General features: G+C 43.5%; 3 protein-coding genes and 1 pseudogene across 4 annotated transcripts; 1 reads left to right on the top strand and 3 right to left on the bottom strand.

Moving 5' to 3' along the window:
- Window positions 1–390: 390 nt before the first annotated feature.
- LOC308280142 (cysteine/serine-rich nuclear protein 3-like) lies at window positions 391–13,493 on the top strand (the record flags this gene model as incomplete). Its single annotated transcript, XM_080720403.1, has 6 exons — window positions 391–559; window positions 2,135–2,397; window positions 5,838–6,143; window positions 7,135–7,503; window positions 8,664–9,302; window positions 13,449–13,493. 6 exons carry the CDS (start codon window positions 391–393, stop codon window positions 13,491–13,493), a joined length of 1,791 nt encoding a protein of 596 aa, XP_080576529.1.
- A 166-nt stretch (window positions 13,494–13,659) lies between these two features.
- Window positions 13,660–16,479, bottom strand: LOC308280141 (E3 ubiquitin-protein ligase RNF14-like; annotated as a pseudogene). Its single transcript has 2 exons — window positions 16,431–16,479; window positions 13,660–15,030 (listed from the first exon to the last, which is right to left on the bottom strand). The product of its transcript is annotated as an E3 ubiquitin-protein ligase RNF14-like (transcript).
- A 232-nt stretch (window positions 16,480–16,711) lies between these two features.
- Window positions 16,712–18,070, bottom strand: LOC308280140 (E3 ubiquitin-protein ligase RNF14-like; the record flags this gene model as incomplete). The annotated part of the gene is made up of 1 exon (XM_080720402.1): window positions 16,712–18,070. One exon carries the CDS (start codon window positions 18,068–18,070, stop codon window positions 16,712–16,714), a length of 1,359 nt encoding a protein of 452 aa, XP_080576528.1.
- A 10,976-nt stretch (window positions 18,071–29,046) lies between these two features.
- On the bottom strand, window positions 29,047–87,004 carry LOC308279990 (sodium channel protein type 2 subunit alpha-like; the record flags this gene model as incomplete). The annotated part of the gene is given in 26 exon segments (XM_080720228.1): window positions 29,047–30,218; window positions 31,851–32,121; window positions 34,196–34,293; window positions 40,025–40,166; window positions 40,969–41,022; window positions 41,852–42,127; window positions 44,896–45,018; window positions 46,468–46,641; window positions 47,295–47,449; window positions 48,781–48,916; window positions 57,236–57,781; window positions 58,355–58,711; window positions 59,916–60,089; window positions 63,780–64,018; window positions 64,575–64,704; window positions 65,606–65,947; window positions 66,320–66,622; window positions 69,924–70,130; window positions 70,723–70,864; window positions 72,301–72,364; window positions 76,489–76,782; window positions 79,161–79,252; window positions 80,283–80,411; window positions 81,397–81,482; window positions 83,091–83,210; window positions 86,735–87,004. Coding segments are annotated over 26 exon segments (6,096 nt in total).
- Between the last annotated feature and the right edge of the window lie 56,867 nt (window positions 87,005–143,871).

Genomic DNA, 143,871 nt, shown 5'->3' with positions numbered 1-143,871 from the left:
CCCTGCCCTTTCACCCGTCTGTAAAAAGTGCCCTCTCCAGACCATGAATGCGTTTTTTACTATGGTGAAAGAAATGTGAAATTCCCACTTTCCATGCCATACCCGAAGGCAGCGTTCAAGAGAATTGCCCTTGTCCAAACTCTCCTGAACTCGAATGCAGCATCTTATGTTGAAAGAATTGCCCTCTCTGTGTAGAAATTCATGTTGTTCGCCACATCTCCAGTATTCACTTGATTATGCTTAGTTTAGTGTGGCAGTCTGCTATCAGTGTGGAGGTCTGCTATTTTCTGTATTTTCACCAAAAGGCCCTTTGTCAGCCCATGCCTCTCTATAATTCTCTGCACGTCCCTGGCTGCAGGTACAGGCGGCGTAGGGCGGAGTCCGAGGAGGATGAGCGGAATCCTGAAGAGGAGGTTGGAGGAGAAGGAGGGGGTGGAGGAGGGGGGCCCCTCCCCCTGCATGTCCCTGCCGGCGTCCGAGGACGACGAGGTGTCCTGCGGCGACAGCGGCAACAGCAGCGACAGCCTCAACAACCACCTCGCCGCCCCACCCGCGCCTCGTGCCCGTGAGACACACACACACACACACACACATACACACACACACACCCACACACACACACATGTCCTCCTCATCAGCAGAACTCTAAAAAGAGTGTCAACACCATTCTGTTAGACAAACAGTAGTTTTTAACAGTGGGCGAACAGCGGGTCTCACTCTGGGGCGATAAAAATCTCCTAGTGGTCGCTCCTGCCGTCATTACCGTATGTCGATGATTGGCTATATATTGGCTGTATGCCGATGATTAGCTATCGCCGGACGATGTCGTCCAAAAGAAAAAATATCACCCATTAGTTCGCAAACCACTTAAATACTTGAACAAGTTGTTCAACCAAAAAATGACTTATTTTTCTATCGATTACACATCCCATGAAGCGTTTTTTGTGGTGATTTTTTGTTTTTGTCGCATTCTTGAGCCAATAATTTGATGAGCGGAGGAGACTCTATGAATCTCATATTGACCGATAAGACGCCATCAAATTATTGGCTCAGGAATGCGACAAAAACAAAAAAATCTCCATGAATTCATGGCTTCATGGGGTGTGTAATTGATAGAAAAGAATAAGTATTCTTTTGGGTGAACAACTCCTTTAAAGCCTGTAGGCTACAATAGCTGACATTGACTGACACCTGGGTCTCCCAAGGGTCTGTACTTGCCCCCCCCCCCCCCCCACCCTATAGTTGCTAGGGTTCAAGTGGTTAAGCCTGGCACTGTCATATGTGAAAACTGGAAACACCAGTAATTTACGTGTATACTGTAAATTATAGGCCTGGGCTACTTATGCACGTTTCCCTTTCCATGTTGCGGCTAAAACGTCTGCTCCATAGACGTGTCGCCATGGGAACCAAAGCGGTCAGTGAAAGAGGAGGGACCCCGTCGCCGGCGGCTCTTTGCTTAACGATTTGGACCGCAACGGCGTTTGCGGTAGTCGAAACGGTTTCCTTAAATTCCCTATTATCTACTCTACGGGTGCACAGCCTGCTGTCTACACTGCTCAACTCAAGATGATAGCTGATAAATCACTGATAATCCTCTCTTAATAACGCTCTGTGTCATGATACCTGACTGGAGGGACGGCAATTGATAAGATGTGATTGATTCTATTATGCAAGTTAGCGATTTTGCTTATTGACTTGATTCGTTTTTTAATTCCGTTATCGAATAAGATTAGGCCCACAAAGCAGTTCAACTATTTAATTATCTGTGAGTCTGATTCTAAACACAATAGCATAAAACAGCATGTATGTCTGCCTAAGAATGAATTATATTATTCCTTATCTTTTCCATTTAGACACATTAGACACATGTTTTTTGCCTGTATATTTGTATTCACAGTATGCAAATTGAATTTTCATTGTAGTTCAATGTTCAACTACAGTATGCAGATTTATATTCCAGCCAAACATTACACCAGATGATTTAACTAGTATTATCTCTACACTAGTTTTTTATTTTTCTTGTCTTTCTGTCTGTCTGCCCGTCTTTCTGTCTGCATCTCTGTCTCTGTCTCTCTGTCTCCCTCTCTCTCTCTCTCTGTCTCTCTCTCTCTCTCTCCCCCCATCATCTTCGCAGCACTGTCACTGCAGAGGCAGGCTAAGCGGGCGCGCGTGGCCCACAGCGTGCACTTCGAGAGCGTGACCGTGTACTACTTCAACCGGCGGCAGGGCTTCACCAGCGTGCCCACGCAGGGCGGCAGCAGCCTGGGCATGTCGCCCCGCCACAGCCGGGTGAGGCGCTTCACGCTGCGGGAGTTCGCCACGGAGCAGGAGAGGAGCCACCAGGACCGGCTGAGGAACCACCTGAAGGAGGAGAAGCTCAACGCCACCAGGCTCAAGGTAGGGGTGGGCGATATGGTGATACATATCGTTGAGACGATACAATGTCTCCACGATATGCCTTTTCAGAGATATCGTATATATATCGTGATACAATGAGGGAGCCTTATAAAAAATCCTGTTGAATTGTTAAAGAGGCGGTGCCATAGTTTTGTACTTTTACAGGTTTTCATGTGTCTAGGAGAGGTTGACAGCACTTCATTAGCCCCCCTGGTGTGGTTGTTATGAGCAATTATGTATTATGTATTATATTATGTATTCACTTTGTATTCACACCAGTTCTGTCAACCTCATATAGACACATGAAAACCAGAAAAAGAACAAAACTATGGCACCACCTTTAATACAGAGATTCATTGCAGAATTAATTTAAACCTGCATTTTGGTCTAACTCAGTAGTTCTCAAACTTTACAATGTCAAGGTCTCCCCTTAACTCAGTACAGTATACAAATGAAATAAAATGGACCCATTAGGGTCCATATGGTTTCATTTGTATACCGTCAGAGTTACATACTTGTAAGGGTCAATTTAGACCTCCCAAAAGGATCTTTTTCTTGTAGTTTTTCTTATCTTGTAGGTGCTTGTACTGTTAAGTAACTTGAAAAATAACCAACCTTAAAAACCAACATGAAAAAGAATCATGATAAGATCACGTATCGTGAATGATACCGCTTGGAAAAATATCATTATATTGTATTTTTCCATATCGCCCACACCTAGCTCAAGGTCAGTAGCACTGGTCCGGTCCAGTTTGGACCTTATGTTTATGCAGGGACGTAGGCCTGTCCCAATTATTACATAATCTTTTAATCGCAATTATCGCAGTTATTTGAGATAATCGCAGTTATTTGTGCAGAATCGTCAACATCGTTTCTGTGATGAAAACTACAATGTGCGAAGCAGAAATAGCAGTCTACAAGCTTATATACTTGGATGATCGACTGTATTTCCGCTATTTTGAAGTACTAATAAGTAAACAATTATTAAATATTTGTCATATCTGCCCCTGTGCAATGTTTATCTATGAAGCCTAAAAGCCAAGCAGATTTTTTTTTTTTTATTCATTCCCCAGTTTTCAATGACAGAAACAAACAATTAAACCGTTAGTCGTAATTATTTGCATGACAATTAATCGTCAACTTAAATCTTGTAATCCTAACAGGCCTACAAGGACGGTGCTCTTTTTGCAGGGTAACCTTTGTGCAATAAAAGAAAGTGTGTATGTATACAGATGTACCCATTATGGTACATTCTTTTTTTATCAATGACCTTGAGCTAGTTTGCGTCGTTAACTTGACACAAAAGATTTGTGTTTTGTTCACTCCCCACCATTTGCTATCGATCAAATGCATTGGAGAAATTGGCAGTGCTGGACTTGCTCAGGGGCAACTCGGCTATATTTTTGAGTTGCTGCTCATGCTGTCATTTATTACAGTCGTGTTCTCTGTCCATGACACTAACCTACAAGTCAGTCTGATCAGATCCAGAGGTTGTAGTGTGCTTTCAGGTTGCACAACGGCAGGGGTGCAGTAGAAAGCTGGCCCAACCATCGATTTTGGCAACTTTTCTTTTTTTTTTTCATCATCTTCTTGCTTGATATGAATACAACTGTCGCTCCGATGATGCATCTTTTACACTAGCAGCAGTTGGCTATTGTGTGTTTGGAGGGGGAGTGTTAGTTTACATTTGGAAATGTGTTGTTGGGATGAAGTGCAGCTGGGAACATTGTATTAGCCTATTAATTATTGTTCATTGCACCTGTTTTAACCCCAAAAAACCCTTATAATTTACAGGAAAAAAATCAAAATAAACCCAAAGCTGTTCTGAACAGAGAAAGTGAGTTTGAGTGGCAAGTGCGTTTGAGTGGGGAAGCAACTGTCCAACGGTCTAAACACAACACAAGATGGTGGTATTTAAAATAAGTCATATTTTATCCACCTGTTTCCAACGTCCCATCGTGCATTGCGCAGAAGGCGTGCAGCATTTCCAGCGTCGCAGCCGAGTGTGATCTACAAGCTCACAGCGGTTGCATCTGCGACACGACGTGAGCTTGTATGTCTGCTGTAAACCGGACGTGTCCCACAAATAATTCTACAGTAAATTCTGGCGGAAACAGGTGGATAGCTATTGAGGTATGTCCAAGTCCATATGCCACAGCCACAGAATTCGCATGTAAAGTAAAAAAAAAAGTGGACATGACCTGTGGGCAAGTAGATCATGGGCAAGTAGAACATGACCTGTACTTGCCTGTTAATGTCAACCCCTGGATCATCAGCTAGACAGCGTGAATCAAAACATAAATAAATGAAGTGGAATGTCAAAGTAACGGGATACGAGCATGTTGTTTTGAAAGATAAGCGTGGCAGCTGGGATGTGACAACTAGTTGAACATATGTAGGTAATTAATAATGCATTGCTTTAACAATCACTTTCTGTGGTGTGTTTACAAGCGCAATAAACAGGCTTACTTGCATTCCATTAGTGCAGACACAATGCAGACTGCAGTTATTTTTAACACATCAACCCCATGTCTGTGTTTAAATGCACAAACCTTTTAAGACAAATAAAACCTGGTGTGGTACTGCATTAACCCATTCAGACCGGGAACACATTTTTGTGTACAGTATATGTACATTATGTAGCAACATATTTGTTTTTGTAATTTTTGAATAATATTAGCTTTTCAGAAAACCTAGGTCAGGATTAATAGGTGTCAAGCAGGGTGATGACCTTCTATGGAAGGCTGACCCAACTGACAAATGCAATCGGACGTTATTTTTTTGACTGGGGTGTCATGTTATGCCATCGTACATAGAAGAGAAGAGCATTTATACGTAGTGCATTTATGTATATTTGTATGTGTCACATTTTGTGAACGGTCATCACATATTTTGTTAGTACATCAACACGATTCACAGGGAAGCCACACCGTTATCAGACACCCATCTTGTTTCTTCTCATTTTGGCATTCTGGAATTATTTTATACTTTAACTATTGAAAAATAGTCGGTATTCAATCTCACAGCGCGGCACTAGATCTGCTATTTTTGAAAGATCATTTTTTGCAAATCTTTGAATATATCTTTTTAAAAGCAAACATTTGTAACTCAAATATTTGCTTCTGGGGGGGGCGCTGCAAGGCGTTGTGAGCTTGTAGGTCGGCTATTTTTGGCAAAGAGCTTTGGTGTAGAGGGGAAAAAGAGCAGACTAAGTACGGAGTGAAAGACCAAGTTTATTAAGTATTGACGGTTCAAGTGGTTAAATATCTGAAAACTCAAATTGACATGAATCCAAAATACACTGATGATTGTGCTGTCAAACAATGAAACTATATGGAATCTATGAACAGGTTGTTGGGGCCACTGCCTCATCTCTTTCTCAACTAAGGGGTTCTTGAAAACGTTGAAGACCCCTGCTCTCTCTCTCTCTCCTCTGGCAGATGACTAAGAACGGCGCTGTGTCCTTGGCGGAGGCCCTGACGCTGGACGACATCTCGGAGGACGACCTGGACCTGGACTGCACCGAGGTGGACGAGTACTTCTTCCTGCAGCCGCTGACCACCAGGCGGCGCCGCGCGCTGCTCCGCGCCTCTGGCGTGCGGCGCATCGACACCGACGAGAAGCACGAGCTGCGGTCGCTCCGCGTGTCGCGCGAGGAGTGTGGCTGCCACTGCCGGGGCGCGTGCAACCCCGTCACCTGCGCTTGCAGCCTGGCTGGCATCAAGTGCCAGGTAAATGGATCTGTGGTGAGGCCCATCTGGATTATTCCTTTATCTTACACAGTGTCTGTACATGCATGATGGCCAAAAGCCGATGCAAAGAGAGAAAGACTCAAAGCATTAATCTCAGTCTATAAATGTGCAAAAACCTGTGTCTCTCTGTCTGTGTGTGTGTGTGGGGGGGGGGGGGGTGGAGGGTTCGTTGTGGTTCAAGACAATACTTACATACACAACAAGATCATGACAGACAATACATTACATGTCACTAGTAAGACGCCTCAGGGCGACAAGCGACTTCGCCCTACATTCATAACATACAATCCCTTTTACGCCCATACATGAAGATCCCTGTCTGAACCAGCCACACCACTGGGATGTCACCTGTTTATGCCCATATATGGAGATCCCTGCTCTGAGTATCTGACATCACTGTGATGTCACCTGTGATGTGTCAGGGGAACCACAGTGTCAGGCGTTACACGTATACGGACAAGCTGTGCCAGTACAAAAAGCAACAAGTGCTATAGTCTGCAACCAGACTAATAATAGAAATGGATTACATGTCTGCAGCAAGGAAGCAGCGTCCTGCATGCAACAAATGGCACTGAAATGGCATAGCTATCTAGCTATCCAGCTTACCCATGGATAGCTGGTTAACTGACTTACTGACAGCTGAAGTGCATCTATTCTCTAAAAAATCATAGATTGCGCAAGGTAAATTATTTATCCATTAATTGTGTGCGTTCTCTTTGAAGCAGCAACATTTGAGAGAAATATCAACTTGTTATTAATCATTCATACAGATTTACTTCCCCAAATTCACTAAAGCCACAAGTACCGATTATGTTCTTAGCGATTATTCTACCTATTACTTTTTCGTTCCATCAAAGGTTGTGGGGGTCCCTGCTTCCTCTCTCTCTCAACTAAGGGGTCCTTGGCCTGAAAACTTTGAAGACCCCTGTGTTAAAACCGTACCGTTTCATCCTAGCATAACCATGTTTTTCCTGTGCGCGCGCAGGTGGACCGCATGTCCTTCCCCTGTGGCTGCAGCAAGGACGGCTGCAGCAACACCACGGGCCGCCTGGAGTTCAACCCGGTCCGCGTGCGCACACACTTCCTGCACACCATCATGAAGCTGGAGGTGGAGCGGAGCCGCGAACAGCAGCAGCAGCAGCAGCCCCTCGTAACCAACGGCAACGGTTACCATGGAGACTCCCTGCTGGCCCAGCATCAGCAGCAGCCTCAGAACCCCCAGTTCCCTCTGATGAGTGGCACGCCGCCGCACCTTCCCATCATGCACCTCTGCGACCAAGCCGACGACTCGGCTCTGTGCCTGGGAGACGAGGAGGAGGAGATTGAGGAGGAGGAAGAGGACGAGGACGAGGAGGTTTGATTTGATTAGATTTATTTATGTAGACGTCATAGTTTAAAGGAAAAGTACATGGTGTACATCACTGGTTCCCAAACACTGGGTTGGGACCCATTTGTGGGTCGCGGACACATTTTTATGGGTCCCTTCATCCCTACATGTTGTTTTTCATTATTATAATTTCAAAACATTTTCAAAAAACATTCCCAAAAAAGCAAAATCCTTCATGAATTAAAAAGAGATTCTGTCATTTTTGTCAGTAATTTCCTGAAGAAATAAAAGAAAAATCAAAGAAATTCCATAAATTATAAAACAAATTAATTATTTAAGAAGTAGTGAAAACCGCCGATCTGCTATTGTCACTAGTTTGGGTCCCAGGCAAATGTCTAATTTCTCTTTTGGGTCACAGGCTAAACCATTTGGGAACCACTGGTGTACATCATGCCTCGCACATGAAATAACACATGAGGGTTAAAAACACAATAAAGACTTTATAGTTCCATTGTCCTACGGTCTTTGAAAAACAATACATAACAACAAAGAACAGCCACTGGTACTGTACATCAATGGTTCTCAACCTTTTCAGGCTGCGACCCCCAAAATAATCATATTTTAACTGACAAGCATAGGTGTTAAGGAATTACATTTTAAAACGATTCTATTGTGAAAATAGCAGATCTACATGCTCACAAAGCCTCGCGACGTGAGGCGTTGTAAGCATGTAGATTGTCTATGTTCACAATTTCTGCCTTGAATATTTGACAATTTGGCCAATGTTTAATTTGTCATTTTAGCGGTATTAAAAAGTCCTTAAACTGTCACTTTAGAAATGTGCAGATACCCTCTATAGTCTATACAATTAAACATTATGTTGGTTTGTTCACTGTTGAGAGAGAGAAAACAATAAAGCTGCATGTTGCACATTAAGTTAATCATCTGGGGACCCCCCAAAATAATCTGGGGACCCCCTTGAGGGTCCCTGACCCACAGGTTGAGAACCACTGCTGTACATTATAAAAAAAAAAACACTCTAAAACTGTCAAATGAAAGCGTGTTCACAGCACAAATAAAAATAAATTAAACAAACAACCGTGCTATTCTGCACCATTTTCCAGGAGGAAGATGATGATGATGATGATGATGATGACGACGACGATGCCACCGACGACGACGACGACGATGAAGCTTACGGGGAAGACGTCGAGGACGAGGACGGCAGCAGCCTGTGCAGCGGCCTCTCGGACTGCAGCACGCACAGCTTAGAGACGCTCCACCCAGAGGAAGAGGAGGAGGACGAAGAGGAGGAGGGAGAGGAGGACTGGGAGTGTTCGTTGGACGGAGCGAGCCCTCCCCCCTACTTGCACACGGACATGGTGCCCCTCTCCTCGGCACTGGGGTTCTCAAGGAGCGTGCACGTGGACCGCAACAACCCTTTCCACAGCAACCTCTCCGCGGAGAGCTGCAGAACGGACACGTCGGCCTTCGAGCCCCCGGCGTGCGTCGCCGGACCCTCCCTCGCCGCGACGGCGGCGCTTTCCCTAGCGTCTCAAACTGCCGCGGAGCCACCCCGCTGCGGCCAAACAGAGACACAGGGCACTGGCGGCTACGGTTCCCAGCAGGCCACGGAGTCGGCGACACTTAGAACACATTCGCCTGTAGTCAAACTCGACGTTAACATTGCCCTCGGTGACGAGATTGAAGAACCGCAGCGCTTCGTGCAACTCCAGGACAATCTGAACGGAAATAATGAGCAGCAAGCTGTGGCTTCAGCGCAGCCCTTTGAACAAGCAGGAGAGGAGAGGAGCGAGAGACCAAAGGCAACACACAAACAGTTAGAACAACTGGGCGAGTCCTCGGAAGACATAGAGAAGGAATCTGCTCTGCTTGACCAAAAAACTGACCTGCCATGCTTGGAAAGTATGGAAACTAATAAATAATAACTCGTAAACAAATGTTGTTTATAGATGACGGTCCAAATGTACTTCTTAGTATTTGTTTGTTCAAGAATAAACCTTAGATCGTCAATAATTAATGTGGTGTTGATAAGTGCACTTCCAAAGAGAAAAGGATTCCAAGAATTGCGTTTTCTTTTGATCGATTTTGGACAAGTCTCAAGGAGATGAACTGAAGTTGTCCCTAAATGTTCTTTTATCTTTAAGAAATAAGACGTTAAAAATAAAAAATGCAGTGTTGCTACAAATAATTTGTATGTCCAGATAACAGTTTGCCTATTAAGTGTTTAATTATTGCAGCATGTTTTTTTGGTTGTGGCTAGGCCTGATGACAAATCACTTCGATTTTGAGGTTCTGGCGCAAGCAGTTGTGTTTGTTGACCCTGTGATTTCCATTGTGTTAGTGAGTTGTCATCGCTGCTACTGCTCTCAAATACTTGTACAGCATGATTTAGTTCAATCAAGGAGTTTTAATTCTCAGATTAAAAGCTACGCATGAACCAAGTTTCTTTTCATTTTCTTAGTTGTGTTTGGGGGGAGGGGGAGGGGTCTGCTGATCAATTTCAGAAAGATAGGCATACTTTGTTCCATTCACTAAAATAATGAAAGGATATTGGGCAAGCATGTTGCTGGAAATGTTCATAACATGTCTGTCAACATTTAAAAATCTGCCATGCGTTATGTGACCTTATTACCCGGCTTGGTTGAATGCTTGATTCTGATTGGTCGAACGCTGAAATCAGCGGTGAATTATAGGCGCATAATGACCGCCCCGCTCTATAATTCACCGCTGCCTCATCAACGGCTCAGAGCACCTGGCTGCACTGTGTGAATTTAGCGCTGTATCCAACATGTCAGCCATGTAAACAAACACACAGCGTCATTTACAACTAAATGTTGCTCTCAAGAATGTTTTTAAAAACATTTGGGCGAGAAATAGACGACGCAGTATCAGAAAATGGATTATATTTGATCAGCACTTGCTTGTTTTCCAAGGCGACCGTGTGGAATACTTTCAGCCGTCTGTAAACAAGGAAATACTTTGTTTTGTTTTAGTTTTGAGTCAAATTATTAATTGTATTTTTATTAGCCGGGTAATAAGTGCTATAAGGTCATTATGTGCAGCAAGACCTTATCGCATACTTAAGATGCAGACTACTATATCATGTACTACAATTGTTACCTAGAAAACGTTGAGTACTCAGTATGTAGTAACATTTGTACTTTATGTTCTATCATGTCTCATTTTGAGGGGTAATGCACAATATAAGTAACATAATATAATATTGGTTTCACGTTGTACATATTGGCTTTGAGTAGCAAAGTAATATTTTCCATTCCATTGTAAACATACTATAGACTACTCTGCACCGATAGAGCAGGGGTTCCCAAACTTTTTTTTGTCTCAGGGCACCCCATAAATATTTTTTTTTAATCCGAGGCACCCCTACATTATAATTTTCACTCCCAGCACCTTATACAGTATTTATAGCATCGTCGTTGTCGGGTGGAAACCTTGTATGTCCAAAACCGTTTGTTTTGTATTTATCATCTAAAAAATGTACTAAACTAGTGAAAACAGCAGATCTACAAGCACACAACGCCTCGCATCACGATGCGTTGTGTGCCTGTAGATCGGCTGTTTTCACTAGTTTTGTGCGACGGTCTTGTATGATGAAGCAGGGTTAGGGTTAGCTTTACCAAAAGACATACACTTTTGAAACTTAGAGATACGAGTTTCTGCCCGACAGTGACAATATTTTAGTGATTATCTTGCGAGGAAAATGTTGAGATAACAGCCATTTTGGTTAGAACTGACTGAAAATAACTTTGTACTTCAAGTTTAAAATGATATTAAATATTTCATTGTCTAAATAAATTCCAAATATTACCAAATTATCTCGCGACACCCCTGGATTGCCATCACGGCACCCCAGGGTGCCCCGTCACCCACTTTGAAAACCCTTGCGATAGAGTGTGCTGCTGCATCCGAGTTGCTTGTGTTTCATCGTGACATTGAAATGTAGCAAATACAAATGTAATTCCACCAACTTTATTGGGCGTTCTCCATTCCATTTAGTCTTCTAACCTACACTACAACTTGTAGTTGAGCATCACTGCTGTACAGTGGAGTATCATTTGGGGGTAACTCTGCCTATAGGCTGTCACGATTATGACATTTTACATTACGATTAATTGTCACTCAAATAATTGCGATTAGCGATTTAATTAATGGCCCCCACAAAAGTGTGAAAAGTGATGACTCATCACTTTTCGGCCCGTTTTTTAGCCCAAGGAATGTTTTTTGTGCAAAACAGATGCTTGCAATGGATTCAGAATCATGAAAAACCGCTAGTTTGACCCCTCATATGCTACTTTTTTTCCTTTTTTTTCCTGTAATAATGTAAAGTTAATGGGACACCAACTCTAGCGGCTGATAACACCAATTTAGCTGTGTCTCAGAAAGGGTTATCATACCAAATTATAGTCTACAGATATAGAGCTTTTCAAAAATGCATGATAACCTTTGCCACCTTTCAGATACAGACATCTCGTATGGCCCATGGACTATAACCTTCTTGGTTGTTTTTCCAATGTTGTTAAACACTACACTTCAAACTTGTACCACTAGGTGGTGACAATACAACATATTTGCGTGCTGCTGACTCACTGGCAGCATCAGCCTCGAAAACCAGACTACTCGAACAGAAGATGGGATAAGGAGTCAAGTTTGCTAGGCTAGGCAGCATAGGATCCCAGATTAGATTACTGGTTCAATGAAGAACAAATCCTCACAGACAGTTGTGGTGAATTCCAAACCAGAGACTGAGACAATTATTTAATGTGTTGGGAGGATGGGAGCACAGAAGCTTTTAATATTCACATTTAATGATTAAATATGTAAATAAATTGTCAGCTCATTCTACAACCCAAACAAGGAAAGTTGACGTAAACTCACATTTAACGATTTCACTAATGAGTTCAGTAGTCTGGTTGAATGCTAATCGAGTCAATCGCTGAAAATAATATCCACCGGCTGTCTGTCCCTCCGCCAGTCCAAATAACATTATATCTCCATATATGGGCATAAAACGTTAATTAGTAAAGCCAAGCAGGGCCTTGGCAAGTTAGGGCCTGGGTTTGATGCCTGGGGATCTCCATATAGGTATAAGGGGTATCCTAACAGGGCATCATTCCCATACTGACTTAATAGGCCTATTAACGTTTTCGGGGGAGGTAGGTTATACAGCAGGCTCATGGGCCAGTTAGGGCCTGGGATGGATGACATCAGAAATCCCCATATATATGGGCATAAAAGGGATTTTGTTTCTGGGAATGACCATTTATGGACTTTTTATTGTATCCTTTATTAATAATAATATGTATTCATATGCATACAATATATGTTATGCCCATACATGGAGGTCCCTATCTGAACCAGCCACACAGATATGGGCCATGCCTTTGCCATCTGACCAGTGATATATATCAATGACATCAGGAATCTTTATACAGTGTATGGGCATAAAAGGGATACCCATATATGGACTTTTACATAGGTGATGTCACCTGTGATATCACCTGTGATGTCACAGTGACAAAGGAAGAAACCCATAGACTGTAAAAATGTATAATGGCTGACTGACTGACTGATTGACACAGTATGGATATCCAGGGTTTGATCTTTGATGAGGCGATGTCATGTGATGTCACGTGACATCACTTCCTGTACGGACGGAAGGACGGACAAGCTGCGTCATTTCCATTTCTCATGGTACACCACAACCTTTGGTCGCAATAATGGAAGTCAATGCTTGCATTCCAAAGTTGAGCACAGACTCTCTCTACGTCGTCCTCAGACGTCCCTGGCGTTTCCTTTCATGCCGGTTCTCCATACATATGGCCAGCTCCTTTGTTCTTTCTGCACCAGCATCTTTCTTTAGTACATCCACGTAGGTAGGTAGGTGTGGGATGTTCTCTTGATCGATGCCCGTGTGTTGGTTCCCACAGTACAAGCTTTTTGACCGGGAGTTCTCTGTGCCAGTGGCCTCCTGACTGTTATATTGTCTGATACACTAGTGGCCAGCACAGATGCTTATGTGAAGAAACTAATTTTGATGTGCATGGCATGTTAGAATGAATGGCATGTTAAAGTAGATGAATGGCAGATATCAATTTTATTCTGAATCATTTCCACAGACTCTCTTCATCAAGTATTACATCAATCAAATCCATCCTCTTCATCAAGATCCTCACCTTCTGGAAAGTCCGTTGTAGCAGTTTGATTCGGGGTTTCTAAAGTGACTGTAAGGGTCTGGTGTTGTGATCTCCTTCATGCACAACCAACAGAAGCACTTCCTACAGGACCTACATGTCATCTTGTTGCAGCCATCTTGTTTCTGTATATTTACCCCACAGTGTGGGCATGATCTACAGTAATGATCTACCCAGTCTTCTGTCAAAGACTCTTCTTTAAAACACTCCAGAATTCTCTGGATGGCCCTCTTCCCAAAGCGCTTCTCCAATAATTTCTTTCCCTCCTCACTGGTTGACAGACACCTCAGTTCCCGCCACTGACCTGCAGGGATTCTGCACTTGGCGTTGCCGTGGTACGCCAGCCTGCAGAAGACACAGAAGGCGTAGCAACAAGAGGAGCAGACACCCATGTTTTGATTTGGCTCCATCAAGACAGCGGTGGCACAGGACTTTCGGGGGCAGTACACCACATCGTCCATTTGGTCTAGGGCGGACTGCAGCAGCAAGCGGTCGTACCGTGCAAACAGCTCCTCGTCAACCAGCTGTTTGACCTGCGAAGGTGTGGCAACGGAGGAACATTTCGGCGTGAGACAGCTGAGGCCCTGTACGTTGCCGTCCTGTATCTGAATCTGGAAGTACTCGGTCAGACAGGCCCTGCAGTAGACGTGCTGGCACTCCTTGAAGCACAGGCAGACCGAGCCCAGCTTCTCCGTGAAGCAGATGGTGCAGCAGAACACAGTGCCGTCGAATGCCTTCTGCCGCTGTGCCTCGTCAAAGTCCAGAAGCTGAGGTAGGACGTCGCCGCATGGGTCCACGGTCAGCACCACCCGGGGGTCCAGCTGAAACGAGGGCTTCCTTAGTCGCCCCTCTACTAATTCCTTTTCAGAGGACTTACTGGAGCCCTGCACAGACACTTTGCTTTCATTAACAATCTCCAGAGGGGACTGGATGCCCAGGAAGTCCAGTGCCTCCTCCTTGAGAAATTGGAACCAGGTGAAGAGGACCACACAGCCCTGGTTCTCCTCCCACAGCTCATCCAGGCGTCTGCACAGGGAGCTCATCTGTGCTCTGCTCAGCCATTTGGTGCTGAGCGTAAAAAGTGGTGAGGAGGAAGATGGGTAGTCTGCAGGAAGCTGGAAGTTCAGGGTAAGAAGTGGTAGGAAAGAAATATTGTACTTTGCTCCTTTGACAACGATTTTGAAGTCTGGAGGCAGTTCCCAGCGAATGTGGATCTCTCCTCCCGGGTCCAAACCAGCCCTGTGGAACTCATCATCATCATAGATACTTGCTAGAGCAAGCAGTTCATGCTGCTGGGACTCTTCATTGCACGGCCTAACTGACGGAAGACAGGCAAATACAGCAGGTTCTAATTTGTTTATACCCTTAGTCCACTGACTGCATGAGTGATCCACATGATTGGCTTCTGAGCTAATCACTATGAGATGTTGTCGCAACAGCCTGACATCACCTACCGATGTCACTTTGTCATGTTATGTTATCATATATGGAGTCCAGTGATGCATGCCCAAATATGGAGTCCAGGCTATTACGTCAGTACTATGACATCATGTTGATGACATCATGGTTCTCCATATAGGTGTAAAGAGAGAGAGAAATGAGAGAATTTTATTTTTTCCCCATACTTTATATCTCCTTACAAAGTTTGCCCAAATATGGAGTTCCACATGGCTCCAAGTACTCATACGCACACATGTACGCATAGCCTGGCGGTGCCTGGTTTATTAACCAGGCTAATGTACGCATGCACGCACGCGCACGCACGCACGCACACACACGCACACACACACACACGCACACACGCACACACACACACACACACACACACACACACACACACACACACACACACACAAACCTGTTACAGTAATAACCCAAAGTAGTAGTAAAGTACAAGATGGCCAAGCAAGACCCCAAATCTCTTTGTTTAGTTTTTTGGTATTTTATTCCTAATCCTACATAGTAGGCCTACAGGGACATTTATAGTACATTTATATAGGGCTGTAGACTAGTACTGTAACTTTGAACCAGATGGTGCAAATAGCTTACAAATAGTTTACTCTTGTATGATAATATTTTAATATGTCTTTCCCTTGTTTAATACTGCAGTAGTGCCATGCCAACTGATATTCCCTTGTCGGATCATTGATGATCTATCTATAATTACTTGTGTTGGCATAGCATGGGTGTGATATTACTCACATAAATTGTCTTCTCAAAGATCACTAATGACACAGTATTAATGGTCAGTTGAATTTCTTCAGGAAGATGATTTGCATACAGAGGAGACTAATGCTTGAAGGACACACTTCAGTGCTCAGGGAGAGTTTATAGCTCTGCAAGTTGAATCCTTCAAGGGTGAAGCTTGTTCCTCGTGACAATAACTATCAAAATCATGTCTTTGACCATCATCTTCATCTTGGCATGTGCCGTCTGCATTCAAGGTAACATTGACAAACGTAAAATAAATCTCCTACCCTGAATCCCTGAATTCTATTTAAGTATCTATTCTAAAAGATTATCACGTAATGCCATGTAATTGTTTGGATCAGGGACTGTAAATGGTAAATGGTGCATTTATATAGCACCTTTATCCAAGGCTACTGTGAACTGAGGATCAATTTAAGGTCAGAACGTGTATAAAACGTCCTGGGGACTTGTTTCTGGTGTGGACCTATGTACTGTATGTACAGACTAGTATGTGGCCAGTAGGCCTACAGATGCTTATGTGCTCGTCCTGGCTGATGTTCAGTGCCACACGTAACATTCTAGTTTAGCACCCGTCCAGGGACTTCTGTAGGGCATGCGTTAGTGTCCAGTATTCACAGCCATAGAGGGGAACAAACTCCACGGTTGCAGAGAATAAACTGATATTGATGTGCATGGCATGTTGAAATGGCATGTTAAAATAGATCAATGGCAGATACAGTATCAATAGTATACTGAAATAGATCATTTCCACAGACTCTCTTCATCAAGTATTGCATCAATCAAATACATCAAATCCATCCTTCATCAAGAACCTCACCTCCTGGGAATAGTCTTTCGTAGCAGTTTGATTTGGGGTTGCTGTAGTGACTGTAAGGGTCTGGTGTTGTGATCTGCAACAGGCACAACCAACAGAAGTACTTCCTACAGGACCCACATGTCATCTCGTTGCAGCCATCTTGTTTCTCTATATTTACCCCACAGTGTGGGCATGATTTACAGTTCTTATCTAACCAGTCTTTGGTGAAAGACTCGTCCAGCATTTTCTGGATGGCCCTCTTCCCAAAGCGCTTCTCCAATAATTTCTTTCCCTCCTCACTGGTTGACAGATACTCATCCCTCAGTTCACGCAACTGACCTGCAGGGATTCTGCACTTGGCGATGCCGTGGTACGCCAGCCTGCATGAGACACAGAAGGCGTAGCAACAAGAGGAGCAGACGCCCATGTTTTTATCTGGCTCCATCAAGACAGCGGTGGCACAGGACTTTCGGGGGCAGTACACCACATCTTCCATTTGGTCTAGGGCGGACTGCAGCAGCAAGCGGTCGTACCGTGCAAACAGCTCCTCGTCCACCAGCTGTTTGACCTGCGAAGGTGTGGCAACGGAGGAACATTTCAGCGTGGGACAGCTGAGGCCCTGTACGTTGCCGTCTTGTATCTGAACCTGGAAGTACTCGGTCATACAGGCCCTGCAGTAGACGTGCAGGCACTCCTTGAAGCACAGGCAGACCGAGCCCAGCTTCTCCGTGAAGCAGATGGTGCAGCAGAACACAGTGCTGTCGAACGCCTTCTGCCGCTGTGCCTCGTCAAAGTCCAGAAGCTGAGGTAGGACGTCGCCGCATGGGTCCACGGTCAGCACCGCCCGGGGGTCCAGCTGAAACGAGGGCTTCCTTAGTCGCCCCTCTACTAGTTCCTTTTCAGAGGACTTACTGGAGCCCTGCACGGACACTTTGCTTTCATTAACAATCTCCAGAGGGGACTGGATGCCCAGGAAGTCCAGTGCCTCCTCCTTGAGGAACTGGAACCAGGTGAAGAGGACCACACAGCCCTGGTTCTCCTCCCACAGCTCATCCAGGCGTCTGCACAGGGAGCTCATCTGTGCTCTGCTCAGCCATTTGGTGCTGAGTGTGAAAAGTGGTGAGGAGGAAGATGGGTAGTCTGCAGGAAGCTGGAAGTTCAGGGTAAGAAGTGGTAGGAAAGAAATATTGTACTCTGCTCCTTTGACAACGATTTTGAAGTCTGGAGGCAGTTCCCAGCGAATGTGGATCTCTCCTCCCGGGTCCGAACCGGCCCTGTGGAACTCATCATCATCATAGATACTTGCTAGAGCAAGCAGTTCATTCTGCTGGGACTCTTCGTCCTCAGACATTGACATTCATTGCACGGCCTAATTGACGGAAGACATAGGCAAATACAGTAGGTTCTAATTTGTTTGTACCCCTTGGTCCACTGACTGCATGAGTGATCCACATGATTGGCTTCTGAGCTAATCACTATGAGATGTTGTCACAACAGCCTGACATCACCTACCGATGTCACTTTATCATGTTATGTTATCATATATGGAGTTCAGTGATGTTACACCTTCTTGGCCTCATCCATAAACCAATAATATATTTAGCAAGAGGAAAGACAAGGCAACAATGAAATTTGATAGATTTTCGCGTCACCTCCAGTGACACTCTGACAGACCCGTCGGCAAATAGACCGCGTTTTCTCAGCCCCTACGAGCGATCAACTTCAGTCAAAATAAACAAAACTACTTCACTACTCACCAAACGAAAGGTAATTTTGCGTTGTTGAAAGTCTATTCTCCACGGTGGTGAGCCCCTCAGCACCCCACCCAATCTGCAAAATATACTATTTTTGGCATGAAATAAAGTGCATCCAACTCGACCGCCGCTTATTTCCGGGTTGTGAACCATTGTATCTGCGGTGGCCGCTGGGTGGCTCGAGGTGGGACCAGAGCTAGACTTATGCCTGTTTAAAGTTTGAATTTTCGTATTGCGCCCCTCTTTGGCCGATTGGAATAAGATTGGTTTCAGTGATATTTGGACTAACCCTCTACATCTTTGCCAAATGCCATGAACGTGTGACTTTGCATGTATGATTTAGAGGCAGAAGAATAATTTGCATAAAACCGCAATATTCATTGAATTATTTAAAAAAAATATTGAACATACAAACTTCTCACACCATAGCCTGTGTAGATATAGGTTGAAAAATGTTTTGTGTGCATAACGCGAAAATCCCAGGAGGAGATGGATTTTTACTGTTTTTCATATAATTCAAAATGGTGGGGGATCTAAAGGTCAGAGGTCAAAAGTCAGAGTTTCAAAGTTGTTGTAAAAAAGTAATAGCACACGTCGCCACAGTAAGCTGAACACATTGATGTTTGAATATCGATTTGCGGTGTAAGTATGTAGGGGTAGAAAGGTGCCAAAGTTTTGAGGAGAACTGTTGACTGACTGACTGACTGATAGATAAATAATGACAATAACATACGTGTGCTCGCTTTCAGCGAGCCCACAACTCTATCACAACAGGCCTGTCTTATTGCCTTTTGGAAGGGTATTCATTATTGGTCACAGTCACAAGGGCAATGCAACAGAACAAAACATTCAAATACCATCCCCTTTTCCAAGTTTCCCCTAACATTTATAATATAAATGAAACCCCTGCTGTCATAATAACTTAACAAATACTGCATGACAGTTCTGCCTTCGCGTTATTGATTCTTTTCTTTTTTTTAAAGAAATGTGTTTGTTATAGGCTACATAACCTTACAATACTTATAGGTGAATGTAAGACTTGTCTCAGTGTCATTCAAAACTGCCAAAGGCTAGGGGCCAAATATCAAATATGTCTGTTTCTGCTTATTCTTTTGAAACATGTTTAATATATCATAAATGTTATTGCTTGAATGAAAATAATCAAATAAAACAAAAGATGTTGGTATATACGTATACAAATGGTTATTTCCATCATGAAGATAGTCTCTACGGCAGTAAACAAAACTGTGATTTTTTTATACTCAGAGGCAAACCAATTGATAAAACCCCCAAATAAGAAGGACTCCTGTGAAATCAGAGGAATATTTTATACAGGTAAGGGGACAGTCGACAGACACCATGTAAAAAGTTCAATATCTTCTCATGACAATGATAATGAGGAATCTTCTCTTTTTCTTTCTTTCATTTTTGTCTCCAGTAGATGGCGTCCTGCACCATGTAACCAACCCCCTATGAACCAAACATGCTTCTGAGCTCATTCCACTTAGGACCAACTGAACTTGGATTTCTGGGCACTAGACTATAACAACACAACAATGATCGAACCCTCAATATTTTCATTTTCAACATTAGAAACACAAGCTTTAAACAAAATAGTGCCAACGCTGACTGTCAAATTTAGGCCCGCTCAAGAAGTAGCCTACTACAGAAGTTCTTTCAATTCAAAGGAGCTTTAGTGGCATGAGAAAACACGTTTACATTGCCAAAGCAAGTGTCAATTAATGAAAACAATACAAGAAAATGGCTAAAGTATATACAGTTGGAGGGGGTACAGCAGGGGGTAGGCTACAGCATTATGTTCTCTGATGATTCCTCCTCCATTGTCAGCTGTTTCATGCCAACCTGGAGGAGCAGAGAGCCCTGTTGGAGAGGTGTGAGCGTGTGACCCTGGTGTGACCTCAACTCATCTCATGCAAAACACCTCCTGCTCAACATCAATATTTGTCTTTATTTATCACCTCTCTTTTCTTTCTTTTTGTTTTAGCTTGTGCCTTACAACTGTCCCGGATAATCTTGGGAATTGAGGGTGTCACGTTGTGAGGCAGGATTGTTGCTGGACCCAGGAAAAAACATACAGGCAGGAGCAGAGCAGGTCAAATGTGTACTGATTTATTCTCAAACACACAGGACTTTACAGGACTGGAACACAGAAGCATGACAACACTTTAAGATCTGACAAGGGCACCTTGGGAAGCGAGGGTTTAACTTTAAATAGACACAAGACTAAAGTCCTCAGCCAATCATGTGTTAACAGGACACAGGTGGAGAACGATAACTAATCACAGGGAGGTGAGACAAGACAGGTAACAGTACATGACAGAGGGTGGGGGGAGGGAGTTATAGGGGAGGGAGTTTTTTCCTGGTGTCACTGACACTTTGGATTGGTCTGACCAATATTGGTTGCATTAACACATTTTATTCCTATTTTTATGTATTATTGCCAGACCCATGAAATGGGTAGGCCTACATAAGCAAATGTCGGTCTGTCCGGGTTTTCTATATAAAGGGTATATATGATGATGACATGATGATGACATGCCTACAAAAGGCATGATGTCATAAATGATGATGACAGACAGGGGGTCTGGCACAACCAGGTTGACCTGGTCTAGTTTTATATGTATGTGACTTAAGACACCACTATGTATACTTGCCCCTGGGCTTTAAAACCTGAATAAAAAGATTTTGATGGCAGAGCACGAAGAGGGTTCCCAACTCCCATCACCATCCAGGGGGAGGAACTTTTGGAAGTTCCTGGGTAACACTAGCCTCGTTCCCAGGCCTTGTGGCGTAACACTCCCAGTAGCCTCGCGTAGCAGGCTTAAGCCCTTTGCACACAGGCGCGTTTATCCGCACAGATAAAACGGACAATTTCATTTTTTAAAAAGAAAACAATGATTCTCTACGACCTCATGCACACAGGATCCGAATTAACTGTGCGACGAGTGGCTGCGGCCGTGCGTTTTTTTTCTCGATCGAAGCCAGTTCGATTTGTGCGTCTTGTCGCATGCGGTAAAAAACTCATCACTCATTTTATGACTCATTTTGGGATCTGCAGTGCCGATTCCGCACAGCATTGCACACCAGATCCAATGCGTTTTATTCATGCAGCAAACGGAAAAAAAACGCAACTGTCCTATGTGCAAAGGGCTTTACTCATCTGCAAAGAGAAAAGCCTGGTGACAATATCAGGCAGAGACCGTTCAACTTCTGCCGTGAGAATTTCACCGGAAGACTGCAACGCATGACGTAATGTCCGTTAAACGCAGCACTTCCGCTAGAACCAACCGGAAATTATATTGTGGCCAGGGTGCACTCCCAGAGGCCTTTTCCACGGGCAAAGAACCAGTTCGAGTTCTTCCTCCTGCCTCCTGCCTATATGGGATGAACCAGAGGTGTGCTTTTCCACCGAGAAACGGAGTTGGTTCCGAACCGTAAAAGTTGGTTCGGAACCAGAACCACAAAATCCTTGGTTCCTCTGGTTCAATCATGGTTCAATCTGGTGAAAACGCAAGCCGGTTCGCAAGAACGAACCAAGGTTCCCAAGAACCAGTTCTTTGCCGGTGGAAAAGGCCCCCCAGTGTTACCCCGCAAGGGGGTCCTGGGAATGCAAATGAGCATAATCTGGACTGGACTGACAACACAGGCTGTCTACACACCGTTGGTTCTCAAAGTAGGGTCCGGGAACCCCCAGGGGTCTTTGAGGGAGTTCCAGGGGGTCCCCAGCTAAATCATAGTTAGGAACCAAGTGGACTCTTATGGGTCTGCAACTCACAAATGGACCCTAATAGATATTCACATCGCAGCCATCTTTGATCACATGACCACATGGGGTGGCAGCCTGCATTAGAAACTATTGTAAACAACGGAACATTGTCCCAAAATATGAGTTCTGTTCCACCAATTTATTTTGACCAAATCGACAAATGGCCAGATGACAACATCAACATCCCCAAAAGGATTAAATAGAAGGGCTACAGTAACTGGATATATTACATCCACAGTAACGATATTCAAGGTAAGTTAGGTTGCAACAAAGACTTGCTATCTGTGTGAAGTGCTTGCTCCACCATCATATTAACTATTCGTTGTTAGATTGTTCCTGATTAATATGCAAAAATCATAATAGGCTACAGTAAGTTAATATGATGGCAGAGCATGCGGTCTGCACTGTGTTACTGTAGCAAGTCTTTGTACAGAACATTGTAACCTAACTGCCATGAATAGTGTGGATGTAGCCTTCTATTTAATCCTATTTAGTCCATGTGTTTCCAATTTGTACACTCTCAGAGTTAAATACGGGTCCGGAGCCTATAATGCATGTCAAATCAGGGGTCCTTGAAATTAAAATGGTTGAGAATCACTGCTATAGAGCCGAAATCTTCTCTGATTGATTCACTCTCATATTCACTGTTGATACACAGGCCTGCCTACATTTAGCCTATATTAATTGTTGATATATATATATTCATTCATATGTTTAATTGTTGATATACACACCTATTCATTCTTATTCATTGTTAAGGCTTATTCATTCATATATTCATGAATTTGCATATTCATATTCCACATCTCTCTCTCTCCTCAACCAGTCTAGGCAGATGGCATCCCACCTATTGAGCCATGATTCATTCTCGAGGTTTCTTCCCATTTAAAGGGAAAGAAACCTTTCCAAGTGCTTGCTGCCTTGTCAGCCTTGTAAAACATTACTTGAGTAAATGTACTCTACTTTACACCACTGCACACATGCAGTCACTATGTGAGATTTTAATCTGACATTTTGCGTGGCAGATGCTCGATTTGCTAGACCTATCCATGCTGCTTCTGTTGATTAATGAATGCTGTAACTCTTCTGGACGGCAGGGGGTGCTGCTGAGTTAACAGCGCAGTCAATACAACAGGTGGATGATGGTAGAAAGCACCACCGCTGACCAGACAGGCTGTGTTTATATACCTCACCGGGCCGGCTTCTTCATGTAGCAAGTCAAGTGGCAACACGCAATCAACTCACTGAATAACAGCAAACAGCTACCACAGCAGCAGGTGTTAGTTGAGCAGCGTGGGTCAGTGGCTTTCAAAGTGGGGTCTGGGGAACTCCAGGGGTCCTTGAAGGGGTTCCTGGCAGGGGGTCCCCTGATAAAAGAGGAGTAGTTTAATTAGATTCTCTTGAAATTGTTGCAGTTCAAATGATGCCTATGGGTGACTGTTCTATGAGTTCAATGATAATTGAACTCTAATAATATCACATACAATGACGACATTTAGATAATTAGCCTACATTTAAACCAAAGCATATCATCAACATTGCATATCAGTGTCCCTATAGCACAGAATCGTTTTAAATGCTAGGCCTGTAGCCGAATGAACATCATGATGAAAGAGTTTGAAAACCTCTCATTGCATGAAGAGAGCCTCACTGAAAAGTAGGCTAAATAGTCCTTCATCTTCCCTGACCCTATAACCTTCTTGTTAGAGACACAAGGTCACGATGTGGCCACTCTGTCATGTTGGTTAAACCCACATGTTAATTGGTCAATGGTCATCATCATCATCATCACACCACCTGTTGCACACTGAGGTCCACTTTTATGAGCAACCAAAATGTGTGTCACTCACGGTCTGTAATGGCAGGAAAATGAACAGGTACCTCCACACACCCACATCATCCCCTCAACACAACACACCACATCAAGGAGGAGGGGTTGGGGGGAAAGGGGGAATGCCTGGCCTTTGCCTGCCAGCAAGGTATTGTGGGTAAGCAGCCAAAGGAGGCACAGCTGATCAATCACAGGCCTGGCGAGCTGTGATGTCAGGTTGCCAGGCAACAGAGAAGGAGAGCCAGGAGGCTGCTGGGTGGGGGTGGTTCCTCTCTCTCTCTCTCTCTCTCTCTCTCTCTCTCTCTCTCTCTCTCTCTCTCTCTCTCTCTCTCTCTCTCTCTCTCTCTCTCGCTCTCTCTCTCTCTCTCTCTCTCTCTCTCTCTGGTCAGCACTTCCAAAAGAAAGAGATATTCTCTATCTCTCTCTCTCTCTCTCTCTCTCTCTCTCTCTCTCTCTCTCTCTCTCTCTCTCTCTCTCTCTCTCTCTCCTGAAAATAGCACTACATGATTTTTCAGGCCAAACACTGCTCTCACATTTTGGTTTTTGCCATATTAACATCACGACTCACGAATAGTGTGAATGTACAAAACATCCGTCATATGTCAATACTACTATATTTAATGGAGTAAGTTACACAGATATCATTTACAGTGATATATTTCATTTATTCCTGGTGTTCAACACAAAGCTGTTTCTTTGCAAATAGAATAGGCTCCACCCAAAGTGAAATTATATACTTTTGATGTTATTGCTTATTCTATATTTATTCATCAGTGTATTTATTTATTTATTTAACACATACCTATATGAATGCCTAGCAACATTTATACTGATTTATACTGGTTAAAGGCCCATTCCCACTGGGCCAGATAACAGATAGAAAAGTGGATGGTAGATACAGATAAAACAAATATCTACCACAGATATTTGCCACAGATACTTTTATCTGTGGCAAATATTTTTTTTTATCTGTATCTACCATTCACTTTGAATGGAAAAATATCTGGAGAAAGAGATTTTTTTATCTGTTATCTGGCCCAGTGGGAATGGGCCTTTATATTGATCTACTAAGATTACTGATTACAATTACAAGCAGGTAATTGGTAATCTGTTACATACAATTTTTAATGTAACCTTCCCAACCCCGTCTCTCTGTAATGTCTGTATTCTCTCTGTGCACTTGAACTGTGGTTCTGTACCACAATCCTGGGGACCGTGCACTGCTGGTTTTCACTGCAGCCTTTCTAATCAGGGACTAATTGTCGAAGGTGAAAGCTATCAACCTCAGTGAGCAGCAGCATGGTTCCCCAGCACAGCTGCTGCACAGTGGTCGTGGACAGTAACTAACAGTGGTGGAAAAAGATACTCACATTTCATACTTAAGTAAAAGCATCAGTACTGCAATTTAGAAATACTCTGTTAGGGTGCCCTCACACCAAAATACCTATGAGAGTGGAATCCGCGTTCCGCCAATGCATTTCAATGAGAAGGGAGCGTCTTTTGCAGGAATCCTCTGCTGGCATGAAACCGCTTCACTCTCATTGAAATAGATTGGCGGAACGTGGATTCCACTCTCATAGGTACTTTGGTGTGAGGGCACCCTAACAAGTAAATGTCTGGAATCAAAATGTATTTGAGTAAAATTACAAAAGGATTCGTCATCAAAATATACCTAAAGATTAACTAAGTAACTTTGAGCCTAAATGAATTGCAACCGTAGGTCACACATTAGGATGTGAACGGTCACAGCTTGTCCATATGTAGGCTATGTATGGATCTCTGTCTATAACGCCTGATACTGTGGTTCTATGGGTTTGTCACTCTGACATCATGCTCTGACATCACTGTGATGTCAGGAGAACCACTCTTAACAGAATGCGTTTGCCGCTCTGACATCACGCTCTGATGTCACACTAACAGGACTTAATGAACTTGGTGAGGTTGTGATCTGAAAATGAAAACCTGCTATGTACAAGGTACAGTATGCGTCCCAAAATTATTTATTTTGGAAATAATTTGTTCTCACATCTTTGGTTAACAAAAAAAAAAGTCACTTGTCACAGAGTTGGCAAATTGGTACATTATTTTGTAGGTGTAACACTTAGGTGAATCACATGAATGATCAGTTCAACAGATCTTTTAGCCATGTCAAGCAATCACACGCTAAAATGGTCAAATCAGAGACCGGTTGTCTCGCGTAGCCAGACAATCGGTGACCTGCACCTACCAAAACATCCTAAATTCAAAATTTGGGCTATAGGACAGTGGACAGACCACTGACAAGCACCTATTGCTTTGGAAAACAAATCCTGATACTGTCCCAATATGACGAACCGCACTAAAGTCTGCATTTTCCGAATTGGTTCCACCCAGTTTTAGCCACTGCATTGAATTTAGATGTCACCAGGCGTTTTGCTAGTCGGCGATCTCTTATCGTCTGGCAATGCGAGAACGCTTATAACCACTGAACCACCGAAGAAATAACAAAAGGCCAGAAGATAAACGGAGAAACTGAACAAAGCATTTACTAAAAATATGTCCTTTATTCGTTTGGCTTTAAAATCATATTACCATATGGAGCATTTATGGACAGTAGTCACGTCGTGCATGCACCTCACTTAAAAAACCCCACTACAAGCGCAATGAGAGATGGCTACTGATTGCTTCATGGTTCACTATCTACCGAGATGAGGGGACCATACATGTGTTTCATAGTGTGTTACAGTGCAGGATGGAGAACAGGTTCTAGAAAAATGTAAATCAAAAGTTGAAAGACTGAAAAAACGCACTCATATCTACAGTAAAAATGTTATTTATAATTAGTAGAACGTAGGCAACCGCTGCATGGAGGCACCGGTTGCACAAACCCGCACTCGCAGACAGAAAGATATACACTTGCTTACATTCTCACAGTCTTGCCTTTATTCACATGTACAGACAAACTGTATGTGCACACTCACTCACACACACACACACACACACACACACACACACACACACGCACGCACGCACGCACGCACGCACGCACGCACGCACGCACGCACGCACGCACACGCACGTACACACACACACACGCGCATACACACGCATACGCACGAACACACACAGAACTGCCACAGACAGGGTATTACAACATAAGTGGGGATAAAAAGTGCTCTTACATCAAATGTAAGTGTGATGCATACTGAGGGCCCAAATAGCTAGAGTATTTACAATCCAAACAAACCACGACGATAAACCACTCGCTTTTCAAATCAAACCAAGGACAACATGGATGCCGTTACAGACATTAGTGATATAAGCTAAAAACCTTTAAATGTGTTTTGTCGTATATTGTCATGTTCTACTCTGAGAGCATCTTTATAAAGATCGACATTTTCATTTAGTATACTTTGTTACGTAGATATTTCTTCTTTTACAATAGCTCTGAAAGAACGCGTGTGACTGAGAGAGGGGTAGAAGGAATTCAAGAAAGGCTTGTGAAAACAGAGAGACCGACGGAGGGAGAGTAGAAAGTGAGCTCTGCGTCACCGGAGACGTGGGAGAAGATGTTTAGTTGTACGACCATGGATTGTGTGCGAATGAGAGAGTGTGCCAGGGTTCCATTTGATTTTGATGTTTTATGGCCGGTGGGGATATATGTTTCATCTCTGATTCTGGTCAGACTGAATATTTATGTTTCATAATATCACAGATTAACATTTTATTTAAAGATGTAGAGTATGCGAAACACGTGAATCCTGGTGTCCCCATTTTGGGAAGATTTGTCAAGATTTTCCTTTCCTTTTCAAAATAGAAAAAAATACACAATCCGATGCACTGTGAACTTGTGTATTGGCCATTTCCGCTATTTGTTATAATAGGGCCTGAATGCTCAATAAAATGTCCCATCCTCCCGTTTAGGTTACTTTGTTTTCGTAACAAATCGAACCCTGGGTGTGACTATCACACTAAAGATGTCTCGTTCCATCAGCTGGCCTACATTCAGCTTCACTGTTGTCCTGAACTCGCGGGTACTTGAGCGGACGGACGGGGCACATGGCAGTTCGGGTCGATGTATACGACAAGAGTTTGCAACAATCATCGCCTAGCATACCAGTGAATACAACGCTGCATGTGCTCCTGTTGTATTTCAGAGGTATGCGTGTTGTTTCAACTTGGGTGTACGAACCTAAAGCATTCTGGGACGCGACGACCCCCACCCCCCACCCCACCCTAGCCCACCCTACCCTTCCCTCGCCCAGAGAGGCAACCATCGGGTGATTAAAATCCAGCATTGGCTTTTCAAATATCTGCCCTTGGAGATTTTACAATGAGAATGATGGGCGCATTCTCACCGTTCACACAAATTAGTAGAAAACATTTTTTTTATCCCTGTAAAAAATTAAGTTAACAGAATTTCTTTTAACAAAAACACACAAAAGAATCAAAGCTATAAATAAAATAAATAAATAAGAATAAAAATCAAAGCCAAAAACAAACACGAGCGTACTTGTTAAGAGTGAAACGGCGATTCTTAGATTCAAGACACTGGATTTATAGTGGTAGCAGCAGCACTAGCTACAGACAACTTAACAGGAGTACACTCAGGTGTGTCAGATAAGAACAACAACCAATAGGAAAATTACAAGCGTACTGCAGACAAGGCGTTTGATTCTTCACCCCGTCCCCCCCACACCGCTATAGTCCCATTCACCCTCTGGTTAGAGTCTGTTGGATGCTGATACCTCCTCGGCTGCAGCACTCTGACTTATGTCATGTCTGATGTCACAGATCCAAACTGCGCTCTCTCTCTGTTCAAGGCTTGCCTAGACGCTCAGTCTGGCTTGGTGTCTTTCTCGTCTCATCAGCGTACGCCTACAGTATATGCCCCCCTTTCCCCCACTCAGAAATTGTAAACAAGTTCCCCCACTCGTCCACAAAATGTCTCGGTCACATTTAGCTTTTGTTCGATTTCAGTCTTTCCCCCTGTTCTCCTTCTCCCTGTTCTCTTTCTCATATTTGTCCTTGTCCGACTTGGTGACACTGTTGTAGGAGGGCGGCGAGGCCGTGGAGGGGGTCATGTCCGTTTTGTCCGACGTGGAGTTCTCCGTGAACTTGCAGATGACCAGCACCTCCTTCTCTGGCTCGCGCGAGCCCTCCCGCAGCTGCTCCTTGTAGAGCATGGAGGCCTTCTTCAGCGCCAGGCGCATCATGTAGCGGCGGAACGACCTCTGGATTACCACGGCCGACATCTCCTCCTGCTTGCGGCGGAGCGTGGTGGTGATGGGCTCGTACGACACCTTGGAGGGGTTGGACGCCATGAAGCGCTCCTCCATTTGCCCGCGGAGCATGTCCATCTCGCCGCCCTCGCCCAGCACGCGCTTGGTGAAGGCGAACAGGATGTCGAGGCAGTGGATCCGCTCGCCGCTCACCATCGGCAGGTCCATGGAGATGAGCTGGATCTTGTTGGGCTTGGCCATGCGCAGCGGCGGGTCCAGCTCGTCGGCAAAGTCCGACAGCTTGTTGTACTCCACGAACTGCGTGGCGTCGGGGTCGAAGCGCTCCCACACCTCGTAGAACATCTCGAAGTCGTCCTCGCTCAGCGGCTCGGCGCTCTCCTCCGTGGCCACGCTGAAGTTCTCCAGGATGACGGCGATGTACATGTTCACCACGATGAGGAAGCAGATGATGATGTAGCTGACGAAGAAGGTGATGCCCACCGACGGGTTGCCGCAGTTGCCCTTGTAGTTGTTGCCGGGGTGCTCCATCTGGGCGTCGCAGTCGGCGTCCCTGTTCAGGATGGGCGCCAGCAGGCCGTCCCAGCCGCCAGAGGTGGTGATCTGGAACAGGCAGATCATGCTGTTGCCAAACGTCTCGAAGTTGAACATGTCGTCGATGCCCGCCTCCCGCTTGACGTAGGCGAAGTTGGACATGCCAAAGATGGCATAGATGAACATGACCAGGAAGAGCAACAGGCCGATGTTGAACAGGGCCGGCAGTGACATCATCAAGGCAAAGAGGAGCGTCCGGATGCCCTTGGCGCCTTTGATCAGGCGGAGGATGCGGCCTATCCTGGCCAGTCTGATGACTCGGAACAGCGTTGGAGAGACGAAGTACTTCTCGATGACTTCAGATAAGAACATGCCTGCAAGATGAAAAGCCAGTTAAGCCACAACATTTTATTTCTTGCCCATCGTCATTGTCATCAATAAAAATACTGTAAGTCTGTTTTACTCCATTGTTTACCAACATTACATACCTATTAAGCCCCCAAAATACAGGGAATAGAGCATCAAAATAAAGTACCTGTTGCCCATAGCAGTGCTTCTCAAACATTTAAATTTCAAAGACCCCCATAACTGTACAAAATGGAAACAAATGAATCCAGTGGGTCTATTTGGTTCCATTTGTACCCTCTCACAGTTGCAGTCCATTGGGAACCCCCTCAAGGAACCCTCGGGGGAGCAGACGTAAAAGCTTGCAGCGTGGCACCGAGTGCAGTGCTGCGAGCTTGTAGATCTGGTATTTTTGAAAAGTTGTGAACATTTGTGCAAGTCTTTGAATATTTTGACCTGATTCTATAAATGTCTTCTAAATCCTAAGGTTTTCTATGTCAGTGTTTCTCAAACTTTTTCATGTCAAAGACCCCTAGACTTATACGTATATGGCCGCCGACCCCCGTCTCAAAATATAATGTATCAGGGACCCCCGCGGAAGCAAATATTTGAGTTACAAATGTTCACTTTAAAAAAATATATATATTTAAAGATTGCAGTGATGTCATTACGTGCGCATCCCGCATCAAAAACTCATTCAAGTCACCCAGGGACTCATTCATGTCATGGTCCTGGGGTCCCGGGGATGCGCCTCCATTGGAGTCCATGTTAAAATAATTTACCGCATCGCGGTAAAAGAAAAAGAAAATCCACAGACACCACCATTGTTCTTTTTTTTTTTTACTTTTTAATTTTTATCCCACAATTTTGTAACCCATTTTTTCACCCAGTGCTAATTGCCTATGTAATCCTGGGCTCTGCTCTCCCTCTGCCGCGCCAAGGGAGACAACGGACTGACCTCATGCTTCCTTCTATGCATGAGGAGTCCAAGTTGCTTCTTTTCACCTGACAGTGGAGATTTCCCTGGTTTGGACGTAGCGCGTGGAAGGAACACGTTATTCCAACCAGTTCCTTTCCCCTCCATCAGGCGCCCCGGCTGGCCAGGGGGAGGCATTATTGAGACCAGGATTACGTGCATGTTTTTGTGAGGGTATCAACCCTAGGAGACACGGGGAGAACATGCAAACTCCACACAGAAAGGCCCTATCGCCAACCCCACCTAGGGTGTGGGCGCTGATGACGCGGAGGAGGACACCACCATTGTTCATGAGTGAAAGCATCCTACACAAATAAAATCCACGTAGAAAGTCTTAAAGAGGCGATAGAAACGTCAATGTGTTGATTCCACCGACGTCCGACGCCATTTTGCGCACGTAAACTTTATATTGAGGACTCATAAAACTTTTCTGGGACCCATTTGAATTACCACCTGTGGGTCCCGGGACCCATTACATTGAAAACCTAGTAACATCACTGAGATTGTCATGATTTTTCAAAAATAGCAGATCTACAAGCTCGCAGTGAGCTTGTAGATCTGCTATTTTTCAATAGCTAAAGTATAAAATAATTCCAGGTCTTGGGTTAATGTGATAATAAAAACACGTCTCTACTGCTTTTTTCACCCCCCCCAGTCCGACTCAAAAGGACGCAAACTTCCTCACCGACGATGGACAGGATGACCACGATGAAGTCGAAGACGTTCCAGCCGATGGTGAAGTAGAAGTGGCGCAGCGAGATCATCTTCAGGACGCACTCGCCCGTGAAGAGCACGATGAACACCAGGTTGATCCAGTACAGGATGTCGCCCATCTCCCGCGTCTGGTCGTCCGTCTCCACCATCATGGTGACCATGTTGAGGCAGATGAGGATCATGACCACGATGTCGAAGGCCTGGTTCATGATGAAGTCGAACACGGCGCCTTGGAACGGGTTCTGGCGACGGAGAGGGGAGAAGAAGGGTTTTAAAGATAAGAAAAAGGCGAAGGATTGGTTTCTCGCTGTGTTGTTATTTACAGTAGGGATTTTGTACAGCAGTGGTTCTCAAACCTTTTTGATTTTGAGGACCCCGCAGTGCTGTAACTACGAAAAATAAATTGATAAATGGGTTTAAAGGTGTTTCAACTGCTAAGCCAAAACCCTTACCGGTGGCCCCTGTAAAAAGTCAAAGCTTAAAGGACGTTTTTCGGGTCGAATATCGGAGTGAATTTTGGAGTGCGTAAATAAAACAATCAACCTCACGTTATGTCAATCACGTTTGCACACTGCCGCCCGTTTCGTAATTATTTTCGGACCAGGGTTGATTATTTTCGTTTTTTGCAACTGTCACCACTGGGTCCCTTGCTCTCTCTCTCTTCTCTCTCTCTCCTTGGAATGAAAAAAGCTTTAGAGGATTTCGGAGCCGAAAAATCCGCAAAAAAAAACCCGCAGTGCAGTGTGCAACCAGCTTAAGGTTGAGGTAATTGTTTATCCCCCAAAATCAAAAAGGCTAATTTGACACAAATAAGTCGTGGTGTCCAAAAACGTAGTTACTGCACTTTGGCTTTCTGGGGCAGCATAACTCTGAGAGTATACAAATGGAACCAAATGGACCCGTACGGGTCCATTTGGTTCCATTTGTATACTCTCAGAGTTACAGAACAGTAAGGGTCCATTTAGAACCCCTTCGAGGAACCCTGGAACCCACTTTGAGAACCACTGTCATACAGAATTTACAAGAAGGGCTCAGCAGGCTGTACTGTAGTCCTGAGACGAAAAACAAAGCCAAATTAAGAACTTGGGATGAATTAAGGGCGTCGGCAAAACATCAAGTTAAATGTATAATGTGACATAGAAACTGCTGCGCGGCCCGCTGGGAGATACAGATAAAGTTACCCGGCGCGAGTGAATAAAAAATAAAATGTAATCACATTTACAATTCATTCAGCCGTAATAAAGACAAGAGTTGCAATGCTGAGCTCCATTAGGAGCCACTCAGCGGAGACAAATTAAACCATGTATCAGCCATTATCATAACCATATCCATTTACACATGACAAAAACAAAATAGTGCTTTGAAGGCTCTGCCCAGAAATGTTTTGGCCATAATGCTGTGATTTGGAACTTTACTACCCCATCGTGAATAGAAATGACAGGTCTGTTTTATTCCAATGCTTACAAACTTTAAACCTATCAGCGTATCATAATATAGTTATTCCTTCCATCAATCACCTACAGAATTAAACATCTCTACCGCTATTTTGCACTTTTGGTGCAACTACTGGCTACTCTTTTGTTAAAGATGCAGTGCCATGATTTATTTCCCTCCTAAAACATGACATTCAGGTATTAAGGCCCATTCCCACTGGGCCAGATAACAGATATCTGGAGATATTTCTCCAGATATTTTTCCATGCAAAGTGGATGGTAGATACAGATAAAAAATATATTTGCCACAGATAAAAGTATCTGTGGCAAATATCTGTGGTGGACTTTTTTTTATCTGTATCTACCATCCACTTTGCATGGAAAAATATCTGGAGAAATATCTCCAGATATCTGTTATCTGGCCCAGTGGGAATGGGCCTTTATGATTATACCAGGAGGAGGATATTTTCCAAAAGAGTGCACTGAAAGAGTTAAAATTAGGTTTTTATGTGGCCACACCCACCAGTTAAGTATGCCTGGTTGTTCAGGTGGGTGGTGACCCAGCTGAAGTTAACCACACCCACAGTGTTGGGTGAATGGTAAAAGGGGAGGGGATGATGATATGATGTAATTTAATCACTGTTTTTGGATCGGCACTTTTGACCCACAAGGTGTCAGCCTCCAGGAAGAAATCCAAAATACAAAGGGAATACATAATTGCTCATAAAAACCACACCAGGGGGTCTAATGAAGTACATCATAGACATATGAAAACCAGAAAAAGTACAAAATTATGGCACCACCTCTTTAATGTGTGGATCACTAATTGGGCCTTTAATGACAAACATACAGTTACAAATAATGTTAACAAGGTGCTTGGTACCGTGGGCCGAGGTATGGGTTTCTGCGGCTTCTTGGAGCCCAGCTTCTTCATGGCGTTGTAGTACTTCTTCTGTTCCTCTGTCATAAAGATGTCCTGACCTCCAAAGTAAAGGCAGAATGACACAAATTGGTTACAACCACATACTGACAAGCATTTCACCTCAAGTCTTATTAATTAACAATCGGGTTTTCTGTGTGATGATTCTTCTATCCTGTGGACCTTAGCTGTGTGTCACCCCCTGTCTCTCTCTCATTTCCTGTCTAGTATCTACTATTACTATCAAATAAAGGCAGAAAGAAAAGCCCCAGAAATATATCTAAATAAAAGTATTGAAGTAAAAAAGTAAAGTTTTTGCCTCAGAGAGGCTTGAGCTTGGAGGTCGTATATTTTTGGTGCTTCATACACTGAACTATAAGCATTTAATCAAGTCAATACTGAAGATGTGGCGTGACGGCATGGCTTTCTACACAGAGAGGGCAATTCGTTAGACATAAGATGCTGCATTCAAGTTCAGGAGAGTTTGGACAAGGCAATTCTCTTGAATGCCGCCTTCAGGTATGGCATGGAAAGAGGGCATTTGCACGTCTTTCACCACAGTGAAAACTGCATTCATGGTCTGGAGAGGGCACTTTTTTTACAGACGGGTAAAAGGGCAGGGGCTCAAGCCCCCTTTTATATCTATGTGTGCACGTGCCTGAACAACAGCGGTCCCCTGAAGGCGACGTACGTGGCAGCCAGAGTATCATCAGCGGGCAGACGTTGCTGCTGTCACTGAGCAGTGCTCAGCCAGCGTGAGATGTGACGTCTGGAGGGAACGCCGCGGTGTCAACAGAGAACTGCACTCTGCAGTTGTGTGGATCTGTACTGCTGTGGCTGCAAGGCTGACGCACCGAGGAGGCAGTCATTCAATGCTCCGTCGCACTGCTTTTCAACCTTTTTCATGTCAAAGTGCATTATCTATTTGACGTTTGAGCCACACGGACCACCGTTTAATGAGAATTAGCCTCTCGGACCCAAAACATAGCATATTTTGTTATCATTGGATACGATTTTGTCCACAATTCCATGCTGTATTGATGTCGCACAATAGGAGAGATAACAGGCCAAAGTTGATCTACCTGTAAATAAATAAATAAATCTACATTCACTATTTGTGTAGACGTCTTGTACATTGAGTAATGCAGATGTTTAACAATAATGTAACTCTTGAGAGCGTAAAATGAAACCAAATGGATCTGTAAGGGAGAGTTTGGTATCATTTTTCACTCATAAGAGTCAAAGATCTATAAGGGTCCATTTGGTTACCAACTCTCCGACATTTAGCCGGGGACCAACTGGAACCCCCTCAAGGACCACTGGTGGTCCCCGGACCACTGCTCTGTAGGGTCAGCAATCAATAGAATACACTTCGCCTGCAGTTTCATTTAGCTTGGATTCCCCCCATCGGTGATGTCACTAGTAGGCGGGTTTCTGAACTGTCCACAGCCCTACTCCTCACAGACCAAGTAGACAATAATGGTACCATATTTTAATGGGCATTAGTGAGGACAAATTATGAAGAAGACGGGTTGAAATTCAATGCAGAGTGCCTATCTTACTTTAGCTACAGGTGCTTGTCTGAATGAGGGCACATCACCAGACAGACTATGTGACATTGTGTGTGTGTGTGTGTGTGTGTGTGTGTGTGTGTGTGTGTGTGTGTGTGCGCGTGTGCGTGTGCGTGTGTGTGTGTGTGTGTGTGTGTGTGTGTGTGCGTGCGTGCGCGTGTGTGTGTGTGTGTGTGTGTGTGTGTGTGTGTGTGTGTGTGTGTGTGTGTGCGTGTGTGTGCCAGCAGGGTGGATGAAGGGGTTGTTTAGTGACTCATGCATCTAGCTGCAGTCTTCCACAGGAGTCCCTGGCAACAACAGGTCCTCATCACACCGCACATAGTGATTAGTTTCCTAGCAGGGTGGTGGTGGTGCAATTCGTTTTGGGCTCACAGCTGTGGGTCTCCTCTAAATCAATACAGCAGACAGCAGTATACAGAGGGACCACCCCAGGGCTTTGATTGCACGGAACAACATACTGCTCCTGGTTCCCTGCTCCTCTCCTATTACGGACCTCCTGGTCTCCGTCTCCTGGTCTCCCATCCAACCAGAATGTTTAACCCATTCAGGCCTAGAATTATTGAATGCTTTAACCAGTGAAAAATAGCAGATATACAAGCTCACAGCGCGGCACCGAGTGCCGCGCTGTGAGCTTGTAGATCTGCTATTTTTGAAAAAGTCAGGAAAATGTGTGCAAATCTTTGAATATATGTATTTTCAAAGCGAACGTTTGTAACTCAAATGTTTCTTCTGGGTGGTCCCTGGAACTAAATATTTTGAGATGCGGGTCCGTGGCCAAATAAATATCATTTTGGGGGTCCTTCACATGAAAAGGTTTGAGAACCACTGACATAGTAGTCTCTCAAGAACAGAATAACTGAGCTCCAGTTAATCGGGTCAAAATTTTAATTTTCACGATTTTTCAAAAATAGCAGATCTACAAGCTCGCAGCGCGGCACTCGGTGCCGCACAGTGAGCTTGTATATCTGCTATTTTTCAATAGTTAAAGCATAAAATAATGATACACAATATAGTGTACCCGTTCTGTGTTCATCAGGTAATTCTAGCTAGTCTACTCAGGGACTGGTAGGATGGAAAACCAGAAGCAACATTGGGCGTGGAGCGGTGTTGGGAACCATTGGCGAAGTTTGACAGGGGTTTCAGGGTGATCAGCAAAATGTATTTTGTTAACTCAAGCGATTTTGCTGATCGACTGCCGTTCATAGCCGCTGTCAGACAGCGGTTAATTGTTAAGTGTCAAGCCTATAAAAGCAGAAGAGCTTAGCTAAAGTGATCAGTGGGTAGCACTGTAATGGCCTACACCAGTGGTTCTCAAAGAGTTTGCCCCGGGACCACTTAAGAGGCTCCCGGTGGTCCCCAGCTAAATGATGGAAGAGTTGGTAACCAAATGAACCTTATAGATCTTTAACTCACATCAATACAGGATGGAATTGTGGACAGAATCTTATCCAACGATAACAAATTAGTCTAAAAGGTTTTGGGTCTGAGGGGCTAAATCTCATCAAATGGTGGTCCGTGGCTCAAATGGCATGGAATAAATGGAATAAATAATGGACCTTGATATGAAAAAAGGTTGAAAGCCACCGGCCTACACAGTATAAAAGGAATTGCAGTGTGTTTTGTCTGTACCACCCACCTAGTCACTTCATTAGCCAATCCTCTTGTCTCCCAGCTATTTCTGGTTCCTGCCCACTCCAGCTGTGCCTTTGTCCTGTGATTAGTCCCCGGTGTATTATATATATACGTATACAGGGGTGTCGCACCAAATTCTGGGCCCTGGGTACAAGGATTCACTGCGGGCCCTCCATGAATGTTCTTCATAGGGGGAGGGGGTTTAACCCATTTAGACTAGTGGGAACGCTTTATTACGCATTATATTGTGCTTTAACTATTGAAAAAATTGTGCAAGTCTTTCAATATATATATATATATTTTTTTTTTTTCTTTTTTTTAAACCTATGTTTCTATGTCAGTGGTGCTCAAACGTTTTGATGTGAAGGACCCCCAAAATGACCCCCATCTCAAAATATTTAGTTCCAGAGAACCCCCAAAAGCTGTTTTAGAGCAGAGTTACAAAATGTCCGCTTAGAAAATACATATAGCCTATATTCAAAGATTTGCACACATTTTCACGACTTTTCAAAAATAGTAAATCTACAAGCTCGCAGCGTGGCACTCGGTGCCGCGCTGTGCCGCGCTGTGAGCTTGTATATCTGCTATTTTTAAATAGATAAAGTATGAAATAATTAAGGCCCCTCCACCTTGGGCCCTGGAAACTCAGTCCCACTTTTCCCCCCTTTGTGACGCCCCTGTACGTATATATATATATATATATATATATATATATATATATACCTGTCTGTTCCTTGACTTCCTTCAGTGTTTGTCACATTGTTGTTGAATGTTCCAGTGCGTCAGCCAGTGGCTGCAACTATCGATACATTTCTTTGTTATGATTCTATGGCTTATATCTTTTTGATTAATTGAATAATTGATTTTTGTCGTATATCAACGAATCGATGTGGAAAAAACATTAACATTGATTTTCCTACATCTTCCATTGTCTGTTTGTCCCGTGTCTGTCTGGACTGTGATTGGTCAATTATTGGTGTCTGTTTGTACGCCCAGGGTCACATTGGCCAAGCTTCGCGGGACGCTTAATTAAATTAACCAATAAATAGCACCGCCCTCTTCACACTGGGTGTGATTATTTTTAAAGGACAACTTTGTTTTTTTTACAACAAGGGTTCATATTTTAGATAGTAATTAAAGAATATAAAAGATGAGAGTTAAAATGTTTTCATTGACTCCTTTCTATCGTTTTAGAGATTTTAATTATTTAGATTTCAGTGGCTGGGGGCATGCATACAAGTGGCTAAATATGTATTTTTTAGGGGTGTAACGATATAGTAACTGTATCGAAATATCGTTTTTAACTTAAAAAATCGAAGTAGATCGAAATGAAAACAGCTAAAATCGAATCGTATAGTTTTATTTTGTATCGTATCGAATCGGCAGTGCAAAGAATCGATTGTATCGATACTACCTACTTGTGCATTGTATTTCGCTTTTTTAAGAAGATAAAATTAAAAGGAGGGGTTTAATTACTTTTCCTTTCCATATAGCTACACTGGTCTATCGATAAATGTGTGTAATCTCTGGGTTCATGTCAAGGTGCAGGTTTGTCAATATACAATGTCCATGTATTTGGCAGATAATCACTGTGTTTACTTATTTATATCCATAATAATACATGTTTCCCTTAAAAACCTGCACTATCCACACCTTTCACACCGATTTAATTTCTTTGCTAAATAGTTACTATATCGATTTTAAATAATGAAATCGAATCGTATCGTATCGCCATGAATGAACCAATATCGTCCATGTATCGTATCGTCAACCAGGTATCGTGATATGCATCGAATCGCTATTAAAATGTATCGTTACACCCCTAGTATTTTTACACAGAATAAGCCCATTCCCAAGATGCACCGCAATCTTTCATGGGCAGATGTGACTTCTGGGGTTACTGTAAATGGCAATAAAGAAATTGCAGGCTTATTGTGTCTAAAAATACATATTTAGCCACTTGTACACATGCCCCCATGCGTACACATGCCCCCACGTTTTAGCACGCTAAACGTGCTAAAACGCTAGAACGAAGTAAATGAAAACATTTTAACACTCACTTTTTCTTTTCTCTATTTACAATGTAAAATATGAACCCTTGTTGTAAAAAAACAAAGTTGTCCTTTAAATCGATTAATGGATTAGTACATACACATATGCCCTATTTATTTACTACATCATATAACATTGTTGCACAAAGATAGTGAAAATGTAATATTGTGTGTTTTTAGCTGACGTTCCCAGAATATGGATGCTGCTGTTCGAGTGGATAAGGATTTTGTCGCGTTCCCGATCTCAAGAACTCACACACACCATGGCAGCAGTGTGTTCAAGGCACATGGTCACTGCTGGGCAGAAACCTTGTATCTCCAAGTTTCAAATGTGTATGTTTTTTCATAAATTGAAGCCCTGCTTCATCATACAAGACTGTTGCACAAAACTAGTGAAAATAGCCGATCTACAAGCACACAACGCCTCGTAAATCATTTTCAAAATGAATGTTTTGGACATATGAGTTTTCCACCCCACAACAGCGACATGTTGTAACGTGCACGTCCAGACTCTGTGCTGAACAAGCGCAAAACGCCACTCATCTTTTTCTTCTGCTGATTGAAGTTGTCGATGATTACACCGATGAAGAGGTTGAGGGTGAAGAAGGAGCCGAAGATGATGAAGATGACGAAGTAGAGGTACATGTACAGGTTGATCTCGTACTCCGGCTGCTCCTCCAGCTGCAGTGCACGCGCACGCACGCACACACACACACACACACACACACACACACACACACACACACACACACACACACACACACACACACACACACACACACACAAGCACACACACACACACACAAGCACACACACACACACACACACACACACACACACACACACACACACACACATACACATACACACACATACGTAATCAGTCACACAAACTGAAACAGGTGCATGTCGTGCATATTTTTAATCATGCAACCTGACAGCTAAGATGCACCCAGAATATGTTTGAAAATAACCGATGATACTTCTATTTTAAAGAAACCTTTAAAAAACAAATTATGTTTTAAATCCTTTTATCAATACAAATCTTAGGTGCCAAATACATATTAATTTGGAGGTCTTTGACATGAACAAGTGTGAGAGCCACTGTTCTTAAAGGAGTAGTTCACCCCCAAAATGACTTTTTTTCTATTGATTAGTCACGCCATGGAGACTAGAGTTCAATAATTTCTTTTGGTTTTTGTCACATTCCTAAGACAAAAATGTGATAACAATAAATTTACCCCCCATTCATTCCGGATGGTGACCCGTTTCGAAACAGGTCACCATCCGGAAACAATGGGGGTAAATTTACTCGAATCAGATTTTTGTCTTAGGAATGTGACAAAAACCAAAAAATATTATTGAACTCTACTCTCCATGGCATGACTAATCAATAGAAAAAAAATCATTTTGGGGGTGAACTACTCCTTTAAGAGTTCACTTTCCAAAGCGCATTAATGAAAAGAAAAGGAATGAAGCTTACGCCACGAGAGTCCACAGCGGCGTACATGATGTCCATCCAACCTTTAAATGTTGCCTAGGAAACAAGAGGGGACAACATTCTGTTAGCTGCCTCTCAGACCACGGTAAGAATAATACATTACATTTGTAACACACTTTATATTTGACACAAACTCCAAAGTGCTGGTCAGTGTTATTAAAGGAGAATTCCGGAGGAGTGATTTTCTTATGGTACATTTTGATATTCCATCCATTAACCAGTGGTTGAGGGCTAGAGGCGGGAAAAACGTCAATTTCTAGCGAGTTAGCTTTGAACGGAGGGGGTGGAGTACAATATTCGAATCAGAGATGTAGTGGTGTAGAAGTAAAAGTATTGGAAATTGTATGGCCATGAAGGCCATGGCTGCCGTTGCCCCTCAGTTTGGCCTTGTGCCCCTCAAAACAATGTCATGATCTGAGGCCACAGTGGCCTTAATGCCCCAGCTGACTACCACTTTCTCCTCTGTATCTTTCTTGTCAATATGTAGACACTAGACACCCGTGTCTCTTTCTTGTCATGTAGACACCAGTGTCTTTTGTTGATATTCTGAAATCTTAACTCCCCATCTTTAAACCAAGGGCTGAGCATGGATCAGATTGTAAATACAGTACCATCATTTATCTATTTCACTGCATATTAGGTTATCATCCCTAACCCTTAGAATCAACAAATTCCTTCAATGGAGTAATATCTTCTTTTATTTTATGTCCTTCCTGCCCTGGCATTTGGCCTTTGTGCCCTCAAACACCAAAGGCCAAGTAACCTTGCCCGTAAAATGACGAAATTCCAGGCCTGCTCACAATTGTACTTAATTACAGTACTAAGTAAATCTACTCAGTTACATTACACCACACTGCCAACTCACCACTTGCAGCAGGGCCAGGTAGCCGTAGCCGACATTGTCAAAGTTGACCTTGACGTTCTTCCAGCGGGCGCTCTCGTTGACCATGGCCTCGCACTCGCTCTTGTTGTTGACCACCTCGATGGGGAACATCTGGTCGTTGGTGGTGTTGATGCAGCGGTAGTACTTGCCCGCAAACAGGTTGACGCCCATGATGCTGAAGATGAGCCAGAAGATGAGGCAGACCAGCAGCACGTTCATGATAGAGGGGATGGCTCCTAGCAGAGCGTTGACCACCACCTGAGACCCACACGGTTTGGAGAAGAAACAACACGTTCAGCTTCCGCACGCTTTCATGGTGAACTGTATAGGCCATGGTTCCCCAATTAGTTTTCCCCAAGGGCCGAATTATGTCTTGGGTACCGAGCCGAGGGCCACAATATTGCAGGGGGCGACGGTGGCGTTCCCACTACTCCAGCGACAGTTTTCGTCGTTGTCGGGTGAAAACCGTGTATGTCCAAATCCGTTCGTTTTGAATTTATCATTTTAAAAATGATTTAAACTAGTGAAAACAGCCGATCTACGGTGCGAGGCGTTGTGTGCTTCTGTTCTCACTACTTTTGTGCGACGGCCTTGTATGATTTGCAAAAGAACGTACACATTTGGAGATACGAGATTTCCACCCGACAACGACGATATACTAGTGTTGTTGCTGCTCTTATACCACCATTATTACTGGTGTTGGTGTGGGCCAGACAGTAGACCCCCGCGGGCCGCAAATGGCCCACGGGCCGCCTATTGGGGAACCCTGGTATATGCACAGCAGCCATATTGGAAATAAGACGGGTCTCTCTCTTCTCACTTCCTACAAAGCAGGCATGTGCACACATAGACATCAAAGGGGGCTTGAGCCCCTGCCCTTTTATCTGTCTGTAAAAAAGTGCCCTCTCCAGACCATGAATGCGGTTTTCACTAATGTGAAAGAAATGCAAATGCCCCCCTTTCCATGCAATACCCGAAGGCTGCATTCAAAAGAATTGTCTTGTCCAAACTCTACTGAACTTGAATGCAGCATCTTATGTTGAAAGAATTGCCCTCTCTGTGTAGAAATCCATGCCGTTACGCCACATCTCTGGTATTCAATTGATTAGGCTTAGTTCAGTGTGGTATCAAGTACCGAAAATATCTATTTTCAATATTTTCACCAAAAAGCCCTTTCGGGAATTTCAGCCCCTGCCTCTCTGTACGTCCCTGCCTCAAAGGTGTTACCAATGAATGAATACCATTGAAGGCTCTGTTCCATTCCATGTAACACAGTGGTTCTCAGACCTGTTATTTCAAGAACCCTCAGAGTTACATGCCTTTTAAGGGGTCATTTGGAACACCCAAGGAACCACGAGGGCCTCTGAACCACGTACACTTTGAGACCCACTGGTGTAGCAGAGTGTTTCCAGTGGGCCAACATGCACAATATCAGCACCCTGACTCTGTTTGACCAGAATGGAACAGAGCATTCATTAGTATTAATGGTAATACCTGTGAAGGAAAGTGAGAAGAGACCCAAAATGGCTGCTGTGCATGTAGCCTATTGACTTTGGCTGTGGTATAACTTGAATAGGCCTAATATCCTATCAATTAGGACATCTGAAAACCAGACATAAGTATAATTGTCTGTCTAACCCGCTGTAGAATTGTGGATTGTGTTGCTATGGATAAAGGTACTTACACACCGGGGATGTTTATTAAGTGTGATTAATTAACACCAAAATACTGTCACATTTCCCCACAGAGCACTGATAAAGCAATGCAAATCTTAGTTGAAACAAGGTCCATTTTACCCCCTGCAAACAAAGGCATCAATCAACCTACTATGACTGAGCCATCAACTATAATACTATATGAATCATTTTGATGTGAAATACTCGCTGCCGATTGTTTATTTGTCACGACCCCGGTGTATGACGACCTTAAGGAACAATGGGGGGCATTCTTCTACATGCAGAATCGTTGACAGTGCTCCTATTTCTATTATTTTCAAAAGTGCATCTACTACAAAAGCATAACCATAACAGTCTAATTTTGACTTCTCATTCGCCATTAGCAGAGATTGCCCATCTTCAACGGTTTTTGTGTACAAGAGCGTATGCAGTGTATACTCAGATCTCAGCATACATTTGGAAATGTCATTCGTTGCCATTAAATTTGAAATGGTGTGAAATACTGTATTACTTAATAAAACCATTGAGTCACATTCACATTTTATGTGGCTCATATGTATTAATTATTAAATGAATATATTTAATGTGGCCAATGTTGACCCTGGTATGGTTATTTTCTTTAACAAGAGTACAGTTGGACAGGAGAAGGTGGGCAGGCTCATGATTTGAGAGAAAGGGAGAAGTAAAAAAGCAAAACAGAAAAAGACCTTAAGAGAGGAGTGATGAAGTCACAACATTTTTGTTAGACTGTAAATGAAAAAAGACACACAACAAAGAAACAATTACAGGTCAAAGAGGCACCACAAAAGCAATGTCAGAAAATAGTGCCAGAGAAGGGCTATAAACAGTACAGTTACATCATCTGTTGACACAAATGTGAAGATCATGCAGGCAAAGTACAGTATAAGAACTACGGTGCATCGCAAGGACAAAAGACTTGAGTTCAGAACTCTCTAGACATGTCTAGAGAGTTCTGAACTCAAGCATGCGTTATAGAAGGACAGTCGTTCAAGAACATTGTGGTTTCTTCTATTTTGTAATCACAATTGACATGTACATCTACGGATGAAAACGTATTAAATTGTTTGCTATACATAATAAACTGTGGAGAAATTATCCACAATTTCTTATCTTGTTAGTCATCTCTAAAATATACTTTATGTGTTCTTAAAGGATAAATAATGTATTGGTCTTTAAAGATTTACATAATCGGATTTCCACTAAGCACTTGAAAGCAAAGAGCCTTGCATAAAGATTGCCTCTGAGAAACTGCCGTTCTACCTTTGCGGGCACACGTTTTAAAACAGACAAGGAACACACAGGCGACAAGAGGTTTTGTTTTGTTCTTACCCTCATGCCCTCAAACCGTGACAGGGCCCTTAGGGGCCGGAGGGCCCGCAGCGTCCGCAGAGATTTGATGGCGCCGAGTTCAGAATAACCCAGAGCGTTGGCGACCAGGCTCACCAGAGACACCTGAGAGAAGACGATGATGTCAAATTAGAGGACGGAAAGAGGTTGCCAAGGGGCGGCATAGCTCAGGGGTAGAGAAACTGGTATTAGAGCACGAAGGGTATAAATCCCGTAGGGTTCCCAGTTCGAATCCGGGCTCCCCCTGAGTTAATGTCGAAGGGTCCTTGGGCAAGACTCTGAACCCCTAATTGCTCCCGGTGAGTAGGTTGGTGCCTTGCATGGCTTCCTCCGCCACCGGTGTATGAATGTGTGTGTGAATGGGTGAATGTAATGCACAATCTATGTAAAGCGCTTTGGATTAAAAGCGCTATATAAATGCACCATTTACATGCACATGTATTGTAACCGACAGGGGCGTCACACCAAATTCTGGGCCCTGGGTACAAGGATTCACTGTGGGGCCCCCATGAATGTTAACGATTGAAAAATAGCAGATATACAAGCTCTTGTAGATCTGCTATTTTTGGGGGGAGAATGTGAAAATGTGTGCAAGAAACCTATGTTTCCATGTCAGTGGTGCTCAAACTTTTTCATGTGAAGGACCCCCAAGATGATATGCATTTGGCCACGGACCTCCTCTCAAAATATTTAGTTCTAGGGACCCCCCCAGAAGCAAATTTTGAGTTACAAATGTTCGCTTAAAAAATACATATATTCAAAGATTTGCACACATTTTCAAAAATAGCAGATCTACAAGCTCGCAGCGCGGCACTCGGTGCCGCGCTGTGAGCTTGTATATCTGCTATTTTTCAATAGCTACTAGGGCCCCTCCACCTTGGGCCCTAGTAACTCAGTCCCCCCCCTTTCCTCCCCCTTGTGACGCCCCTGGTAACCGACGGAATATCAACATGTAGGAGAGAAGTATTACAATACTGGGTTTTAGGAAGGACAAACACAATCCGGATAAGCCCCCAATTAAACCACCCGGTTCTCCCACAATAAGCAACCAAAGACCCCCCCTTCCCCCTGTGTGCAAAGCTGTACATTGTATAGACCTGGAAAGCATCTGTGTCACTTTACATCTTAACCACTTTAACCATTATTTTATACTTATTATTTTATAAAAAATCGCAGATATACAAGGTCATAGCGCATCACTCTGTGACGCGTTATGAGCTTGTAGATCTGCTAAAAAAAATCATGAAAATGTGTGCAAATCTTTGAATATATATATTTAAAGCCAACATTTGTAACTCAAATCTTTCTTTCTCGTGGTCCCTGGAACAAAATATCTTGAGATGGGGGTTCGCAGTATAATACATACTGTATAATTCTAGGGGGTCCTTGACATTAAAAGGTTTGAGCACCACTGATATAGAAACACAAGTTTTTCAGAAAACCACCAGGATTTAGAGGACATAATTATAGAATCAACCTTGGGTCTTAATAGGTTAAATGATCAAAATCAGTCAGTCGATGCGAACGGGAGAAGCTCATTGGATCTGCACATACGTCGACGATGAGGAAGTCCAGCCAGCACCAGGCGTTGGTGAAGTACTTGACGAAGCCGTACGCCACCCACTTCAGCAGCATCTCCAGGATGAAGACGTACGTGAACACCTTGTCGGCGTACTCCAGCACCGTCTTGATGGTCCGTCGCTGCTCGATGTAAATGTCCTCGAAAGCCTGCGGCGGAAAGCAACAGAGTCAGTCGAACCGTATAGAGCAGGGGTCTTCGATGTTTTCAGGCCAAGGACCCCTTAGTTGGGAGAGAGAGATGAAGCAGGGACCCCCACAACCTTTTTCGTAGATTCCATATAGTTTCATCGTTTGACAGCACAATCATCAGTGTATTTTGGTATGGTTTGTAATATTGATCAAAATGTACAAAGTAACTAGTACGTTTTCCAATAATTGTAGCGGAGGGCCTGGGCCACAGGGTAGTGGTCCAGGCACCTAGGCTGGTAATCCGGCCTAACAGCGTGTCGTGGGTTGGATTCCCGTTCCCAACGTCCTTTGCTGCATGACACCCCCCCATCTCTCTCCCCATTTCCTGTCAACTTACTGTATACGGTACCTATCAATAATTCAGAAAAAGACCCAAAAAATATATTTTGTAGTGGAGTAAAAGTACAATATTTGAGATGTAGGGGATAGAAGTAAAAGGACTGAAAATGTGAAATACTCAGAGATAAAGAAAAGGGAAAAAAATTGTAAAAAAAGAAGAAAACTCAAAATTGTACTTAAGTACAGTATGTACTCTCTTACTTTACACCCCTGCATCTCGATAAAATATCATTAATATGTGCACACGAGCAAATGCACACAAACACACGCACCAGTGCTCCGCTGCTGAGCAGGATCATGAAGATGATGAAGGTCTCAAACCAGTTGTGCTCCACTATGATGAAGCAGGTCTTCCTCAGAGTCCACCAGCTCTTCCAATGACCCTCTTCGATGTTGACCTGGCAGCACTGGAACCTGCTGACACATCCTGGTGCAAAGGGGGGGAGAGTGAGCTGGTGTGGCAGTGGTGCACAATACATACAACCACCTGAAAAGACTACCAATCACTGTGTATATCCCTACACTGTCTGCATGGGATCACAGTTTGTTTCTCTTTTTGGAGCGGTGAAAGCGCTCCCAATAGACAGGTATGTCCGTGGGTATGTGGGTGGGTGGGTGGGTGGCTGGCTGGGTGGCCGTGTCCGTAGCCTGGCAATACCTTTAGTGGCCACACACAACACACTAGTTAAAGGAGGTGCGCTGTTTTGTGCAGGCCAGGCACACTCAACACTCACTCACACACACACACGCACGCACGCACGCACGCACACACACACAGGGTATAGCTGCTCAGATTCACCGCTCCACTTCGAACCGAGGTTTGATTTTTATAGGATGTTTTCAGATTAATTTTTTACTTGGTAAATGTTTTTTCAACAATCATGGTAGATATTTATTCAATATTTTCTTAAATCATGATTACTCAAAAGGTATGTTAATGTATTGGACCTACAATTATAGCTCTAATGTATTCTGCCCTTTTGATGTATTGTATTGTTACCTGCCCATATAGAGCTACCTGATTCAATCACACCTCCAATGGAGTTCACCTGTGCCCTCCCCTATTATTAGCCTATAAAAGGGAGTGTTTTCCTGCTGTTGTTATTCCCCTTAAGAGAAGTGTGCAGGCCTTTTCTTCACCTTCATACAGTTTTTGTTGGCAGCCAGAACTCCCAGTTCCCAGCTGATGTCATGTCACTGCTAGCTTGCATAACATCTTCAGATTAGGACTTAAATCTAAGATATGCAGGTCATAAAGTGTGCTGCTGGGTCCGCCAAAGAGAATGATACATTCACCCAACATGCAACAACCCATCCAAGCCATCCCATACGAGGCTTTCCCTTTGGGCTCAACCTTTGTCCATGAGAAGGTCTTTGGATTGAATTTCCAAATATTGTTGAAGTACTGGATTGACTTCTTGCCAGTGTTGCCACCAAATATAACCCAGTCAAACACGTTCCCCATTGGAACGTGTTGATGTTCTCCTTTCAGATTGGCTGTTAAAATTGCTTAATTGCATACAAGTGGCATTAGTGTCATGAAGGAAATAATACACGACATGCCTTGATATATCGATTATGCCGCTAGGTTGGCTACAGGTATTAAAAGCGACACCCTAGCTGTGATATAATCTCAATATACAATGGCCTCTTGTGTATTATTGCTTATACGTATACCTTTTCCACACTGTCCATATTGTTTTTCTTTCCCGTGACCCTCACTAGGCTATAATCCTTTCACCCTCACTCCGCTCTCACCTTCAGTGAAACAGGCTTCGGGATCCAGGGAGTCCTCGGGCTCCAACTCCACCGACTCGCATCCATCTCCTCCACCTCCCGGGGGTCGAATATCCACCGTGCTCCCCTCCGAGGAGCTGAGATCACGCGGATCACGCTCACGTTCACGTTCACGTTCACGCGGCGGCACCTCAAATCCTACATCAAGCTTCTACATGGAAGGAGGAGGGAAACGTCGGGGAGAGACAATGTCAAACTGCAACGCCAGGAAATCATCAGTTCCATGCGTTATTGGAGCCAACCTTCTGAGCTGGTTTATTTCATGTCATAATCCACCCGTGTCACTTATTACCTTCGTCTGAAGACCGGACACTGACATAGCTCACAGAGTTGGACTCTAAATAAGAAAATCATTGCGATCGTTTTATCGCTTTTCATTGTCACATGCAGCATCGATCAAAAGTACCTACAGGCTTTGATATCGTTTTGATCTGTTGGGTCCAAATCAGTTTTTTTTTGTGGCAGCACAAAGGGGGTGGGCCTCAGTGACGTGCACTGTGGGTACATTTGACGTGACCTCGGTCTGAGGGTGAGTGCATGCAGTATTCCAGTGCATTATCATTTCAAGCCTGAAATAGTACCAAGCAGAACGTGTGCTGTAGTAGTATTTTCATGTCTACTGAAAATGGCCCAGCATTGATCCATGCGTCTAAACATAATGACCCCATTTTCCAAAAATCGCTTCTACTTTTATTTTTTATTTTTTAAGTCAAAGTAATTTCCCCACCCAAAGCCTATGGCCCACCCACCAAAAACACTGAACATTTTCCTCAATGACATGAAAACACACAATTTCCATTCCTTAAAAGCAGCGTACAAGCTTCATCTGCTCGTGTGGACGTAGACGGAGAACCACATTAGCTTACCAGCAAAAACCAGTACTGTGCACTGTTTATAAGACACCATGTGGTCTGCTGTTTTTGCCTGTTCCCTTGTGTAAGAGATGTAGAACTAGCTCTCATGCATACCCGGGAAGCATACAAGTTTATGGTTGGGGACTCAGTGGTACATGTTTCTCTCGATTTCTCTCAGGCATGCACAAAACGTTGGTTATGAGAGGCAATGCTTCTGTGGGTTGAGTTGAGACTTTCTACCCTGGCATCACTCTGAAATTCCTAACACGAAGGGATAATCTTTTTGGGCATGTCATGTACAGTAAAACATCATCTACATAGAGTCGAATATTTAAATATGGTTGTTTAGTGCAGGGGTTCCCAAACTTTTTTGTCTCAGGGCACCCCATAAATATTGTTTTAATCCGAGGCACCCCTACATTATAGTTTTCACTCCCAGCACCTTATATTTATAGCATATCGTCGTTGTCGGGTGGAAACCGTGTATGTCCAAAACAATGTACTAAATGTACTAAACTAGTGAAAACAGCAGATCTACAAGCAAACAACTAGATCGGCTGTTTTCACTAGTTTTGTGCGACAGAGGTTTCTGCCTGACAGTAATTATATTTTAGTGATTATGTTGCGAGGAAAACGTTGAGATAATAGCCATTTTGGTTAGAACTGACTGAAAATAACTTTGTACTTCAAATTTAAAATGATACTAAACATTTTGTCAAGTGTCCAAATAAATTCCAAATATTATCAAATGATCTCGCGGCACCCCTGGACTGCCGTCGCGGCACCCCAGGGTGCCCCGTCACCCACTTTGAAAACCCCTGGTTTAGTGTGTTGTTTAGCTACCCATCTGTTTCATTGGGCATCATATCCAGTACATGTCATCCTAGACAGTGCAGCAGCTCTGATTGCCGTGGGACCCAGCTAATACGGCATGGGAATGATGGAAGCATGCTGCTCAACGAGTACATACGCGTCTTTTCTCAGAGGGCATTCTCCTCTGTGGTTTTTCTTTCTCTATCTCAATCAGGGACCCCTTTACCTCTTCTGGATTATAGTTTTATATACAGATTGAGGTTTGTCCTCTTAACCTGCTCTTCTTTTATCATAGTAATTTTATCCAAAAGTTCAAATATTGTCTCGTAAAAACAAGCTATGCACCAGCTAAGTTGCAGTGGCCGAAGGTGAATAACACAGGCTTCATAAACATAGTCCCAGACCAGGTCTTTAAGAACCGAAATTTGTACCAATATCCTGTGAAATGTAACTTTGTTTTCATGGCAATGTTTACTGGCTTGTAACGTTATCAGAATTGGGACCTTGAGATTATGAAAGCCAGTAAGTACAAAAAACAAAGAAAAACATAAATCAACCAAAGGCCCTCATTTAGCACATGACAAATATAATCAGAAAACTCTTACAGAACGAACCTTAGCACATGTTATTTGTTACTTATGCCAATCTGCAAATTCAGAGGTGATTAATTTGTCCCTTTAGTCACATCTGGTTTAAAATAAATGATGTTTTATCTTTCCAAGTAGGCTATCTCAGAAAAGGTACAAGTATGTGAAGTGTGTATTCATGGGCTGTGAACCGCCAGACAAATGAATTTTGTTAAGCTACAGCAAAATTCATTCCTCCATATCTTTTTTTTAAAAGATTCTCAATCGCTTCCTCCTTCCCCTCTCGCTCTCTCACTTCATTCTCAAGCTCTGGGTGCTGTGGATGCCAATCAAGTCCCATTGTCAATTCAAAACCAAGCAAATGGAAATCAAAAGCGAAAGAACATGTTAGATGGGTTTGTCTATCAATGGAAGAGGGTGGTGTCACTCATTGGTAATGGTTTGTAACGGCAATACAGGCCGGATGTCTGGAGATAGGATTATGAAGGTGTTGGGTTGGGGGTAAAGAGGGGAAAACTCAAAGATTACAGCTTTGAATTTGCTGCTGTAGGTGGGAGGGGGGAACAAAAAGCACAGGGGGGGGGGGGGGGGGGTTGTCGGAGGGCAGACCAGGCAAGGGACGAAAATGGGCAATCCACTGAAAGTATGAGCAAGAAACATGTCGTTTGTCTGTAAATGGCATAGGCAGTCCTCATGGTTAGTGCTACGATGGTACAATAAAGTGGTCTTACAATTCTTCGCTCATTGAAAACCTTGAGAGCGCCTGTGACACAGCTGCAATAACAGATGGAGGGGGGAAGGGGAGGGGGGGATTAAACAAGGTAAGTCACGTGACGCAGACACACCAAAAAAGCCAGAATACTGAATACAACGTCTAGATGTCATTTTGTCAGCCACACAGCACAGCAGTGTTGCCAGGTCTGCTTATTATAAGCGGCCTCGGGCTTGTTTTTCCTGTGAAGTTGTTTGTGAATGTTGGTAGTTTTGGGTTGGGGTTTTTTGGACTCGGGTTAGTGTAGTTGCTTTGGGCTTGCTTCCTAAAAGTAGTTTGAACCAGATGTCCTCAAACATTTTCATGTCAAGGACCCCCAAATTAATATGTATTTGTCCATGGATGCCCCCCCTTCTAAAAAGGATTTTCTGCCTGGGACCCCCGTATCAGATTTGTGTTGTTGAAATGTTTTCAAAAATATAACAAATTTGTCTTTTATTTAACAACCTGAAAATAGCTGATCGTCGTGAGCTTGCAGATCAGCTATTTTTGAACATCCGATGTACTTAATACAGGGTTAAAGTGCTCATGTAGACTAGTCGCTTCTTCTGCGCTTGTTTTCATATAAGACCACCTGGTTGCTTACTTCTCTTGCAAAATCGGGCAACACTGCAGCACAGTTTGGGGGGAGGAGGGGACAGGTTGACCAGAGGGAACAAACACTACACACAGGTGATATATCATGTGTTATAGATCGTCACTAGTCGGGTGGAAACCTTGGATGTCCAAAACGGTTGCTTTTCAGGTGGGGGAGGGGAAATAACCTGTTTTCCAAAAGGATCCAGCGTAGTTATGATTTAGTCCTGAGCCGATATTAATACTTTTCATTGGTTGAATATTTATACATTCCATAGAAAGACTTGGTAGAAACTGCAAGTAAAACGTTAAAAAAACTGAGCTTTTTATTCTGATCAGTAATCATTGGCATAGTGTTTATTCAGTGACGGGGGGTATCCCTTTCTCTCTAGTGCTTTAGTAAACAGAAGACACGTTTTCAGGTGGGTCACCCATGAATTCCAGTCAGGAGAGGGAACCCACTTATTAACTTCAAATTGTATCTGCTCAGTCTCCTCGCATTGGATGGCATTTGTATACCTCTAGACCTGAAAATGTTCTGCTTTATAAAAGAGCTGGCGAGACAGGGAGAGACCCCGGTTACTGAACAATCACTCTGCAGCATATAATATTTACAATGGGAATATAGAGCCATTAAACCCTTATTAAAAAAAAGAAAAGCATCACTTACAACCCTCTAAGCATTTGCAACCTGGCATGCAACCCTGGGCATGTTGTTATTATAGGTCAGGGTTCCCCAATTAGTTTTCCCCAAGGGCCGAATTATGTCTTGTCTAGGGTACCAAGGGCCACAACATTGCAGGGGGCAACGGCGGCGTTCCCGCTACTCCAGCCACTGCGACAGTTCAGATATCGTCGTTGTCGGGTGAAAATCTTATATGTCCAAAACCATTCGTTTTGCATTTATCATTTTAAAAATGATTTAAACTAGTGAAAACAGCCGATCTACAAGCACACAACGCCTCGCACCGCGAGGCGTTGTGTGCTTGTAGATCTGCTGTTTTCACTACTTTTGTGCGACAGCCTTGTATGATTTGCGAAAGAACCTACAAATTTGGAGATACGAGATTTCCACCCGAAAACGACGATATACTAGTGTTGTTGCTGCTCTTATACCACCATTATTACTGGGGTTGGTGTGGGCCAGACAGTAGCCCCCCCCCCCCCCCCCCCCCCCCGGCCGCCTATTGGGGAACCCTGTTATAGGTGAACCATTTTCAACCTTTCTTTCGCTGCTTTTGTCCGTCATACTGTCATGCAATGAAGTATGCCAGCATCGTAGTATTATTGTACTACTACTCTAAAATCCATCAAAGTTCTCCCCTGCAGGTGGTGAGGACGGAGCAGCCTCACTGGCATTCTGCCAGCAGCGCCTCGCCCTCGCCTCATCCATATTTGGCACAAGTGCTGCCATGGCTGGAAATAGACTAGATGGGGTAGTTTTAAGCCATTCAGAACGGGTACACATATTGTGTATCATTATTTTATGCTTTAACTATTGAAAAATAGCAGATATACAAGCTCACAGCGCGGCACCGAGTGCCTCGCTGCGAGCTCGTAGATCTGCTATTTTTGAAAAATCGTGAAAATTCGAATTTTGACCCGATTCTATAAGTGTCTTTTGAATCATTCTAAGATTTTTTGAAAAACCCATGTTTCTATGTCAGCAATCTGGCCAGCCATCGTCAAAGAAAAGGTCCCTTTCACTTAACTGGAGCTCAGTTAGTCTGTTCTTGAGAGACTACTATGTCAGTGGTTCTCAAACCTTTTCATGTGAAGGACCCCCAAAATGATATTTATTTGGCCACGGACGCCCATCTCAAAATATTTAGTTCCAGGGACCACCCAGAAGCAAAATTTGAGTTACAAACGTTCGCTTTGAAAATACCTATATTCATAGATTTGCACACATTTTCACGACTTTTTCAAAAATAGCAGATCTACAAGCTCGCAGCGCGGCACTCGGTGCCGCGCTGTGAGCTTGTATATCTGCTATTTTTCACTGGTTAAAGCATTCAATAATTCTAGGCCTAAATAGGTTAAAATGGAAGGGAGGCAGGCTGGCTCCACGCCCACCGTGGCAGGTTGACATCGCCAGGGGACGCGTATTGCTAGTGCTCCTTCTATGCCTGAGTGCAGACCACTCATGACTTGGGGTTTGCCTGCCGCATGTATCTATTCTGCATCTAGTTTAAAGGCAAGACCCACATTTAGAGTGAACGTTTTTAACTCAAATCTTTGCTTCTGGGGGTCCCCTGGAACAAAAGTATTTTTCGAGATGAGGGTCCTCGGCCAAATACATATCATTTCGGGGGTCCTTGACATGACAAAGTTTGAGAACCACTGATATAGCAACATATGTTTTTCTTTTTTTTTTAAAGAAAACTGTTAGGATTTAGAAGACATTTGTGGAATCGGCCTATATCAGTGGTTCTCAAACTTTGTCATGTCAAGGACCCCCAAAATTATATGTATTTGGCTGCGGACCCCCATCTCAAAATATTTTGTTCCAGGGACCCCAGAAGCAAATATTTGGGCCTTGCCGTGCAGAATAGATACACGTTGGCCTGCAATTCACTCTAGATCGCCATTTCCCAAACAGTGGGATACCCATGTATCGTCGCGACCACTTTTTATGTGCCACAATTAAATATCCCCCTTTTTATCAATTAAAACTTCAAAAATATTTAATATATTTTCTTTTTTTCTAATAATTTCTACAAATAAAACATAAAAAACATTTAAGAATTTGTGAAAAGAGCGAGGCAACCGCAGTGTACATCTGTATATCTGTTGGCCATTACTTTGACTAACATTTCAATTATCATACATGTATGAGGCATGTGATTAATGATGAAGTCTCTGAATCACTGAATCTTGTGTCAGGCATGAATCACCTTTTGAAACCCTGTGACAGATACAGTATGCACAAATTGGAAGATATTGCATCACATAGTTTAGGAGTTAATGTTTCTAATTTGTTTATCTGGCTCATGCCTAAACAATGGCAACCTGCTATGGCAGAGTAGATACTGTACAGTGTTCAATATCATCTGAAGATCACTTCATGCAAGGTTTATAAAGCCAAATAACAAATGTATTTTATATTGTGTCATTCTAACCCAGGACACACTAACACGCGTGCACGTGCACGCACACACACACTTCCCCCAAAGGCTTGTACGCAAAATTAAGCAATATCTTCAACAGGTTATAGCGGAGTGCCTTCGCTTGTATGTCTGTCAAATGAACCATGTAATACGCAAACACGCACACGCACACACGCACGCACACGCACACACACACACACACACACACACACACACACACACACACACACACACACACACACACACACACACACACACACACACACACACACACCCACACACACAGCGCCTTATGATCTAATGAGGACGTCAAGTGAGTGAACCTACTACATCAGCTCAAGGCATTTTTGAGTCATTCTTCTCATTGGCCTGTGTGTGTGTGTGTGTCTGTGTGTTATAGTTTGTGACCGAGGGGCATCTTGGCAGCAGAGAGAAGAGCCAGACAAGAAACGAAACGGCTCCCTCCATAATATTCTGCCGCGTGACGCATTCACTGTATGAGTGAGTCAGCAGCAGACATGTTATTATCACACAGCCTCTGACTGGCCCGGAGAGCTTGCTCCCCCTGACGTTATCTCCTTCCAAAGTATTCACAAATGTGCCGCAGACTTCCGTTTGAACCCTGGCGGCTTTATTCTGGGGGGGGGGAATGGATTTTTTTTTTCTCACAGCAACCCTTCGGTTTGTTTTCACAGCTATTACCAGTTAATGTGCCACGTGCTGTTTATATTTCTGACGAATAAAGTATTCAAGTTAAGAAAACTGTAATAGTAACTGAGCCATTGCATAGTGGAATGTACTCCCACCACATTTGACTCTAACTAGAAAAAATGAACTTAAAGAGGCAATAACCAGAAAGGAAATTAGATTAGGTTATTATTATCATTCAGGCAGACAAACTTACATATATTTTTGTTATGCGAATTTTGTTCTAAAATGTTGTATTCTGTCACTAACATGCTGTACTGAGAAGGGGCTGTACTGCTTTTTATGATTTGTGTTTGTGTAATGTTTGTTTTGTTTTTGCCTGGACCCTATAGGAAGAATAGTCTCCACTACGGTGTAGACTAATGACCATCCTTAACAAACAAGAAACAAGAGACAATGTTAGCCAAAGAGAGATTTGGTAGAGGGAAAAGGTGAGCACCAAGTAAAGAGCCAACTCAGCTCAGCAATAGAGGGTTTAAGTGGTTAACAATGCACTCCACTTGGAAACATGTTTGTGCGTGGTTAGTGTGTTTTTGAAGCGTAACCATGAAACCCCTGGTGTTAATTTGTAGTCTGGATTTCCGATGAGCGCTGGTTTGACACAGGGCACAATAACGGAGGGTGTTTGCGTGCTTATTGTCACAAAGCCTCATCAAAGACAATAATATACGTATACCTGGCATTTAGCTGTCCCACATTGGTCCGTTGTCCATTCAGAGGCTGATTATTATGCATGCATACCAGGTTTATGCTCATATGCTTGTCTTAAACTATGATTAATGCTTTAGAGATATGCAGAGTGCAAGAAACCACCAGTGTTTTCATGGCTAAGCAAAAAAAAAAACACATTACATACACAAAAACATGATTTGTGGTGGAGCGGGTCTTTAAACAAAACTAAACAGAAACAGCAAGTGACGCGAGGGGAGCCAAATTAACTCGACTCCAGTTCCTACTAAAAATGCCTGGCATGAAGGAATTAGGGGACCGCCTTACCTCCTTGCTGCCCTCCATGTCCGAGGAGTCGCTGCTGAAGTCCTCCGTGTTGAGGTTCTCGAAGTCCGACTCGCCCACAGCGATGGGCACCGTCACCGTGAGGCTGGGGTTGTGGATGAACGACATGTAGTCGCAGTCCTCCATGGGGTACTTCCCCGGCGCCGTGTCCACCACCAGCCCCCCGCCGGGACGCCCGTTCCCCTCCCTCAGGAACACCCCCCTTCCGCCGCCGCCGCCGCAGGGGTCCTTCATGGTGATCTCCACGGAGGTGTGGTTGGAGATGCAGTTGGTGCCCTTGCCGTTGCTGTGCAGCTCGTCCAGGGGCTTGCTCTCGTCGGCGTGCAGGCCCAGGCCGGAGCCCTTGGCGGCGCGGCTGAAGCACGCCCGGCGGAAGAACTGCCGCACGGCCGCCTTGAGCCAGGCGATGCCGCGCTGGATGCGGCCCACGGCCACCGTCAGGTTGTTCATCTCGCTGTCGTCGTCGGTCGCCGCCAGGTTGTCGGCGCTGAAGGAGCTCAGGAGCAGAGCCAGGAACAGGTTCAGCACCTTTAGGACGAGACAGACAAGTGACCACTTCAGCGCTATTTCAAGCCATTGAGACCTGGGACCCAAGAGATTTGAGTTTTTAAGAAAAATGCTTGCTTTAAAAAATATAACGTCGTTGTCGGGTGGAAACCTTGTATGTCCAAAACCGTTTGTTTTGTATTTATCATTGTAAAAATGGTTTAAACTAGTGAAAACAGCCGATCTACACACACAACGCCTCGCACTGCGAGGCATTGTGTGCTTGTCGATCAGCTGTTTTCACTACTTTTGTGCGACAGCCTTGTGTGATGAAGCAGTGCTTTGCTTTGCGAGAAAAAATATACAAATTTGAAACTTGGAGATACAAGGTTTCTGCCTGACAGTTACGATATATAGATTTGAACAAAAATGAGTTTTCAAAAAGAGCAGATCTCCCAAGCTCATAGCACGGCATGAAGCGACGTGCTATGAGCTTGTATATCTGCTATGTTTGAATAGTCAACCAATTTTGCATTTTTTGGTATCGCAAACCGACACACACATTTTAACCAGTCACAGCACAGTGTTAAAAGACGAAAGGAGCCAGTCCCCTACCACCAGGTTCCCTATGACCATGACCATCATGAAGACGAGGAGGCACATGCCCTGGCCGGCCACCTCCATGCAGTCCCACATGGTCTCGATCCACTCGCCGCAGAGCACGCGGAACACGATGAGGAAGGAATGGAAGAAGTCGTGCATGTGCCAGCGCGGCAGCTCGCAGTCCTCGGCGATCTTGCACACGCACTCCTTGTAGCTCTTGCCGAACAGCTGCATGCCTACCACGGCGAAGATGAACACGATGATGGCCAGCACCAGGGTCAGGTTGCCCAGCGCGCCCACAGAGTTGCCGATGATCTTGATCAGCATGTTGAGGGTGGGCCAGGACTTGGCCAGCTTGAACACTCTCAGCTGTTTGAGTTGAACGGAAGACGGGGGAAGGAGGGAAGAATGAAGGAAAGAAAGGAAGAATACATGTGTGCCCTAGGGCATTCACCAACTATTCGAATATTCGAATATCAACGTCACTATTCGACGTTGTTCACCGAAGTCGAATATTCGCTTATTTTTATTTTTTTATAGTTTTCTCTTTAATAAATATATAGTTTATAAAGCTTGGCTAGATAGGAAGTCATAAGAATGAGTTGTCAAAACGTTTTAGGCCGTGACCCCCAAAATAAACATATTTGAACTGGGGACCCCACCCTGACAAGCACTTGGAATTGTAGGTATTACATTTAATGTGACTCGGTTCCGCAGATAAATATTGTGAAAATAGCAGATCTACATGTTCACAACGCCTCGCACTATGTTCGCCTCTTGCTTACTTAATATTTGACAGTTTGGCCAGTCCTGTCGAATATTCCACTATTCGAATACTTTGAGGTCGAATAATTAGAATACTAAAAATCACTATTCGTGAATGCCCTAACGTGTGCCCAAGTTTACCGTGCTTTCGATTATAAATACATACAATGAACCCATTAAGACCTGGTTCTACAAATCGTCTCTGTCGTGTGGGAACCTCATATGTCCAAAACCGTTTGCTTTTCAGGATTCAAATTCAAATACAGCAAAAGTAGCAGATCTACAAGCTCAAAACGCATGGGTCTGCTACTTTTGCTTTTGTGTGCCGCTGTAGTATGATCAAGTAGGGCGTTCGTTTACGAAGAAACACAAAAAGTTAGAATATGGAGATAACAGGTTTTCGGCCCGACATCAACGAAATGCCTTCTAATTGTATGAGTTTTCTGAAAAACGTATGTTCTAAAATATATATACTAAAATGTAAAATGACACAGATGCTTTCCCGGTTTTAATGGGTTAAACAATTTCATATTTCTTTGTATAAATAATGGACCTAATTCCACAGGCCTCATGTGCAACTCCATGCAAGTATATTGAACAGCTAAGTCACGATATTAAATAATTTAACAAAATATTAGGTACATAAGGTGTCTGTGTTTACAACTCTCACATTGCACTGTTGCAAGACCCCAGAATTAAATGACCACACATCTTACTGTAACTTCTGGGGAATGCTTTGTGATCAGACGAATTCCAATAAGTCATAATCAGGTTGTAATGTAAGCATACAGTTTGTCAGGTGGCTCACCAGTCTGAAGGACCTGAGAACGGACAGGCCTTCTACGTTGGCCAGTCCAAGCTCCATCAGACTCAGGCTGACTATGATGCCGTCAAAGATGTTCCAGCCCTCCTGGAAGTAGTAGTACGGATCCAGGGCAATGATCTTGAAGCACATCTCAGCCGTGAAGATGCCTGTGAACACCTACACATCACAAATGCAAAAACAATCAGCTGTTGAATGTGTGTTATTCTGGCAGCACTTGGACTTTTGAGAGTTTGAGGTCATGCGATGGCAGCTGTGAAGGTTTTTGGGGGCAATGATCTTGAAGCACACCTCAGCTGTGAAGATGCTAATACCTACAGAACACAAATGCAAAACATCAGCTGCTGAATGTGTGTTATTGTTGCATTGCTTGGACTTTGAGGGTCTGAGGTCATGCAAAGGCAGCTGTGAGTTCTTTGGGGGGGGAAGGGGGGGGGATGATCTTGAAGCATATCTCAGCTGTGAAGATGCCTGTGAATACCCACAAATGCAAAACATCAGCTGTTGAATGTGTGTTATTGTTGCATTGCTTGGACTTTTGCTTGGGTTTGAGGTCATGTGATGGTAGCTGTGAAGTTTCTTTTGGGCAATGATCTTGAAGCGCACCTCAGCTGTGAAGATGCATGCCTGTGAATACCTACAGCGCATCTCAGCTGTGAAGATGCCAGTGAATACCTACCTACACATCACAAATGTAAATGCATCACAAATGTTGCATTGTTTGTACTTTAAGGTTTTTAGGGCACGCGATGGCAGCTGTGAAAGTTTTCTTTTCTCCCACCTTTGATCAGCTGTTTCTTTATTCATTTCTAGTTAAAAATGTAATGTTTGTCCCTGACACTGCCGACCCCTTCTTGTTGGTCATGGGGAGAGTGTAAACATTCAAAAAAAGAAAAAACTAACGAACATGCTCTGTGTCTTGGTGCTGAGCCAAACTGTAAAAACAGAATCATGAAGAACAAAGCGAGGGCTCGTGCTCGAGAGTGTAAACAACCGCCTGTCTCCGCCGAGTTATTTATTTTCCCTTGACAGTGAGGACGCACGCAGAGGAACCCGCTTTCCCCCTCGGTTCCGTTCCCTGATGAACAGGCACCCCTGATCAACCTGCCGCAGTCGCTATCCCAGCGACAGAGAACCAGATTATCAACTGAAGCCCTGTGCTGCAGCTGTACAAAGTTGTGAGTCCCTCTACGCAAGTAAAATACACCTATAATAGATGCAATGAAATGCAAGAAGTTCTCACGTACCGAAAAACAACATGTTCCTTTTGTTGCATTTGCCCTCCTGGTGGATGTCAAGTGAGTGAGTCATATAGCACCTTATAGTTTAGATCAGTGTTTCTCAACCACTGTGCCTGGGGACCTTTGGTGTGCCCCTGAGAAGGGTCAAGTGTGCCCCTTGAAACTGCTTGAAAGCCAGTATTGTATTTATCATTTTAAAAATTATTTAAACTAGTGAAAATACTAGTTTAAATCATCACTGCTGTTGTGCGACAGCCTTGTATGATGAAGCAGGGCTTTACTTTGCGAAGAAACGTACAAATTTGAAACTTGGAAATACAAGGTTTCTTCCCGACAGTGACGATATTTACACTCCCGTATTATGTTTGTGTGCCCATGGATTCTTGGGACATGAAAAGTGTGCCCATGCAGAAAAAAGGTTGAGAAACAATGGTTTAGATGACTCTGTCTCCTTGTCCATTATGAGTCACACAGCACTGTGTGACTCATAATGGACCAGGAGACAGAGTCATCAAGAAAACATGCTAATCCTAAAAGGACATTAAACGGTTGTGCTTCAGCCAGTTAATGCACAGAGCCACAAGGTGCTGGTATTCAAATCCCACTCAAGGGTGCACGTTACCTGTCTCTTCCCTCTAGTTCCCGTTAACCGTAGCCCTCATACATCAAAAATGTAACAGGACTGAGGACGGATAACCTCTCTAACGGCCAATATTTAGCTATTCACAGAAGGTTGTTGGGTGTGCAGTTCATGAATGAGTTGTTGGCTTCAGTGATGTTCATGGTGTGAAGTATGTTCCTTTCCTGCCGTGGCTTAAGTGGCTTTCACATTAGGCCTACATGCCAGGAATACAATGAGTCATAAAAGGGGACCTATTATGCTGATTTCAAGCTATTATGAATATGCTTTTAATTCTAGGACTCCACTCCAAATAGCTTTGTGTGATTCACACAGTTTGCAGTTCCTCGTCTCAGCCTCTGCTTGAGACAACAAGAAGCCATATTAGCGGTGGTGGACAAAGTACTCAACCGCAGTGCTCGAGCCAAAGGTTCAAGGTTCAAGGTTGTGCCAACGTCGGTGCAATGGAGAGCTACCTTTAAAACAGGGGTCTTCAACAGGGGGTCCGGAACCCCTAGGGGGTCCTCAGAGTTACTACAGGGGGGCCACCAAATCCTTGTGTGATAGGATAATTATTTTCTATTAAAAACTTTGAACCCTCGCATCCCTATTCTGAGGAGAACTTTAGCCAAAAATAGCAGATCTACAAGCTCTCAAGCTTGAAGATTGGCTATTTTTAGCAAAGAGGTTTAGTGTAGAGGTCAAAAATAGGTCAAAAAGAGGTCAAGTTTACTACGTATCGACGATTGAAGTGGCTAAATGTCTGAAAAAACATTAACATGAATCCAACATAGACTGATGACAGTGCTGTCAAAAAGGTCGATGAACTGCATAACACATTTATACAATATGTAGAGGGGGTTCCTGCTTCATCTCTCTCTCAGTTAAGGGGTCCTTGGCCTGAAAACGACCCCTGCTTTAAAATGCAAGAAAAGACAAGAGACAGGAGAGGGAGGAGGTGTGAGGGATGGGGGTGGGGAGGGGGCTGGGTAGTGGTTAGTGAACTGCAGTCCCATTGCTGAACACCCCAGGGGTCAAGGCTGCTGTTTAGGGGCATGGGGGAAGGGGGGGGGGGGGGGGGGGGGTGATTGCCTCTGTTCTTCAGAGCCTGTTCTTGAGGGGAGATTTGGAGTCTGTGAGAATTCTTAGGCCTTACTACAGACTTCTACTGTTGTTTGTGCTAAGCTGAGCGTCCACCTCTGCACTATGTTAGTTTCATTGCTTTTTATGTATTAATTTTTTCTCATCCTCATTCCCTGACTTGAACTCAAACTCTGTTTTATTGCGCCACGCACACTTAGATGTTTTTTTTGTGGGGACTACATCATATGCATTTCTTGATCACAGTTACACTGTCAGCCTATTCATCAATGTTTCCCTCAGCTGCCTCTCTAAAGACTGGCGAGTCTATTGATTCAAAACAGTCCTGTAGAACAAGGTCAGACTCCTCTGACCAGCGCTGGACTGTTTTAATGACTGATCTTCTGTCCATAGGCAGGCATGAGGAACACTGATGAATGATCAGATGCACCAAAAGCTGGTCGCAGTAGTGACTTGAATGCATTTTCTATAGATGTGTAGCAGTGGTCTAATGTGCTGTCACCCCAGGGTGTTCACTGTAAAGTGCATCCCTTTGCATGAGGATGAAGGTGTTCAGCTTCGCCTATGGCTTTGCACGCAAGCTCAGCGTTAGCTCGAGGGTGTATGTACACAGCGAATAGGATTACAGCAGAAAATTCATTAGGCAAGAAAGATACACCTGGTCAAATAATAGTCCACTGCAAGTGAAAGTCACACTGTAAAATTTGTACTTGAGTTCAATTTAACAAAATATAACGTAGGTATTTGCACTGAAGCCATCTACTAAGGCCAGGCACAAATCTGTATCGACAGCACAGCAGAACTTCAGTGATAGCGAGTCACAGACGGACGTGAACATTTAATACAGATTATCAGCAAGATTATCAACAAATAATATATGGTACGTACCAGGTTGCCAACCGAGAGGACGCTATCGAACTGGGGGGTCATGGGGTAGTGCTCCATGGCCATGAAGAGCGTGTTGAGCACGATGCAGATGGTGATGGCCAGGTCCACGAAGGGGTCCATCACCACCATGTTGACCACCTCCTTGATCCTCAGCCAGTTGGGGCAGCAGTCCCAGATCAGGTAGCGGTTGGCGAACTTGTTCCAGCATGGAGGGCACTTCTGTCTCGACTCTTCAAGCTCTGGACAAGGGAGTCATTGGGAAATGTGTGATGAGGCCATGCGGTGATGTAAGTAATACAGTGGTTCTCGACACAACTCTCATAGAGTTACAGACCTGTAAAGGTTCATTTGGAACCCCTTCACGGAAGGAACCCAGAGGGTCCCTGGACCTCACTTTGAGAGCTACTAAATTATAAGATGATTTTGATGTGTACACCACAAAATCTACTTTTAGGGAGAGAATTTCAACATAGATAATGACAATTATTGTTCTCTTTGTAGTCTCAGATAATAGTCTCAGTTAAATAGTGAAAGATACAAAATACTGATTAGAACTAGAAATACTGTTCCTACGAAACAGTGTGGGATCGCATGTAACACCATGCATGTATGGGCATAAAGATCTACCCTTTGGCTGCACCTCATTGGCTAAGGGCCCTGTACTGTCGAGGATAACTTGACTGATAGATAAATAATGAAGATAACATATGTGTGCTTGCAATTACCTGACAACTCTGAATAGTCATACAGTATGTTATTTCTAGTCTATACAGAGGTATTTGGGCACACACTGACCTTCCATGGTGTTTGTGAGGATGCTGGCCACACTCATAGCTCTCTGCCTGGCTCCCGGTTCATCCAGATATGAGCCTGAACCCGAACGTCCTGAGCGTCTTTTCTTCAGGTCAGTGTCTGTGGTCGTTCCCTTGGAAAACAGATTAAATGTTACGGTTATGCATTTACTGTCGCAGGCGATGATTACGTTAAGTCGTTTTTACGATAAATGGAAATCCATTACACACAACCCTCCTGTCAACTGGTTTAACTATAATACTCAATGTACACAACATTAACATAAGTTTAAATGCCTACGATCGCCCAAGGACTCACAAAAATTGTCCAAAGTCAACAGTACATACTGTACTGTAGATCTCAAAAGAGGTAGGGTACACAAACACAATCATAAAAGTATACTGAGACACAATACACTGCCGATTCTCGTCATGTAGCAAAATGATTACAGCTTTACAGATTTTCAGTGTATGGCCTAAAACTGTGTGGAAATAATTCTGAAATGTGATTGGTTTTCAAAGCAGTGGGCATAGGTTTGTTAGTTGCCATTCTCGCCACTGAACATTGAATTCATGTCCCCTGTCGTATCAGCAGGTGGAGATCTCTGTTTGTGTGGCTATGAGAGATTAGGTCACCTCAACCTCACCTCACCTTCGAAAATAAGGACCTACCCTGCCAATTTGTATCTCACTGTAAGACTGACGCTTAACAACACTCAAACACAAAGAATGATAACACCAAGGCAATACAAAAATATTTCACAGGGTTTGATTTGATGGGGGGGATGAGGAAAAATGAATGAACCCCCAGGTCATTCGTTTTTAGTGCCGGTGTGGATACAGTATGTTTTATCCCTGCTACGGATCAGACAGAGTTTTTGTACTTTTTAAAATTCTAAAATTGCCAAAATAGACGACCTACAAGCTTGTAGATAGGCTATGTTCCCATGTATGTGATACAAAATAAGTACAATGAGTAATTTCTTTACAAAATCAAACCCTGCATTGACAGACACCGTGTAACAGTCGAGTTACCTCAGGCAGCAGGAGACCTACAGGGGACGTGGGCACGGACGTGCCCCCGACCAGCGACACCACGCCGTTGCAGTCGACGGCGCAGTGCATCTTGCCGTTGGCGGGCAGCATGATGCGCGGCGCCCCCAGGCTCGTCTGGCTGACGGCGCTGCAGCGCCGCTCGAGGCGCCGCGGCACAAACAGCGAGCCGCGCCGGCTGTCGCTCTCCTCGAACGTGCTGTGCTCGTCGTCCGCGAAGTCGTTCTCGGAGCCCACGTCGCGCGCCCGCCCGCGGAAGCTGAACAGGCTGGCCCGGCTGTTCCGCCGAGGGGAGAAGAGGGAGCCGCGGATGCTGAGGAGAGACTGTGGTGGGGAAGGTTATTAACAATGTCAACAAAGCAAGACAAATCGATTAAAAAAGTCAATACACCGAAATATTTACAATGCATCAATGCAATAATCAGAGTAAATCAGATAAAACAAGCAGGCCTAACCGACTGAAAGACGGCAAACCTTTCCTATGAGAATGTCTACATGGAGAGTTTTTAAAAGCCAACATTGGAATGATATTGGGATATTTGTGTGTCATTCCAGTGTCTGGCTGCAGAAAACTGAAACGACGACAAGACAAAACGCAGAGTTTGTTTTTGGAACGTTTAACAAAACAAGTCGAGAGTTTCAATGCAAACGGGTATAGCACGCACTGGCGTTTCTTTTGCCGCTATAATTCCTCACCTGGTTGGGGGAGGAGCATCTCTTCTCGTACGACAGGCGGTTGGCGTCGATGGAGAAGCGGTAGCTGGACCTCTTGATGCTGTCCTCGGACTCGGACTTGTGGAAGCGCTCCGTGCCTCCCCCTACCCCCCTCTCCTCGTCCTCCTCGCGCTGCTTCCTCTTCTTGCGTCTGTTGCGGCGCTCCTTGGCGCTCTTGGAGCTGAGCTTGGACATCCCCGAGGTGGACGACTCCGAGGCGGGGGCCCCTCTTCCTCCGCTGACGTAGCCCTCCGCGCCGCTCTCGGCGGAGGCGGCCGCAGCGACCTGCTGGATGATCGAGAGCACACGGGAGGACATGGCTATTAGTGGTGGACCCAGGGGCATCACAAGGGGGTTGAGAAGTGGGACTGAGTTACTAGGGTCCAAGGTGGAGGGGCCTTTATTATTGAATGCTTTAACTATTGAAAAATAGCAGATATACAAGCTCACAGCTCACACTGAAAATAGCAGACCTCCAAGCTCACAGCGCGTCGCAGCGCAACGCGTTGTGAGCTTGGAGGTCGGCTATTTTCGCTAGATGATACCACACTGAACTAAGCATAATCAAGTCAATACTGGAGATGTGGCGTAACGGCATGGATTTCTACAGAGAAAGGGCAATTCTTTCAACATAAGATGCTGCATGCATTCAAGTTCAGGAGAGTTTGGACAAGGAAATTCTCTTGAATGCTGCCTTCAGATATGACATGGAAAGAGAGGGCATTTGCATTTCTTTCACCATAGTAAAAACTGCATTAATGGTCTGGAGAGGGCACTTTTTACAGCCGGATAAAAGGGCAGGGGCTCAAGCCCACTTTGATGTCTATGTGTGCACGTGCCTGCAGTTGGCATGGCGACCGGCGCCTGCCTTGGAGGCTCTCACGTAGCGGAGAGGAAGGAAGAGTGAGAGGCTGGCAGATGAGAGTAGCGGCAGCCATGGTACAAAGAGAAACCATTTAACTGTTCAGCGTTCAGAGTGCAATAATGCAGTGGCTGGCTCTAAAACCTTTCCAAATTCAGGACCCCCAAGTTAATATGAATTTGGCCACGGACCCCCTTAGAAAATGTTTTGTGCCAGGGATCCCTGCCATACAAGATTTATATTGTTAAAATATTCCAAGTTTGTACATTTCTTTTGAAGAATAGATGATTATTTTCAAATACTGGTTAAACTAATGAACAACTTTTACTCGGGACCCCCTGGAACCCCCTCAAGGAGACCCTGGGGGTCCCCGGCCCCCACTTTGAGAACCAATGCAATAATAGACCAAATCAGGTCCTTTTATCTGTATAGTAGCATCGGGGAATGACAATCTGGCTTTTTGCGGTAGCTACAAACATATCTAGTGTTTTCATTAGAAGCCCAGAATCGACGTCGATAAACGTTTCCTGGAATGTCTGCTATTACAGGTAAATAAAACATTTGAATGACACAACAGCCTGATAATGTAGCTATTTGTCTTACACAGCAGAATGACAGGAACGTCTACTAGACTCGGGACGAGCCGAGCGACATTCATCTTCTTAATGCACAATTCTACTAATGTCTATCTATGGTGCCTTCCCTAAGGGGGGGAGACAGCGATAGATCTGAGTCAATGTCACACACGCGCGCACACGCGCACACACACACACACACACACACACACACACACACACACACACACACACACACACACACACACACACACACACACACACGCACACACGCACGCACACGCACACACACAGACACTACACTACACTACGCACTACACACTATGTTCGGGTCCCTTAAGCTTGTTTCCATAGAAATCAGTCAACCTTGGAGTGAGCTGGGGAATAAAGTCTGAGAGGCTAACGTCTAATGAATGTCTTCTCCTCCATGGAACCTTTACGGGTCCATTTCAGTCCATTTTTAGACTCTGCCAGTTCATAACACTTCCCATGTCACACGTGACACTATATCACCAATTTGCAAGTGCAGAGTGAGAGGAATCCTGTCACAGTTTGCTCTTTTGTTTCCTTTTTTCTATTGGGACAATTGCTTTAAATATTAATAAGGTGGGCATAATAAGCTTCGGCTTCAGCCCATACCTTTTCGGCCTAATAGTTGTTCTTGTTGCCTTAATTCTGTATGTTCAATAGTTTTGTTAAATCATGACAGAAATAAACGTACTAATAACTAACTGTTGGGTTTTAGTGTTCAGCATTGACATTAACGCCTCTGTTTACACATACAGTACACTCCACTTGGATTACTGCCTCAATTGCACAAATGTGTTATAATCACATGCTTACATGCTTAGTGTGCAAGTAAGCACATGCTTCCACTCAGCATTAGTGAAAACCCTCCTAAATAGTCCACGGATATGTTGCAGCTCACCAAACCCACAGCAAAGTAAGCCACTAAAATTACCAATGACCAAACCCCCACCTTCTGGGTTTAGCGGAATAGGCTTACCAAAGGACCTGTGTGTGTGTGTGTGTGTGTGTGTGTGTGTGTGTGTGTGTGTGTGTGTGTGTGTGTGTGTGTGTGTGTGTGTGTGTGTGAGTGTGAGAGAGAGAGAGAGAGATGACAGTCAGCAGGTCACACCAGGACTCACAGGTTCCTCGCAGGCTTGCCCTCATTCTATAACCATTCTATTAGGTTCACATGGTTAAGAACAGTGGTTCTCAACCTTTTCAGGCTGCGACCCCCAAAATAATCCTATTTTAACTGGGGACCCCCCACCCCGATGAGCACTAAGAGCTGAGGCATTACATTTATAATGCCACGGTTCTATTGTGAAAATAGTAGATCTACATGCTCACAACACCTCACGTTGCGAGGCGTTGTGAGCATGTAGATGCTATTTTCACAGTTTCTGCCTCTAATATTTGACAATTTGGCCAATTTGTCATTTAGAGGTATTAAAAAGTCCTTAAATTGTCACTTTAAAAATATGCAGATACCCTCTTTACACTTAAACTTTATGTTGGTTCGTTTACAGTTGAGTGAGGAAAACAATGTTGCACATTAGGTTACTGGGGAAATAATTTCGGGACCCGCCCCCCAGGTTGAGAACCACTGGTTAAGAACATCCCATGGCATTTCAAGACACGCCCCGCCCAGAGAAAACACGTGGGTCTTTGCCAGGGACGTGCTGGGCATTGGGAAAAGCGGGACAACTCCCGAACGGCCGCTTCATTCCTGGCCGGTCCAGGCCGGCCATTAGGAATTTTTTTTACTGTTTGCACAAAAGTAAAAATTAAACTGTTTGCACAAAAGTAGTGAAAACAGCAGATCTACAAGCACACAACGCCTCGCGGTGCGAGGCGTTGTGTGCTTGTAGATCGGCTGTTTTCTCTAGTTTAAATCATTTTTAAAATGATAAATACAAAACAAACGGTTTTGGACATACAAGGTTTCCACCCAACAACGACGAAATATAACTCATGTAATTGGCCCACTGGCTTGTCACTTGTCACAAATCTTTGAGTAGCAGCAGCGCTATAGAGAGGGATCTCTCTCTATAGCGCGCAATGAGGGCCTCTACAACTCTTTTTCCCGGGCTGAATCAGGGGCCCAGCATGTCCCTGGTCTTTGCCCTTGCACCTCCTTTACCTGCGCCTCCTCCTGCTGCCTCTTGAGCTGCTCCAGCATGGCCTGGAACTCCTCCTCCTTCCGCTGGCCCTCCTCGATGGTGGCCTGGTTCTGCTCGTCGTAGGCCATGGCCACCACGGCCAGGATGAGGTTGACCAGGTAGAAGGAGCCCAGGAAGATCACCAGCACAAAGAAGATCATGTAGGGCTTCCCCGCCGCACGCAGCGTCTGCACGGGGAGAGAGGAGAGGATGGTTGTGTCAGCTAGCTAGGGCATTCACGAATAGTGATTTTTAGTATTCTAATTATCCGACCTCAAAGTATTCGAATAGTCGAATATTCGACAGGACTGGCCAAACTGTCAAATATAATGTAATAATATAAGCAAGAGGCGAACATTGTGAAAATAGCCGATCTACATGCTTGCTTGCATGTAGATCTGCTATTTTCACAATATTCATCTGCAGGAACCGAGTCACATTAAATACAATACCTACAATTCCAAGTGCTTGTCAGGGTGGGTGTCCCCAGTTCAAATATGTCTATTTTGGGGGTCACGGCCTAAAAGATTTTGAAAACTCATTCTTATGACTTCCTATCTAGCCACGCTTTATAAACTATATATTTTTTAAAGAGAAAACAATAAAAAAAATATAGCAGTCGAATATTCGACTACGGTGAACAACGTTGAATAGTGACTTTGATATTCGAATATTCAAATATTTGGTGAATGCCCTAGTGTGTGTGTGTGCGCGCGTGTGTGTGTGTGTGTGTGTGTGTGTGTGTGTGTGTGTGTGTGTGTGTGTGTGTGTTGTGTCCACCTGCTGATAGAGGTTCTCCCAGTAGTCTTGGGTCATGAGGCGAAACAGAGACAGGAAAGCCCAGCTGAAAGTGTCGAAGCTGGTGTAGCCATAGTCTGGATTACGACCCCCTTTGATGCACGAATAACCTTCTGGACACAGCCTGACAAAGAAAGAGCATCAAAGCAAGAATAATGAAGAGATCGTCTTATTTTAAGCCTTTTGAGACCAGAGGCTGATACGAATGCCTCCTAAATCAGTAGTTGTCACACTTTGAAGATTTTTCTGAAATGTTCAATGTTCAACACTAGCAGATGTACAAGTTTTGAGAGCGGAAACAAAGTGACGCGCTGTGAGCTTGTATATCTGCTATTTTTGAATAGCCAACGCTGAAATCTAAAATGACACAGATGCTTTCCCGGTTTTAACTACAATAGGTTAAATGCTACTTGTCCACTGTCCATTCTTTGAAGAAGATGCAGCTACATCGCTAAATGTCTTAAAGGAGTAGATCACCCCCAAAAAGACTTTTTTTCTATCGATTACTCATGCCATGGAGACTTGAGTTCAATAATATCTATATATATATTTTTTTTTGCATTTCTAAGACAATAAATAGATTTTAGTAAATTTACCCTCATTGATTCCGGATGGGGACCCAAATGCATTTGGGTCCCCATCCGGAATCAATGGGGGGAAATTTATAGTAATCAAATTATTGCCTTAGGAATGTGATAAATACAAAAACACATTATTGAACTCCAAGTCTCCATGGCATGAGTAATCGATAGAAGAAAAAGTAATTTTGGGGGTGAACTACTCCTTTAAGTGCCATTATTGTATAATTTGAAATACAATATCTAGCTCCATAAAAAGAATGATTGCATTACAGTTTGGATAAATTCAATTCAGTCCTTTGGCAATCAGTTTAAATCGGCCCGGACACGCAGCTATTTTGGCCCACGTCCCGTGAAATGACATTTGCCACAACATTTAAACAGCAGTGTGAATTCTTGCGGTGCCTCGGCCAGGGGTGTCGCACCAAATTCTGGGCCCCGGGTACAAGGATTCACTGTGGGGGCCCCTGTGCTTTAACTATTGAAAAATAGCAGATATACAAGCTCACAGCGCGGCACCGAGTGCCGCGCTGCGAGCTTGTAGATCTGCTATTTTTGAAAAATCATGAAAATCTTTGAATATTTCAAATCTTCCTAAGGTTTTTTGAAAAATCGATGTTTCGATGGCAGTGGTTCTCAAACATTTTCATGTGAAGGACCCCCAAAATGGCATGTATTTGGCCACGGACCCCGATCTCAAAATATTTAGTTCCAGGGACCCCCAGAAGCAAAATTTGAGCTAGAAATGTTTGCTTAAAAAAATACATATATTCAACGATTTTCACACATTTTCACAACTTTAAAAATAGATAAAGTTATTAGGGCCCCTCCACCTTGGGCCCCAGTAACTCAGTCCCACTTTCCTACCCCTTGTGACGCCCCTGGCCTCGGCCGCGGCGGTGAGGGGCAGACACTAATTACCTATGCTTGGCTTTGTGGCGCGTCTAATTGGCCTTATAAATAAAACATGTCAAAGTCTTACCCAGCGCCGCTGCCGTTCCCACAGAGCAGAGCATCCCTGGCGTTGGGGAGTTTATAGTAATTATCTGGAGGAGACAGGAACACACAGGGACAGTCATTGAATCACACGCAGGACGGAGACGTTTAAGAAAAAAGACACAATGAACTGCAAAAAGAGACTTGGATTCCCTATGGCAGGGGTCATCAACGTTGTCAGGCCGAGGACCCCTTAGTTGAGAGAGAGAAGAAGCAGGGACCCCCCACGACCTGTTCATAGATTCCATATAGTTTCATCGTTTTAACAGCACAATCGCCAGTGTATTTTGGATTCGTGTCAATTTGTGTTTTCAGATATTTAACCACTTGAAGCGTCAATACTTAATACACTTGACCTTTCACTCACTCTGTACTTAGTTTGCTATTTTTCCCCACTACACCAAAGCTCTTTGCCGAAAATAGCCGATCTACAAGCTCACAACGCCTTGTGCTGCGCTCTGCTATTTTTGGCTTAAGTTCTCAGAATATGGACATTAGGGTTCAAGTGGTTAATATAAAAAAGGAGAAATAAAAGTTCCTATCATAACAAAGATTTGGAGGACCCCCTGTAGTAACTCTGAGGACCCCCTCAGAGTTCCATAGGCCCATGCCCTATGGAATGACTCAGTTTGTATTTTCCGCATTGTCAAGCAGAAACCTTGTGCCTCCACATGACATGTTTGTCATAAATGAATGACCTACTTGGCTTTTTCTTTTGTGTGTGACTATTCTCATGCCTGACCACTGAACAGTGTTTGTTGATGTTACGTTTGTCACATCCACCGTCCGCGGTCAACTCAACCTCTGGGCAATTTTAACATAAGGCGTTGAACAAGATTTGTAAGGTTTTCGCCTATAATGACATGCGTTCACGTCTGTCTGTTTTAAAGGGACTACACCATGAATTTCGCATTTTATTGGTCTTCCCAGTGTCTCTTCCAGCCCAAAAAAACAATTCATTAACTCTAAGCCTTGCCTTTCATTTCAGTGATTTTCTGAATGGCCCACAGTCTAAGTCACCTTTGTTCTCATTTCCTATTGGGCCCTCTCGAAAAGGGGGCGGGACTTTTTGGGAGGCTATATTTATGAGGTGGGCCGGATAAAGTGGTGCTAAAATTGGAACGATACAGAGAAGATTAGCATGGTCCCATGCTAAAATTGGAACGATAGAGTGTATCATTCCAATTTTAGGCCAAAGACAGCACCCCGTTGCCAACAAAGGGCATTTTGGTATTGCATCTGAAATGGCTTGGAATTAGAGACAGACAGAACATGAAATTTCAATATCCGAGTGGTTGTTTAGGCTAAAACCTGTATAAAACCATATTATGGACCAATATTTATATAAAATATATATTTTTAAAAGCATGGTGGGGCCCCTTTAACCAATGGGAACAAGAGCCTGAGACCAAATAATAACTACAGTGGATCCATTGAAACACAGGTTCATGTTTTCCATTTTCCTGAAACAGTTTTCGACACACAAGCCAGGTCCTCTTTGTATACATCAAGACAGAGCATATTGGTTATGATGTTCTTCGCAAAGCAGATATTTAAATGCTTTTTCCAACAGGTCAGGGAAGCCAAAGGAAGGAATAAAGATTGACCTCCGAGAAACAGCAGGAGAGAGGAATAGATGTGGAGAGAGAGAGGGTGATTCAGTGTTTTAGCACCTAGCCACTCTCCTGCCTGCCTCACCGCACTGAAAATGAGTCATCCTCTCTTCCATTTAAATTCTTTCTCGTATCATTTTTCTGCACATGGACTGCACATGGACACAAGGACTTGCAGAGAGTGTTAGAGAGGCAAGGCAGGGCCTTTTGGTGAAAATATCGCGCTGCAACGCGTTGTGAGCTTGGAGGTCGGCTATTTTCGGTGCTTGATTGATACCACACTGAACTAAGCATAAGCAAGTCAATAGTGGAGATGTGGCGAACGGCATGGTTTTCTACACAGAGAGGGCAATTCTTTCAACATAAGATGCTGCATTCAAGTTCAGCAGAGTTTGGACAAGACAATTCTCTTGAATGCTGTCTTCAGGTATGGCGTGGAAAGGGGGCATTTGCATCTCTTTCACCATAGTAAAAAAACATTCATGGTCTGGAGAGGGCTCTTTGATGTCTATGTGTGCACGTGCCTGCATGGACAGCTATGAAAATTAGTCATTCTCTCTTGCATTTAAATTCTTTCTCATGTAATTTTTCTGCTGGTGGGACCAAACAGCAGGGTCAGCTGATTTTATCCGAGTCATTGAGTCCCTGCTGATGAGCCTGATGTCAGCTGTGCGGTGCAGCAGTCAGTCACAACAAGCCTTATCCAGGTCTTTGAGAAATATGGGCAAACTGGTAGAGTAGCTGCCATTAGAAGCCAGGGTCCCTGTACAACATATCAAACCTAATCAGCTTTTAAGCGCTGCTGCTGTCTCTCCTTTGTTGATGCTATTTTATTTTCCTAGCTGTGCCCACATGGTGCTGCAAATCCTTCCCCTTGCGCCCTCACGTGTTTATTGTCTTCCGATCTTTCGATGTTTACATTAATACCACATGAACAGCATCTCTATATTCCAGACATGTCATAATGGGGAAACATTCTGCGAACATCATTCGCAGAAAATAGCTCACAATGTGTCACATTGCAACACGTGTTGTAGATTAGCTATATTCGGCAAAGACATTCTGTGTAGAGGGAAAAAACGGAGTGTACCAAGTACAGACACCTGGCAGGACCTAGCCTGGGATCGCTTCACATTTTGGGGTTTGACTCTGATTCTGCTTGTGGTTTCCGCCTAGACTGGATCAAATGACCCGTTGTAAACAAATACCTTACCCAGGAAAGACTGGTGACGCGAGGTTAGGCTGGACCCTGGTCAAGGACGTATAGGGTTTAAGTGGTTCAATCAAACCACTATCTCCCCTTAGTGCCTTCCACTTTATCATCCTCCTATCTGTCACATTCTGTCCGTCTGCCAACACTTTATCATTCACAAAGCTGGCAAGGCGTAAACTTGATCCTCGATGGACTGTCCGTCCGGTGACTCATGCTCGCCCTGGCTCTCTGTCCACGCCACACAGATGGTTGTGTTCGTTGGGGACGTTTGAGTTTTGTTGTGTGCCGATTATTCCGCCACATTTACGGCTGCCATTCTCCCACTAGCCCTAGTTAGCGAGCATGGAGCCCTCCTCCCCCAAGCCATCGCTGTCACTACCGATCGCGGCACCAGAGCGTTCTGCTGACCACCCGTCCCCCCCCCCCCCCTCCTCCACTGCAATGGAAGTATAGCCAGGATTCGAGGAACCTAGAGAATTCCTGAAATCCACTCAGAGAACCACTGCTCTAGATCAGTGGTTTGGTTCCCAATCTTTTTAGGCCGTGACCCAAAAGAGAAATTAGGCGTTTGCCTGGGACCCAAACTAGTGAAAACAGCAAATCTACAGGCTCACAACGCAGCGCGAACAGCTTGTAGATTTTCACTACTTCTTAAACATTTGATTTCTAATTTATGGAATTTCTTAGATTTCTATTTTATTTATTAATTAAATTAATTAGGGTTAGGTTTTTTATCATGTATTCTTTAGGAATGTTTTTTTTTAAATGTTTTGAAATAATAATAATTAAAAACAAAATGTCGCTGAACCAAAGCGTTCAGTAAAAAGGACCCAGTCGCCGACGGCTGTTTGCTTAGCGATAACGCGGTAGTAGAAACGGGCTCCTTGAATTCCTTAGTATCTAGAGCAGTGTTTCTCAACCACCAAAGGTGTCTGGGGACCTTTGGTGTGCCCCTGAGAAGGCTCAAATGTGCCCCTTGAAACTGCTTGAAATTGAATATTGTATTTATCATCTAGTGAAAACAGCCGATCTACAAGCGCACAACGCCTCCGGTGCGAGGCGTTGTGTGCTTGTAGATCTGCTGTTTTCACTAATGTTGTGCGACAGCCTTGTATGATGAAGCAGGGCTTTACTTTGAAGAACTTGGAGATACATGGTTTCTCCCCGACAGTGACGATATATATTTACACCCCCGTATTATGTTGGTGTGCCCATGGATTCTTGGGACATGAAAAGTGTGCCCATGGATTCTTGGGACATGAAAAGTGTGCCCATGCAAAAGAAAGGTTGAGAAACACTGATCTAGAGGACCCCCTCCTGCAGGCCAGGAGGAGGAAAGTGGTCGTACCGCTGTCGTTGATGTACTCGGTCCAGTTGAAGGCGTCCCTGGTGTCGTTCTGCAGCAGGGCGGCGCTGGCGTTGAACATCAGCAGGTCCTCGGCGCCGCCGCCGCTGCCGCCGTAGTAGTAGGCGGTGAGGTTGGTGGCGTTGGTGGGCATGCGCACGCACTTCTGCCGCAGGTTGCCCATGAAGAGCTGCAGGCCGATGAGGGCGAACACGCTGAGGCAGAACACGGTGAGGATCATCACGTCCGACAGCTTCTTCACCGACTGGATCAGAGCGCCCACGATGGTCTTCAGGCCTGGGCGGGTGGGAGGGAGACCGGGGCGGCGGCGAGGAGGAGAAAAGATGGCGGAAAGAGTTGTTATCGCCTGCTAACCAAACAAAGCACAGCAGTTTATACTGAAGAGAGCTACGGTAGCAGGTAGCATGCATGCAGTGGTGGAAATTTGTTCCGTGTTGAAATCATTAGTTGAGTAAAAGCGCACAAGTATTGGCATCAAAGTCCTGTGCTGAAATTTTAGTTGAGTAAAAGTAAACAGGTATTGGCAACAAAATATACTTGAGTGCCAAAAGCAAAAGTACTCATGCAGAATGTCCCATTTCACTTTTTTTTTTTTTTTTTTTTTTATGTTTTCAAAATGTGTCAAAATCTCACAATGCATCGAGATACGATGCGTGGTGAGCGCAGCATAAAATTCTTCTCTTTCTTAAATTCTTCAGTATACACTAGAGTGGAGCCTGATGTTAACACTAGAAACAAAACTCCCAATTAGCTGGAAAGACAGAGATTCGGAGATAAAACAAGCGGAGTAAAACTAAATGGCTACCCCGGTATACGGTATGTGGGGCAGGAACGGGAACGCATGTCTGCTTGCGATGGAGGGTCCATATTTAGAGTGCCATATTTCTTTCCTGTCTTTGTCTCTAATTCAAGGGCAGTAAACAACGTATTGCACTCAGGCTACAACGACCTAGCACTGTGTTCCACACAGGTGCTGCTAACCATGGTGCAATAATGTGCAAGTTTGTTTAATAACAATATCTAAACTGGAAAAAATATGATTATTTGTTGAAGAACAATGTAGACTGGATAGGGTGCACCAACACAACCAAAATTAAAATGGTGATATAAAATGCAATAAAGTGTTGTGGTGGGTTGTCCCTTTTCATTAAAGACCACCTTTGTTGTCCGTTATCGCCAGCTATACCAGTTCTGTGTGTCACACATACAAACCCATCAGCTGCATTTGGGATAAACATTACTATTGCTGTCCTCAAACTAGAGGCCTATGTGTTTTATTGAACTCAGCTATGCATCTAGAAAACCATTAATACCTAGATTAGGGCTGGGATGCGATTAAAATTTTTAATCTAATTAATTACAGGTTCTGTGATTAATTAATCGCAATTAATCGCATTTTAATCGCACATCGATATTTGACCTGAGAAGCATTTTATTCAAGTAAAACACATTTTGTTGTACAAGTGAATCAACGAGTGAGTTTTTTAAATCTAAATTTCACATCCACTGGGCCAAGCAAAGCGCTATGATCGGCTACTTCTCCCTTTGCGTTTGTTGTCTCTTCTTGGTTGGTGCATCGCTATGATCGGTATGCCCGAAACTGAAGGTTCTGTGGTGCAAAAACTAAGTGCGATTAAAATGCGTTAATTTTTTTAATCGCGTTAATTTTCTGTAATTAATTAATCGCAATTAATCAGTTAAAGTCCCAGCCCTAACCTATTCATATTAGATAATATGTTTTCAGCTTTGTTTGTAGAATTGGATAAGTAACAGTACCTTTTGATGGGGTCAAAATAGTATTGTAACACCAGTAATACACAATACCTTTTATGTATTGATACAAGGCCAATGACAGGATTGTCTCTAGATGGTCTACAAACAGGTAATTTGTTAGTTGGTCAAGATGCACATTAGTGTTTACAGTGGAACATGGTTGCTTTGTGTTAGTGTTTGCAATGACATACCGTAACAACCCAAAAACCAACACCAACTGTGAGACAATTACCCCAAAACACACACAACGTTTAACAGGACATGCACAGGAAAACAAGGAGAGGAGGAGCCCTATATGCACACAAAGTGCTTGCCAACAGAAAATCGGCTTTTGCAATGTCTCATGCAGAAGAAATGTGAAACAAATAATGCAAAACGTTAAATAAAAAATCTACTCGTAAATAAGTTCCCAAGGCAAGAATAGATTTCATCCAGAGAGAAAGAGACTCAGGGAAAGAGAGAGAGAGAGAGAGAGAGAGAGAGAAAGAGAGAGAGAGAGAGAGAGAGAGAGAGAGAGAGAGAGAGAGAGAGAGAGAGAGAGACAGAGAGAGAGACAGAGAGAGTTAGAGAGTTAAATCGGACTAGAAGAATGTATCTAAAAGCTCAGAATCCTGTCAATCTGTGCAGATTGGGAGCCAGATTCCAGCTTTTACTGGCCTTGGGACGGCTGAGGCTAGCATGACGGGGAGGAGGGGGGGGCAGAGAGATGGCGACAGGTGAGCGCCATCTGAGCTACGGTGAGATGAGCTGAGAGGAGAGGGGTTATGTTAGCGAAACGCCAAACTGTTAGCCTTTTTAGCATTTCATTAGCGACTCGACGTTATCTACGGGCGGTGGAGGGTGGGGCGGGCGCTCAGGTTTGCGATGATGAGCTCTCTCACCTGGAATGACCGATATAGTTTTCAGGGCTCGCAGAACCCTGAAGGTTCGCAGTGCCGAGACATTGCCCAGGTCCACAAACTCTGTGACATATCTGCAAGGGAAGGGAGGGGACGGGGAGGAAAGGTAGGGAGGAAGGGAGGAGGAAAAGGAATGGCAGTAGAGGGGTGGGGGGGACAATGGGGAAAACGGGAGGGGAGGTGTTCACGCACACACACACGTACGCACGCACATACAACCACACACACACACGCACACACACAGACCATGACATGACAAAAAGGATTGGGAGGGTCAGGGTCGGGTGGGGGTCAGGGAGGGATGGGTGGGGGTGGGGGGGACACGACAAACAGTCACACACAGAGGACAAATGGCAGTAGCAGGAGCGGCAGGCGCATGGCAGCCTTACCTGGGATGACTGAGATAGTTTTCAAAGCTCGCAAAACTCTGAACGTGCGCAGAGCCGAAACATTGCCTAGGTTTACAAACTCTGTAACATACCTGCAGGATCAAATGCAGAGTTACTACACAAGGACCGCATTGACAAGAAAACTCAGGCGCGCACACACATGCACGCACGCACGCACGCAAACCACATATGAAAAGCAATTTGCCAAAAAAGCATCGTACATGTACATGAATCATCGTTAGGACACGTTATCTTGACATGACAATATTATCTCGCATATTTAATAATTTAACAAGTGACAGAACACAAAAGGGAATCAAACTTTATGTACTACAATGTTGTGAACACACAAAGGGGTTCCAGGGGGGTCCCCAGCTAAACGATCGAATCAATGAACCCTTACGCGTCTGAAAATCTATGAATGAACTAATTTGGTTCCATTTGGAAACTCTGTGTAGATAGGAGTCCCAGAGATACAAATCGTATCAAATGGGGGTTCGTTGCCAAACTAGGGATTCTTGGAATTAGAAAGGTTGAGAATCACAGAACAAGTCTACTCTATGAACAGTGAAATCTGCGAATTACGAAATCGTTTGAGAAACACATTGGCCCCATGGGCCGCTGCGCTAATTAGCATTCCCTCGCCGGGTCTGTTTCTTAATCTACGCCACATCACGTTAGGGCTGACCCTGATGCGAGTTGTCACGATACTTACGCCATGGAGATAACACTGAAGTCCAGCCAGTTCCATGGGTCTCGGAGGAAAGTGAACTTCCCCACGCAGAAGCCCCTGGCCAGGATCTTTATGAGGGACTCGAAGGTGTAGATCCCTGTGAACGTGTACCTGGCAACCAGACCAGATACATGGGAGGGGGGAGAGAGAGAGAGACAGAGAGACACACAAAGAGAAATAGTTAGGTAAAAAGAAATCCAGTGCGGTTCAGCTACTAGAACAGTGGTTTCCAAATCTTTCAGCTCGAGATCCAAAAGAGAAATTAGATGTTTGCCCGGGAGCCAGGCGCAACACGTTGTGAGCTTGGCTATTCTCATACCATGCCAAAAAGACGATTTCTATAATAAAATCGTCTTTTTAACTATGGCCTTCCCTACCAATCGTCTTTTTATCGTCTTAAAAAAAAAAAAAAAAAAAAAAGAGACCTCCAACAATGTACTAGGCATGATCGCGATCGCGAAATTGCATGTATAACCCCCATACCAACCCCATCTTTTGCCTGAATGGATTTCCAAGCGTATTTTTTAGTTTGAAGGCTGTGAAAACACTATGCACATGCATAGTGCATGATCTGTGCACGAATTTGTGCACCAGCGTGCACACTATTCTTTAACCCTTTGTTCCATTTTGGTGGCGAAACGGCAATATAAGAGGTCCCACTATACATATGGCACCGACTGTGTTAAACATTTGTTTTCTAATTCATGTAATTTCTTAGATTTATCTTTGATTTCTTCATGAAATTATTAACAACAAAATGTAGGAAACCCAGTGTTTGGGAAACACTAGAAGGTAGCTTGTTGATGCTCAACAGGGACAACTTGCACCAGAGAAAATGACAATACCTGGGCACTTCAGGAGAGAGCCCTTCAGCACTCGACTGCTCTACACGTGTTTTATTGTTTTGCAGGGGTGAATGCATGTGCAGAAGTCCTGCAAAACAATAATGTGTGTGCAGAAGTGTTCCAGTATATTTTATTTGGGTAGTGTCTCGACTCTCTCCTGAGACTGCCCAGGTATTATTTTCTCTGAGAGAAATACAGGTATTTTTCTTTTAAAATAAACATTTTTTACAATGAAACAATGAAAGACTTACTCTACATTCTTGGCCCATTCTGGGGGGTTGCTGAGGGTCATGAAAGCACAGTTGGTCAGGATGGTGAACATGATCAATATACTGAACCTCGTAAAGGCAAAGGTTAGAGTCAAGGAACAATACAGCATGGTACAAACACAACCTATTTACTGCATCATTCAAACACCGGCAATACAGCTGACCAACTGCTATCTCTAGAAGATAACAGGAATCACTGCTTCAGAATATGCTATTGTAATTATTATACATAATATCACTTCATATCATATCATATAAATACCTCCATTCCAAACTTAAGTATGAGAACATACGAAGAGAGCAATGAAAGCCCCGGTCGTACCACCATAGCTTAGAACTGTAATTCTCATAATCTTTATCCCACAATTTTGTAACCCATTTTTCTAACCAGTGCCAATTGCCTAAGCTGTAATCCTGGGGCTCTGCACTCCCTCTGCCACGCCTGGGGAGACAACGGACTGACCTCATGCTTCCTTCTATGCATGAGTAGTCCAAGTTGCTTCTTTTCACCTGACGGGGGGGATTTCCCCGGTTTGGACGTAGCGCGTGGAAGGAACACGTTATTTCAACCAGTTCCTTTGGGGGAGGCATTATAGAGACCGGGATTACGGCATGTTTTTGTGAGGGTATCTACCCTAGGAGACACGGGGAGAACGTGCAAACTCCACACAGAAAAGGCCCTTTCGCCAACCCCACCTAGGGTGTGGGCGCTGATGACGCGGAGGAGGGAACACGCCCCCCAGCGACCACAAGCGTCCCCCGGCGGGAGTCGAACCCAGGACCTTCCTAGAACTTTACAATGACATCTAGCTTTCGTCCTTTGGCGTGTTCCAATCCCAGTTTTTGGTAACACAAATCTCTATACAGAGTTCCCACACATTTTTACCAATTAATTTCCAAAACCTTTCCAACACCTTTCCAGAATATTTAACCCAATTTCCAGGACTATATAACAATAATTCAGCTCAATGACAGGTCGCTTAATAATAATAATAATAATAATGAATTGCATTTTTATAGCGCTTTTCTAAGCAAGTTGCGAACTCAAAGCGCTTACAATGGTCCATTCATTCATACATTGGGAGGTGAAGCGGCGAACAGTCAACGCCAGCGTCCTCACTTCCCACATTCACACACCAATGGTGGCAACTGACAAGCTAACACCATTGGAGGCAACGCAGGGTTCAGTGTCTTGCCCAAGGACACTTCGACATGTAGACAGGAGTAGCTGGGATGTGAACCGCCGACCCACGGATCATTGGCCACCCCACTCTACTTCCTGAGCCACAGCCGCTTACTCCTATGCGCAATGCCCAAAGACAGGTAGTGTATGCCAGTGGTTCTCAACCTTTTCATGCCGTGACCCCCAAAATAATCATGTTTTAATTGGGGACGCGGCACCCTGACGAGCACTAAGAGTTGAGGGATTTTGTATAACACGGTTCTATTGTGAAAACAGCAGATCTACAAGCATGTAGATCGGCTATTTTCACAATTTCTGCCTCTAATATTTGACAATTTGGCCCATGTTTAATTCGTCATTTCAGAGGTATTAACAAAATCAATAACCAAAGACAATGCATAGCTATTTTTTACAGGACCTTCCAGGACCCTTGATGAATTCCAAAACCGTGGGAACCCTGTCTATAATCCGGTACGGAGCGTCTGAAAGGATATGAGTGTACTAAAACTCTAATAGAAATCCTCCTCAGTGGGTTGAACGGGCTCAGGAAGTACAAGGCAGGAGTGGCGTTGAAACGGAAGATTGCCTTCCCGCGGTTCAATACTATGAAGGTCTGCAAGAGAGAGAGGGAGAAACAAGTATTGATGAAAAGCTTGGTACACCAACATAGATAGATAGATAGCCTCATTTGTCATTGTAACAATACAGTACAGGCACCGGCACAGTTACATTGTCAACGATCAACTCATTTCCAAGCACAGTACAGATACTAGCACGGACACAGTATAACAAAATGAATGACCATTCTAACTCAGTCACAGCTTCATAGACACAAATGTAGGCCATTTTCCCTTTAATGGCTTCATTTTTTGATTTTTTTGTCATCGTTAAAACGTTACCTAACTTACAACACCTAAATAGAATAATCAAGTCAATGTCGGCAAAACATCCTGTTTGTATGGTTTACCACTTGAACCCCAGAACGCTATTCTGGGGGGGGGGGGGGGGGGGGAACAGATAGCCAAAAATAGCCGCCTATGTGTGTGTGTGCGCGAGAGAGAGAGAGAGAGAGAGAGAGAGAGCACATATGTCCACATACATGGAGGACATGTATTTTTGTGTGTTGCGTGTACTTTCACGAGTGTTTTGTGGGTCTGAGTGGTCGTCGGGCTGCATCATGCATGTTTAAACGTGCACAACAACGCGGGACTGCTTCAGTGCTGGTGTGAGCGATTACAGAAGTGTTACAGAAGTAAGATTGCAGCATGTGTTTCGGTGACAGTAATGAAGCTGGATCAGTGGCACCTGAGGCAGGGCAGCCTCTGCGCCACGCTTCAACTGGCACAACGGCTCCTATTAGCGCTTGGCACCTCTGTAGGCCAGTGTTTTGCAAGACACTTCAACCCGGCTTAGCACAATTACGATGACGTGCACGTTGCACCTACTCGCCAAAAAAAAACTATTTTTGTCCAATTCTTTTTCATGAATTCTCCCAAATCAAGACGGACAAACGGACTGTTCGGAACTGAAAGGGTTCGGCAAATGAAAGAGTGATCTGTTTTTAAGTAATGGAACTGATACAGTAAATGAAAGCTGCTGTGAGTCATGTTACGGACGGTCAAATGGCAATGACGCAGTTTAGTCCCCATAAGCACAGATGATTGATACCAGCGATACCCAAGAGGCACCAACAGTATCCCACTCAATAAAGTCTTTAAAATATTACGGGCAAGGACCCAAGGTCAAACAACTGTGACTTGATGTATTGCCACAAACAAAGAATTCAAAAGGATAGGTCAATGTTTGGACATTTTCTTCACCACACAAGAATAAGAGTCTAAAAGCCCATCTAGCGGCCCTGCATCTCCTTACACTGTGACAGATGTAGAGGTCAGCTCCATATATGGAGAACTAGGTGATGATCCAGTCGTATGGCAACATGACTGGTGTGGAAGAAGCGTGCAAGACACCAGTCATGTTGCCATACCTTAGCTTTTGCTGAACTGACGCCACTGTTTGGCGTGTGGGTGGTACAACAGGATATGTCTCCTGCACAAAACTGAAATGTCACTCAAATGTTTATGATTCATGAATGTGGTCAGCAAAATGTCATGGCAATCCAGCCAGACCAAGCAAGCCATCTATAGTGGGGCTCAAAACAGTTTACCGCTGCGTTCTGAGCAACCCTTACTAAAAGCTAAGTGGGTTCCTTTATGGGGGTCTAAATTGATCCGTACAAGTCTGTAACTCTGATTGTATACAAATGGAACCAAATGTTCCATTTGTATACTGTCAGAGTTAACGGGAAAACCTTGAAATGTAAAAGTCTGAGAAACACTGTTTTAGACAACGCTTTGATTGAAAAGCACACCTGCTGGTGAGAAGGTGAAAAGGCCCCAGGGTAACAATCATGGGAAAGAACAGCAACACTGTCTGCACATTGACTCAAACTCCATACAGCTGCTTGAAAAAGTAAAGAAATAAAAGGCTTCCATAGATGGTGATTGTGGACGCCCCGCCCACCCAACTGTGAATTGAGGGTTTCCATGGAGTATGGCTGCAGACCGTTATTATAGATATATTGTTATTGCTAGTTTTGTTATTGCTGTGCAACTCTCTCTCTCTTTTAGTCTCTTTCTCCCTCTCTCTCTCTCAAGCTAAGCTTGTCGAGGCAGATGGCTGCCCACAGGGGTGTCGCACCAAATTCTGGGCCCATGGGTACAAGGATTCACTGTGGGCCCCCCCATGAATGTTCATCATAGGGGGAGGGGGTTTAAAGGGAGTTTTCCCAGGCTGCTTTCGGTAGGTGCTTGCTTATTGCTCATGGGGGAACTGTTGGGTCTCTGGAAGAGTATAGTCTTGAATTGCACTACAGGTCAAGACTATTATACTGCTCTACTTGATGGCTGACTTGGGGCTCCTCGCTGTCCCACAAACTAAACCCAAGCTGAGGGGCGATCGTGCCTTTGCTGTCACAGCCCCCTGCCTGTGGAAGCATTCCTCCCTATCAAATATGTTGAATCCTTTAAGTCCAGGCACAAGATTATTACTATGTTTTTATTCACTGCTAGCCTTTGAATCCTTCTGACCCAGCCTCTGTCGTCTTTCAAGGACCATGTGGTCGTTCAGGATCCGAAGGGCGTGAGCATATATACTTTAACTTGACATTTACTTCAAATGATCTGTCTCTCCAGGTACTGAGAAAGGTCGTTTCACCGAAAAGTCAACCTCATTAAAGGGACCGGTGGGTATTTAGGGGAAGTGGACCCCTGGAGGAAAATAAATAGTCCCTGTCCACAAGTGATGATCCACTCGAAAGATAGAGGCTTCCGCTTCGACCTTGCATCCAGCTTGTCACCATATATACACATACACTATGTTTTTTAATATAAAATATATAAACAATATACAATAATTTGTCTTTTATCACTTGAGGAAGGTCATTTATTTTTTTTCCCCCAGTCAGATGGAGGGTCATGGCATTTTATACCAGGACACACACATTTTCTCCAGGGGGTACCCTTCTTTAAAAATCAACCTGTCCCTAAATGTGTCTGCAAGTGCGGGCAGCGTTGAGATAAAACTTGAGTTCTGAATAGGCTTTGACGGAACAGGCTACGGCTTCAGTCGCAAAAATATTGTCAGTAGGGGTGGGCGATATGGAAAAATACAATATCACGATATTTTCCCAAGCTGTATCACGATACACGATTTTATCACGATTCTTTTTTCACGTTGGTTTTTATAGTTATTTTTCAAGTTACTTAACTTAAACTAGACACTCTGGGTTCCTTTTAGGAGGTCTAAATTGAACTTTGCAAGTATGTAACTCTGTCTCTGACAGTATACAAATGAAACCATTTGGTTTCATTTGTATACTGTCAGAGTTAAGTGGAGACCTTGACATTTTAAAGTTTGAGAACTATACTACTGATTTAGACCAAAATACAGGTTTAAATTGAATTCTGCAATGAATCTCTGTATTAACGATTACACAGGATTTTTTACAAGGATCCCTCAATTGTATCACGATATATACGATACCTCTAAAAAGGCATATCGTGGAGACATTATATCGTCTCTCAACGATAATTATCACCATATCGCCCACCCCTAATTGTCAGTGCTTGTGAATACCTTCTGATTGCTGTAGAAGGGATCCAAGTCCTCCAGTGGCGAGGACACCAGCCGCGGGGGCGTGTCCCCATAGATGAAGGGCAGGGACTTCCCCGCCTCCAGGTCGCTGTTGGGCTTGGGCCCGTTTTCATCGTCGGTGTCACTGCGGCGGTCCGGCGCCCGTGCTCTCCGGGCCTCCTCCTCGGCGATGCGCCTTTCGATGGCGGCCAGCGACTCGGGGACGAAGGGGTGGAAGCTGTCTGGTCCGGGCGGTACAAGCAGCTGTGCCATCTTGTCATCCTGCTCCTTCAGAGGGCGGCGCGGGGCTCAGCTGGGGCAGGGGGCTGCGGAAGGGGAAGGGGACAACCGGGCGGTCAAGGACGCAAACATACGTTTATCACTCCAAAGTGGGAAACCCAGCATTGTTTGTTATTATTGAAATGTTACTTTATGTTCCACGTGTTCCCAAAAATGACTTTTTTTCTATTGATTACTCATGCCATGGAGACTTGTTTAGATCAATGATATGTTTTTGTATTTGTCGCATTCCTAAGACAAAAGAATGTATTATAGTACATTTACCCCCTTTGATTCTGGATGGGGACCCAAATGCATGGCCCTGGATGGGGACCCAAATGCATTTGGGTCAGAATCAATGGGGGTACATTTTGGGTCAAGGGTAAGGTAAATTCTACCCCCATTGATTCTCACTCTGAGCTTGTGTCCCACCCAGAGCCTTGCATTTGGGTCCCCATCCAGGGCCATGCATTTGGGTCCCCATCCGGAAACAATGGGGGGTACATTTACTATAAAAGAAAATGTTGTCTTATGAATAAGACAAATACAACAAATTATCATTGAACTCAAGTCTCCATGGCATGATGACTAGCTTGGAATCCCCATCAATGTAATCATTGGTAGGCTTCCTAAATGGCCATAGCACACCAATGAGACACGAATAGATGGAAATTGTGCCATCTTATAATAAGCATTACTGAAGATACGCCTTTAAGTGTCATGAAAAATGATATACAAATAAAATATACAATTATTATTATTATTTGAAGAACATTTGACATAAGAATAAAACTATCCCTAATAATCCCTAATAAAAAAAAAGGAAATGACAAGCTTGTATTTTGGGTCAACACTAGAAGCCTATTTTGAGGCGTAATCATGCCTCTCTACCTTTGAGAAGTGTAATCAAATTGGTAACGAAAACAAGTCCTCTAAGACTAAGTGAGACTCTGGGAAGAACAGTTCCCTGGAAATCGCTGCAGGTCATATGCAGGGCGGTAAGCCCAGGAGATGTGGGTGATGTGGGGTTTGTGGGGGGGTGTCTGACAGGTGAACTAATGCAGAGGACAACCACGGTGGACAGCGTGGACGAGAGAGGAGAAGAAAGAAATGTGAAACTCCACACTCGCTTTGTCGACACAAAATAATCGTCCTCACTGCTCCCAGTGACAGTTCTGTCCAAATCTATTTGCAGTCACGTTTGGCTTCATGGACAAAGTGTTCACTAGAGAGTTTAGAGGCACTTGAGCAGATTTCCTCGAGTGCCACTAAAACTCTTCTAAACAAACCGTGCGCATTAGTTGTATAATTAATAGACTTTGAATTAGACGATGTGTTTAATGCACTGTGTCCACACAGTTATTTATTTATTTATGTTTTAGCAAATAAGCGCTGCATGTTTACACTGCAAACGCCATTGATTTTCTCTTGTATGACCCAACCTCTGCCAACACCAGCTTTTCCCCTGGACGCCCCTACCCCTCCCTGGGCCCAGAAGCCAACCATGTCCCCTGCCCCATGAGAGGGAAGGAGGTGCATAAACAAGATCCTCCTAAAAACAAAACCCTGGTGGGCCATTATCAACCTCTGTCTCGGCCTTCTGCCCCTGCAGTCTCACAGGTATGTCTAATCCCTCCAGAGGCAGATCACATATCCAGAAAACAGTTTCTCTGGGAGAAACTTGACAGGAACGTCTCCTCGATTCACCAGCCTTACTCCGAACTAAAGATGGACGGAAAAGCGGAAACCAAACACACCACCGTTCCTTCTATTTTAAAAGGCAGGGGGAGAACAGGAGAGGATGTCACAAAGCGAATGTGATCAATCACGGTGTTAATGGCTTCCACCTCTGCACTCTGTGGTACGAGACCAAGGGAATAATGTGATTAATGTGATTAAAATGCACAGTAATGATGTTGTTGCTGGTGGTGGGGTCAAAATGAGTTTTACTACAGTAGGTCACACCTTTACACTTTATAGTGGATTAAATACAAAGTACAAACAAAACTTTATCACAACATCCTAATTCAATGACCTGCGTGACGCTCACCATCTATCGTCGACATGGGCCATTTAAGCACAGCAAACTCCCGGAAGATGTTTTGGTAAAAGCTATTGATTTACTGTAGAAGCATGGATGTTTTATTATGTAATCTCTGAAAAGCCTTAAACATATCTCGGTTAAAAATAAATGGAATTAGTTATACACCATTCGATCAACATGATTCTTAACACAATATTAAAGGTGGGTAGTCCATTTCTCGACAACAATCTCAGTTCCTTTTTATACAATAATATGAGAATGACTAAAGATGAGAAATTCTGAAGAAGAGGAAGTAGCTAGTTGTATATACTGTATGTGACAGTTTGTACAATATTGTACTTCTGTTAAATCTAAAATTAAATGTTTATTGATGATATACTGTAGGTAGCAGAGAGTTGGAGGGTGGACTTATTCCTATCAGAAAGCTACTCAACCGGATGAAAGTTGGGTCGGGGCAGATTTGGGTGTTCAGCACACATGTATTTTTCCGCATTATTTGAATTTCATCCATTTAAAATGACCTAGGGAAATGGCATCTCCCATAAATACATTAAGAGGACCACTTGACCCATTTTCAACCTATCATCAAATAATTTGTCCTAATGTTCATTCTAAATGATAGCACTATTTCTGTCTACTCACTCTGTGTCTCAGAGGAGGGCTGTGGACAGTTCAGGAACCTGCCCCTATACCAGTCAGTGTGACAACAGGTTTGGAAATTTCAAACAAGATTTCAAACTTCTTTATTATTATAAATGTTTTTAAGTTATTATTAATGCAAGAACAATTGCTTCCATTTCAAAACGCTAACTTTCCAGGAAGAGTAGTTTGTATTAGCTTGGAATCCCCATCATTTATGTAAATGTTATAGGCAGGTTTCTTAACTGTCCACTTCTCGCCAATGAGACGCATAGTGGGTAGATGGATGTGCCATCCTATAATGTGCATCAGTGAGGACCATAGACTGTAAAATATATGGACAGTGGGAAGCCATTGGTTTCTATGCTGCGAATGATACTTTTTTGGCTTGTACGGGTGCCACCATCATTGTAGAAATCAACGTTCATTGGTAGAAATGGTACCATCTCGAATGCTATTGGCTGCCAACGGTCACATGCAACCGCAGGGATACTTGGGAGAATGTGGTGTTGAGCTTGCCAAAAATAAAATGATCATAAGCCCTACAAGAACCATATTTTCACAAAACGCATATCATGGTGATTGAAACGAGGCTTTAAACTAGCGACAGGAACCATAAAGTATTTACAGTATGACAATGTTTATTAAGGTAAGAAAATCAAATGTAAAAGTTCGGGGGAAATGAATGGAATCCTATGGAGAACATGTCACTTTTGGCACCAGAACAGTGAACAAGTGGCCAATCATAGGAACTTTCAGTTCCGTGTTTACTTCATTTTAAATCCGGACAACTGGCCTCCTGGTGAGGACCAAATATACGAAGATAAGGTTGAAAAGTGATTTGGCCATTTCTGTTAACACAGCTCACAAACTACACATGAAACATCATCTACTCAAACTCTGTATTACGTTTCTCATTCATTCACTTATATCAATAACAGGATATGAATCATTTTCAGCCTCAGTGGTTACTGGATATCGCTGTCTCTGAGAAAGCAGAGGGTTGATATAAAGTAAACACTACGTGTACTACACTACATTACACTACATTATGTGACGCTTCTACAGTGGGTGGGGGGAGGGGGAGAGGGTCTCTCATAAAACACATCTGCTTGCCTCAGGACCACACGGTTTGATGTGTGATCTGACAGCTTGTCTAGTGTGATATCTGTTGGTTGTGGGAGTGTGTTGGGGGCAGTGAATATGAGAGGGCTGATGATCGACCCTATAGGGCCTATCATCAACACCCCCAGTTCAGCTACCAGTGAGCCTGAGCCAGTATGGTCTTGCCTGGAGAACGAATGACAATTGCCTATAGTGAAAATAATCGATCAACAAACTCACAACCTGTTGTAAACCTTGCAAATTGGCTATTTTCAATGCGCGACAAGACAGACAGACATATTAACTAATGGGCCATAAACATTTCTGCATGTATAGATTCTGAGGAGAGGAATAATGATAAAATCAGAGATGGTTTTAGAAACAACCTGGCATGTGCCACAATAGGCCTAGCAGCTGTACTTCTACTGGACCACTGACTCCCAGAGTGGGGATATGGGACTGCCAGGGGTCCTTGGGGGGTTCCAGGGGGTCCCCAGAAAAATTTGGAACCTGGTGAAAACTATTTTCAAATGGGGGTCTGCAGCCAAATGCATGATCAATTTTTGGGAGTACTTGACACGATGGCTATTAGCACTGTGGGCTACATCAAAACTTTGACAGATATCTGCATTTCTGCTAATTTAATTGATGTTGTCACATCGACCTTGGATTATTCCTGCCTCGCGCTTACTAAGAATTAACTGTGAATGATCAACAAACGTTTGCAAAAGCCAGTGATTAATTGGACTGAATCTCCAGTCCCAAGGGGACAATTGTCAAACCCACAATGATTGAAAATCAATAGGATAGTAGGCCTACAGCAAGTACATGATCCGTGTGGCTTTCTTACATGTCACAGAATGGAAGCAACATGTGTAACACACGTATAGTGAACCATTTCACTAAACAGAGCATCTAGAGCAGCTATACATGCCGGCTGCCGCTGTCCATGGTGCTAGAAACAGAGAACACTGAACAACCTGTCGTCTAAACAAACAAGAGTCTGCTGCACCCGCCCAAGAAGACCAATACCAGACATGTTGTCATTGGCAAACTATACAACGCACAAACTATATAACGATGTGAACTTGTGTCAATAGCCACTTAAATCACCATGATGTCAATCGAGGGATTATAGGGGAGGGAATAATCGTCCATAAATGGAAAGCAGCCTCGGCGAAGAGATAATAAATCATAATTTATAGCCTAGTACGGCCCTACGCGCCGTCGTACAGAGGTGTGTCACGCGACGGAGAAGGCTATTTATAAATTAGGCGTAAAGGCTAAACAAACAGAGGCAAAAGGTAGGTGAGACTGTCACTGAGCCTACCTTCACTATTCGCGGTGTGAAAAAAACGAGACGATCGGGGGCCAGCAGCGGCGGCAGCTGTCGCCATGTTGATGATGTCTCCTCTGCGCGTTTATTCCCAGGGCTCTGACTGTCTCTGCCTCTCCTATGTTATACCGGGAGCATCTCCACCCTTTGCTGTCTGCTCTGTTGCGCGCAACTAGACGAGCACGTCCGAAATCACATTATTTGCCAACAACACAACAACGCACATCACGTACGCACACACACGCACGGGGCCGGGGGGATTCTCTCAGCGAAAACAACAGCGCTGCCTGTGTGAACTCACTCCCTCTTTCTTGAGAACCATAATAGCTACTTTAGTTTGTATACACAGCCGCGGTGGTCGATCGAAGTTGAGAGTCTGCTTAATCGCATCCACCTCCACCCATCACTCAGTGCCAGTCAGACCGGTTTGAATGGTTTGAATGGAGCTGAGTGGAGCTGGGCGTGTCCTCCTCGCCAGATGTGTCTATTCACCCGAGCCCTTCCACTATGAGGCCAATTAGCTTATTAAGACCTGCCAAGGAGAGAAATAAGAAAGGCAAAGAAGCGCTGCTTGTTTCTTTTAGACGCCTACCGTTCTGTTTGTGTTTGGTCGCGGAAAAAACCTGTAGGCCTATTGGTGATTGCATTAGGCTATAAAATAAATAAGAAGAACACATTTTGGACGAAAGGTGTGGGCTCAAATAAATGCTATACGACCGTTCCAAAAAATATACGCTAATAGGCCGACATCTAATCTGCATATTTTGCATTATGGCCATTATTATGCATTCTCAGACACAATGAAGGGGGGTAAACATGCATACGATAACAGATAATACAGGGAGTTGAGCGATGACAATTATAAATTGTTGTTTAATCAGCAGGCTAATCAGCAACAGGCCCTATTCAAATGGATGCCTATTGTGAACTATGTCTTAGATTAAAAAAGGTAGCCTAATTGGGGTGTCTATTAGGCTATGCAAGCTCACGAATCAACTTGATTGATGGGTAGCAAAGGAATGCAAAACTATACAAGATGAAGATACAACGTTGCTCTTGTATTGCATGCAACCAAACACAACGATACACTCCTGACTAGGGCCGGGTGGGACGATAATCGTTATTATCGTGATGATATCGTCATGCACTGAAATTCACCTTTTATTTGCCAAGCTGCATTATCCAGTACAAATGTAAAACCTCTTGGTAAAAAATGACCTGGAAATAACCAGCCTATATAGGCATATGTCTTTTTTCACTCTCTACCCAATCTGCCAAAAGATCTACAAGCTCACACAACATTTGTTTTCCTCCAAATATTCCGCCCCAGGATAATGGATTGATCATCGCAATAATATCGTAAATTGCAATTTTATTTGGTCAAAAATAATCGTGACATGACATTTTCATATCGTCTCATCCTCCCTAGCACTCCTGACAAACAACATTCATGTTGTTTGTTTAAATTGAAATTGATTTGACATGACAGTTCTCTCTCTAGTCGCCACCTACCATTATGTTGACACCCGGCAGGTGGGGACCCAGTCCACGGTAGTAGGTCCCATATCCAAAAGAATAATCCCTATATAAACGGATAATAACGTGTCAATTTAAGATGTAATCGATCTCCTCTGATAAATCCTTCTTCGGGGTTAATAGATTATTATCTTATAAAAAAGGCAATCCTTTGATTTCAGCTGCTGTCGTCTTCCATGATGATGTAAAAATCGATCCGCGCTTCCGGTGGGTAAGGCATCATCTCTGGGTTGGAAATGGAAATTAAAATGTCCTTAAAGCTGTGTGTCTGTCACAAGATGGCCCTGATCATCGCGGCGAAAAAGAGCACAAAAAAAATCTTAAAGTCACAAGTTGACGTAAGCAGCCGTCAAATACTTTGCCTGTCGTCTGTCGATGATCGGGTCATGTAGGCTACTGACGTGAGACGCGATGGTCCTTGGCTCCTTGCCTAGTAACAGAAACAGATCGTCTCTTCTAGCCTACCTCTGTCTGCGCGCCGCGGGAGGAGTCGAGAAACCTTTGGTCTTGCCCATTAACAAAAATGTCAGGTCAAATTCGCATGCGTACGCCCTGGCGCTATTTTGGGCATGTCGTAGGCCTGGCTAGAGTCATCAAACTTTTTCATGTCAAGGATCCTCCAAAAATTGACCCTTTATTAGCCCGCGTAGTCGCGGACCCTGACCCCATTTGAAAAGATACGCCAAGGAGTCGGGAGGGACCCCCAAGTCCCCCATAAGAGAACACTTTTTTACGACTCTATAGTGATTCTCAAGTCTCAACCATTTTAATTTCAGGGACCCCCAGTTTGACATGGATTAGGCTACGGTCTACTACGGACCCCCATACCCCATTTAGTGTGACTTCTTCTAGGCTATCTCTGGGACGGGACCCCACCCAATTTATATTGTAAAATGTTAATTTTACTCTGAGAGAACCAAATTACGCACGTAATGGGTCGCATAACGGCCGGGTACATTTGTCCATTTGTAGCCTAGCCCATAAGGGTCCATTTGATTCTTAACTGTGATTTAGCTGGGGACCCCCTGGGAATCCCTCAAGGACTCCTAGGGTCCCTGGACCCCACTTTGAGAACCACTGTCATAGGTGATACATTACAACAAAGAAGGGGGAAAAAGATTGGTTCATTTTTGTACCTAAAACATTAGCCTACTGTATTATTTTAGTATAATAGGCCAATTAAAATAGCAGATTGGCTAGGATCAGTAGGATGTAGAGGGCTTAAGAGAAATGCATGCAACTGGTGCCCCAGCCCTCCCCCTCCCCGCACACTCCACTCCCTCCTGGAGATTTCTGAACAAGTGGTGGTAAATAAATGAATCGCAAAATCAATCCTCTGCTGCAGAGATCGCATTTTGTCAATTGCAGTTCTTCACTGAACCCATAAAAATGGGTGGGTCTTGTTTGATTTCAAAGAGAGTAGCGAATGGATGGATGGTCTGTTTAAGTCATTATTACGCATGACTCATCACTCATGAGCATTCCAATGTCTCAGTAGAGTAGGCCTAGAACTGACCATATTTTAATAAATATGATCGATAAATAACAATTATGACAGAGGTGTGCTATGTGCATGCATGCGTGCATGCGTGCGTGTGTGTGCGTGCGTGTGAACTTTATTATGGTGAAAAAAACACAAACAAACGAGCCAGAGAATCCAGTAGTGTAAAGTAACTAGATTTACTTACAGACTTATTTACAGTACTGTATAATTTTGAGGGCCTACTTTTACCTCTACACATCTCAGATCCAAATATTGTACTTTTAATCCACTACATTTATTTGAAAACTTTAAGTTACTAAGTAGATTCAGCCCTATATAGGCCTACATCTCAAGTAGATCTGCTATTTTCAAAATATTTTTTTTACATTTGAAATGGGACATTCTGCGCGCATAATGATTACTTTTTACTTTTGGTACTTTCTAAGTACGTTTTGATACCAATACTTTTGTACTTTTACTCAAGTACATTTTGAATTTCTACATTGCAGTAGGCATATTGATATTTTTGCCAGACCCATGAAATGGGTAGGCCTACATAAGCAAATGTCGGTCTGTCCCTTTTCTATATAAAGGGTATATATGATGATGACATGATGATGACATGCCTACAAAAGGCATGATGTCATAAAGGTAGGCCGCCAGAGGGTCGGCCTACATAAGGCTTTGTCCGAGGGTTGGCAGAACCGGGGTCTGGCACAACCAGGTTGACCTGGTCTAGTTATTTAAGTAAAACTTTTCAGTACTTTTTCCACCACTGAGAGAATCCAACTGTTCAGGAACAGGCTGAGGGCCAGCGCACTGTGGACACCTGGATTGATGCCCTGTCTACATGGGTGCACTGCTGACCATAGAGGTAGGCAGGTCACATATCAATGGCAGGTGTAGCCCCACAGCAAACATGAAGCCAGCCAAGCAAATGGACGGCCACAGCGCCTACAGCAGGAAACAAAGAGCCAAAACAGCCTGGGAAGAGCACACAGTGTTATAAAACAGAGAGTCTGCAATGCATCCCCCTCTACTTATCCTTGAAAACTCCTGACATCTGCTGGTACGTTTAGGCAATTACACATTTAAGTAAGTAGCCTAGATCAGTGATTCCCAGTGATTCTCAGTAATTTCATGAAGAATTAAAAGCAACATCTAAGAAATTCCATAAATTAGAAAGCAAATGTTTAAGAAAATAGGCCATCTACAAGCTCACAACACGCCACAAAGCGATCTGCAATTAATTTTCACTAGTTTGGGTCAAGGGCAAATATCTAATTTCTCTTTTGGATCACAAGCTATGGGAACCACTGGCCTAGATAGCCTTGGGAAGTAGGCTAACAGTTCCACTTCCCAGGCCCAATAGGTCAGAAGCGCGCCTATCTCCTGTTTCATTAGCATGAGGCAGCTTGATGTACAAGTACACCCCCTGGACATGACACTATGTCACAGGGACATTTACCCCCAATACATTAGTCTTTGGTATGGGATTTCGGCAGGGGATTGAACCCCGATCTCCCAGTGTCAGAGTGGACACTCTAGACCAGGGGTCTTCAACATTTTCAGGCCAAGGACCCCTTAGTCGAGAGTGTGAGATGAAGCAGGGACCCCCACAACCCATAGATACCATATACCGGTAGTTTCATCGTTTGACGGCACAATCATCAGTGTATTTTGGATTCATGTCAATTTGTGTTTTCAGATATTTAACCACTTGAACCGTCAATAATTAATAAACTTGTCCTTCACTCTGTACATAGTCTGCTCTTTTTCTCCTCTACAGTCTACACCAAACCTCTATGCCGAAAATCGGAGGAAAAAGATTTGGAGGACCCCCCCTGTGGTAACTCTGAGGACCCCCTAGGGGTCCTGGTTGAAGACACTTGCTCTAGACTCTATCCACAAGGCCACTGAGATGGCAATTAGTTATGATGAAAAGAGGCAGGAAAATCTCTCAATATGTATTGTCAAGCATCTTCATTGCTACTCTCACCTCCAATTTGTGGATACACACGAGCACGACACGGCCAAAATGGGTTTTCTCAGGAGAGTGACTGGCATCTCCTTGAGGGAGAAGTGAGAAGTTCAGCAGTCCATTAGAGCAGCAGTGGTTCTCAACCTTTTCAGGCCGTGACCCCTTCTCTCTCTCTCTCTGCTTCTTATGCATTGGAAGAAAAAGGATGCGCCAACCACAAAGATGTGGCTCAGTGACCTTACCAACACGGATTAAGGATTAGATAGGCCTATACTCTTGGGGACAAACTTTCATATTTTGATAAAGTATGGTCGCCTCTCACAGCATACCTTGCATCAGTAACATAGGCTATGCTTGGATGGTCGGGTGTCAATGACGGTGGAGTAGGGACGGGTGCGTAAGGGGATGGGACTTTCAGAGATACTACTTAGGATCATGACTTGTATGTTTTCTATTGTTTGTATGTATGTATGTATATGTACGGTATTATTTATTTATGTTAACTGTTTCATTGTGTATTTTTGTTAATTTACCGGTATAACTTTTGATTTTGTGTGGAAATAATTAGAGCAAGAGCATGCATTGTTGCATTTATCTCTGACTTAATGTAATTTGCTCGAATAAAAAACATTTGAAATGTAAAACAGTCTTAAAAGTCCTTGAATTGTCACTTCACTGTCATCCTGGGTGTCCCCCCCCCAAATCAAGTGACCCACAGGTCGAGAACCACTGCATTAGAGACTCTTTGGCGAAAAATAAGGAGCTAATCGAAGGGGGTTCCAGGCATCTAGTAAGGATGCAAAGTTTTCTAGGCATACAAGCTTTCAACAGTCGCGCACGCACGCACGCACGCACGCACGCACGCACGCACACACACACACACACACACGTGGTGTGGTGGAGGCGTTTTCTGTGGTTTTGTTCAAGACTGCACATGCATAGCTCAGTTGCCATAGTTACGAGAGTGCACAGTTCCACAGCTTACTTGTTTGTAGACCTGTCACAGTTATTATGTAATCGACCGATCGCAATCACTTGCGGTGATTGTCAGTATCATTTCCATTCATCAGCCTAAATTCTGTTGGAGAATAATCTAAAGTAGTCAATCTCGCACTATGAGGTGCTGTGAGCTTGTAGATAATCTATTTCTGCTATAATCTATTTCTGCTATTATAGTTATTTGACATACTGTATTTTCCCTGTGCAATCTATGTTTACTAAGCCTAAAAGTAGAGTTGATATATAGTATTAATAATAATAATAATATGTATAATATGTCTTGTCTTGTCTTGTCTTGTCTTGTCTTGTCTTGTCTTGTCTTGTTTTGTATTGTGGCACAGGGATTCATTTGTGGTTGGAAGAGGCAGTGTTTGGTAGGTGAGGTGGGGTCAGTACTACATTTGGGCCGTGATTTCAATACTGCATTCAAAGGATGACTCCAAATGTATTCCCTCACTGCGTTTGCTATGCGTCTTTTCCAGCAATGACAACTATGTTAGAAAGGCCCTGCTCAGGGCCAGCTGTCCCTCTTAGCAACAGTCTGTGACTCTACCACTGGTTTCATTAGAAGCAGGGTGCTGAATTTGAGAGCCTTGTTCAAACAGCAGTGTGTTTAGAGTAATGTTATAACTCAGGGCGAGTCTTCGGTACAAGCATTTGGGATTGTACGACTGCTATTTCTGGTGTAAAAAAAGGAAACATGGCAGGGCGGACACAGGGTATGCGTGCATTGTCGTACAGACAAACAGACAGACACACACAAACTCATTTGTGTACAGTATGAGCCTGAGGGCAAAACATGCACACACAGACACAAATATACAGAATGAACACATGCATAGGCTAGGCTACTGTACATGTATACACAAACACAAGCACACATGAACGAACGCTCGGTTGAGAGAGAGAGAGAGAGAGAGAGAGAGAGAGAGAGAGAGAGACTTGTGCAGCACAAGACATACATACAACAGGCAAAAACTTCCTGAGTTTACACTAATCTATTCAACAGAGGCAAGTTTACACTAAACTACAGTATTGAGCAATGTAAACATGGCATGGCAATGGTTTAAAGCTTTGAATAACCAGCTTTGTAGAGAATAACAGAGGGAAACGTGCTCACATACCATTTTGATTTCCTCACTGCAGGAAAGCTTTTCCTTGAGGTCATTGGTTTCATCAATTCAATTCCATTTTATTATTTATAAAGCGCCAAATCACATAACAAATGTTATTTCATGACACTTAACATATAGAGCAGAGACAAAACATACTCTTTAATTTACAGAGTCCCAAGACATCCCCTATGTGCAAGCGGTTGGCGATAGCAGCAAGCGAAAATCTCACCCTTTAAACGGGAAGAGTTGCTTCCCGTTGCTATACACCACTTTCCTTCCACTCAGGTGTGGCAGACACACGGTTTCCAGCACTCTTTAGTTCAGCGGTCTTCAATGTTTTCAGGCAAAGGACCCCTTGGCTGAGAGAGAGATGAAGCAGGGACCCCCAGATTCCATATAGTTTCATCGTTTGACAGCACAATCATCAGTGTATTTTGGATTCATGTCAATTTGTGTTATCAGATATGTAACCACTTGAATACCAGGTCAATACTTAATAAACTTGACCTTTCACTCTGTACTTAGTGTGCTCTTTTTTCCCCTCTACACCAAACCTCACCAAACAAGCTCAAAACGCCTCGCAGCGCGAGGCGTTGTGAGCTTGTAGATCTATGTTTGGCTAAAGTTCGCAGGATATGGACGTTAGGGTACAAGTGGTTAATCTAAAAAAAGAGAAAAAAAGTCAAACAAAGATTTGAAGGACCCCCTAAGGGTCCTGGGCCCCCTGTTGAAGACCCCTGCTTTAGTCCTATGCTAGATTTTTATCCATACAAGTCAACATAGTTACATACATTTCATACAATAATACAATAATACCTTTGGTGGCTTACTGTACTACTGTACTGTATGTCTGTGTGTGTGTGTGACATTTGCCTGCACTCGCTCAGGTTAAGATCAGGCCTGTAGTGTTTATTCAAGGACAGAGGTTAAAGTTCAAAGAGTAAGGTTGTTGCAAGTATACAGCAGATGCATTATGCCTGTGCTAAGCTTGCGATCTAACCAGTGAATCCTCCGTCTGTACTCTGTACTATGTGAGCAAGAAAGTTTCAAATACAGAAATGCCCCCAAAATACTCAAAGTATCTCCCCTGAGTGATTTTAAGTAACACACAGTCACACACAGTCACACGCGCACACACACACACACACACACACACACACACACACACACACACACACACACACACACACACACACACACACACACACACACACACAGCAATGCTGCTACAGTATATGAGCAGCTTATACTCATCAGTCGGTAATCCTAACGGCGTTCATTGACCTAGAGACTGTTCCTTTGTGATCTGTTTGCCACGGGCCAACTAGAAGCCCACTGAGTCTATGGCAACAGACAACACAATGAGATTACCAGATTACAGTCACTCTGTATCATCATCCCTGGGCTTATTTGATTAAAACTCCCACTTACCCCACTCCCCTGCATCTCCCCCTTTCAGTTCATCACGTAGCATGGACAATACAGGGTCCTAATGGCCTCTAAAACACACATGCAACAGATAAACCTTTGGGCAATTGGTATATTTATCCATTTTATTCCTGCTGTTTACCTCATTTATTCTTATTGTGGGCTCGCTGAAAGCGAGCACACGTATGTTATCTTCATTATTTATCTATCAGTCAGTCAGTCAGTCAGTCAGTCAGTCAGTCAGTCAGTCAGTATCTCCTCAAAACTTTGGCACCTATCTACTCCTACACACTTGTACCTTGAAACACCATTCAAAGTTCAATGTGTTCAGCTTACTGTGGAGACGTGTGCTTGTACTTTTCTTTGTGAAATGTTTTGTCGTTTTTTAGAAATGTAACTTGGACAAGAAGAACGTTTTAGGATCCCGATTGGTTGTGATATGTCCCTGACAACCAACAGCAACCAATAAAATGTAAATCCTATAGCCTGAAGGGACAGTCAGCCATTTTATTGGTTGTTTGTTGTCAGGGAGATCAGTGGACAGGCTTTTCATTTTTATTACTTCTACTCCGCTACAATTACAGAATTTGACAGCTTTAGTTATTTGTTACTTTGCAGATTTTATTATTAATACAAACATAGATTTTATTATTAATACAAAACATAGATGAAACACTTAATACTTTGGCTAACAATCATAAGAAGCTGATCTACAATTTGTGACGTGTTGTGAGCTTGTAGATTTGCTGTTTTTTTTTTAATCTTGTCAATATTTGGACCATCTGAGTACTTTGACTTTAATACCCTAAGTATATTTTGATCTTTATACTTTTGTGCCTTATATGGATGTGTTTGTGTCCTAACCAAGTGCTGCAGTACTGGCTTGGAGGGCGAAGTCAGGTAATCAGCAGAAGGGGAGACACCAAACACTATAAATGCCATGCTCTTAGGCGCCGTACAGACATCTGCGTCACGCATCATCATCTTATCGTCTGAGAATGGCCACTGGGGGAGCCGTACTAATGCATTCTCAATGCAAGGTTGTTTGGTGTTTTGTCGTTGCCGTGTCTCTTCAAGAGCGTACAGGCTGCGGTTGAGCTAGAGACACGGCAACGACAAAAAACCAAACAACCTTCCATTGACAATGCATTAGTACGGCGCCCCCAGTGGCCATTATCAGACGATAAGATGATGATGCGTGACGCACATGTGTGAGCGCGGCCTTAGAAGCTCTTCATCTCAGTCTTACCAGGCCACTGGATTGGCCACAGTGATAAGCACAATTGCACTCCATAAAACTGTCTTGAAGTCATACAATACATGACATACTGTATCACAGTGTCATATGAGGGTAGGTTAGTTTAGTGATAACTGTCATTAAGCTAAAACATTGGCAGGGCTGGTGTGGCAATATGGATATCGTGCCACATGCCATGGTTGTGTTGTTTATTGTTTACCCGTCCACCTTATGTTTTTACTTTATTTTGATTTAATTGTCCATACTGTTCAGTTCATGCATTAACTCTGCTTGTCTGCAATCTTGACAGTTTGTATTTCAATAGCCATTATCTTTTGGCTTTAAGCGAGCACACAATTGTTTTGTTAGGAACAATATTTCTAGTATGAAAGTTATAATGGTTATGCTTTTACTAGACAAGTAAGACATTGCTTCATTCCCATCACTTTAGGGTAGACCTACAACAGTGGCAGTGGCTCAGGAGGTAGAGTGGCCGCTTGGTAACTGGAATGGTTCCCATTTCGATCCCGGCCTCCCCCAGAGTTAGTGTCGAAGTGTCCTAAAGAAAGACACAGAACACCTAATTTCTCCTGATGAGCAAGTTGGTGCCGACTGATTAGCGCGAGATATCCTTAAGTCCCCCGACTACAAAGCATCTAGGCTGAGCTGCACTACTGGCTGATCAGGGAGGCTGTCCAGACAGTCCAGTGCTGCACAGTCATTCATCACTCCCTGAGGAAGAGAAGAAACTAGAAAGATGTGGTTGCAGTTGACTCTAATGGGGAGCCAATCAGAGAGGGGGAAAAGGATGACATCACGATATCAAGGTATCGTGATGTCTGATTGGCTGAAGATAGGCTATTGGTGCTCCTTACATTTTGCGCCAGCAGAGCGCGCAAGTAGGTTGATGAGTGCTGTCTGTACAGCAGGGGTCTTCAACGTTTTCAGGCCAAGGACCCCTTAGTTGAGAGAGAGATGAAGCAGGGACCCCCACATCCTTATCATAGATTCCACATAGTTTCATCGTTTGACAGAACAATCATGTATACATGTGTATTTTGGATTCATGTCAATTTGTGTTTTCAGATATTTAACCACTTGAACTGTCAATAATTAATAAACTTGACCTTTCACTCGGTACTTAGTCTGCTCTATTTCCCCTTTACACCAAACCTCTTTGCCAAAAATAGCCGATCTATCCTGTTCTCAGGATATGGACACGAGGGTTCAAGTGCATGCATATAAAAGTGCATGCATATAAAAAATCAAACCTCGGTTCGAATTGAAGCGGTGGACAGATAAAACTTCTATTCTGAATGTATTTGGAGAGCTGGTATGACAGTTGGTATAATAGGTTTAAAAAATAAAATAGATTAAAACACATACATTAAAATAAGAATTTGTAATTAAATAAATACATAAATAAATATAAAGTGTTTAAATAAGACAGATAAACCCTGAAGGCCAAATTATCATGTGAAGCTTGACCAATCCTCAAAGTATCCATTCATCTGACCGGGAGGGACACCGCACACATATTCTAGATGTACAGGACATATAAAGCCTATTCATTCTGAACTGAAATGACCATATATGGACATGGGACACACATTTTGCTTTTTGAAAAAGCCTATTCATTCTGGACTGATATTTTACACGTACGGGACAGGAAAAACCTGTTCATTCTGGCCTGGAGTGACCATATATGGACATAAGGTAACGGACATTCTGTTTTTGAAAAACCCTGTTCATTCTGGACTGAGATCACCATATATGGTAATTAAACGGACATTCTGTTTTTGAAAAAGCCTGTTCATTCTGGACTGAAATGACCATATATGGGCGTGATACACACAAAGCCATTCATTGGAAGCGGTTTCCACCGCTTCAAAAAGGAGAAAAAAAAGTTTCTATCACACAAAGATTTGGAGGACCCCCTGTAGTAACTCTGAGGACCCCCTAGGTATCCCGGATCCCCCCATTGAAGACCCTTGCTGTACAGTATGTGGGTATGTGGCTGACAGTACAAAGGTTGGGCCTTTAGCCAATGAGGGAGCAGTGTTCTCGGTGACGTCACCACCAACCAACAAGTTGGTGATACATATCAGGTCACTTACCCACATACAAACAGCACTCCTCACCCCGTCACCCAGTGCTCTGCTGGTCGCACTCCCACGGTGTGTCTCCCAACGACATGCTGGACTTCTGGACCCGCCTGCAGCAGGACCTAGTGGGACCAGTGTATTCATGCTAAGTTGAGACGGTAGTGTGGCGTGCACTCTGGTCTGTGTTGCAGACACTCAGACAGACAGAGAACATGTTCACCAACTTTATACGGAATGTGGATATGGAGAACGAACTAGGCCTGCTAAAAGCTGAAATCGCTGCACTACGCCTGAAATTAGATGATATGGATGGCCATCGATGCCGATATAATACTCAATTAACTCGATATGGCTAACTAAGGCCCATGAATTATCTTAAACAAGCTTGTGGATCTGCTACCTTTGATGCTTCTGTGTGACTCTGTGGTGAGATCAGTCAAGTAGGGTTCTGTGTGACTCTATGGTGAGATCAGTCAAGTAGGGCGTTCATTTATGAAAAATCGAACCTCTGTTCGAAGTGGAGCTGTGTGTGTGTGTGTGTGTGTGTGTGTGTGTAACAGCGCCCCTCCCTTAACATGTGTGGTCAGAAAAGGTTACTGCAGGCTACAGACAGACACGGAGACAGACAGACAGACAGACCCACACACACGGCCACGTATAGGGAGCTTGTGTTCCACACAGCTCCAAAAACACAAAAAAAGCAAAAACGTGGAGCTAGAGGAGTTCTGCCCATGCGCCTGGCGTCGGAGTGGCCGGGATCCCACCTGAAGTTAGGGCGCCGCTGGTGGGTAGCCGACATCGTCGCCGACCCCTAGCGCCCGCTGTACGAGGGCCAGTCCCCGCCTGGGCGGCTCCTCCCCCCCTATTGTGTTGCGATGAGAGATGAGAGATGAGAGGTCACTATGTGACCGTTGTCCCACCAGACTCCCATAAACTACCAAAACTAAATAATAATACTAAACTAACCAGAAAAGAAAACAAATAGGGCTTGGGCGGTATGGAACTTTTGAGCGGTGGTAAACCGCTCCATAGAGTGGCTGTGGGTGTGTCTGTAGCCTTTTTCCTCAGCGTTTTGCCATAGCAAAATGTGTGTACGTAGCATCATGTTTGTCTAGTGATGTCATATGTCGTATGTCTGTAGCCTTTTTCCTCAGCGTTTTGCCATAGTAAAACGTGTGTGTGTAGCATAGCCTGTACATCCTAACCCTAACCACCATGTATGGGTACAAAGATTTGGCTGCATCGCATTGGCTAAGGGCCCTGCCTTTGTACTATCGAGGAGAACTTGACTGATAGATAAATAATGAGGATTTGGCTGCACCTCATTGGCTAAGGGCCCTGCTTTGTACTGTCGAGGAGAACTTGACTGATAGATAAATAATGGATAACATACGAAGCAAGCCCACAACTAGAAATGCTCTCTGTCGACTACAAGTATATCCTACAAGTGGTGACTGGCATCACTGCTTACAACAAAAAACTGATATATATTATAATAGAAAGATGCAATATTGGAAATTGCGAGTGTGGTTGCTGACGGTTGCTGACTATATTCTACAATAAGCTGTCATGTGAAACTCGACCAATTGATTCCCCATTGATTCCTTACTGATTCCCACTCCCATTGATTCCCTATTGATTCCCTATCCCTGCCATTTCCAATGGCAGCGGAAAGGTTACCCTAGTAATAAATAAAGTTTCCCTATTGATTCCTATCCCTGCCATTTCCAATGGCAGCGGAAATGTTACCCTAGTAATAAATAAAGTTTCCCCAGGACTATAATGTGTTGCCCTGTTGGGCAACCACACTAATAACACTTCTAATTGTGGGCTTGCCTGAAAAGTAGGGATGTGCGCGTGTATTCGGTTATCCGACTAAACGGTTTGTAAACCACTATTCGTTTTGAAAATACAATTCGATTATTCTATTAAATATATTTTAAATTATTCAGATATTAACTTTATTAAACATTTAAATTCTGCGCCCATATTACTGTCTTGTCTTAATAAAATGTTACTTTTTAACAAGCAAATTAAGCATTCCCTTGGTTGATTTGCGGAGCATGACTGTCTGTGTCACAGTCTGACTGTTGCGCGCTGTGGTCAGTGGTCGCGCTAACCTGCAGTGAGTGTGCATGGCACCGCACGCGGCCACACACCAAGCAGGCTGTCCGCTGCGCGAGTAAATTAATGGCAATTAAGCGACGTGTATCTTAAAGATACTGGATGTGAATCACTCGTTACCTCGAGTAGGATAGCCTGCACGCTGCATCATGTGATCCGGTCCATGAATTAATCCATATTTTGGGGTGAGAACAAGCCAAGGAGAATGCTTAATCATACATAGGCTCAGAATGGAATACTATTATGTAGCTAACTTTGCAGAGAACAGAGCTGTTGCTCAGTTAGTATAGCGACTCCAGTCAGACAGACATCAGCTGTTGACCAAGCTGAGACTGATGCGCTAATTATTGATCTGACCTAGATTCACGCAATGACGTAATTGATTAATTTGAGCAAGATTTCAATATTATATAACATTTTAAAAGGCTTTTATATACTCTTTCTTGATACTTTTTTCAATCGAGGTTTGCCCTAATATATCGAAGTGCTCAGTTTTGGCTAAGAAATAACAATTAATTTTCGAATAGTCGAGTATTCGTTTTCAAAATTGTCGTGTACACGTCAGTGAAATTAGTCGCTAGGAACATCCCTACTGAAAAGCGCTATGTTATCCTCATTATTTACATAGTGAGTTCCGCCGCAGACAGTTCAAAGGCGAAACCACTATGGTTTCATCATTATTTCCGACGCATATCGTGTTCCATTAGCCAATTGAGACGCAATTGAAAAGAAAATCTGGGAGTGGTGTTAGCTGGAGTATTGGTTGAGCTTCACATGACAGTTAGCACGCTGCAGAGTATAGTCACGGGCGAGCCCACACTGTTTCGTAGGAACAGTATTTCTTGTGTAACCTTGTTGTTGTGAATTCAATTCTAGTTTTGAGGTATCGTTGTTGTTTTTGTAATGTATGAAACACTGTGTTGAAGGGAAAAAAGGTGGGGAGGGTATAAATAGACATTGATATAGGCCTACATTAATTTCATTAAAACATTGTGTATATCTACTGTTCACCTAGTGAATGCTAATGCAGTTGAGAGGGGCTTGTGTCACTGCCTGACAAATTAACAATAACATATCTCTCACGCACGCACGGCCGCACGCACGCACGCACACACACACACACACACACACACACACACACACACACACACACACACACACACACACACACACACTTCCATAAACACCCCATTTGGTGTGTCATTCTCCTCAAACAAAGCTCGACTAATCACAGATCTGGGAAAACTAAATCCTGGGATAACAAATGCACTTAAAGGATCACATCGTGTTCAACCTTAACTCCATATAATTGGTCCTCGCGAATGCTCATTACATGGCACCATCTCTGTCTACTCCCTGTCTCATTATGATATTGGTGAGCTCTGAGCTGTGTGGACAGTTCAGAAACCTGCCTATAGTATACCAGGGACACACGCACGCACACACACACACACACACACACACACACTCGCACGCACGCACGCACGCACGCGCGCGCACACACACACACACACACACACACACACACACACACACACACACACACGCACGTGATGTCACGGTTCTGGGCAGGGCCAAAGGAAGCAGTAGGCAGTATGCTCAACAGGGGATTACACTGTGTAAAGAACCTCTGCCGCTCTCGCTTTCCCAACCTCGCCATCATCAACTACACCTCCCAGCCACTAATAGAGGAATGGCAGTTGTTTGACGATGACGAGACTTTATGGATGCAGGTAAGTGCAAGGCAGGCGGCGCCTGCCATTGATGTAACCGGGCTGTTTCCATGTGTGTACATAGATGTCAGCAGTTATCAAGAGACACAGCCTGTTGCAGACTAGTACTCCTAATCCTGTCACACGCTCAGGAAACATAAGCTTGTTTTGAACACAGCTGACCCACATGGCTGCATGCAAAGGAGAGGATGTCACCTGTTGTTGAGTGCTGCTGAGATACTGTAAGTGCTTTGTCACTGGAGTTGGGACAAAGTGGTCAGCCGTGATGTGGATGGAATGTGTAGGGTAGGGATAGTGTGTGTGTGTGTGTGTGTGTGTGTGTGTGTGTGTGTGTGTGTGTGTGTGTGTGTGTGGAGTAGAGGTAAAAAAAAGGTAGACAATTGGAAATACTCCAGTAGCCTAAGGTAAAAGTACCTTAAAATGAGTACAGTAGCCTACTTGAGTACATGTCATGTGGGCCTACTTTAAAAAAAAAGTAACACTGTGTGTGTGTGTGTGTGTGTGTGTGTGTGTGTGTGTGTGTGTGTGTGTGTGTGTGTGTGTGTGTGTGTGTGTGTGTGTAACCTATTAGGCCTACTTTATGAGTGCACTGTGATTTAACTGCAAATACCAAGGCCTGAAAATCTTCATCTCCAGTTGTGCATTTAGGAGGCGAAGTCAAGATAACAGCAGCCTACATGGAACATCATCATTATCAGACCTGAATTGACTCTTCAACTTCTTGTTTATCTTTAAAAAAATGTTGGCTATCACAGATTTTATATAGCAATTTGTAGCATGTATTTTTATATTGGGCCTTAAATGTAACAGACTAGTAGGCCTATAGGAGTTGGTCCCTCTTTTGTAAAATAAATCTAGATACAAAGTCTAATCTAAAATGAATATATATATGAGCCCTCAGGGGCCCACTGTAGAAAGTGGTTGAGAACACATGCGCGCAGCAGTGTGCGCGTGTTTGTGAACCATGCACGCAGCGCACACACACACACGCGCGCGTTGCAGAGCAGGTCACAGCTGTACTCGGGCACGCCATTCTCTGATGAACTCACATTGTGTAAATGATGATCTCGGGGCGCTGTCTTCTCTATTAGTAGAGGAAAAAATTGGCCAGAAGTTGACCATACCCCTACCCGGGGTAGAACAAAACGCGACATAGTTTTTTCATATCTTTAGGATGTCCCTTTCATGAAATGGATTGTCCCGAGTTTTGCTTTTACTGCAAAAGTCATGAAATTGATCCATGAAGGGACTCACCACATAAGCAAAAAAACGCCTATCCTGAAAGATGGAGTTCCAAGTCAAACCTTTGTCATTTTCTACCTGCAGGTTGTTTTTACCTCATACTTGCACAGATGGTCTACAGGTAGTGTCCTTACATCCCAGAACAATCAGAATGCAAAAATATGGTTCTGTTTTGAATCTGCTGCCTTTTATATAAGGACTTTCTATAGGCGGAAATGACATTCCTAAGGAAAATTCCCCTGTAATCCTTCTATAAGGGGTAGTACAAACTATGACAAAGTTTTTTCAAAACTTTTACTTGTCCTCTTCATGAAATGGATGGTCAGTAGTTTTGCTTTTACTGCAAAAGTCATGAAATTGATCCATGAAGGGACTCACCACATAGGCAAAAAAGAAAAAACGCCTACCCTGAAAGATGGAGTTCCAAGTCAATCCTTTGTAATTTTCTATTGCTGGTTGTTTTTACCTCATTCTTGCACAGATGGTCTACAGGTAGCGTCCTTAAATCCCAAAATAATCAGAATGCAAAAAAGTGATTTACCAAGAAAGTGCAGAAATATCCCCACAAGTTAATCATACACCATTTCCACTTACTGGTAGGGAAGGAGCTGGAAACAAGGGCCTACTACAAACTTGATATCCCGGTATCAATAAGCTTTGGGCTTATCAAGCTTGTTATTAAGCATAGCGGCCCATGACATCATGTTTAAATAATCAAGACAAGAGGCGATCAATACATTGTTACAGTACTATTCATAATATATAGCCATTTAACACTTACTGCACACTAATGAATGATTTTCTAAAGATATTAAATGACAATATTTTTTACTTTTGTCAATTCTCATCCTCATAGACAAACTCAGACTCACAACAACTGGCCAATACAAAAAGATACCAGTTCTGTTCAGAATCTCACATCTTCCCACAAAATATTATAAAGCGCTCAACAGTGGGCTCGATAAAAGCCCATGGGTCAATAAGCAGGATCGATAAGGTGCTCATTATCAATACAAATTAACGAACTCCATTCAGATTGTCAATAGGGAATACACCAACAACCAAAAGAAACCAGAAGAATATGTCATAATATGCTTGCATTGTGAATCAGGAGTTTTTCTATATATGTGTGCCATTCTTACTGCATGCCAAATAATCAAACAGCAGCCTTTTCTCATTTTAATTTATTTCGTTTATTTCTTTTTCAATATTTTCATATCAACAACTAATTTGAGTGTGAGGGGGACTGACCAATTTGCAAAGCTGGTCAATGGATACAAAGCTGTGATCTCCCAAATTCAGACATAATTTTGTCAGGAGTTTGTTTGTGACGTAATCGGCTGTGTATCTATTGGTCAATGGCTGGTCAATGGATTAATTGAATTCCGTCTTACTATTTATGTTATGGTAATAAATATGGTATGATGGTATATATTATTATAATATAAACGGTAAGAAGGAATTCAGTTCCCAGTGGATTACAACCAAGGGCCACTACAATGCTCTACAGTCAAGGCTGGTCCACAAGGCACAAGCTGGTATAAAAGGATTGTGTCATTTCTTGTTTATTTTAGTTTACAGGCAATGTACTGTAAATACAGGAGCACAGAGAGACATTGAGGCACGTACTACTTTGACTGCAACAATCCTTATCATAGCAGTAGAGTTGGGTGAGGTCTCTTACTGCTTGGTGCAGGCTATTTTTTGAACAGGACAGGCTTTAGTGATGTATCCTTTAGCATCCAACCCTTCCCAACTGGATTCCACAAAAGGGGTTTGGGGACATGATTGTGGCACCATATACTGTACCAGTTTGGTACATAGCCTGTTGAATATTCAAAAATATCCTCAGTGGGAGGCAGATGTGAGACTGGCATGTCTGTCGTTGATGCAAGAATACAACGGAGCTCATCAAGACTAGAACACACCTGGCCCTTTGCCTTCTTTTTTAGGCCATAGAGAGTGAGGGCATATTGTCTTGAACATCCTGAAGCCTCTGGTAGACTGTCAAGCCAAAGGTTCTCAGACCCTGACCTAATTTATATGTACAGTACTATGGATATACTTGTGTTGCTCGTCTACTATGTCAGTCAACAACTCCTTGGAATAGCTGCCATTTTCATGCATGCTGGTCATGGGATAGACAACGATACATCCCAATGTCTGATATTACAAATACATTGGGAGTGGCTTTGTGTGAGAGTCTTCTAGCATGGCACGCATTGACTGGATGCAATGCAATGAGCAGCCTGTTCAGAATAAGCAATAATACAGCTTTCAACAAGCTGGCGAAGCACATTCATGAACTTCAGGATCTGAGAATCTTTGGCTTACTGCATGCCAAATAATCAAACATTGGTCAGTCTCCCTTACACTGCTCAAAATAGTTGTTGATTGAAAAATAAATAAATGAAAATGAGAAAAGGCTGCTGATTATTTGGCATTAAGAATGGCGCACAAAGTGTAGTGTATTCTACTGAATATAGGCTTACATACATACTGTACTGCATTTAAGTCTGAATACCATAGACTTCTTATAGAACAATATGTTTGCTGCTTTTGAGGTGAAGAGAATTAGGCCTTGGGATGTAGGGACACTACCTGTAGACCATCTGTGCAATATGAGATAAAACAACCAGCAGGTAGAAAATGACAAAGGATTGACATGGAACTCCATCTTTCAGGGTAGGCTTTTTTATGGTGGGTACCTTTATGGATCAATTTCATGACTTCTGCAGTAAAAGTAAAACTACTGACCATCCATTTCATGAAGAGGACAAGTAAAAACACTGTCAGGGTTTGTACTACCCCTTATAGAAGATTATCTCCAGGATCACAGGGGACTTTTCCTTAGGAATGTCATTTCTGCCTATAGAAAGTCCTTATATTAAAGGCTGCAGATTCAAAACAGAATCACATTTTTGCATTCTGATTGTTGTGTGATGTAAGGATGCTATCTGTACACCATCTGTGCAAGTATGAGATAAAACAACCAGCAGGTAGAAAGGATTGACTTGGAACTCCATCTTTCAGGGTAGGCTTTTTTTTTATGGTGATCAATTTCATGACTTCTGCAGTAAAAGTAAAGCTACTGACCATCCATTTCATGAAGAGGACAAGTAAAAACACTGTCAGGGTTTGTACTACCCCTTATAGAAGATTATCTCCAGGATCACAGGGGATTCTTCCTTAGGAATGTCATTTCCGCCTATGGAAAGTCCTTATATTAAAGGCTGCAGATTCAAAACAGAACCATATTTTTGCATTCTGATTGTTCTGGGATGTAAGGACACTACTTGTAGACCATCTGTGCAAGTATGAGGTAAAAGCAACCTGCAGGTAGAAAATGACAAAGGATTGAATTGGAACCCCATCTTTCAGGGTAGGCGATTTTTGCCTATGTGGTGAGTCCCTTCATGGATCAATTTCATGACTTTGGCAGTAAAAGTAAAACTCGGGACAGTGCATTTCATGAAGGGGACATCCTAAAGATTTGAAAGAACTATGTCGCGTTTTGTTCTACCCCTTATAGAAGATTATCACCAGACTTACAGGGGAACATTCCTTAGAAATGTAATTTCCGCCTATAGAAAGTCCTTATATAAAAGGCTGCAGATTCAAAACAGAACCATATTTTTGCATTCTGATTGTTCTGGGATGTAAGGACACTACCTGTAGACCATCTGTGCAAGTATGAGGTAAAAACAACCTGCAGGTAGAAAATGACAACGGATTGACTTGGAACTCCATCTTTCAGGATAGGCGTTTTTTTGCCTATGTGATGAGTCCCTTCATGGATCAATTTCATGACTTTTGCAGTCAAAGTAAAACTTGGGACAATCCATTTCATGAAGGGGACATCCTAAAGATATGAAAAAACTATGTCGCGTTTTGTTCTACCCCGGGTAGGGGTACCTCAAAAACTAAGGCTCTTTTTTAGGGTTTTTTCCTCCTCTATATGGTTTACGATGGATGCGTGCGTGGAGGAGACGCCAATGAAGAACTGCTGAAACGGACGTGAGTTGGTTTGGCTACCAACTGTAACATCGTGTTAGGGTACATTCTATTTATTGATAGTCCCAACGTATGGCGGTCGTATCTCACGTCCGTCATGGATCTATCTCTGGTGTTGATCAGTTTAGCCGATTTCCAACGTGCATACGTCTACACAAATGTTCAGATTTCAGAAATAAAGTGCTTAATGAAGGCTTACGGATGTCACACTATGGTACGCTCAAGCAGAATTACCGGTATCTTCCGTATTGTTAAATAAAAAGCATTTTAGTCCGATAGACTAGCTAGCCGTTTTCTAAAAAGATTTGAATGTATCAGAGTGCAGTTCACTTCCCAAACGATGGGGTCACGTAGTTGAAATCTGAGAAAAATGGCCGCCGATCGGATTAAAATGCTTTTTATTAAACAATACAGAAGATATGGGTAATTCGGCTGGAGCGTAGCATATTGTGACACCAGTGAACCTTCAGTAAGCACTTTATCTTTGAAATCTGACCGTTTGTGTAGACGTACGTGGCAAATTGGCTAAACTTCTCCACACCAGGTTGAAGTCGATCCATGACGGTCGTTTCAGGGCTAACAGTTTGTTTTGATACATTAAACAAATGTCTCATTAAAAACAAGCAGGCCATCTTCATGTGGTGGTGGTGGTGTCTACAGTCTATCCTTACGCGTGCCACAATTTAGCCAAATAGCCTACACTTCCAGTTTGTGTAGTTTTTTCATTGAACTTTCACGTCGGAAGTTGTCCAGAGATGATCATGAGCTTATCCGGGGTTAATTTTTTACAACGGGCACGCGGATGCGTGTGCATATACAGCGGTGAAAAAATAAGTAGGCCTACTCATATTTGTTACTTAAAAATTATCACTAGTAGCCTAGGCTACTGCAATGTAGAAATACTGTTACAGTAAAAGTCTGAAATAAATTTTAAAAAAGTACTAAAGGTAAAAGTATAGGCCTACTCATTATTATGCAGAATGTCCCATTTCACAAGTTTTCAGATGTATAAAATGTATAAGAATCTTTTGAAAATAGCAGATCTACAAGTTCACAATGCATCGTGATGCTATTTTCAAATGGCCAAAATGTAGGCCTATATAGGGCTGAAGTGGTATAATTATAATAAAAATCTACAAAGTAACGAGTAACTAATAATTGTAGTGGAGTAAAAGTAGGCTACGATATTTGGATCCAAGATGTAGTGGAGTAGAAATAAAAGTATTGGAAATTGGAAATACTCAAGTAAAGTACAAATACCTAAACATTTTCCTTAAGTACAGTACTTGAGTAAATGTACTTAATTACTTTCCACCACTGCGCATATGGTGATAGGCCTATTAGCCTTGGATCAAGACTATCATAGATGTATTTTAGCGACTATGCAAGTCTGACTTACTTTAATAAGACTAAAAATGTTAAATGTCAAAATCAATAAAATGCATCTACTGTATGTCTTGATCAAAGTCAAATGGTCATATTAAACTTGTGAAATGTGAAAATGATAGGATATGCTACTTAACCTTTCTTGATCAGGGGACTGTCCCCACTCCCAAGGGCCCATGCCAAGATTTAATGGTTATTATGGTTGAGTACCTTTGCAGCTGCATCCTCTGTGTGGTTATCAATGTCATTTTTAAGATTCATTTTATTTTATTATTTATTTTAGATAGGAATTTTGCTAACTGACATTCTAATCTCAGACAGAGATGGTTTAACTTTGTGACCATTCTCTCTGAATTATTGTTATTTTTGGCTGGAAAGAGGATCATTGTGGTGTAGCCCATTCCTTTGACAATGTAAGAAGTCAAGAGAAATAACATACAAGAAAGTTAGCTCCTTTCAGAACCTCTCGGAGGAGGGAGAGGTTACGAAAGGAGCCACAAGAAAGTGATGTTTGTTCTCGCAATCAAGGGATCTTGGACAAGCCTCCATCTCATTCTCTAAATGTTTTCGATTGTATTGAATGTTGAGCGGCAGCTCTACATTTCACACTGTCAAACCAGAGTGTACTGTAGGCCTACACTATGTCGACACACTGACAGTTTCAGCAGCTTGAGTATTTCTTTTCGACTGCAAGAGCTAAGTGGACCGTTGCATGCCATGGCCCGTGTGTAGGCCTACATTGTTTATATTTTCATACGCTAGCGTCTCGGTTACAAAAAAGGTTGTCAAAACTCGGAACCCAATTTGGGCTCTGCACAGGAAGTAATAGTTTTGGGAACACAATAACAAAATGCTTCTTTGCAACTACCAAGGGTAGGGCCGATCAACTTATTTCGGTTCTGTTGAGTCAATTTATACTCTCTTAACGGCTAGCGCCGAAGTCGTTTGTAGACTAAATATTGGAGGTCCTTGGCATGAAAACGTTTGTGGCCGATAAATGAGCTTTGCAGGGTTGATACATATTTGACTGGAAGTGGAAGGTACAGTACAACATAAAATGTAGAAGTTGTGATTGCAACAAGTTGCAAACTTGTAGATCAGCTATTTAAGTACATTTTTTCTTCTGGGTTCTGGGTTTCAATAGTCTGGGATCACTTCACTTTTCGGGCTTGTAACCGGTCTGGAGCGGAAACCACAACACGTCATGTTGTAGTACTCAAAGGACTACAATTTGGCCAGAACTATCCACCGGAAACAGTTTTAACCCAAAATAATTCCTGTGTGCTCAAGGACATACTTTTAGGGCCTACCTAATAAACTCCTTGATGCGGACTGCGGAGTAGCTTTGCTTTTGAAAAATTCGTTTGGGATATGCATCTTTTAGTCCAACTCGTAGCGACTGGCAAGACAACACTAGGCTACTCGAGCATTTTAAAAGGGATTGGGGAAACAAACGGAGGGAACCAAATCAAAGCGACGCCGCTTCTTCTAGTGGTTTCCGCGTTGGGCGGAAACCAAACGGCCTGTTGTGAACGAACACCAGGCTTTACCCCAGAAAGCCTGGTAGGCGAGGTTAGGGTTTCAAGAACTCTAGGTTAGAATTTAGTACTCCCTCCTGACTGAGTAGGACCCAAATTAGGTTCTGAGAATCTTGTATGAAACTGAGCCTTAATTTATGGATAAAAATCCAGAACCTGTGAAATGCGCAAATGTTGAACACAGGCCTTTGCCACTTTTGCTGTCTTTTTACTAAAATATCAGAGTACTTCTTCACCACTGGAAATACGGCATAGCACAGTATTGGTTCTTGTAGTGGAAAAGAGCCATCTACTAGGTTCTACAGGGTTTTTATTTACATTCTTATGTCGTACCTCTACCTTCAGGGTGGTTCTGGTTCTCATGGAAACGGAAAAACAATCACAGAACTTCACAGATTCTGTGAAGGTTCCGGGTGTACTCTCTATCGTAGAAAATGGCCATTATAGACTACAGTACATTGATGGGATGTATTAAAATGTTTAAGGAATGCACTGAATCTGACCCGTCCCACATGCCGTGAATGAATTCTCAATACCTTTCCTCCTCTCTTGGGCAGGTTTACCTGACCCCGGGCACAGCAGCAGATCTTGAGTGCCAGGTGTGATGGATCAGGATGACAACGTGGAGAGCCCGCTGGAGAGGGACCACTCTCTGTCTGTGGTTCTGCCAGGAGGCCTGGAGAAGCCTGCCACGGTGCACGGGAGGTACAGTAGACAGATCACTCTGTGCATTTTGTGATTAACGATTTAATTGTGTTGTTGGTGTGGAACATTGGAACATATGAATACAACTTTTAATCTTTATTGGTTTTTAGGCTTCATAATCACATGAAGCACAGGGCAGATATGACAAATGACTTGAAGATACAAATACATTCATGTTTGTCCTTCGCTTGCGAAGATGATCACTTCACAATAGCGACCTTAAGCAACGCTACAGCAACGGCAGATGACAACGGTAACCGGAAATGATCCGCGCTCAATAGATAAACCTGCCGTCGCCGCAGCCGTCTCTACTACGGCAGAAGGTCCCTTCCCACGTAGCGCCTACTCCGTCTGCTGCGTGCACGCGTCGCCATGGGAACCAAAGCGTTCAGTGAAAGGGGTGTGAACCCGTCGCCGCCGAGGCTTTGCTTAATCATTTTGACCGCTACGACGATTACATCATAGCTCCGTAGTCCGCCTGGCGTTGCCGTCCTGAAAATTATCAAGCTTAAAGTCGCTAATGTCTTGTGGGTGGGGTTGCAGTGAGGCCCCAGGTCGGCTGGGTGAGAGGGAGGAACTGGCTCTGGTCTTGTGTTTTGGAGCTGTTGCTTTAGTTCGGCTTTATGGATGCAGTGCTTTTCACACTCTGCTACTCCATGCTTGACCGCTAAGCGCCAGTCGGAGCGGTGTTGGGCATCGGCCTCCCAGGTCTCTGGATCCAGACCACAGCTTTTGAGACTGGCCTTTACGGTGTCCTTATAGTGTTTCAGCTATTCATCTGGCATGCGGCAGACATAGCAGCCCTTCTCAGCTGGGAGCAGGAGCGTCACAAGGGGGTGGGGGGGGAAGTGGAACTGAGTTACTAGAGCCCAAGGCGGAGGGGCCTGGAATTATGTTATGCTTTAGCTATTGAAAAATAGCAGATATACAAGCTCACAGCGCGCGCTGCAAGCTTGTAGATCTGCTATTTTTGAAAAGTCGTGAAAATGTGTGCAAATCTTTGAATATATGTATTTTTCAAATTTTTCTAAAATTTTGTTGAGATGGGGGCCCATGACCAAATACATATCATTTTGGGGGTCCTTCACATGAAAATATTTGAGCACCACTGACATAGAAACATAGGTTTTTCAAAAAACCTTAGAAGGATTTGAAACATTGAAAGACAAATATTCATGATTTTTCAAAAATAGCAGATCTACAAGCTCGCAGTGAGCTTGTATATCTGCTATTTTTAAAGTACCCAGGGCCCAGAAGTTGGTGCGACAACCCTGGCTGGGAACGCTCGAGCATGGCATAGATACATGGAATTAATCAAGAAAATGTAAAAAAATAGCGGAATTAGCTGATCTACAACATGGAAACGATTATGACAATATCTCAAATAGGCGACTATGTAATAATTGTGAAAGGCCTATGATCACAGTTGACCTTACTTCAACACTCGTCTGTGCCGGGATGTCTACCATGGCGTGAAAACTTTGGTACAGGAGTAAATGAAACATATCATGTTATTTGTTTTTCAGAGAGTGGAGTATAGATCTGAGACCAGGTTTACTCTTATTTTAGGTAATTATGAGATTGTGCATTTTGCCTGCGATCCTGATTCAGTAGATCACATAAAGAAGAGCATCTGCAATAGGCAATTTTTTTTAATTAACTCGTACTTGTTTTACTTACTGCAATACCCACCGCAGTAGTTTGAAAGAGTTCACTTAAAAATGAGATGGTGTACAACAGAAAGAAAATACACTTGCTTTGGCAAAAATACTGGTGGCATTGAACTAAAACAATGTATGATTAGAGATAACTTGTTGACCGGCGGCCGCGGGGTCCCCCAGCGGTCTATACTTTCCCCTCTCCTTTTTTCCCTCTACACAAAATCTCTGAAAATAGCCGACCTGCAAGCTCATTGTGAGCCTGTAGAACAGGGGTCTTCAACGTTTTCAGGCTAAGGACCCCTTAGCTGAGAGAGAGATGAAGCAGGGACCCCCACTACATATTGTCTAAATTATAGATAGATTCATAGACTTGTTTGACAGCACTGTCATCAGTATATGTTGGATGCATGTTAATGTTTATTAACCACTTAAATCGTAGATATTTTGTAAACTTGACCTTTCACTATGTACTTGGTCTGATCTTTTTTTACCGCTACACTACATGAAAATAGCCGATCTACAAGCTCTCAACGCCTCGTGCTGCAAGGCGTTGAGAGCTTGTAGATCGGCTATTTTTTGGGGGTTCAAGTTGTTAATTTAAAAGAATGATCCTATCACACAAGGATTTGGCGGCCATCCTGTACTGTAACTCTTAAGGACCCCCTAGGGGTCCCGGACCCCCTGTTGAAGACCCCTGCGGTAGAGGAAGTTATTTTTGGCAAATGTTCGCCTATTTTCAAGTGAATTCTTCTTAAAAAAATGTTTTGTTTTCTATTCTAGTAAGCCAGTGATGGACGTATTGGTCACGCTCTGTGCGAGTTACCACCTGAATCCATCTGACTACACGGTCGAGATCCTCTCAGCCAATAGGAACAGCATAGGCTTCAAGCCCAACTCTCTCATTGGCTCCCTAGAGGCAGAGAAGATTGTCTTGAAGCCCAAGGCAATGGAGGAGAAGATCCGGAGGCCTTACATGCCCGAGGTGACAACTGAAAATAACTTTGACATTCATTATTTAAAACCTACAGCATGCGTTACAATTAGTGTTATCAAAGTGGGGTCCAGGAGGCCTCCAGGGACCCTTAGGTCTACTTGGGGGGGTTCCAGGTCTGTAATAGTCTGTAAATTTACACTATAGGACCAATTTGGATTGAAATGAAAAAGTTTGAGAACCACTGCATAGGCATTTGCTGTCATTTTGGAACACAATGGCACACAATGCAGCATGTATTTTGAATCAGCAACCAATACGTAATAGTACAGTGTGCTGAGTGCCTGTTGTGTACCGTACATCTTCTGATTTTTATCTCAGAATAATTAAACCTAGGATCTTTCCATCGGCAGGCATCGGTCCGTCTCCTGATAAACTACAAAAAGACCCACAAGACCGTGGTGCGAGTCAACCCCAGAGTCCCTCTGGAGCTGCTGTTGCCAGCGATCTCCGACAAGTGTGAGTTAAACATGCCAACGACTGTCCTGCTGAGAGACTGGCAGTCCAGCGAGTCGTTGGACCTGACCATGTCCTTGAATGACCACGGACTGAGGGAGATCTATGCCAAAGATACAGCTGGTAAGAGACACATTAACTGCCAGGGGTGTCACACTTCATTCTGGGCCCTGGGTACAAGGATTCACTGCGGGCCGGGCCCCCCCATTCCCCACTGGGAACGCATTATTACGCATTATTTTGTAAATTTTGAAAATTTGTGCAGTCTTTCAATATTTCAAATCCTTCTAAGGTTTTTAAAAAAATATATGTTTCTACATTAGTGGTTCTCAAACTCTTTCATGTCAAGGACCCCTAGAATTATATGTATTTGGCCGCCAACCCCCATCTCAAAATATTTAGTTCCAGGGACCCCCCAGAAGCAAAATCTGGGTTACAAAAGTTTGCTTTAGAAATACATATATCGCAGCGCTAAAGCATAAAATAATCCTAGGCCTAAAAGTTGCCTAGGAACTAAAAAAACAGCCTCAACAACCAATGTCCACAATATGCTGTCCCAAATTGTTCTGCATTTGGAGGATAATAAAGCTTAACAGGAAATGTATCTAATCTCATAAAATGATCAAAACACCAGTTGATTATATTCCCATAAATGTGTAGAAGACAGTGACCAATGACTGCTAACTTCAGAAATAAGAGTATGTTTTTGTTTCCTTGCAAACGGTTTTATAAATTGTCTCCCCCCTTTATAATGGTCCTGAGTTTCTTTTTTGAAAGTTTGACTTGACACTAGACGAAAGGTCATGGGGTCAGCAGGATCGATAGGATTCTTCCTCTGGGGAGCCTGAGTGTGCACAGTGGCAGTTTGACTTTTCAAAATGTGTGTTAGTCACCAACAAACAGACGGGTAGAAGTATTAATGCTGTTCATACGGCCTAACGCACTGCACCATTTAATGTACCATAAGAAAGACATCCATCCCTGTGTCATCCATCCAACATTTTATTGTGCTGCAGCTGCTAAACCAAACCATTGCTTACTACCTGCTAAACCAATACCACCGAAAACCGTGTTGTAGGGCTGCGCAATTAAATATATTGAAAACTTTATTTAGAACTATTAACCAAACGTAATCTTGCTCATGTTTTGTAAGTTAATCGAATAGTCAAGAAACTGTTCTTTCTGTGCTACCAATCAACACAACAAAGAAATCTGTAGCTTTTTATAATTAACTAAATTAATCAGTCTGATTAACCAATAACCACTTAACCCCATTATACTTTGTTGTACAATGGTGACGTACTAAAATAGCCAATCTACAAGCTCGCAAGGTTCATTTACTCGTAATCTTGGAAAACAGTTTGATATTTATTTGAAGTCATATGGCCCAGCCCTGCCGTGTTGTATTGGTTTACTTCTAACATTGTCTGTTCCATCTCAACTCTGCATCCACTCCAAGGACATGACACTTTAGGCACAAAGTACCAGGTCTCAGGCCGTGCTGTGTTGGCTTGGCACAATACTGTGGAAAAGGGCCTTTATGACCCGTGTCGAGAACTCTAAATCTCAGTGTGCTTCAGCCAGGGAAATGTACACTCCAGAAACACGGTATGTTAATTTAATTGAATTGTCGTTTCCATTTGGTTGGGTTGCTGTGTTTTGAAAGGGCGTTGACCTGGTGCCATGTGCGTACTTTCCATTGTCCTTGGGGAGAATGTTAGGGCGACGCTTCTGCTCTGACAAACACACACCTGTTCCTACAACCTCACACCTGCTCCACCTGTGCAATGTTGAATATCAATGGCATTGTTCCCTCTCTGAAACAGCTGCCACTCCAGCAGAGATCATCGCACCGCCTCCACCCCAAGGTAACACGCACGCACACACGCACGCATGCACGCACGCACGCACAGTCGCACACACACACACACACACACACACACACACACACACACACACACACACACACACACACTTGCGCGCGCCGTATACAAACATAATTGATAATGACAATACGTGTGTACCCGACAGACCTGGGTTACAATAATAATTGTACATGGATCCATTGTAAGTGATAGACAGTGAGCGTTGTATAGGACAATACATAAGGACAGGAAAGTCTATGAATAAAAACAAAATGTTGATAATAATTATCAACATTTCGTCCAATATTTTAACCAAAAGCGGTGTTGAAGAACTGACTGTGATTTTAAACTGAAAGTTAACTTTTTTTCAAGACATGGATGCTTCTCCTCGGTCAGGTACTGGAGTTCATCTAGAGGCCATGACTGCTGAAGCATGAATGAATGAATAAATGATCTGGGTTTTCTTTATATCTTTTGCAGGTCTGGTCGAAGTTACAAACCAACCAAAGAAGGAGAAGAAACCCAAGGAAAAAGACAACAAAGGATTCCTCAGCCTGTTCAGAAGAAGAAAGAAAAAGCCCGAAATGGTACGGTGTCAACTCGCTCATCCGAAACAGCCCATATTTACTTCTGCAACTGCTTAAAAAAAAACCCTGCTGCTCGTACCGTGTGCGATCAGATAGGGCTGTCACGATTGTGACATTTTACATGACGATTATTTGTCACTCAAATAATTGCGATTAACGATTTAATTGTGTTTTTGTCGTTGACAATTACATTTCTGTTTGGCTTTTAGGCTTTGAAGTTGCACATGGTAGATATGACACATAACTTAAATATAAAAAGAAATTACTGACATATTTGACAACTTTATGCTTAAAAAAGAACATTGATAGTGGAAATAGCCGATCTACAAGCTCACAACGCGTCGTGATGCGACACGTTGTGAGCTTGTAGATCTGCTATTTCCACTATTTTTGACAATGAAAGATTTTCAACATGGAAACGATCATGACGATTATTAAAAATAATCATGATTATTTCAAAAAATCACGATTAGACGATTATGTAATAATTGTGACAGCCCTACGATCAGATCGTTTTCTCTCCCCCGAAGGACGTGTCGGCGAGCGCCCCGGCCTCGCCCGGACCCCACGGCCAGCGGGAGGACGGCCTGAACTCGCTGAGCGCTCGCTCCTCGGGCACGCTGCCGGCAGACCTGGCGAAGAAGAGGCGAGCCCCACAGCCTCCGCTGGGAGCCTTCCAGAGCCTGCCCAACAACCTCAGCACCGTCCACCTGCGGGGAGCAGAGGTGGGTGGTGGCATGGATGAATTTTCTTTTTTTTTAAGATTTGTTTTTGGGCTTTTATGCCTTTATTGGATAGGACAGGGAATGGGGGGAGAGATGGGGAGTGACACGCGGCAAAGGTCGTCCGGATTGGGAGAGCGAAATGGACTCGTACGGGTCCATTTTGTTTAATTAACGAGCTCAAGAGTTAAATTATTGTTAAACACCTGCATTATTTCATTTACAAGAAGTCTATACAATTAGCGAATCTAGAAGAATTGTTATTTTGATCAACGTTTTCCTGTTATTTCTCCTATTGCACCAACATCAATACAGCATGGAATTGTGGGGGAAAGAAATGTTAATCAACGATAATGCGTTTTGGGTCTGAGAATTATCTGTCGGGGAGAAACTTTGAGAGAACGTGTAATCGGTGGGACAGATGTTGTGGCATCTGTGCGTGGTCGTTTGTTGACCAGTGTGGCCGTGCGATGCGTTTTCGGCGAGCAATTGAATTGTCCGCGTGCCGTACAGCATTTGCAACATCTGGTCTTGTCTCTCTCATCGCATAATGGCTAAACAAAGCCCCCTTCAAAAACCTTTCAACAATAGCCGATCTACAAACTCACAATGTGTCACAATGCAACGCGCTGTGAGCTCCGTTTTTTATCTACCCTTCTTTTCCCTTTCTCCTATAACAGGGATCTTCAACGTTTTCAGGCCAAGGACCCCTTAGCTGAGAGAGAGAGAGAGAAAGCAGGGACCCCCACTACATATTGTATTGTATTGTTTGACAGCAATATCATCAGTGTAGGTTGTTGGTTTAATTGACTTGAACCGTCAATACTTAGTCTGCTTTTCTTTTAATGTTCCACACAGAATAGGGATACTAGGGTTCAAGTGGTTAGTGTAGAAAGAAAACACAAAATTGTCACGCAAAGATTTGGCGGCCCCCCTGTAGTAACTCTTGAGGACCCCCCTGTTGAAGACCCCTGTCCTATAATGACGGGGCCAAAATGGGGACCACCAGGTTGAAAGCGGTGAAGAAAAGTGACAACATCAAAGTGTGAATAAAGATGATCTTTCTCTCTTGTCTCCTGGCAGAACTCTGCAGAATCCACCTTGAGGAGGACCAAGAGATTGGCCCCGCCCCCTCCCTGTGCGAACACACACCCAGAGCCGTCCGCCGAAATGGACGTTACAGGTAACGCATCGTTTGTGACTCTGTGACTTTTTTTTACGAGGCAGATTTTTTATGTTGCAATACGGCAGTGGTGCTCAACCTGTGGGTCGGACTCGGGACCCCCAGGGGGGTCCCCAAATTATTTTGGGGGGTCCCCAGATGATTAACTTAATGTGCAACATTGTTTTCTCACTCAACAGTAAACAAACCAACATAAAATGTAAGTGTATAGAGGGTATATGCACATTTCTAAAGTGACAATTTGAGGACTTTTTAATACCTTTAGAGGAAGAAATTGTGAAAATAGACGATCTACATGCTCACGTGCTGTGAGGCATTGTGAGCATGTAGATCTGCTGTTCACAATAGAACCGTGTTATAAAAAATGTAGTGCTCGTCAGGGTGGGGGGTCCCCAGTTAAAATGATTATTTTGGGGTTCGCGGCCTGAAAAGGTTGAGAACCACTGCAATACAGGACTTATTTTAATGAATACAAATGTATTTTAACCAGTAGCATATGTTAATACGATATCTGCAGTTTCTTCCTCCTTTGAGAAATGTTGACCCTTTTGTTGTGTAGTACACCTACTGCTTGACAATGTTGGTACATTATATTTGGAGTGGACCGACACACCAGATCGCACCAGACACTAAATATGTCGCCATCTTTATTAGTAGTTCGGTCGGGAGAGGGAGACAACGGACATAAAGACGTGAAGAGCAGCTTTAAATGAGCTGTGACCGAACCCAGTCACACAGTCCATCGCTGAGACACTTATTATTCCTGCTGTCATGCTAAGTTTAATTCTGTAGATTGAGGATACCCATGAGAACACAATTAGAGTGTTGATGGCAATGACAGTTCTATGCAATTAATTTGAAAAATGGCAGAAGAGCCACTTGCTCAAATGTGCAGTAGTCACAGACTAGTAAATCCCAACTTGACCTTTACTTATTACAGCCTTTCAGTAGTTTCAAATATGTTTAGTGCAGCCATTCTTCCAAATCCTTCTGACTTCGGTCAGAATCGCATTTGGGCCAAAAAAGAGGATCACCGCTGAATCAAGATTAGAGTGTCAAAGCAAATGCCGTCAGATAGCTCATGTAGCAGTCAAAAAGCTGCTTCAGAATGTGACCTTTTTATCAAGTCGGAACAATTTTGCCTCCTTCAGGGTCAATTAAAGTGACCCTCGTCCTTGTTCATGGGACACGCTCGCTTCAGTCTATTACCAGATAAGTCCCTCTATTGTCCCGACGTTAATTCCATTGTGTTGGACGTCCAGTCTTGATATGGCTTCACCCTCTCGGGTTCAAGTCTGCTCTGGGCTTTTGTTCCTTTTCCTCTCACTTATACAGACTTAAATGAAGGCCGATGATGATGTTGTAATTACTGAACACAGCCTAAAAGATCTGTTATAAGTGGTCTGAGGATATTTCGTCTCGCAGTCATTATAGAATTATTTTTGAGCCGCAAAAAAAAAAGAAAAAAGAAGCCTGGGTCCAGAGGCTATTACAGAATAGAATATCACAGGGATCTTCAACATTTTCAGGCCAAGGACCCCTTAGTTGAGAGAGAGAGATGAAGCGGGGACCCCCCACAATCTCTTCATAGATACCATATAGTTTCATCGTTTGACAGCACGATCATCAGTGCATTTTGGATTCATGTCAATTTGCGTTTTCAGATATTTAACCACTTGAACCGTCAATACTTAATAAACTTGACCTTTCACTATGTACTTAGTCTGCCCTCTACACCAAACCTCTTGCCGAAAATAGCCGATCTACAAGCTCACAACGCCTCGCGGAGCTTGTAGATAGGCTATTTTTTGGCTAAAGTTCTCTGAATATGGACGCTACGGTTCAAGTGGTTAATATAACAAAGGAGAGAAAAAGGTTTCTATCACACAAAGATTTGGAAGACCCCCCTGTAGTAACTCTGAGGACCCCCTAGGGGTTCCGGACCCCCTGTTGAAGACCCCTGGAATAGCAGATGCTTAGCATATTTGGCCGTGCAAACGATGTTGTCCAACAGGCTGAATACTTTAGTCTCAGCAGTTAATATAGTGTTGTCTTGGTTCACTCCCTCACTGTTTTGTCATAGCAGCGGTAGTGCATCACACTGCTGTGTCAGCCCAGACCATCAAAACAACTCCCCATCAAGCCTGTACTCCTACTATCTATTTAATCAATGTCTATGAAGCAGGTTAAGGTCGCTGCACTCGTCTGTCCTTGACAGACATGGAGCAAGTTGGCTTCTATCCCAGTACCGAACGCCATGTCATCCGTCAATAAGTCTCACCTTCCAAGCGTTTGTATATCTCCATCTATGCACTTGTAAGGGCCATCCACACCAAGAACAATAACTATTAATGATAACCATAAATATATCTTTTCAAAAGAATCATTCTAACTCAAGTGGATGGCGCCGGTGTCAACACCACAACTATAATGACAATGACAATGCTGAACGATATTATTGGGATCACTTTCAAAGCGATTTGACACTGGCAGCCGATCAAAATCTGTCAAAATCTACAGTATGTTACAAAATATCACACTCACCATGTTCACAGAACGTTTCAGTGTGGATAGTATCATTATAGTTACAATTAATAATTCTTGAAGGATATGGCAGCCGTTCCAATTAACCAATGAGAGGGCAAGTTGAAGCCACTTCCTTTATGTGTGTGTGTGTGTGTAGAAGCGTTTTTCAATCAGAACTGAGCATTCAATCAAACCGTGTAATAAAGGGATGCATTGCTAAGCTGTAGCATGCGTGAAAGTATTAAAAAAATATGCAGATCTACATGCTCACAACACTTGAAGATGTTTGTCCTCAGTGGTGGAAAGTAAAAAAAAAAAAAAAAAAGTGGATACTACTATCTCAGTATTATATATTTTATTTTCTTACTCCTACAATTATTTGACAGGTTACTAGTGACTAGGGATGTCCAATATTCATTAGATATCTTGTCACCTTAAAATTAGTTTACTTTTGGTGTAAAAAGCCTGGATAGTATGTCAGTATCGGTGGATATCAGAATTGCAAATTAAGTGTTGGACATTATCGGAAAATCGGATATCGGCACTTGGGAGTGTTTTTCTTTTATTGTAGTATTGCTGCTTTTAAAAAATTGAGCAGGGGTCTTCAACAGGGGGTCCGGGACCCCTAGGGGGTCCTCAGAGTTACTACAGGGGGGCCTCCAAATCCTTGTGTGATAGAAAAATATATTAACCACTTGTACCCTAGTGTCCATATTCTGATAACTTTAGCCAAAAATAGCACATCTAGAAGCTTGCGGGAGCTAGAGGCGTTGTGAGCTTGTAGATCGGCTATTTTCGGCAAAGAGGTTTGGTGTAGAGGGGGAAAAAAGAGCAGTTTATTATTTGACGGTCAAGACAAATTGACATGAATCCAAAATACACTGACGATTGTGCTGTCAAACGATTAAACTATATGGAATCTATGAACAGGTAGTTGTGGTCCCTGCTTCATCTCCCTCTCAGGCTCAGCTAAGGGGTCCCTGCCTGGGCTGAAAACGTTGAAGACCCCTGAATTAGAGTACTTCTTCCACCACCGGTTGTCCTAAAGCCCAGCTTTGTGTCTCCCTGCTTACAGACTCTGGGCTCCCAGACGGGAGGGATTGAGGCTCCTTTTCCTCTCCTCCTTTGTGCTGCTCCTCCTCCTGTACCACCGTTCCTCTTCCTAAACCTCAGTCCTCTTCCTGCCGTGGCCTCCTCTTCCCCCCCTTCCCCCCTTTTATTCCTTTCATGGTTGTATTATCGTCATTTTTATGTGAAGGTTGTAGGGCTGTCACGATTATTACGTAATCGTCCGATCGCAATTATTTAAGGTAATCGCAATTATTTTGCATGTTATGTTGTTATTTCCATGTTGAGAAATGTTAATATATAACACTTTCAAAAGGTAGTGGAAATAGCAGATCTACAAGCTCTCAATGCGTCGCATCGCGACACGTTGAGCGCTTGTAGATTGGCTATTTCCACTATCAATGTTCTTTTTTAAGTATAAAGTTGTCAAATATGTCAGTAATTTCTTTGTATATTTAAGTTATGTGTCATAATTGCCATGTGCAACTTCAAAGCCTGAAAGCCAAACAGAAATGTAATTGTCAACGACAAAAACACAATTCAATCGTTAATCGCAATTATTTGAGTGACGATTAATCGTCATGTAAAATGTCATAATCGTGACAGCCATAGAAAGTTGCCTGCCTGTCTGTCTGTCTTTGCACGTGGTCATACCCCTGTACCCCCCCCCCCCCCTTTTGTTTTTTTTGTTTTGTGTGATATCTGTTATTTCCTCTCAGTGTTTTGTTTTTGTATGTTTTTTAATTTGATCACTTTACATTTATTTTGAACTAATTATGGTGCCTTTTTAATCCAAACAGAAGCCATGTCCCCGATGGTGTTTGGTACCATTAATCTAGCGTTAATTAATGTTGCGTAGAAGTAAACACTAATATAGTCTTACGGTGAGCCATAAAAAGTTTATTTCTTTATGTGTTTTTTTTATCTGCCGTATGCCTGCTGTTAATATTCCTGCCAAACAACCGAACACAGGCAGCACATCAAATTTTATGTCATTAATTAATGTACACCTGTTCTCAATAAAAATCTCAACGTGCCATTTCTTAATCAACACAACTTGGTTTATTCTCTAATTATTGGACGGACAATTAAATGATCATCATCAGCCATCTATTCATATTACTTTTTAGACTTCTTTCTAGGCTATTCTGGCACATTCTGCTTTATTAATAGAAATAGTTACTGAGATTCTTTTAACCCACATTTTCCTGTTAGTTTCTCTGTCTGTTAAGTGAGTGTTCATTGTCCATATATTTATTTGCATGCTATGCATGTGCTTACACATTTATGTAGAAAAGGTTGGGGCTGCACAATGTAAAGATGAATTCATGCTGTGATTGCTTTTGCGTAGCGTGATTGTTGAGTTTGAATGTTATGAACACATGAGGCTATGGATTCTACATGGAGACTGTCATTTGGCCTTTGGGGACTGTCCGGTATGAAGCAACTCTGACTTTCCATTAACACATTCCAATTATCATTAAAACAACAAAAAGAAAAAAAAAACAACATACCCTTTCAATGTTCTTTGATTAATTGTGCAGCCTTATCTTTTGTTATCACCAACCGCTTTGAGTAGAATAGCTCAGACAAATTAGGGCTGCAACTTTTTCGATGAATCGAATCATCAAGAAGCTTGGTTTTTAGTTTTTTTTATCAACGAATTGAAAGAAATGCTCAATAGATTATTTAAAATAATTATAATAAACGGTCTTTCGGCCGTTTTTCGCCGCGGACCGGGCCTCTCGCCACCGCGTCCGCCTGCAGCTCGCCGAGATCTATCTTTAGAGGGGTCCCTGGTTCCTGTGCGTTCAGGCATTCCGGAGAAACTGACTCCTTCACCCGAGTATGTTGTTGTTATGTTGAGGCAAGCTACTTCCTGAGAAGTCAGCAAGATGCGCCTGTGATTGGCCGGTAGTGTACCATGTGTTTATGATCGCCGATATGATTGGCCAACGTATACACATGATGCAGATGACGTCATTTTGCCGCGAAATTCTCCCCCCCTCACGGCTCATAGAAAATATATAAAGAGAAGGCTTTAGAAGCTGAAATTAACGGAGTGGGGGTTCTAAAACTTTAGCAATTTAACAGTTAGGACAATTTTAAGATTTGTTTTATAAAAAAAGTTACATGGTATAACTTTAAGCCATATTTAATCTTTACAGTTTTACAGTGATTTTGCGCAAAAACAATAGCGAATATCACTTAAAATCGCCATTTCTTTGTATAACCATTAGTTCAATGAACTGTTGCAGCCCTAAGACAAGTCAATCCAGCACACAGTTCTGTTCCTCCAGTGTTAAGTCCTGTCCTGTCTTTCCAGGGACAGTAAGCCTGCACACACTGGAGGAAGATGAGCCAGCATTACATAACCTATCATCATCCCCACCACTACCTCTTCTATCACCTTCTTCATCATCATCAACATCATTATCCTCTTCATCCCCACCGCCACTACCTCCTCCATCAGCTTCATCATCCTCATCTTCATCTCCACCACCAGCAGCACCAGCACCGCCACCGCCGATACCTCTGTCAACCTCATTGCCATCCTCATCAGTGCATTCCCTGCAAAAGGGCCACGGCACACACCCGCCTACTGCCACCACCACCAGGCAGGGGAAGGATCCCCTGCCTTCCCGCGTCACTCTAGCCCAGATCCTCGCCTCCTCTCTTTCCAACGAGGCGCTGGTCAAGCGCCTGAGACACCTGAGCGGGGGTACCCAGCGAATCCCCAGCGAATCCGACGCGGAGTGGGAGGATCCCGTGCAGAGGAAGGGCGTGACCACCTTCAAGGTGATCCCCGCCAAAAAGCAACAGACCTACGAGGTGGAGGAGGTCGCCCCGGAAGCCACGGCCCAGTGTCGAATGTCAGAAGACGGCCGCCGCCCCGCCGGGGAAGCCTCGGTCGAGGTAGGGGTGGGCGATGTGGTGATAAATATCGTTGAGACGATACAATGTCTTCACGATATGCCTTTTCAGAGGTATCGTATGTATCGTGATACGATGAGGGAGCCTCATAAAAATCCTGTTGAATTGTTAATACATAACCTGACTTGCGCCAGATGATAGCAGCAATGCGTATTGCTCTGCTTACTATCCATCTGGGATTGCTCCGGCAGACTCGATGTAAGGGGCGGGCCATTTTTTGAAATTATTTAGCAGGTGATTGGATGGGGCCGTCTGTCTATCACAGTCTGGGAGTGCCAACTCCAACCACTCATATTGGCCTGTCTGCGTGACGTTCCACCCAGAATCCGCCTCCTGGGTTTCCACGTGGTCTGCAATCAGACTCTATTGGCTCAGAGCCGCTCAGAGCCCGCCCGTAGCTGCCGCTGATTGGTCCGGCCCGGGGCTTTACGAGTGTTATCAACTCTCACCGAGAGAACTCAGATGGTAAAGTAGAGCGGTAGCCTACGCACTACTGCCACCATCTGACGAAAGTCAGGTTAGTTAATACACGGATTCATTGCAGAATTTATTTAAACCTGCATTTTGGTCGTTCTCAAACTTTACAATGGCAAGGTCTCCCCTTAACTCTGACAGTATACAAATGAAACAAAATGGACCTTACGGGTCCATTTGGTTTAATTTGTATACTGTCAGAGTTTCATACTTGTAAGGATCAATTTAGACCTCCCAAAAGGAACCCAGAGAGTCCCTGGACCCCACTTTGAGGACCACTGGTATAAATGTTCTGTTACTCTTTTTCCTTTAGTTTTTGTTACCTTATAGGTGGTTGTAACTTGAAAAATAACCATAAAAACCAACATGAAAAAGAATCGTGATAAGATTGTGTATCGTGATAGCACTTGGAAAAATATTGTGATATTGTATTTTTCCATATCGCCCACTCCTAGGTCGAGGTCGGGGATCCAAAGGACAACAGGCTGGAGGATCTAGGATCACCAGAGAGTCTAGACGCCGGTTCAGAACCCTGTCCTTCAGAGGTTGCAGTTTCCGACAACTCGCCTCCAGCGCCACCCGCCTCCGAGAACCTGGACCGTCCGACGTCGACTGTTCCTGATGTCAAGGACGACCTCGGACCAGCAGAGGGAGAGCCAGGTGTCCCCGCCTCCCCTCTGCCACAGACGGGTCCGGAGATTCAGCAGCTCAGTCCGATCCCGCCTGACCCCGAGGTCGAAAATAAAGAAGACCTGGATGAAGCATCGGAGCACGGGTTGGGGGTCTCAGTAACCTGCGTCCCCGGTTCCCCTCCACCAGCGGCTCATGCAGAGAATCAGGAAGGTCCAGTCTTGCTCGTTCCCGAGGAAGAGGGAGGCCATGAACACGTAGAGGACGAGGATTTACCCCCAGTCGCCACCGCTGAGTCGCCTCCGCCTGCGCTGTTGGCCGAAGGCGATGTAACGCGCCTTGACACTCGCACTGCTTTTTGCACTATAGAGCCTGAGAGTACGTCTCTCCAAAGCCCCATGGACGGCGAACCTCCCATCGCAGAGCCGATCCGACCCGGTTCAGACGCAGGCGAGGAGTCCGTGGAGGACCACGGACACCAGGAAGAGGAGGAAGACGAGGCCCATTTCCCTCCACCCCCTCCTCCCGTGTTCTTCGACGAAGAGTCAGAAGGCGACCGCCCGGATGAGCCGACCACCGCAGCCAAATCCTCCTGGCCCTCGTCGACCTCGAACCCCCTGAAGCAGATCGGCGCTGCGCCCTCCCGCTTCGCCCAGGCTGTGGCGCTGGCCGTCCAGAGGTCCCGGGACCAGCGTCGAGGAAGGGGCCCGCAGTCGCAGCAGGTCTCGGCCCGTGTCTCTCCCGGTGCCTTCCCCTCATCCACAGTGCGTGATTATCTTCTTTTCTTATGTTTTCTAATACTACTACACTTTCGGTAGTGTCGTTCACGCCACCTTAATTAACCACTTAAACCCCCTTGGCTTCAGTCAATTTGATCTGGCTCTGTTGTACTTGGACCATTTATTTCCCCTCCTGTACAGTACACCAAAACTCTTTGCCAAAAATAGCCCATCTAAAAGCTCACAACGCATGGCAATGCGACGCGTTTTGAGCTTGTAGATCTGTTATTTTTGAGGAATGCTCCCCCCAGAATAGGAATGCTGGGGTGCAATTGGTTAAAACCAAATTACCATTCTGTTGATGTACATTTCAGTTCATTGTTGAGGTTACATACATTACAAATGGATAAAACATTTTTGTCGGATCACAGGTTCTTCTTTCCATTTCCGGAAAAGTTTTGGACAGTACAAGGTTTCTCCCTGACAGTAATGATAGCTAGCTAATGTTGAAAATGTATGACAAAATGCTGTTCACAACAACCTCTTGCCCACTCCTCAGTAAAATAATCTCATGTGAAACATGTACACAGGAAAACAGGACACACTCACAGACTTGAAACCCTTATAAATCTTTAACTCTTGAGAGCCTAAAATGAAACCAAATGAACCCTTACAGGTCCATTTGGTTTCATTTTACGCTCTCAAGAGTTAGATTATTATTTAAACATCTGCATTACTTAATTTACAAGAATTCTACACAATTAGAGAATGTAGACAAATTGTTATTTTGGCCACCATTTGCCTGTTATCTCTCCTATTGGTACCACATCAATACAGCATGGAATTGTGGACAAAATCATATCAAACGATAACAAAACATTCAAAGTTTTGTGTCTGAGAGGATACATTAAATCTCATCAAATGGTGGTCCGTGGCTCAAATGGTGAATAAATAATGTACCTTGATCTTGATGTGAAAAGGGTTGAAAACCACTGGTCTATTAAGCTTCCACACAGACTGTACACTGTGTATACTACAGAGGAAGGATGTGATGCACACACACAGGGGTGTCACAAGGGGGGGAAAGTGGGACTGAGTTACTAGGGCCCAAGGTGGAGGGGCCTTAATTATTCTATGCTTTAACTATTGAAAAATAGCAGATATACAAGCTCACAGTGCGGCACTGAGTGCCGCGCTGCGAGCTTGTAGATCTTATATTTTTCAAAAGTTGTGAAATGTATGCAAATCTTTGAATATATGTATTTTTAAGCGAACATTTTTAACTAAAATTTTGCTTCTGGGGGGGTCCCTGGAACTAAATATTTTGAGATGGGGGTCCGCAGCCAAATACTTATCATTTTGGGGGTCCTTGACAAGAAAGGGTTTGAGCACCACTGACATAGAAACATATTTCAAAAATAAAAACGTAGAAGGATTTGAAATATTGAAAAGAAATGTTCACGATTTTTCAAAAATAGTAGATCTACAAGCTCACAAGCTCGCAGTGTGGCACCGAGTGCCCCGCTGCAAGCTTGTAGATCTGCTATTTTTGAAAAATCGTGTGAGCTTGTATATCTGCTATTTTTCAATAGTTAAAGTACCCAGGGCCCAGAATGTGGTGCGACACCCCTGCGTGACATTGTTGTGTCTCTCTGTGTGTCTCACAGGTGCCTGACGCGCTCCCTCTCACGTCCCAGAATGGAAGTTCCTGTTTGGGGCGAGGCCTCGACGGGGACGAACAACGCACTTGAACTCGCCGACCTTTTCACAGAAATTCACACAGGTCACCCGGCAGTCAGTACACTCAGGGTTCACACGGTCATGAAATTCCTGGAAATATTTTGAAATTAGGAAAATAGTTTTCCAGTACTGGAAAAGTTTTGGAATGTATCAAGGGTCCTGGAAGGTCCTGGAAAAAATAGCTATGCATTGTCTTTGGTTATTGATTTTGTTAATACCTCTGAAATGACAAATTAAACATGGGCCAAATTGTCAAATATATAGAGGCAGAAATTGTGAAAATAGCCGAACTACATGCTCACAACGCCTCGCAACGCGAGGCGTTGTGAGCATGTAGATCGGCTATTTTCACAATAGAACCGTGTTATACAAAATTCCTCAACTCTTAGTGCTCGTCAGGGTGCCGGGTCCCCAGTTAAAACATGATTATTTCGGGGGTCACGGCCTGAAAAGGTTGAGAACCACTGGCATACACTACCTGTCTTTGGGTATTGCGCATAGGAGTAAGCGACCTGTTATTGAGCTGAACTATTGTTATATAGTCCTGGAAATTGGGTTAAATATTCTGGAAAATTTTTGGAAATGAATTGGTAAAAATGTGTGGGAACCCTGTACACTGAATTCAACAGGCACTTCTTATGGACAGATATTACTGTCTGTCCCTAAATCGGCTCGTGTTATGTTATGACGACTTGGATGTTTTTGTTTCGTGGAGAAGGCCAAATATACAGGGCACTGTTTGTTTAGTCCACCAGTGTCCTGTTTTCTCTTTGAATTGCTCCAGTTTCCTTTAAAATGTGCCAAGACTTACTGTAGGTTCGGATTTATTTTTTCATGCTTGTTAAAAAAAAAACATAGCACAGTTTGTGTTATTTGCCTTTTTTATGGTAGTTTTTGTTATTCATGATTTATTGCACGTTTGATACAATCAAACATCTTGCAATGCAGTAAAACTCCTGTGGCCCAAGTGTTCGCTTTTTGGCCACCAGGTGGCAGAAGAAGACAGTTTTTGAAACAGTCTTGTCTTTGAGTCTTGATGACAGAGTGCTGTTTTGAGCACTTGAGCAATGATTGAACGGCCAATATGCTTCAGTATATTTTCATGTAACTCAGGAAGTATGGATTATAATAAAATGAAATAAATACATGAATAAATGCATAAATCGATTCAAATTTGCAGCATTAAATCTGCTTCTTCTGAAGTCAACATTTTCATGTCAAAGACACCCAAATTATTTTGGCTGCGGGCCACAATCCGAAAAGATGTTGTGCTACCCCCATATAAGATCTGTGTTTAAAATGTTTCAAAAATATTGTCACTTTATTTTCATATTTTTGAATAGCAGATATACCAGCTCATAACACGTCAGTGCATATAGAGATAAAATGGTTAAACTGGGGACCCCCTGGAACCGCCTCAAGGACTCCTGGTGGTCCCCACATTGAGAACCCCCTGTTCTACGTGAAACGACACGCAATATTTAACGTCAACGTGATCCGAATAGCGCACATCCTTTCAGCAATAAAAGGGAAGCCAATATCTTGCCGTGTACTGTAAACATCTCTTATATTGCCGGTCCACTTTGCGCTGCTGCAACCCCACGCTGCACACATCTTTTCATGGCACCAACACCTCGGGGCGATGCTGGATAACTATGCATGGGTGCCAAAAGAATCCGCAGCAACCACTGTACTGTGTATCGATCCAGCGCTGGCCTTGGGAGGAGCAGGGAGACGTTAGGCGATGCAGGGCCTCAGCCAGAACGGCCCGTGGCTACACTCCACTCCACTCCACGTTCTCCAGGCCTGGACTAGTATGTGTGTGTGTGGGGGGGTTAGCTTCCAGATATTTTCTATTTTACTCTCTCTCTCTCTCTCTCTCTCTCTCTCTCTCTCTCTCTCTAGCAATTAACACAGGGTCCGGGGCAGGGACGTGCAGAGAATGTTAGAGAGGCAGGGGCTGAAATTTCTAAAAGGGCCTTTTGGTGAAAACATCGAAAATAGCAGACCTCCAAGCTCAGCGCGCAACGTGTTGTGAGCTTGGAGGGCGGCTATTTTCGGTGCTTGATACCACACTAAACTAAGCGTAATCAAGTCAATACTGGACATGTGGCATAACAGCAAGGATTTCTACACAGAGAGGGCAATTCTTTCAACATAAGATGCAGCGTTCAAGTTCAGGAGAGTTTGGACAAGGACCATTCTCTTGAATGCTGCCTTCAGGTATGACATGGAAAGAGGGCATTTGCATTTCTTTCACCATAGTAAAAACTGCATTCATGGTCCGGAGAGGGCACTTTTTACACACAGATAAAAGAACAGGGGCTCAAACCCCCTTTGATGTCTATGTGTGCACGTGCCTGGTCCGGGGTATACCAGAGGAAGTGTATGTCTCTCTCCTCTCTCTCTCTCTCTCTCTCTCTCTCTCTCTCTCTCTCTCTCTCTCTCTCTCTCATTGTTTTATTCCCCCTCTCTTTGCTTCACCTGAGGAGGAGGAGGAGGAGGAGGGACGGTGAGGTAGAGGAGGAGGGGTCTGCCGGTGGTGGATGATGGGAGGTGACCTTTGACCCTGTCGTGTTTCCATGGTGCACCCCCCCCCCATCCGGAGGGAGCGCCCGGCCCTCAAGGGCACAGCCGTGTCACACTGCCGTTGTCATGGAGAATGCCATTACCGCCCCTAAGGGAGGGAGCCCATGTCTCAAAGGTAAAGAGAGAGAGAGAGAGAGAGAAAAGTAGAAACACACATAACACACACACACGTTTGTGTTGCTACACTTGTGAGGACATCAACATTTTAGGTTTTTAAATTAGCTATTTTAAGGCCCATTCCCACTGGGCCAGATAACAGATAAAACAATCTCTTTCTCCAGATATTTTTCCATTCAAAGTGGATGGTAGATACAGATAAAAACATATCTGCCACAGATATTTATTTTATCTGTGGCAAATATGTTTTTCATTTGTATCTACCATCCACTTTGAATGGAAAAATATCTGGAGAAAGAGATTTTTTTATCTGTTATCTGGCCCAGTGGGAATGGGCCTTTACTCTTATATAAATAAATGAGTAATATTTATTTAGGATAAATCAGGCATAACTCCATCCCCAACAGCTAAACCTGATCTATAAATGCCCAATACGAACAGTTAGGGTTAATAATGAACTCTAATCCAAATTTGAATCTTTTCCTAATTGTAAGCCCAAAGGCCCATTCCCACTTGGCCAGATAAACAGATAAAACATATCTGTCTCCTTTCAAGTGGAAGGTAAGATACAGATAATAAATATCTGACACATATTCTTTATCTCTATCTTACCATCCGCTTGAATGGAGACAGATATTTTGTATCTGTTTATCTGGCCAATTGGGAATGGGGCTTAAAGGAGTAGTAGTTCACCCCCAAAATGATTTTTTTTCTATTGATTACTCATGCCATGGAGAGTAGAGTTCAATAATATCTTTTGTTTTTTGTCACATTCCTAAGACAAAAATTTGATTAGAGTAAATTTACCCCCATTGATTCCCATTGCTACCCGTTTCGAAACGGGTCCCCATCCGGAACGAATGGGGGTAAATTTATTGTTATCACATTTTTGTCTTAGGAATGTGACAAAAAACTAAAAATATAATTGAACTCTAGTCTCCATGGCGTGACTAATCAATAGAAAACAAGTAATTTTGGGGGTGAACTACTCCTTTAACTCCCCAAATATTTAACCAAAAGACAATCATTTCTCTTGTGAGGAGTGAGGACCAGGAAAATTGTCCTCACAATGTCTTATTTTGCTACTCTAATTGTACTATGCTCGCGGGGACGTTTGGCCTCAGAAGTATAGAAATACAATTGTACACATACAGTACACACACACACACACACACACACACACACACACACACACACACACACACACACACACACAACACGAGGACACACAACGTCCCAGAGAGAGGAGATCTTTCTCTGCCCAAAGCAATGATATCTAGTGTAAGTGACAACCCTGGCATTATCCTTTTTCGCTGTGAAAGGTTGAATCTGCACCTGAGCAGCAGAGTCGTATTCCTCCTGATGACTGCGGGCTCTGAACGCGCGATCGAGAAACTTGCTCTGATGATTCAATGGAACATGAAATGGTGCTCTGTCGAAGCTAGTTACCACTCCCAGCCTGTGACATAGGACGCTAACAGCAGCGGTAGACCTTTACAACAAAGCCAGGAACCATTTAGATAAAAAGACGCCACGTTTTGTTGATTTATTAGCGGGGTTTTCTCATGAGAGGCAAAACTGGAGAGAGAGGCAGAGAGACAGACACAAACAGACAGACCGACAGGGGAATGTTTTAAATCCAGGAGGACTCCTCAGTTGCATGGAACACATTGTGGTTCAGATAAATTAATGAGGAGATCTTGGTATGAATGCAAGATCACTCACAAGATTGCCCCTCTTCAAAGCTGATTGAAGCATCTGTTTAAACATGCACACCCACACAAACGCATACATGGCGGCGCATCTACTGCATCTACGTAAGCATAGTTTTTTTTCCCCAGCCTGCCCGAGTATATACAATCCATAAACATCGAAACATATACCGGTCACAAGTGGGCCAAATCTTGTGCTGGCGTTTTATATAAAATAATATGCATCCACCCCACATACTTTACATACAACATCAGAACATGGGCACAAACGCACACACAAAGAAGAGCTCGGATCAATACTTCAACCGCCAGCCCACACAAAGAGCGGTAATGCACATTTATCATTTATTTATTCCTTCATCGCTCTCATTCATCTCTATTTAGTTACCTATCAGATATGTGCGTTGTGTGGTTTGAAGATGGCCACGGGCCAGCAAGAGGTATATGGATATGATTATGAAACAGGCAAGGATAGGCCTGAGGCCAGGCCTGGGCCTAGTGGAATGTGTGCGTTTTTTCGTGGCTATACACATGTGCACTGTAGGCTGCTAATATATGTGTGTGTTTACATGGCACCTCCGCGCTAGGATAGAGAAACGGATCAATAGATGAATCACCCACAGCAGTGTTGCGCTCCCTGGACGCCGCACACTATTCTTTCCTTATATTCACTTTGGGAACGGCAGCCGGCAGGCCTCCCCCCTCCCCCCTCCTCCACCCAGGCCTCCCCCACCTCCCCCACCCAAAGTGAGATGCGGACGGTTGCCAAAAAACGCTCCCATCAGTGCCCGGGGCAGGCCGCATCCTTCCACGGAGGGGAGGGGAGGGGAGGGGGGGCTGCTTGGAAAGTGATGCTCAGAGAGCACGGTTGAACTTTCACCTCTGCCATGTTTTACGCTCGCTTCCCTCTGCTTTGGTATTGTGGTGGAAAGTAACTGAAGTATACATTTACTCAGGTACCGTCCTTAGGTACAATTTTCTGGTACTTTAGTTTATTTTTTACTTCATTTGTTTTTATTGCGACCGAAGATCGCAGTTTACTATGAGAAACGGCACATCATCCGTGTGCGCTTTTTTTACGGGTTTTCCGCTCTATTACGCTGACTCTCATGCTCTGACATCGCTGTGACGTCAGGGGAACCAAATCCCTTTTATGCCCATATATGGAGATCCCTGTGATGCCAGGGGAACCAAGTCCCCTTTATGCCCATATATGGAGATCCCTGTGATGCCAGGGGAACCAATCCCTTTTATGCCCATATATGGAGATCCCTGATGTCATCAATATTAAGCCCATATCTGTGAATATCTATGGGTACCAGGGGTCTCCATATATGGGTAACTGGTCCGATATACATCACTGGCCAGATGGCCAAGACATGGCGCAACCTCGCCCTTAAGGGCGAGGTCGCTTTTCGCCCTTAGGCGTCTTACTGGTAATTTACACGTCTAATCCCTCACATCAGGGGGCTTAAGTGGTTAAATTGAAGCGATATTGATGCCTTCCAAATATTCGTTTTGCATTTATCATTAAAAATGATTTAAACTAGTGAAAACAGCCGATCTACAAGCACACAACTGTAGATCTGCTGTTTTCACTACTTTTGTGTGACGGCCTTGTACGATGAAGCGGGGCTTTGCTTTGCGAAAGAACGTACAAATTTGAAACTTGGAGATACAAGGTTTCTGCCCGACAACGACGATATATTGTACTACTCCAGTTATTTCACCGCTTTGGTTAGTTACTTTACTTTGCAGATTAACAGACATTAACATGATGATGCATTAGTATAGGTTATAGGTTAATCTACCCAGCAGTACATAAAGTAATAAAAATCAGCTGCACCTTTACAAGCTGCAACATTAAAGTGATGAACTCTTTCATGCACATTATAGTTATAATCCAATAAGAGTGTGTGTTTGCTACTGCAAATAAATTTCGATGCCAATACTTTTGTACTTTTAAAACTTTATTTTGAGTAAAGGACTTTTACATGTACTTCTACATTGGGGTATTGTTACTACTACTTAAATCAGTGGTTCTCAAACCTTTTCATGTCAAGGACCCCCAAATTAATATGAATTTGGCTGCGGACCACCATGTGAAAATGATTTGTGCCAGGGATCCCGATTTGGGTTGTTAAAATGGCTCTAAAAAATGAAAGAAAAGAAAATAGATGTGAGCTTGCAGATGTGAGCTTGCAGATCGTCTATTTCCAAATAGACGATTTATGATATAGGGATCAAGTGGTAAAACTGATATACTTTATTAATTTTCTTGGGGACCCCCTGGAACCCCCCCCCCCCCCAATGAACCCCTAGGGGTCACCAGACCTCACCTTGAGAACCACTGACATAAACAAAATAAAACAAACCCGGGTCCCTCTTCCATGGCAGGAAATCACAGCGTCGCCCCTTCATTGGTATTGTCAGGCAATCACCGTTGCATTTCTCTGCAGCATGCTGCTGGTAAAGCGGTTCAAATGTTATGGAAATGACATTTATTTTCTCTGTGATCCGGTCAGGCATATTTTCCAGGTAGAAAAGGTTAAAGGAGTTTTAGATTTGAGCGCTTCTGCCGTGTGTGTGTGTGTGTGTGTGTGTGTGTGTGTGTGTGTGTGTGTGTGTGTGTGTGTGTGTGTGTGTGTGTGTGTGTGTGTGTGTGTGTGTGTGTGTGTGTGTGTGTGTGTGTGTGTGTGTGTGTGTGTGTGCGCCTGTGTGTGTGTGTGCCTGTGTGTGCACATGCGTATACAGTATGTGTGTTTAAATTTAAAATATTTAAATTAAAATGTGGCCTTATATCTATTCCCATATATACAGCGTGTTCCACGGTGCCTTTTCATATCAGCTTTTGTTTCAACGCAGCGGAAAACCTCCTCAATCACATTCTGTCCACAAAAGAAAAAGGAAAAAAAGGTCCACGAAACAAATCTGACACTAACCCTCCGAGTTACACTGAGCTTGATCCATGAGGCACCGACCACGGTCCAAATGAAAAGCTAACCTGATCGCATCTGCGTCAGAGGAAAGAATATTCTGATGGTCGACCAGTGACGGGTCCCTCTTGGTCCCTGTGATGGATAGTGGACAGAATCCATCCCCTTGTCATTTTTCTTCATTTGCCCCCTTATCACCAGAAAAAGGATAAAAGAAGGGATGGGGAAAAAAAGGTAGCAATTTGTTCTGATGAATGGTTTGTGTCTCGGATACAATCCGGCCGACAAACCGATAAAATGGCGACAGTTAATTTGTCAGTGAATGGCCATTACTCTCATCAAAAAAATATCCCCCCTCCTCCGGGGGGCCCTCTGGCTTTCATACAATGAAATGAATGTGCTCTTTAATGCAAAACGTCTCTTCTCTGTCTGATCTGTTGCCCTCGCCGCTGCCACTTACGTATTGCACTTCATTAGTCTCTAGAAAGCACTCTGATGGCGTCAAGTATTACTCATAATCACCAATACATCCATGGTAATCACCGTGCCATTTTGCTGTGATGCCTTGTAATTTGACATGAATGACAATGTAGTGCCGTTTTATAGCCGAGAGGGGGCACAGTAATCACTGTGTTTGAATCATTGCCTTGCGGGGGAATAGAGTTAACTTTGATGATGCATGGTGACAGACAGTGAGTGACATTCGTAGAATAATGGCCGTAGCCTGAGTGAGCGCAACTACTTCTTGGCACTGAATAAGGCAGTGCAGGTTCACAAACCTTTTCATTTCAAGAACGCTCACCCTATACCTCTGAGGGTGTACAAATGGAACCAAATGGACCTGTAAGGGTCCATTTGGTTCCATTTGTATACTCTCAGAGTTAACAGACCTATAAAGGTCCATTTAAACCCCTCAGGGAACCTTATGGGTCCCTGCACCCCACTTTGACAACTACTGTGTCAGTGTACCTTATGTGGATTACACGGTCGACACCTGCTGACATTTTGCGTCTTAATCCCATATAAAACGCATTGACTTTTGTCTTTTCTGTGTGTTTTCTTTTATAGCACCTTAACTAATGCATATATGCACAATATACATCTGCTGCTATGCTCACACACCTTTATATTTTATCCCGGGTACTATATTTGATCTCGGGTACTATTTCAGGTGTTATGTAGATCATTTGCTTTGTTTTCTTATTCCCTTTCTTATTTTTTATTGCGATGCACTAATACTTCTCTATACCTGTGATGTGACATTAAAGCTTTTTTGATTCTACTGGAATAAGGTATCAGTGTCATAGAAGTGGCAAAAATTGCTGGAATGACACTAAGTCCTGTCTCTTAACAAAGACATGTTTTAGATTTGTGCAGTTTTACTTCAAATTACTTAAAACCTTAATATTTAGCAAAGTGTGTAGGCCTCTTGCAGTTCAAGTTGTGAAAGCAAGTGTTGTTTCATACGAACTCAAACAACCTCCCCACGTAAGCACATGCGTGCGCACACATGCGTGCTCACACACACACACGCACACACACACACACACACACACACACACACACACACACACACACACACACTTCCTCAAATCTGATCAATAACAGCGATTCCCAACCTGTGGGCCGTTGAGGATATTGCCCTCAAGTGGGCCCCCAAATAATTGACAAAACACTAAGATATTAATGATAATATAAGATTAATATGAAGGGGGAAAAAAAAGAATATAGAAATGTAATCAGTCTTTTCTTTCTTTTTAATGAAAAACTAGTTTTCATTGTGATAAGATAAATAGAAAGTTCCATTGATCCAAGTGGGCCCTGATCCATCCAGAAAAGGAGTTATTAAACTTCATTGTGGCTGCGTGTTATTGGTGCGCCTCTTGATGGAGCTGCGAACATTCGGTGGCGTTCCTCCTCCTTCTTGAGATATGAGAGGTGTTGCGTTTCATTTTATTTTATTATTATTATTGTCTCTTTCCTTCCACTCTCTCTTTGTCCATCCGTCATTAATAATTCATCCTCCCCCGTTTGCTGCTAAAACAACAACAAACAGAACAACAGCTGGGATAATGTATTCAGTCAAATGCTCATTGTCTGAGGGGAGGCAGAGAGGGGACAAGTGAAGTGTTCACTGGAGTGAGACGAGAGAGAGCACCCCGACAGGGAGACGCTCAATGTCACTCTGCTTGGAAGAAAAAC

Source organism: Nannobrachium achirus, assembly GCF_963921795.1.
Source record: "Nannobrachium achirus genome assembly, chromosome: 24".
Lineage (NCBI taxonomy): Eukaryota > Metazoa > Chordata > Actinopteri > Myctophiformes > Myctophidae > Nannobrachium > Nannobrachium achirus.
The sequence above is the reverse complement of the archived record's forward strand: the minus strand, read 5'-3'. Positions and strand labels throughout refer to the sequence as shown.